At 35.3% G+C, this 144179-nt stretch overlaps 2 protein-coding genes across 2 annotated transcripts; both read right to left on the bottom strand.

The window, feature by feature from the left end:
• Positions 1-14661: 14661 nt before the first annotated feature.
• LOC150102829 (uncharacterized) lies at positions 14662-22569 on the bottom strand. The gene is made up of 2 exons (XM_090398747.1): positions 22552-22569; positions 14662-15066 (listed from the first exon to the last, which is right to left on the bottom strand). The coding sequence occupies exons 1-2, from the start codon at positions 22567-22569 to the stop codon at positions 14662-14664; spliced, it is 423 nt and encodes a 140-aa protein (XP_090254873.1).
• A 31450-nt stretch (positions 22570-54019) lies between these two features.
• Positions 54020-138145, bottom strand: Gad1 (glutamate decarboxylase). Its single transcript, XM_090399232.1, has 13 exons — positions 137884-138145; positions 102604-102694; positions 99718-99824; positions 97364-97479; positions 89726-89805; positions 84995-85166; positions 83205-83269; positions 79923-80001; positions 75553-75702; positions 66227-66276; positions 62117-62174; positions 58882-58971; positions 54020-54193 (listed from the first exon to the last, which is right to left on the bottom strand). Exons 1-13 carry the CDS (start codon positions 138143-138145, stop codon positions 54020-54022), a joined length of 1494 nt encoding a protein of 497 aa, XP_090255358.1.
• Between the last annotated feature and the right edge of the window lie 6034 nt (positions 138146-144179).

Below are 144179 nucleotides of genomic sequence, written 5' to 3'. Positions count from 1 at the left end.
GTGAATAAGTCATGAGCAGTCTGTGTAATATATTCTCAACAAATATTGCAATTAGACCCAACTGGGATAAAAACGACACTAATTAATGAATCACATGTCCCCTCATACAGAAACTGTGATGTGTAGCCTCAAGCAAAACCGCATGTTGCACTGGCAAACACAGTATCTAACTAATAATTATTGTTATTAATTAGATGTGTGTGAGTTCGCCCCGCAAAGGTAGCAATAAAATACAACCGCCCATGTTAAAATTCGTAAACACGTTTAAACTAAGAAATATATATATTGTGAATGTTATGGCAGTTTCATATATGGAATTTGGTTGAAGAGAGTTAGCATTTCAACTCAATTGTCAGCTGTGCTTTTATCTTTCGGTCGCACGATCTTTTATTAATAACGCACCAAACATATGCACGTCTTAATCACCTGCCATTGCTGTCTGTTTCACGTTAAGTTTAATTACCGTAAATTACTATTATTCGTGACACCTCCAAGGAGTTCGAACACTCATTGTGGGAGGACGCTTACTATACAACCGTCTCCACCACTACACCGAACTTCTACTACCAATCATCTCCATCAACGCCGTCCACCGCCCACCACCACAACTAGTATTTTTTGTCTGTAAATTGTGTGTGTTCTGAAGGCCAGATTTTTCTGTATGTGGGATGAAATAACCCGAGTTTCCGGGATAAAAGGGAGTAAAGAAAGAAAAGTCAAAACAGAAAAATGTTCTGGGGAAGGTGCACCGGTGCATGGACATACTATATGAGTGCTCAACTTTTCTGAGGCTGAACTAACAGGAGCAAATTATCCATTTTCATTTCCTTAGTTTTATTATTTAACATCAGTGGATTAAATTTCACATCTAGTGGAATGGTAAGAGAGCAGCTCTTGGCAGCGCTAAATTTAAGCTGAAATGGAGTACTTTATCACCATAATGGAACCATCACAGTTTGTTTATTATTATTGTGAAAATCCAGAATTTTATCTTAGAGAGATATTTTGGTTTCATGTCTCCTACATAGGCAATTCACAGAAGACCTTGACAGTGCAGGCCTATTCTAGAACACGCGCCACGGAAGGGATTGATCACATGGGCTTCGGTCAAGTCTGGTGTCCCTTCCATCTTGAAGACCCTCTGTGACTGTGGTGAAAAGAGATAGAATCAGATAGCATTGAGTTATGAAAATGAGAGCAGTATGTTGAATCCGAATTTTTCTTTCTTTTCTCTCTACCCCCATTTCCTTTCCCTTCCTTTCATCTTCTACCCCTCTTCTTTCCCTTTCCCACTCATTCACTATCTTTCGTAATGCTCTTTCCCCCTTTTATTTCGATATGCTGGTAATGTAACCAGCATATCGAATGTTCGAATAATCGATGAACTCTTACATCACATCCTCAGTATCTTCAAGATGACAAGTTATAATCGCTTAGATTATTCTTTGAGGTGGAGGCAAGTTGGATGACTTGATGGACAATCGCAGGCAAAGGTGGCATGTTATCCCTTAATGTGTCATGAAGTGTCGTCTGGGCGCTAGTGACGCAGTGACGAACTTTGCCAGTTCCTCATTACACGAGGAACTGGCAAAGGTCGCATTAGAACTACGACAACCATCACAGACCATTATTTTTCTCTTATTGAAAGATGGAAACCTGAGATATCCTCTCATCCAACTGTCTCTTGAGGTTGTTGCGAGCACAAGTGAAACAGATTTCAAACTGTACTGTGTTAAGAAAGTTCAGTTCAAGTGACTATATGCAAGGAAGGGTGGTTTAATCACAAATTAATCACAAACCACAGTAAAGCTCATCAAAAATAGTTTCAGAAACATGTGACTTAGAGTTCTAAAAATTCTGGCAATTCTGGAAAATTCTGATGACTCCCGTTTTTAGTCTACAAACGGATTTTAAATGTTTGATCTAGAGAGAGAGAGAGAGAGAGAGAGAGAGAGAGAGAGAGAAATGTGGCACCATCCCTTCAACATCAAAATAAATGAATGATATCTAAAGTGGAGCAGTGTCCTCGTGTTAGGTGGAATAATGATCAGCAACCTCATTCCTCTTCAGGTTGTCGATAGGGATACTATAACTGCGCACAGCTGAAAACAGATTCTAGAACCTTCTGTGTGGGAACTTTGTGGTTGGTAAAGATTTTCTTTTCATGCATAAATGTTACTGTCTGTATAGCTCAAGTGGTGGAAGATTATCTTAAAACTGAAGATATCCAAGGACTGCAGTTGCCAGAATGATTACTAAACTTAAATTCATCAAGCATGAGTGGTATGCCCTTGGACGTGTATTGCATGCATAGTCACCGCCTCATTCATTTGGTGAGTTGAGGTGTACTCTGGTGAAGGATGACATTTGTTACCACAGAAACTTATAGACACCATTATAGCGATCGTGATCCACCATGGCAGGATTGTGTATCCATTAGAGGGGAACATACAGAACGTATGCCGAAATTGGTAAAATAATATTCGAACATATTATGTCGATTTATGTAATTTATAACATTTCGGTAATTGTTATACACTCCTATCTAATGTCCATTATACCTACCTACATATTTTGCCATTTCTTCGTTTATTTTATTGTACACCATTATACCAAATTTTGTCCAGCTTCACTACAAACTGCACGAATTACACCACATTTTCAGTGTTTTGTTAATTTTGTCGAGCAGCATGTACTAGTCCGTAAATATTGGTTGAGACTAAATCAGCTTTTCAATTGAAGGTAAGTTAGCAGGTCTCATACGGAGATGTAAGGGTTTTTTTTCTTCCACGGGCAATTTATAGACATAATACGGTGACATCACAGCCTTAGGTTACTTCGGGCGTGATCCAAATGACTCACTCAACCATGAAACTAAATCTTTGACCTTCCTACAGTTTGGCATGGCATAACACCATCCTTTTCATTTTTTTTTCTTCTCAGAAAAATCAACCATCCTTATCATTTCTTTCAAATCTGTTTCACCCCCATTCTTTTGCATCCATGACCATTTAAATTTGGTAATTCTTATACACTCCTGTGTAATGTCCCTTATAGCTAGCTGCATTTCTCCTACATTTCTGATATCATTAACAGCTTCCACTTCAGAAACAATTTATTCTAAAGGCATTTTACGAAATAGCCATCAGTGGCTTTTATTCATTTATTTTTTCAGAAACATTGCCTTTTTTGTTGGTTTGGTTTGGTGTCATTCTGCAAAATAAAGCCAGGTTTACTTGTTAAGCATTTTATCTTCGTGGAAGTGTTTCCACCTTTAATTTATACCTTTGTTGAACATTTAATGCATAGAGCTTCTGAGTTGGATTCTGACTTGAAAAATTTCTAAATGTTTCGAATTTTATATCATATTTATTTATTTATTTATTTTATTAGCCTATGATCTTTAAACATGATAATTTAGGATTTTTTCAAATTTAAAATAATAACTGTAAGGCAGGGATTCCCCAAACACTAATCGGTGTTGAATTTATAATCATATAAAGCATTGATTAAATAGTTAATTCAATTGCTAATTTAAATTGATTCTGTGTTATTTTAGCATTTAATTTTTAACCAAAGAGCCGTCCTGTTTTTACAGAAGAATGTCTTTTATTGTGTAGATCCGTTGTTTTATTTAGACAAAAAAAAAAAAAATCATTACTTTTATGAAATGTTTTATTTATTAAATGTTTTTAAATGAAAAATTTATTAAATGTAATTAATTTAGTAATTAAGAAAATTTATTCCTATAATATTTTATTCCCCCAAAATAAAAACGCACACACAGACGCACGTACAGTATATATATATATAGGGTGTTCGGGATAAATTTGACAGTTTCGTAAGGAAAAAGAAAATCTTTTTTGTATCTATTAAATTTAATGAATTGACAAAAAAACATTACAGGCAGAGTTAATTACAATACTATCAACAAGATTTACTCAAAATAACCACCATTAGCATCGATCACAGCTTCAATTCTGCTTCGGAACCTCGAACAAGCTGATGCTACAGTCTCCCTGGGAAGGGCCGCAAAAACTGTTTTAATTTTATCCATTAACTGGGCTTTTGTATTACTGGAAGTGCGATTGGTGTCTTTTTCAACTGCGCCCCATACAAAATGATCCATGGGGTTAAGGTCTGGGGAGTTTGGAGGCCAAACATTTGGACTGGTGAAGTCGTAGAAATTTTCAGACAACCATTTTTGACTTTTCCCAGAGGTGTGGCAAGGGGCCGAATCCTGCTGCCATACATACGGCCTACCATTGGCTACCCTTGTTATCCAGGGCTTGACTACAGTTAGCAACTCCACGAACAAAGCCCGAATTCCAATGCCAGGGTTCTTCAACACCTTTTCCTGCAGATTTGCGAGGAATTCTGCTGTACGAACGCAATCAGATCGTCTGCTAGGGATCTTTCTTCTTGCTACATCCTCGTAGTCACCATTGCAAGTCTCTAGTTCATGCCTGATTGTTTTTACTGTATTCAGGGAGCATTGGGCAGCAGTCGTAATATCCTTATTTTGATGGCGGGCACGAATCATCATGATACAAGTTATTCTCTTCCATGATTCAGGTGGGTTCCAGCTATCCATCCTTTCTGACATCTTGTATATGAATGAAGAAGGGTCCAAACTTTTAAATGAAGAGAAGTGTGTGTTAATACATGTAACTTACGGAAAAATATAATTAATTATAAATATGTCAAATTTATCCCGAACACCCTGTATATATATATATATATATATATATATATATATATATATATATATATATATATATATATATATATATTCAAAAATAGATTTAATGACTTAAAAACCGAGATTTACTTATAAAGATTTAATAAGAATAATACAACTAATTTCGGCTTATAATAGCCTTCATCAGGTATTCTTAAAGGAAGAAAATAGTAATAAACATTCAAGTACCTAAAAACTGGAAAATACAGGTAAAAAATCGCCACACATAATTGATACATAAAAAAAGTTGTATTTTTTCAAGTTGTTCTAACAGGCGTGCCATTGTTTATTGCAAGTGTTCGTGCAGACTCACGTGAACGCCAATATTGAATAACTGCAGCATGGCTATCTGGGATGTTATAACTCAAATTGTTGTTTAAGTGGACAGGACTCAGAAGGATTTCCCTTGATTCTATAATTTTTCTCTCAAACTCATCATCACAGCGATGTACTATGCAAGCCTTGAGAAAGCTGGTCAGTTACTAGCGAAACCGGTAGGCAATTTGTAAGAGCTTAAGTACGTTGTAAATATATGGTCTTTGTAACAATAAATCTTTATTTTGTAATACTTTATGACCAAAACATGTACAATTTAAATAGTCTAATGAAACACAAAGTTCGGTGCTTAGAAAAGGAAAAATGCAGAAAGGCCAAGCTATTGAACCACTTAACTTTCCTAAAAAGGTGTAGGGATTTCTCCATCATCCCTAAATTTCTTATAATCAACGGGCATATTAAATCCATACAAGCCAGAAGAATTTACTCCGAGTAGCGTCATTGGCACTACTCAGAGAAAGAATCCAACACATCAGGTACCAATTGAATATTAGTGATATTAATTTCCGCTAATATTTTGATGACATTTCCAACAGTCTTGATTATACGACCTGGAATTATATAGACCACATGTTAGAACAGAGCTACGAGAAAACTTTCCAGTTCAATAAAGCCAAACAAATTAGAAAATTTAACGAACTGTACAAGAAAAAATACCAGACACACAATGGCCTCCCAGTTAACAAAGTGATCTTCAACCTGTCGAATCACTGCCTTTCGAAACATGAATCGGAGATTCTAAAAAAAAGGTTTTAACTTTTCTATCACTCCTAATTACATCCCAAAAATGGACTTTTGTGTGGAATTGAAAAAAGCCTCTACTCACTAGCACAAGGTATAGCCAACGACATTAGATTCAAAAGCACTATCATCCTAGCAACAGCAAAACAGACACAACTGAATTCCACTCCATATGATAGGAAAGCTATTGGGGACTTAAGGAAGAACAAAGAAATAATAATTATGAAAGTAGACAAGGGGAATGCCACCGTTATCCTTAACTCCAAAGACTACATGAAGAAGTTAAACGACTTACTATCTGACAGTTCCACGTACAAAATCCTCACCAGAGATCCCACAATGAAGAACCACAATGAGACAAACTTCCTGATCCGTAATATGAATACTTGGCCTGAAGAATTAAAACGAAAACTTAAATCCTCACATCCCATCACTCCTAGACTGTACGGGGCGCCTAAAGTGCATAAAGAAGTGCCACTTCGTCCGATTGTGGATGGCAGGTCATCCCCAACGTACGTATTGGCTAAGCACCTAGCGAATTTACTTAAAGGAAAAATTAGACAAACAGAGTCCTACTTAAAAAATTCTCAACACTTTGTGGACAAACTAAAAAACATAAAAATTACACAGACATAATGGCCAGCCTAGATGTAGTGTCCTTGTTCACGAATGTACCAGTAGAAGAAGTAATGAACATTATCAAAGATATCTTTCCTGCAGATATCACAAAGATGTCCGAGCATTGCCTACAATCAAATTTTTTCAAAGTTAACAACAAGATATACAAACAGCTAGAAGGCCTAGCCATGGGCAGCCCTCTGTCGCCACCATGTGCAGACCTTTTCATGGAGAAATTTGAAGATGAAATATTCACCAGCATTACTCCTAAACCTTCTATATGGTGGAGATATGTGGATGACATCTTCATCATATGGAAAGACAACTTAGAAAGCCTACATCTGTTTGTTAACAGAATCAATGCACTCCACAATAAAATAAAATTTACTCTAGAAGTAGAAAATAACGAACAGCTACACTTCTTGGACTTACTAGTAAAAAGACAAGGAAACAGCATCAAACTGTCGATTTATAAAAAAAACCAACTGACACGGGAAGATATCTACATTACTCTTCTAACCAGCATAGGTCACAGAAACACAGCATCATCCACATGCTAAGAAATCGAGCTAGAAAATTTATCTCTGACGAGGAAGAAGTTCAAACAGAACTGTCTCAAATAGCTACAACTCTATCACAAAATGGTTATCCTAGACACATCATCAACAAATTTCTATACATAGATAACCAACAAGAAAGAACAGTAGCCCAGCATATCTCAACAGCAGTCATCCCCTTTATAGGGTCAACTTCAAAAAAATTGCAAGATTGTTAAAGACACATAACATCAGGGTTGTATTTAAACCAACAAATAGCATAAGACAGGTCCTAAGATCCCCTAAAGACAGTGTGCCATTTTATAAATATTCAGGTGTGTATAATATTCCATGCATGTGCGGTCTTACCTACATCGGACAGACTTCGAGAAGCCTGGAAATAAGACAGAAAGAACATATAGGCGATGTTAATCACAACAGAACGATCACCTCAGGATTGGCACATCACTTTTCAACTTCGAACCACACTATAGACTGGAATAACAACTTCATGCCCTACGTAGACGAGGATTACAGACATCGATTATTTAAAGAAGCGGCAGTTGTACTACGTACTCCCGTACGTAGTACAACTGCCGCTTCTTCATTGATTTCTGTTTAGTAACCTAAACAGAAATCAATGGGCCATTCTGAACAATACCTGGAAAAATCTAATTAACTCCCTCAGTTCAACAGAGCTACAGTACGCAAATAATCATATTACGCGTTTGCATGTAACGCGTGTTCATGATGCTGAGTAGTTATGTCACGCGAACGTGTCACCCTAGCTACCTAACAGGTACAAATCTTTATTTTGTAATACTTTATGACCAAAACATGTACAATTTAATCCTAATGATGATCAACAAAGCCACTCCGTTTGCTGGGATAGATCAGAAAATATTTTTCGCTGTGATGATGAGTTTGAGAGAAAAATTATAGAATCAAAGGAAATCCTTCTGAATCCTGTCCACTTAAACAACAATTTGAGTTATAACATCCCAGATAGCCATGCTGCAGTTATTCAATATTGGCGTTCACGTGAGTCTGCACGCATACTTGCAATAAACAATGGCACGCCTGTTAGAACAACTTGAAAAAATACAACGTTTTTTGTGTATCAATTATGTGTGGCAATTTTTACCTGTAATTTCCAGTTTGTTTTGATACTTCAATGTTTATTACTATTCTCTTCCTTTAAGAATACCTGATGAAGGCTATTATAAGCCGAAACTAGTTGTATTATTCTTATTAAATCTTTATAAGTAATCTCGGTTTTTAAGTCATTAAATCTATTTTTGAAAATGTATCACAACAACCGAGTTGAAGCATATAATCACATATATATATATAGGCTTTATGTCCTGTTCAGTGGCGGCCGGTGAAAATTTTAAGTGGGGGTGCAGCATATACAAAATAAAAAAAATATTTTTTTCCTAATCAGTAACCAATTTATTAATAAATAAATTTATATTAAAAAATTGCTTTATTAAAAATATTTCACCCTCACCACTAACAAACACCAATAATCAAAGTTTTTACCAATAAAAAGAAATAATGCGCGCAAGCATATGATACACTGCACAACCAAGCAGTTTCAGAATGACCTTGTAACGCGCAATCACAAGCGCAAACAAATAACGGCGAGTCTGGCTGCATTTCTCCAAACGCAATAATTCTGACATTGCGTTAGATCGCAGTGTATTTGTTTCGTGTAACGATAATTGTAAAAATATAATTGTTATCATATTCCCAACAGTGACATTCGCCATAATTCAGCCTTGTATCTATAATAAATAAATCTATAATATATATGTTATTTTAACAGAATAAATTAAGATTTACAAGAAATAGTTCACCCTCACCACGAACACGTGCCAATAATAAAAGTTTCGTATCCCACAGAAATAACGCGCGTAAGCATACAATACATTCCCCAACCAAGCAGTGTCGGAATGATTGTAACGTGCAATCACAAGCGTAAACGAATATCGGCGAGTCTGGCTGCGATTGGACGAACTTGATAATTCCGATACTGCCTTAGATCGCAGTGCATTTGTTTTTCGTAATCTAAAGCGTTAATCGAACAATTCCAATTATTAACTATTCAATCAATGTCGAAACATAAGCTGTAACCTTTAACATGTTGTATTGCATTTATATAATGTTGTAAGCATTGTTATTATTTATAAACACAAACAAAATTTAAATTTGTCCTTTTTTCCTTGGGGGTGCTGCAGTGTCGCAGTGCTTATGTACGGGCCACCAATGGTCCTGTTCCTGCTCTGTAGATGAGGTTGATCTTTCCATCTTAGTCTTGGACGTCCACGATCTCTTCTTCCTGTAGGTTTATATTCTAGTGGTAGTTTAGGAATCCTATTGTTATTCATTCTTTCTATATGATGCAGACAATTTTGCTGGTATTCTTCTATTTCTTGTTTGATGTTTTTAGTATGTAATCGTTCTCTTATTTCTGTGTGTTTTTCTTTTAATCTAATCTAGTGAGTTCTGAGAGAGGTCTTAGAAACTTCATCTGTGCTACTTCCAATCTTTGTCTGTTTTTTGTTTTAGAATCCAAGTTTCACTTCCAAATTTGAGAGATGTTTGAGAGGTCATACTATGTAATTTTGATTGAGTTTCTTTAGTCATTTGTTTTCTAAAATTTCTTTTAATTATGCCATTCATTCTATTGAAAATTTGTAGTCTTTCTTCCAATTGTGAATTAGTGAATTGCGAGATTATTATTCCGAAGTATTTGAATTCCGTAACTTGTTCTATTATTTTATTGTTAAGCATATTCTTGACTTTTTGAATGGTGTTTCCACACATTGCAATGACTTTTGTTTCTGTTTCGGAGATTTTCATTTTAAATATTTTTGTTATTTCATTTAGATGGTGAGCTGATTATTAAAATGTTGATGGTTATTAAAAGAGTAATGTTGCTATAATTTTGTCCCTGGGACATTTTTCTGTGAATATTTATTACTACTTCAGTTTCCCATTCTTATGGGATCTTTTATTCCCGTATAGGGAGTAGACCAGGCCGTTTTAGCCCTATGTAACTTTTGGAGACTGAGTGGGTAATTTTAATCTCCAATCTTGAGTTCACGGGACGAAAAACCCGAGTTTCCGGAAGAAAAAACCCACTTGCCCGTGCCAGAGATCGACTAACTCGGCAACTGGTCGAAAAAAGGCTTAGAAAAATTCCTCTAGTCGCCGACTAGACTTGAAACAAAGTGTTCCTTCGTGCATCGAAGCGCCGTAATGTGCAAACGCCACATCCACTGAGCTACACAGGTTCCTCCTAATTTGCGCTCACGCGTAGACCTACACTTTTTACCGTGTGGGCATTCCGAACCGAAATCCTACGGAATAGGTTGGTTACTCCTTATTCCTGGAGGTATCCTATGACTGTAGCCTGTGTGTTCACGGGGCCGGTTTGCCTGCTTGCAGAATGAAAACCCCAGATAAACTGGGGGAGGGGACCCTGCTGCCCACACCCAAGACCGGCTAACTTGGCTATGGCTGAGGAAGATCCTTGAGCTCCTCACGTCGTCGAAGGGAATCGAACCCAGGACACTCCTTCCCCAGGCATATGGTTGCAAAGTGCATAGCCACTAGGCTAACAGCGTGGACTACAGAACTGCTTTCCTGTATATTGATATCTTCAGTTTTATGAGTTTTGTGATTGTTTTCTATTTCTTGGTTTTCATTCCACAATATTTTATAGTGTTCTATCCAATTCTCTTTAGAAATTAGATTATTTCTTAATTGGTCATTTTCTGTTGTTTGCAGTTGGCTGAAAATTTTAAAACCTGTTCTTTGTGGTCCAGTGATATCATGCTCTAATGATTTATCACATTTACTCCAATCTTTTTGGCATATATTTCTGGAACGCTATCTGACTTCAGCGCATAGTTTCTTATACAGTATATATCGTCAGCAGTGTTTTAGCTCTGCAGATAGATTTTAAAAGCCCTTTTTTTTTCCCTTTCGATTAATTCCTTTAAGTCATTATTCCAAGTTCTGAGCCATTTTTTTGTTTTTCCATGATTTGTATCCTAAGCTTTCTTTTGCTGCTTTTAGCATGGTTTCCTTTATATTTTTCCAGTGAGTTCAATATCGTTTGTGGATGGTTTCATTTTTTCTCTTATTCTGCTTTTATATAAGTTTCTGTCATTTTCCATTCTAGGTATTTTTTAAACTGTTTATTGGTTGTTGATTCTTTATCTCTCTTTTTTTTTCCTTTGGAGTATATCGTTCTCTTTATAAATTCAAATTTGCTTTCAACGAACATATGATCAGTATCAATTTTGCTCCCTCTAAAAACCCTTGTATCCTTGATATCATTATTTAGTTTGTTGTTAATAATAATGTAATCTATTACTGATTTAGTTTCTCTTGTTTCCCATATGTACTTATGTCTATTTTTATGCCTGAAGAAAGTATTGCAGGTTTTTAGATTGTTAAATATGCAAAAGTCCCTTAATAAAATTCAATTGTTATTAATTACTGATTCTCCCTCCGATCCAATGCATCCTGTTATTGGGTTACTTCCCACTCTAGCTTTGAAATCTCCCATGAAAATTGTTGCTTCATTTTTATTTGTTTCATAATACATTCCTAAAGTTTTCCGTAAAATTCTTTCTCTTCCTATTTTCCATCTACTGGTGCATAAATTCCGATAATATTGAATGTTTGATTCATAAATTTCATTTTGATTTTGATTATTTTTCGACCGGTTCCCGAGTTAGTCGATCTCTGGCATGAGCAAGCGGATTTTTTCTCCCGGAAACTCGGGTTTTTCGCCCCATAAACCCAAGAAAAGTGATCGTAGTACCCACATTATTTGATGAGATGACAGCACTTGTTTGCCAGCCTCTTCATCGGTGGCTGTCTATAATTAGTGAGAGACATGGACCAGCTATCTCTGATTGGCTACCGGTGGAGATTGAATTGCCCACTCAACCTCCAAAAGCTAGATAGGGTTATAAAGGCCTCGCCTACTCCCTATAAGGGAATAAAATGTGTTAAGCGATTTATTTATTTTATTTTATTCTGTTTGATACTTAAGTATAACCCAAGATTTTGTTTTTCCATTTTTTATTAATCCAAATTGCAACCCCAGATGAAGCTGAGCGGAATGATTCTTTTAGTCTTCTAAACCTAAGTTCAAACGTAATATCATTCTTGCATCTGTTCAGATGCGGATGAAAAGGTTTAACTCCTTCTATAGTAAACTTTCTCCTGCAGAGTTCCACGCACGCACGCGCGCACACACACACACACACACACACACACATCAAAACTGTGAAAAAGTACGTAACAATTAAACTTAAAACAGTTCAACAGTTCAAATTAGAACTGAAGGGAACTAATGTCCTACGAAGGTTTCTCTTGGAGACCAAATAAAAATGAATTCAGGTTAAATGCGGTCTTAGAATGATTTCTAAGACCGCATCTAAGACCAGATCTTTAGCAGATTAATGCAATCCTACGTGTTAAAACTAAGGGAGCTGATGCTGACTCCAAAAATAGTTTAAATAGCCAAGGTTGATTCCAAAACTTGTCTCTTAGCAACTGCTCTGCATTACAAATGTCTTCTTCCATTTAATTCTGTGTGAAGGAATATCTAAAGCATGGTCTGCTAGTTTTTGTATTTGTGTGTGTGTGTGTGTGTGTGTGTGTGTGTGTGTGTGTGTGTGTGTGTGTGTGTTGCTATCAGCTGCTGGAAGCTACTTTAACTATTATCCTTAACTGCTATATATATTTTTATTTTGACTAGTATCATCTTTAGTTTTTATTAAGCATAGTGCAGTTTCTTTTTTTATTATTTTTATTTTTCGCTTTATTTTTATTTCAGTGTAATTTAACTTGTTTCACCTTACATTTACATTTGCTGTTTATTTTATTTTATATCACTGTTATTTCACATAACTTATTATTTTATCCTTATATTCGTCTTCTCAGCTTTCACTCTCTCTTTTTCTCTTTTCTTCTCTCACACTCTTTTTTAATTTTTCTTTCCCACCTTCCTTCTTTTATTTTATTTTACACTTGTAATTCCATTATAATCTTAAAATTAATTATATCAAATAATTTACTTGGAGAATATATTTTTGTATATATTTGCAACTTAAAGGTTTCAAATCTTTAGTTTTAATGCCACAGGCGCCTGTGGCTTCGTTAGTGGATTTCTCTCTGGCCCAGACGAATAGGGTTTTTTTTTTTCTTTTCTTCCTTAAACTCAGATTGTCACCCCGCAGAAAAATTGACCGCAGAACTTGCATTATTCCAGACAATAATACGAGAAAGGAGTATACGATAAGTTGGTAGCAGTTGTCTACCATATTGTCGGCCTTGTATATCATCGAAAGCTACGACCATCGATGGCAACAAAGGAAGGAGATTGGGTGCTTAGCGATTTCCAGTAGTTCGGTTAGTTGAATAAAAGGCGTTAGACGGTTTAATTTTATTTTTTAATGATGATGATTATTACTTGCCTTTCTTTTTGAGATTCTTGAAAATGTAAAAACAATATTACACAAAATTATTCTTAATATAACAAAATATATGTAACACTCACAAGAGAATTTGCATCAGTAAGGCATCGTTCTTAAATTTTTTTCACGCTGTATATAATTTCATTGAATTATTATTATTGCTGTTGTTATGTTGAGTGATATTGTAACTTGTTATTATTATTTTTTTCAATAAGCGTACACATTAATTAGTAAATTGTGAGCAGACGGAATATCTGAATAATAGAAAACTAGAGTTTGGACAGACACATTTATTTAACCATATGTTGTATACAGGAAATGTTAAATTACTGCACACCATCACACCCTCCAGAATGTCTTCCACGTGAAGATCTGGAAAAAAAAAAGAAAGAAAAGAGTAAAACTCTTCATGGTTAACAGAAAAGCATATATTGTTGTTAATGTAAACTGACATCACAGCATTAAAAATTATACGAAATACATTATTCAGTTCAGTAAAGCTAAATGGTAATTGAATAATTGCTTGTTCCAGAGATGGAACAAACTTTTGTTGTGTGACAATATTTTTAACTCTTGTATTTCGTGGCTTCGTGATAATAGACACGCTGCTATTTCCAAACTTTTTTTTTTTTAAGAAGGGGAGGAAAAAAAGAACGAACAAGATATTTTGGGGCACATCAAGAGCTAGTAATAATTATTGAACCTTTTCTTCAAACCGGCATATTCTTTGGTGGAAAAGATCCTGAGTTTGAATCGCGTCGTGTTGTGAGGAATAACTGTAAGGGGTTTTTCGATATAAAGTTAGCTACATCCTCATGAAAAAATTTAATTTTTTAATCCTTGAAATTGGGACGTCTATTCTTCTCTTTTCACTTCAGATACGAAATAAAAAAAAAAACTTCAGATCGTAATAAAATTCGCTTAAAATTGGGTACTCAGTTTGATAAAGCAATTAGACTAAACAGGCCGTTTAGTCTAATATGTATATAAGAAAAGAACATTTCTGGAATTATACTACAGGATATAACAGGACATAACATCGTATGTCTTGTTCAATTTTTGAACTATCATTTTCGCTAATATAATCAAATATAATTAGGATTAGAATGCAATAATTTCAGTAACATGTATTCATGATATTATCTCAAAGTCACGTATATGTTAATGCAATACGATATATTTACCTTTACCATTTTCCAGCACCACCACCACCACCGTATCCGCCCAGCCCGTAACCAGCTCCGAATGCACCATGTCCACCATACCCGGCACCATAGCCACCATGTCCAGCTCCATAACCACCGTATCCCAGACCTCCATATCCCAATCCACCATATCCAGCTCCTCCATATCCAGCTCCACCATATCCTAGTCCTCCATAGCCACCAGGGTGACGTATGCTAGTGGAGTAAGAAATAGCACGGCCTACTGGGTGACCTCCGTAGCCTGCACCATATCCTAAACCTCCATAACCTCCATCAGCTCCATAGCCTCCATAGCCTCCATACCCTCCGTGGCCTCCATAGCCACCGTAGCCTCCGCCAATGTATCCGCTAGCCAGCGCAGCAGCAACAAAAGCCATGAAAACGACCTGTAATGAAAATATAATAACTTAAAAAGCAGTAACACTCGATTAAAATGTTATAAACACACATAAACACATTTCGTTACATATATTGGGACTGAAGTTTGTAAAAGAAAATTATCTTAATCTTAAAGTTCTGAGCTTAATTTTAACCTTAAAGACACAATCGATTCGAACAAACAACCTTACTTAGTGAGTGAGAAACAATAATCCAAAGCATCTTATTTACACATAGATGCAGTTGAATCAGATTGTAGCCATGCAGATACTAAAATCAAATATTGAATTCAACTGTAATACTTGATTAATATATTCATTAAAGCTTTTTAAATAATTAAGAATAGAAAGTGAAAATGTATCTGACGACGTTAGTATTATTGCAATGTATCCGAATTGGATCTTACGTTGGTGAATATGATTATGATGGACAACCCTGTAAATTCTTGATTCAAAATGTGCAAAATGTGGTTCTACTAAGTGGTGTGGATGTGATGTTGCTCGAGAGAAATGTGAGCGCCTGGAAAGCAATTTATTAAATCTCAGTTACAGCTCCCAAAATGCTATGAACATATATAAATTTATTAAATTGTACAATAAAATCTTTAATTGAAATAACAAAAAAGACATTTGAATGCTTTTAGGTGGCAGGCTATATTCATTTCCTGATATGTCTCCTGAAGTTGTATACAAACCAGGCTTGTACTGTAGAGCAGAGTTTCTCATAAACAGCTCTTGCCCAACCATATCAGTAATGTACTACAGGTTTCCAACCTTTTGTTGATGCGACTCCTTTATAAAAAATAATATGTGCATAGGACACACATAATGTCTTTTACTTAAAGATAATGTCGATATGAGAATTTTTACTTTTGTTTGGATTGCGCCCAACCAACTAAGACTGTGAGACGGATTTGTTATTGTCTATGTCAATGAACATGACCGTGGACAACTCCATAAATTTGAAACAGTGATTTTGTCATTTGTTATCGCCCAGTTGGAAGAACTACAGGATACACGCCATTCAATTTTAGAAGAACTGAGTTCGAATTCTCGTTATGAACGAAAGGAATCGTTTTATGGGCTAGTAAAGTTGAAAGAGAGTTAGTCGATCTCATACGGAGGTAGCAGAGTTTTTCTCCCGGAAACTCGGGTTTTTTGTTCTTCCTCAAAAATCAAATAATCATAAATGACACGCAATTTACGTACAAAAATACTATATAGTGGGTAGTAGATAAGTATAGTGCTGACAGAGGATTGTATAGTGTAGATGGTGAATCATGTAGTGTTTTATTATGTAGAGTGGCATCCAGCGATGGGTCCTCGAATTCAATGGAGGTGTAATGTAATAATGATAATATCATATGCTCATTTAAGGTTTGCAGATGTATGATTAGAAACTCAAGTTTCTGGATGCAAAAACCTTTTCTATTTCCTTTGGACTGAAAAACTAAATCATCAGGTAAAAAATAAATAATAAATTACTCCACTCCAAAAATGCGAGATGAGTATACCTCTCGTGTTATATAATAACGGAAATTGAACTCTGATCATTCCAACTACAGACATGTCGTTACTGAGGTGGTAGAGACAAAAATATCAGAGAAGAAATCATGAGCTAAAACATTATCACCGCCTATCTACCTAATAGCGGGTTGGACATCCATTAACCGAGATAACCGCTTGAATCCATCTTGCAATTGACTCCACTAGAGCACAGAAGTTGGCCTGAGGTGTTCTGCACCATCTAGACCGAATAACTTCCCCAAAGTCAACGACCGAGTGAGGCACTGGCGTCGAGCGGCGGATTCTGCGTTCCACATAAGCCCATAAATGTTCGATGGCATTAAATCAGGAGAATTAGGCAGCCAGAGGAGTACATCGTGCTTGGATGTGCTTTTCGAACCATGCTTGCACAGTGCGAGGTTCGCGACAAGGGGGAAGGGTCTTAACGGAAGACTTCAGATACATCTGGCCACATTGTCACTAGGTAAGGTAATACATGATCTGAAACAATCGCAAATAAGAATTAGGGAATAAAGTATATTCGGTGAGGTAGGGAGGTCCCAATGATGTTCACGAGATCTCCATACTAGGATACCGACGCCACCAGTCTGTTTCCAACCAACCATGAAATCATATATATATTTTATATAATTATTTTCCGAGGTACATGGATTAAGATATTTGGATAAGTTACCATTCATAGGCCGTGGTGTATTTCAGGAACACTCAATCATCCTTACATAGATTCAAGTATGAATCTGGAAATATATATACACAGAACTCACTGAAATAAAATAAAGTAAAAATAAAATAAAATAAAGCGGATAATGGGAATGATGCGGAGGACATTGACTTGTAGAAGTAAGGATGTTATGGTTCCTTTGTATAAGGCTTTGATCAGGCCACATATGAATTACTGTGCACAGATCTGGTCACCTGGTTTTCAAAAAGATGAAATTGCGTTGGAAAAAGTTCAGAGGCGATTGACTAAGGTGTTTTCTGGTCTCTGGAATGTAGAGTATGAAGACAGATTGACAAAATGCAATTTGCAGAAATTAGTTGATAGAAGGAGGAGGTTATTACTAGATTATTGTCGGGGAGGTTTTGCAGAGAATGGGTGAGGATAGCAGGAGAACAAGAGATCATTCCTGGAAGCTGTATAAGGAGGGTGTGAGCAAGGAAGTGAGGAGCAGGTTTTTTGCATAGAGAGTGGTGTGTGATTGGAATGCTTTGCCCGATGGTGTGTGCAGAGACATTGAATATATTTAAGGCACAGTTATATACACAGTGATAAACTGTGTATATAACAGTGGACCTCCCATGATGAGTCTTTGACTCCATGGAGGTTTTTATAATAATAATAATAATAATAATAATAATAATAATAATAATAATAATAATAATAATAAAATAGTGCTAGATAAGAAGGGATTTCAAAAATATATCTTTTTTTTTTTTTAATTTTCCTTGTTTTTATAGATAACAGAAGCATAGTAGTAAGTAGTAATTAATTAATAAACCCGACTACTTTGAGTATTATTGTTCAATAAGTAGCATTTTAATAACCCCAGTGGTATCAGTGATGCACACTATCCTAACGTAATGGATGATAGCAATTCTATTAAAGGAAAATATTCAATAGCCGGTCATATCAGCATGGATTCCTATTGGAATAAAATAAATTTTAAAAAATAATAAAATGAAACTTATATTATGAAATCGATATCATTAGATAAATAATATACCAGACATACTTTATTTCTCCAACAAAACACACTTCTCACCTGAGTGGTATGTGCAATTGCATGCGAACAAGCAGCTTGTTGCCAGCGTAGACAAGATTGCATCTCTTATTATTTTTGGATATTTCGCACTTAGCTGTGAAAGATATTTCTGCCAATTCTCAGATTTCGTTATATCTAAGAATCGGGAAAACCTGTATATTAAATTTTGCCTAAAAATCGATAAGACGACTACTGAAAATGGCGAATTAACCACGGTTTATTGACTACTTTTTAGTGACGACGGTATGAGTTCTACAATCAAAACCTTTTCGTCGCCGACCAAAGAAAGCATACAGCAAAAAAATATCTGCAAGAAAACAAATGGCAGTTGGTTTCTTTGAAGACAGTTTTATGCACACATTATGAACACGCTCTGCAAAGCCCAAACATTTGTATCTGGAAATAAATTTTGAAAGGCTTCAGCGATGTGGAATGCCATAAACATAAAATTGGGAATTTAATGTAGTTTTTATGAAAATGTGATACGAAAATCGCCGAAAGGTCTTTGATAACAATTGAAATATTGCTGGCAAACGGACGAAAAATCTAGTGCTTTTATCTTTAAAAGATTGCCGAATGTTATGGTTCAGTTACATTCACGCAATAATTTAGATGAACGTTTACTGGTCTAGTAACGTGCAGGTAAAGAAAAAAAGTATAAAATAAACGGTGCAATGTCAGGTATAAAGCTTTTTCAGCTAAGGTAGAAAGTTACTATAGATAAATTTGATTAATTTAGCAAAATAGATATAATAACGTGTACTACATATGTGATGGTTCTTTTAATTCGAACTTTTTTTTTTCACAATATTTCCGAACTGAATTCTGTTTACATTCTTGCTATTTTGCTCTGTTATATTACTAAATAGTAAAATAAAATTTAATAATTTAGTAATTTTTAACTAAAAGTAACTTAGTGAGTAATAATTAATAAATTATTAAAATTTTAAAAATAAAAAATGACTAAAGACAACAGTTACTAAAATATTTCCATGGTTTTGCAAGTTAGCCGTGAAATTTAGACTTAGATTACGAGATCCCCGGTTCCAGGCCATTTTTTTCTGGTCCTTAAAATACCAATATTGATGCAAAAATACCGTCTTGTAGTACTAATTTTAAAAAAATAATAATAACTGTTTATGGTTCATTCAAAAGAATATTATAAAATCGATAATAATAAATTATTAATATTATTGAATTTACAGGAATTGTTACATAACATAAATGTAACAGAAATCTGTAAACGTCCTAAAACTCCGATCTGGTTTATTAGACACTTTGTTGCACACAAAAGTAAATGTTGCATATTAATGTAATATTTACTTTTGTGTAAATATTGCATTAATATTGCAATATTACAATATTATTTTTAACTTCAGAGTGTGATGTACTAAAAAAATCTAAAACTAATATCAGAAAAGGGTTGATCGCGAGATTTTATTGATTTACCCAAATCGCTAATAAAATGGTACTGGAATATAGCAGTCAGATTCGAAAAACGATAGTAAATGAAATAGCTCGACTTAAATCAGAAGGGAGAAGATTTAGTTTGACTTTTGACGAGTGGACATCAGCACTCGATAGGCGATATTTAAATATAAACGTTTACTCTGTGGGGAATTTTGTGGAATATTAAACTAGTATTTGCGTTCGGTAGCATGCCAGAGGAGAATTGCTTAGAACTTGTAGAGAAAAACTAGACGAATACTGTCTCTGTCTTTCTGAAGACATAATTTGCTTACCAACTTGAATTATCAGTTATAAACATATTTGGTAAGCTAATAAATGCTCAACAGCAGCTTTGCACTTTATAAATCAACAGTAAATGAAGAAAAATCTGAAAATATGAGCATGGTGCAATTATAGAAAATAGTTTTACAGGTACCGTTCCTCATTATCTGAATCAGAATTATTTATCTGCTATTATAACAAAAATCCGAAAAGTGGTTTGAATTTTTAGCAGCTTACTAACCAGAAATGATAAAGATTTACAAAGTATATTGTAGTATATCATATTGCGATATTATGTGCAGAAAGCTGTGATTGATTTCAATCCGAGTATTAATTTATTATCTGCAGCTATATTTTACACCATTACCGATAAATTTAGAAGTAGATGCACTGTACCGTAAAAAATAAATTTTTTAAAACTTAGATGCTGCCACAAAATTATTGTGGCACTCTTGGCAATCAAATTTCTTAAATAGCTAGATAATTGCACATGGCATTGAAACAGGTGTAAAAATTTATCACAGATTCTTCAATGTTCAGTGACACAGAAAACGATAGCGAATTCTTTCCTGGACCCAGGAAAGATACCGAAGTGAAAATTATACTTAGCTTAATAAAGCAGAATGAACAGAATTCAACCTTAGAAGACCGACATGGAACAGAACATCAGTGTTCCACAAATTCTTTGCAAAATAAGAAATTGCCTCCTGAGTCTATTAAAAGATAAACTTGAGTCCGCAGTTTATGAAAGGCTTTTAACTGTTCCTTCCTAAAAAATTCGAAACCATGAAAATATTGTTAGAAAGGAAATAAGATTTTTTTGAAGATGAAAGAATGAGGGAGTAAGTCTGCATACGCCCTCATTCTTTCATCTTCAAAATAATCTTATTTCCTTTCTAACAATATTTTTAACTTTCTAACTGCATACTACCAAAATTAGATCCAATTTTATCGATAATACTTCATTGCTTATATTTCTTAAGAGATCCCTTTATTCGGACAGGTAGCACGGATGCTTCAACTTTATAAAATTTGCAGTATCAGTATGTACGTATACATGCACGTACACACACATACATACAGTATATATATTTTTGAAACAGATTAAATGACTATAAGCCGAGAGATAAAAACAGAAACACTATTCTATTTTTAAATGAACAGCACAACTAGTTTCGTCTTCTTAGAAAACTTCATCAGGTGCATAACATGAGAGAAATACCAACAAATATTGCGAGAGAAAAAATCGAAACATTTAAAACTCTAACGTATTAACATTTGAAGATGTTCAGTATATCTCTTCATTCTTAACACACACACACACACACACACACACACACACACACACACACACACACACACACACACACACACACACACACACACACACACACACACACACACACACACACACACACACACACACACACACACACAAAAAAAAAAAAAAAAATTACCAAACAGAGTTTGGTAATGTTTGTCAGAATATTTATTATTATTTATTATTGGGATAATAAAAGTTCATTTCAAAACATGAATTCAAGCACTGTAAATATTTGTCTTTCCCTTACATTACTACATTTAATTGTTATGAAAATTTATTGAGAAATATGTTTGTTTTTGGAATACCAGTATTAATGCCGATCTTTCCATTTCATAATTTAAAAATACTAAATACTGGTTTTAAAATTTTGATCGGTATTGTGAGCTCTAGCCTAAATTCATCTACTTACACACACACACACACACACACACATACACACACACACAGAAATGCTATTCCAGATCGGACTGTAATCGTCTGGAATTTCTAGTAGAGTAGTTCCGGAAATGTCTCGCTCACTCAACACAGCCATTGCCAACGCCAATAACATCGTAAAATCTCAATAAGCCGAATGATTTACGAAGGATAAGAATATATGAATCGGAAAATTAAGCATAACATCATCTTAGAAATGAATTATATGTGTTTTTAACATCATCTTCCTTAACACCGCGGTCTCTATTTAAATGTGTATTGTCTACTCTATATGCATAAAAAGATAAGCCGAAATTTGTAACGTTTTTATGTCACGTTTTTTGTCTCCAGCTTACCAGCCCGGAACTCCGGGGGTTGGGTACCGTAGGCGCCAGGGAAGCAGAGCCCCTTAGTTTACATATAACAAAATAAATAAATTCATTAACGCATTTTATTCCACTGTAGGGAGTAGGCGATGCCCTTGTAGCGCTATCTAACTTTTAGAGACTAAGGGGACTAGCGAGAATTGATAAAAAAATTATATATATATATATATATATATATATTTTATTATTTTTTTCAATCAATCATCAGTTCTCCTGCCCGGTCAGGGTGGTATTGTGATCCGAGATAATCGCAGTTGTAGCGAGAACCAAGACTATAGCGACCTAGAGCATTGAGGGTTTGTTATAATATATGAGAAACGTACGAATGCTACTGCTAACGACAAGGTACACTTACCACAGACTTCATGTTGATCGAAAAGGTGATGCTTAGCTCTCTCGAACTTAGTTGTTGAATGCTTACTGTCAAGCAGAGCTTTTATACTAATCCCCTTTCTTTGCTCTGACCTTCGGCGCATTTTGAAAACGTTTTGCCGGAAACTGTGGACAGTATGTCACATATCTTTCGTCAATCAAGGTTGCCAGCCACTACGCCCTGGACACCGTGTAACAAACCTGTTTTCTTCTTGGCGTGGCTCCTCACGCCTCTGATCCACTTTCTCTCAGCGTCCTTCAAGGAAACGGCGACCTGGTCAAATGCTGGAGCTCCGTTCCATGTCCTACCTTCCTCGCCCCCACCTTAATGCATTTCGGAACCTGTCGTTGGTTAATACATGACTTGAGAGGGGAAGAAGAAACCTGAGTTTCGTGCTGATAACAAAGAGTTTTTCTGAGTGTCGGGTAATCTTTTTCCTATCTAGAAGTGGTGGAAATTTAGTCTCGGCTAAAGTAATTAGAACTAGTTCGCTATACTGAGTATATCAGTTAGTGTAGTTCAGTAACTGTCCATTTCGTTTATCACGAATCTGACCCTTTCTAGGTAGAGAAAGCGAAAGATTTTTACGAGGGATGTTTTACTGTAACAATTAAGCTCAGTTTTCATTGAAGGTATGGTAACGAGTCCACCGACTGACTGACCCTAGTACCAATAGATTACTTGCGTACTTTTATGGTAAAACAGTAAAACTCGTTAGTAAGTAGTTCGATAAGTAGTCCTCGCTGATACGTGCACTCAGGATAACAAAGTCTACTATCAACTTTAGGGTACGTACTGTAACCATTAACTTTATCTTAACTCACCAGGAAACGCCTTTAAATAAATTCTTTCAGCAGCAGTTTCATCTTTTCCATTGTCAATATGATTATATTGATCAATTGTCAATGTGATTATAATCACCGATCTACATCGCTAACGGTTGTGAATGATAACTTTTCTCTGACCATCGGCGTAAGAAGAATATGCAACAGAAAGATGCTGACAGTTTTATGAATGAATAAATCAAGGTAAACGAAAGGTTTCATTAGTTATCAGTTTTGAAAGTAGACGGCATAATGCCTTCATATAACACTACATTATATGATGGCATTGTGGGATAAACCGAACTTTTCTCGAAAGACACCGAAAACATTTCAAATGACTGCTGATAAAAAGATAAAGATATTATTGATTACATTTCGCTATCTGAATTCGAATCATCTAAGAAAAATGAACATAATATTGTTAATATTTTAACATTTTAAAGTATGATTCGAAATCCTCAAGTTTCATTAAATCATAAAGATTTAAAATAACAAACAAACTACCTTCCTGTATTCCTGCGTGTTAATTGATGAATAAATAAATACACAGTAATTATGTCCACATGGCTTCGGCACATCGAGATGTCATCCTCAACATCATCATCGAATTCCTAATATGTGCCTTCAAGGATTGCACGATACCACCACGCGAAAAGTTTACATTATTACTTACTTCGTACTGACAGTTTTCCTCCAAATTCTGCTATCTGTCACGACGCCAATATTGTCAGAACATGTATTTCAATTTTCTAAGGCGATTTCTAACCGCATCAATCCGCCTGCATCTTTGTCTCGCTCTGGATCATTTCTTGCTGTCCTAGGATCAAATAATGATCTGCTAATCTTTCCATTCACTTCTATTTAAGTGGTCATAAAACTTGATCAGCTCTGCTCACAAATTCCTAAATGCTAACAATGTCAACTTCTTTTGGCTATCGTTATTTTTAATATGATTCGGCCATTAAGGCAGAAGCCGGCATGAGCGAATGATAACTTTTCTAGTTATCATTCGGCCATGGTTGCTTCTTTCCAAAAAATGGCTCCTATTTTCGAAAAGGGTTATTAAGCCTTCAAATATAGCCCTAACTAATAACCATTGATGTCATTTGTTCAATCCCCTAATTTTTCTCACAGGTCTAATGAATATAAAGTCGCATCGACATTATTTTTATCCCAACCACAAGCTTTGATTATTCTTATTATCTCTTTCCATCTTCTGTAATTTGCATTAAAATTACTCTAAATAGCCGTGCAATACAACCTGCTCTCTCTTTGACATACAAAGGTGTTAATTTCTCAAAACTAAATGAGTCATTATCGCTGTTTTTTAAAGTATTAAAAAGGCTTTTAATTTTTTAATGTTAAGCCTTTTTTTTGAGAAAGTTAAAAGTGATGGGCGAAACTTTAATAATACTTTAAAAAAACAGTGATAATGACTCATTTTCCAGGAACTTCATCGACTTTCTTAAAAAAACAAAGAAGTCTAAAAATATCACGGTTATGCTTAAATTAACACGTTCTTTAATGCTTTTGCATGAACGAGAAGAAAGAAAGTTTAGATCTGGTTTCTTTGTAATGACTAATAACAGCTTTAAAGTGTGTGTGTATAAATAGATTAGATTTTTTCAAGGCTTGGATTTTTTTTTCTGCATTAGAATAATTTCTCAATATCTGTCTCAAGGAAAGCATCATAATCTATCATTACTCGTAAACACTTCTATACAATATACAAGATGTCCATACACAGATATTTTCTAAATAATTTTAACGATGTGTAAAGTTAACCAACGCGCTTCTTTGTGTATTGTTTGGAACAAATTAAGTATAACGATTCTTCATTGTTGCCCTAATTATATCCTGATTATGATTACCCATTGTTTTTCCAGATCTTTATGAATGAATACTAACCCGGAACCGAGTCTGAATGATATATGTTCATATATATACATACATACTCATCCTGTATCTGCCTTTAATATCGGATAATCATTTTCATAGTATGGTTTTTCAAAATACAGTAATTAAACGAAAGTAAAACATGTAAGTTTTTTTTCCTCTTTCCTGCATGTTTACAAAACAGGCCTTCACCTGCAATTCGTCATTTACTAAAGTCTCTCAGGCTCCAATAATTTGCCGAACTAATAGACAGATCATTTGGCGTAATAACAAGTAAGTTGTCTGTTTTATTTTATTCAGGAAGATTATTAAAGTCATCTGTATATATGCATAGATTAAAATTAACACCATACGCATTGTGATGATTATATATTCATCACAATGTCTATTATGATATTAATTTTAGTCTATGCAATGTAGACTGCATGCAAACGATATACAGGTCTATCATGGCGAAGGCCGATTCCATTGAAAACAATTTGCAAACTGCACTAAAATAAAGAGCAATCGGGAAACTGATTATTTTTTGCAGACTAACAAGGAATGAATATGTGTAATATTTTAACATTATTTTAGTACAAATAAATATTTCAGTAGTCTATTCCCTCCAGCAATCAAGCCGCCAAATGCAGAAAAGTCGTTCAAAATAAAATAAAAATTAAATTAAAAATATTAAAAAAAACCTCTGAATTTTTGGAAAATAAAAGGTATTATTATGAATGCGTGCCACAGTTCGAGAGTCTGTTTAAAACTCTTACAAGAATAAGACTTTTTTTCGCAAAAAAAAACGAACGAACAAACCCTTTTTGCAAAAATGTTAATAGAGGACAATTAAATTCAAGAATTTAAACTATGAGGATTTGATTCATTGGATTAGTTTGGAATGATAAACGAAGCTAATAACAACAAGAAGTGTAAAGTCTTAAAAATACAACAAAAATCACAGCTAAACATTAGGGAGACAATAAACTGCTCGTATTACAAATCGTAAAACTGATAATGTTTAAAAAAGAATAAAAGCTATAAACTTGATAAGAAGTGAGTTCTCTCTTTCTGTCTCTCACACTCACACACACAACAACAACAACCACAACATATGAGAGATTCAGGCAGTGTATAGGCATGAATTAAGAGCGAAGGAACCTATGTTTTATTTGAATAGTTGGACGTTCTACTCTTTGGGGAACACTTGATGAGGAAGGCTACTTCAGAAAACAGAGGTACATGCAATGAAAGGGGAGAAGAAGCAGGTTCAATGGATGGCAATTAGGCTGTGAATGAATATTAAATTGTCACTCTTCGTGCTATTATACGCTGAGCAGAAAGTGGACAAATGATCGATACTAGTTTCAGTGTTTCAGCTGTCATAGAAGAACCTAGAGAAATGACATAAAGCAAAAACAGACCATTTATTGGATAGTGGTTGCATAAGTCCGTTGAGTGTAAGATAAATTACCACCAAGTAATCGAAATGTAATATTTTGGACACCATCAAGAATTTTCAGGAAATTTTTTGGTGCGCTAACCCAATTGTGAAAACAGAATTCTAAAGTTGGGGAGATTTGAAACTTGTCTTGTGTAAATTGTTGGATATGTTAAAGTGTGTGAATCTTAAGCTGAAAATTGTACCAAGATTTTTGGTAGTTGAGGAAGCATTGGATATGATGTGACACGTTTGGGCCAGAAAAAAATTAATGGTAAATATGAACTCAAAGAGAGAGGGGGGAAGGGGGGATATTATAATACTGTCTGCGGATCTGGGGTTTATCAAAAGTGACGGGAGGCAATCTGATTTTTTGTCGTAGGATGAAGTCAGGACTGCGTTTTAATAACAATGAAGGTGACTATGTTGACTTCATTAGTGAGCCTAGGTGAATAAAATTGCCAAGTTTGCCAAATGAGCAGAGAAAACAGTGCCTTTTAACAAAACTTATAGTGGATTAATCAGAGAAGGATATTTATGTATAAGACAAAGATGAGTGGTTATAGAACAGAGTTTGGAGCATTCTGGGATTAATAGTATATTCTGAAGAGAGAGAGAAAGAGAGAGAGGGGGGGGGGAACTTATCATCCACTTAAAATGATGGAAGGAGATTAAAAGAAGAAAGTTTGCTGAAAGATTTTAAAGACAAACCTGATCAAATGTTTGATCAGTGGCTTTTGAAAGGATTAGCAAACACAAATGCCATTTGTACCAGAGGCAATTTTGGCTCTTTCGAAGTCAAATTTGGATTTTGTTGGTGATTTGTTTTGTAAGGGATTATTACTCGTTTCAATGCTGGCTGAGAATAAAGTTGGTGTGACCCCGAATGAAATGCTATTTTCCCCTTCTTTATCTGCCTTAGCGCATTTATTGGAGAATCAAAGTGATAGTAAGCAGCAAGGTTATCATAATTAGGAAATTAATTGAGGAATAATGGAAATATAATCAAAATCGTTTTTTTTTTATCTTGAAAAGATATAGAAAAAGATGGCAAATTTAAAACACTAAAACTATATTTTGCTGGTAGAATTATATACTAACAAAATATAAACTTTAGGTTACAATGCAATAAGTGGGACAGATAAATAAGACTGTACACTCTTCTCTCTATTACCTTTTTTTCCCGTACAAATACCAAATTTGATATGAAAATTAAATTAGCAACAAAATCCAAACATCATGAAACTATACAAAATGCAGAATTAGATTAGGAATCAGGAACTGAAATTCTTTTATTTGGGGAGTATTATTATTGAGCATAGTTTCTGATGAAATGTTTGGAAATACGGCCGAAGCAACTAAAGCTATGTGGCGAGTATATTATGTCTTTAATTGCATTTGTTCATCTCTCTGGTTTGTCTGTTTTGAAAGATAAAAAAAATCGAGTTCTGGTAGAAAAATGCTGTTGCTGCATTTACGAGGCTAGCTAATTGTCTTTCAAAAATATTTTATAAATAGCTGCTTTCTTTCCTTGATTTGCCTTGTTTAGTTAAAAAAAAAAAAAAGAAAGGAAGAAGTAGTTTTCTAAACACGTCCATCAGATTTGTGAAACCCTAAAAAACACTAGTAAAATGGGTATTTTAAGTATTATATTAAAAGTAGTAAAATCCAAATGATGCAATATCCTTTGGAATCACATCTACCGGAAACTCAGATGTGTCATTCCACAAAAAGAAAGAGAGGTGACGAAAATACGGAATTAATAGACATAATATACTGCTTTCCTATCTATAGTTGCTCCCCCCTAACATAAATTCAATCGAATTAAATTTTATTACACTTTTTTTTTTTTTTTTTTTTTTTGTAAACGTAGGATACTAATGCACATTAGGTACATTCTACAAAATGGGTATTGCGCTGGGTTGGAAAATGGACTGATAATTTGAGAACCGTGCTCTAAACATAATACTTTTTCAAGCTACTTCACACGTCGAATGAACAGGGTGGTAGCGATCAAGTGTATCAGGTGATGAAAATCATTGCCACCCTCAAGACTTTTCAAACATTATGTCACACTGAGATTCGAACTCACAACATGTTTGTAGCTCATTCGAGAGTCTATTCATTCAGCGGCACAGACCGGCGATATGCGTCAATCAATGTCATGTAGTTCGTTAATTTCTGTACACAGTCGTACAAAAAGCGACGTAAATTAATGCAGAAGATCCTTATATTGCTTCTTTTGCATTAATTATGGATTTATTTTACTTACAAAGAAATATAAGGTGAATATATTATTTGTTTAATACTTTTTATGCTTTTGGTAGCGTTTCTTTCCGCTGTTTATAACCCAAGAAAGTTTATGTGCATTTTCGCTAGGTGCATTTCACTATACGGCGTAGTTGAAGTATCTGTGTCACGGTTGATGAATGTGAAGGTGATTTTTTTAATGCAGTTCAGTTCGTGCCTTGGTGACATATCCTGTTATCACCTGCAGGACAAAAAGTTGATGCAATTAGTGTAATCACACAGACCACGTGATGGTTTTGCCTTCTATACCACATGCTGTAACTAGATATTAAGTAAAGCAAAAAAAAAAAAAAAAACGAGTTTCCCCTTAACTGCATTAATTCCGTACATCCGCCTGCTAATAGTCAATTAGATATGCAATATGATTCATAACGAAGCAAGGACATTGCTAAAGAAGAGATAGTACGAATTCAGTAGCATTGTGCTGTGTCACACAACTAGTCATAGAACATTTTTTTAACGCAGACAGGGTATAATATTATTTCACCAACTCAATAAGCTATTTTATATTTTACTTGTTGTTTAGTTGAGTTGCTTTAAAGAAGGTCTTTTATCTTCAGAATTCAAGTAACAGAAGAATAAAATTTATTCCCCAATGCTTCTCATTAATAGTCGTAGTTGTTATCGGCCACATAACTAGGGCATCGTTTTAAATTACTCTAAAAAGAAGGCACGTATTAGCTGCATCAAGATATCGTCTAACACAGCAATAACAGTCGATGAAATTAGTATTCCATATTACTACTAGAATTTTTAAGCGTACAAAATATTAATAACAGCAGACAGCTCTGAGAAATAAAACTCAATAGTAGTTATGAAATCAAAGAAAGCTATATGATAGATCTGGTTTTTTTTCGAACATTCTGTTCAACTGATCTTCAAAGCATAGCAGATTTGAGTTATTTTTCATGCTGAAATAATTTATAAGTGGTTAAAATAGGCGTTGATATTTTAGTTTCCTTTCGTTTACTCTCTCTCACTCTTTGTGAGTAGGTTACGTGAGCTCGACAAAACTCTAATTATTTTATACAAATCGCCATTTTATATTCTATCTGAAGAAAGAAAGTAATGCTTTTTTTTCTTAATACGTCAGGTTGCAATGGTTCCCGTGACACTGTAAACCACCTTTGGAATAGCAATGAAAATTGAAGACATAAATCAAATATATCAGATGATTTCTTTAGTGACATAACATGGGCCGTTCTACAATCGTTTGTATCATTTCTAAGCTTTTATTTTACGAAACAACAACCACGAGAGAAGCTTGAATATATCTATTTTAGAATTTCGCCTGATGTGCACTGGAATTTGGTTGACATGCTAATGTCCAACAGCTTAAAGGAAAGTTTCAAATGGCTCCTCAATGAGGGCACCTGGATGAGAAGGGACCTCAAAATTGAAGCATCTGACAAAAAAGATATCGCACAAATGTCGCTGTAATAAATTTATCTCTGTTATTATTCTTGTACGTATCAGCCTTAGAATTTCACAAAATAAAACAAATCTAGTTTAGAAGAGGTATGCTAGCTTTACCTTTGTTAATCAAAGTGCTGTTATGTTTCTTTAAATTCATTTTTTCTTTAAAATCATTGATCGTAAATCCTTTTATTCTAGATTTCAGAGTATTCTCAGAATTTTCGATAATCATGTATGTATCCTAAGGGCAAGTATTCGTCCAAGATAAAATTATACAATAGGCATAAAGTGAGAGACAGCTATGTAATACTATCATCATCATTATACATTATTTAAATCTAATAATTTATATAATATTCTGAATAGATTTTATTATTTCTGTTGATATTCTTTGATTAGTTTTGTATTTGTATGAGTTGGTTCCGTTTATTATTTATAGACGTAGAGAATATTTTTGGTGCTAAATTAGAATGTTTATGCATTGCTACTTTATATGATTTGGGAATTAATCCTCTTGTTTTTCATAACAAAATTATTGTTTTTGTGAATAATCCATCCATCCATTCTTACCCGTCGAAGATCGGTTGAGTCCCCTAAATAGAGGTTTTAGACTTTTTTTTTTCTAAAAGTCTCCTCTCCTGCTTGTGGTTCCTCTGCTGTATTCATCTATGAGTAAGTATTTATGTCTGTAGATATATGTATTCACGGGCTGGTTTGCCTGTTTGCAGGATGAAAAACTCTGCCATCTCCGTATTTGACCGGCTAATTCGCATTCATTTGAAAAGCCCTGATAAAAGTGGTTCGCATCCTAGACCGGATTCGAATCTAGATATTTCCAATCTTTGCCTATACTGACTGAACTACGGAGGTTCTTTGTGAATAATAGTAGCCTAAAGCGTATAAATATCTAAGAAGTAATATCTTTAGCACGATATATTTATTGCACAACGCAATTCTCTTATATATTTTTCTGGTTAAGATGTGAATTACTTTACTTGGAATCGAAACCAGACGTTTCCTTGTGTAGTATACGATTGATTCCTCCCAACATAGAATTCCATAGTGCATGGTGCATTGAATTTATGCAGAAGATGATATTTTTTAGCATTTTAAGTTTAAGAATGTATTCAAACAGAAAAACAACAATTACAAATATTACAACAATTTTTTAATCCTAAATAATGTATTACATTAAGTTTTTTTCCCCATACATTTACAGTATAAATGTGTTCTACAATTCCAGTCATATAAGAATATTCTTCTTCTTCTTGAGTATTCTGCAATTGAGCAGGTTCTTCTCCTAGTAGCAAAACTTTCCTTCCACTTTCTTCTGTTCTGAGCCTTCTCTTTCAAGGTTGTGTACCTGTCTCCATTCAGCATGTCATCTAGCATTGTTTTTCTTACTCTTCCTCTGGGTCTTTTTCCGTCTATTTTTCTTTCGATGGCATCTCTGATGATTCCATTCCCTCTCAGAATATGTCCGATTCAGTTTCCCTTTCTTCTTTTTATCCACCTTAACAGACTTCTTTCTTCTTCTATTCTTTTTAAGACCTATTCATTAGTTATTTTATCTGTCCATTTGATTTTTTCCATCCTTCTCCAAATCCACATCTCAAAGCTTCATATAAGAATATGAAGTTTATTTTAATTGTTGCCTTTCGCAAGTTAAAAATACGTTTTATTTTCTGATACATTTAGGCTAATTATTTCATTTTATTTTTTTATGTTGCCCACATTCATGCAGTGTTTTTTTTTTTTTTTTTTTTTTTTTTTTTTTTTTTTTTTTTTGACCATATAGTACATTCGTACCGTGGGAGGAGGCTAAGGATTCTCTCTCTCTCTCTCTCTCTCTATATATATATATATATATATCGTGTTTTTATTTTTTTTTTTTACATAGTCCGGAAACCCTTGTTCTAGAGATGGTAAGTTACTTCAGCTCCCCAATAAGCGGAGTGATGTTCGCTCAACTGGTGATGAAATCCATCTACTACCCAATGACAATCACAAACATCCATGCCCACAGAGGGATTCGAATCGATAACCTGTGTGGTGGGGTGTGGATACACTCACCACCCGGGCAACTATGCCGTCAATTTTGAGAGGAATCAACTTATTACTTTGAATAATCAGCATTTGTTATGGCTCGCATTTCGTTGGTCTTGTACGAATATAACGGTATCTTCTGCGAAAGCGTTTATTTTACTGTTCGGTTTTAGATCAAATACCTATAACTATACTTTGTACGTAAATTATGTGTATATTCTTCTTGCCAGTTTACCTTCATGCGGGATAAAAAAAAAAAAACGAACTTTCTTCCTAATTTGCTGCTGTCAGCAAAAACATGAATAGAATTTGAGATTAATGACCATTACACATTATGTATTAATGATCAAGTGAAAAATTGATATTAATACACAGAAGAAAGAACATGAACAAAAATACAGAGTCCTGAGGTACTCGCCAACCTTGTTAAGGGAAGTCTAAAGACACTGAAACTTTCCCATATGCGCAGTTTAAAACTGGAAAGGAAATGCTACTCAATTTCAAAAGCGGAAGGCAGTCCACACGATGGTAGTTTTTAAGCAACACTTTATGGCCACTGTTTAGGATACTTGTCACAAAATAATATGAACCCGTTCTAATAGTTTGTAGGTTCCCTCTTGCTGCCGAAATTGCATCTGTGCTGCATAGCATGGACGGTATAAGACCTCTGAACGTTGCAGAGTTATGCTATGGCATTTGTTTCCGTAGATTTAAGAGCTTTCAATGTGATGTGAAATGGGCCGGATCTCTTAATCTACGTAATTCTAGAGATGTTCTATGGGATTTAAATACGACGAATTCGCTTGCCATAGTACCGGGAAGTTGCTCTTAGATTCGGTGAACCATCTCTAGAATGCGGCCGGTAACTTGACACTTCACATTTTCCTTCTGGAATACACCTGTGCCATCTGGAAAAACAGTCACTATAGAGGGAGTTGTGCCTGATTAGCTTAATGATAGGTAGGTTGAAGCATTTGTAGTACGGTCTATGGATATCAGAGTTCAGAGAGAATGCCAGGAAAGCACCTCTGATACCATAACGCTGCCTCTCTGCATGACCATAACACCAGAATGATTCGTTTTTCCAGGTATTCGCTTAAAACTCCATCTACCATCTACACAGCATAGCTAGAAAACAGGTTCATCCGAAATGGAAACTTTTTTTTTTTTTCAGTTTTCGATAGCCCAACGATGTCTTTCTTATGCAAATTGGATGTAACCGTCGATCATTAGGAGTAAGTGCATGTATATCTTGTGTGTGTATCTTGGCCTGGCATACCGGGGAGGTCCGTGTGAAGGAAGGTATTAGATTGTGATCTGAGAAACAATACCCATTTGTTCCCTGGTTAATTGTTCAAGTTTTTAGTCTATGGCAGTGGTTCTCAAATTGTGTGCCGAGGTGAGTAGTGGCACGAACTCAATTTTTTGTATTATTTTTTTTCAAACGGCTATTAAATTTTAAGACAAAAATTCTTATTAAGGACTTAAGTACTAATTGCATAATAACTGAACTGTTAGGCATTTCTTTTGCCCTTGGGGCCCGTGAAACATTACCGAGGCATCGAGGGTGGCTTGAACAGAGAAAGTTTGGGAACATCAGTCTATGAGCTTGCACAATGCGGATAATACTCCGTAAACAGCCTGCAATATTGACACTTTCCTAGATACTGCTACTCTTCATTTGGTACGATTCATTCATCAATGCCTTTTTCGAAGTCCCTTAGATGACGTCCCTTGCCCATTTTGATCAGCAACTTCGAATCAACAGTACGTCATATACCTCCAGAATCACATACACTAGCTTTTACCGTGATACAAGAAACACTTTGGGAGGAACGGCCGGTTATGATTAACGGTGCTGTTAATAATACAGTATTTTAACTGAGCTGCGTATATCAGATGCTGGAAATATTAAGAGTCCGTGTGTTGAAGCTTAAGTGCTGTGAAGAATTCATGTTGGAGGTTTAATGGAATATTATTAGCACTGAGAAAGGATTAAAACTAATTTTAATACTTCCAATATTTTGTATCCGTCACAGAGACATCTTCATGGATTACAAAAAAAAAACTTTTTGTAACATTACACACAAAAAATAATACAATAGTAAGTGAAACTAAAGTCCTCTCTCAGTGCTTGGAGTATATAGAGTACCTTGTGCCTGTAAAACTGGCTTACTTCGGACACACAAGTAGATCATCAACCATCCGGTTAGAAGAACACAAGTCATACGTCTGCAATCACGATTATGGCCAATCTGGCCTTGCAGACCATGTTTTAGATACAACCCACAGGATCTCCTGGAAAAAACCATGCTTCACCATAGTAAATTCAAAAAAGAAAGACTGTTCTTTGAATCTGCATCTGCACTCAGGAATCAACAGAATTTAAACAAATACGGTTGCATTAAGCTTCCCAAAATTTGGGAAACGTTAATTATGATCCCTCTTTACATCCTAGGTCACCTGCAAGTGCCCATAGAGGGCGCGTCACTTAGATAGGACTTTAGTTTCACTTACTATTGTATTATTTTGTGTGTGTTACAAAAAGTTTTTTTTTGTAATCCCTGAAGATGTCTCTGTGACGGAGACGAAATATTGGAAGTATTAAAATTAGTTTTAATCCTTTCTCAGTGCTGATGATATTCCATTAAACCTCCAACATGGATGGAAATATTAAGAGCTTATGCATGCGTTTCGTTAAACTATATCTTGACCTGTGACTAGTGGTGGATAATACCAGTTTGGAGATCTGATGTGGAGTAAGAGGAGGATTTAAGGTGAAGAAGTTGTCTTTTGATTACTTTCGTGATTATTTTTTTTTTGGGGAGGGGAGAGATGAGGGTAAGGAGAGCTGAATGATAAAGTTATAGCTAACTTTTATCTCCGTTCTTTGGAATGCGCTGAATAATGTTTCTTCATGTTATTGGAAGGTTGTAAAGGAAAAAGATGATAGGTTGCAGAACTTTCTGGTCATGAGAGTGCCCACTATTGAGAGAAGTTCCTTCTTGCCTTTCCTAGGAGGATTTTTGCCTGACTTCCTAGAAGAACCGACAGTTCATAACAGCTGTTAGATCAACGAACTCTTAATCCAAAGCATTAATAAAAAAGCGCATATACGGACTCCTAGCTTCATCTCTCATGCCCAAAATGATTCGCCATGAGAGGTGACCCTTACTAATGCATATCAAAGCCATCCATCACTTTCGAAACTTAAAAGCTGTCAATTTCTATAGTGTGTATGTGGATGGTGGTGGGAGGGAGAGCGAGGGAGATACCAGACTAGAAATTCACCTTCATTATTTCTAAACAGTATTATTAAGAATCGAAGATTAATCAGACCGATTTCTTTTCTCTCGTTACACACACTTCATTGTTCATAACGTCGAATGATTTGTTTGATTCAACTATGGTTATGCTATCGACTATAATGTACTATTTTATAATGCACTATAAAAATTTGGTAATTCTAAGAAATTCGCTAAATTAAGTATAATAAATTTTTTCAGCATACATTATTTGGTGTGCAGAAAGATTTAGACTTTTGGCAGGAAGGCTACTGCTCAGAAATGGGAAACTCCAAACATTTAAACCCTCTTCTTCCATAGTTGCGTAGACATGTCTAGGATGAACTAATATGCATTGTTAGCACAGTACTTGGGTAAACTGTGGCCTACATAGTGGCGCCATCTATGATTCACTGTATTATATAAGGAAAATACTGAAGAACAAACTTGGAAGTAAAATAGATTCGGTAGTTGAAAATATTATGATTGATTTACTAAAATTATACCATAAAACAGTTTTAATTTGATAGTAATTTACATGATGAATTCTTTTCCTCATGAATTATTTCAAAGTCTTTTGCATACTGTATCCATTGTTGTGTCAACATTCAACGAGTGCCAACGAGTATTAAATAAATTATGTCAGTCGAACAGAGTAACGAGAGTTTTAAAAAATGAGAAAGAAAGAAAGAAAGACATTCGCATTTCTAAACAGTGCACACTAAAGTAATCAGCGCGATCAGGAGATTTTTTTTTTTAAGTTTGTATAGCACATCAGCCATGTGGAAGAGGTAAATCCCCCCCACCTCCCACATCTTAATGAATATTCCACATATTGAGCTACAGCGAATTTTTTTTTCTTTGCAAGATAATGGGCGATCATTGTGTAAACAAAAATGATACAGAATGATGCTGTACACACACACACACACACACACACACACACACACACACACACACACATATATATATATATATATATTTAATAAGGTTAAAACACCTTATGGTAACTTGTTCTGGTAAAATACTTATAAGCTCTGTATTACTAAATCTTGGTATTTCTAGCCTGGCTCCCACTGATGAGACCTCAATAAAGGTCGAAACCGGTCTGGGTAGTGGCCCCCTTGCCTTTAATACAAAACATCATACATCCTCCCCTTCTTGGAGATGTGTTTTGGCATTAAGGGTAACTATTAAGATTAGTGATCAGAGCTTATGCCACCTTTACCACGAGTTGCCTTGGTCTTGCACTGCCTGTAGGATCAGCTAGACTTGCATCACTTGCAGGCGCAAACTTGACTTGTTTGTCTGTTTGCTTACTTGAGAAATGGAGTAAAACCAGGTTTAAATTGCTTGGTATTTTTAACATATATATATATATATATATACACACCCAGCCGAGCATAGAACTAGTATAGTACAGACACCCTTTCGCCAGATTGCTTTTATATTCATGTCCACTTTATGTAATAACAAATAATGAATTTGATACATTATGATGAAAATAGAACAAAAGGCTACAACTTGGAAAAAAACTATTAAGAGAAAGGACACTAAATACGTTAATTATTTTATGCAAAGCATATTGCCTTATGAAATCTTTAAAAGTTTCGAAATTGATGAAATCCTTTCCTCAAACGCCTTTTATTCTCCAAAGAGAGAGGAGGGGGAGCCCCTTTAACCCTAATTAACTTTTTTTTATGAGAGATGAGCAGCCAGTGTCCAAGTATATTCATCTTTCAAGTCTTCAGCGATAGCGAATACAAGAGAGAGAGAGAGAGAGAGAGAGAAAAGCAAACCAAACAACTACTGGCATCTCGTTGCAGCAGCTCTCCGACACTCTTATTATTGTATGAGAGGTATGAGTGAGTTCTACGATCGATTTTTTGAGAGGCGTAGTTAAAAGTCTGATTTTCTGGAGGAGAAACTCTACTTGCCGTGCCAGAGAACTATTATGTATGAAAATGATTAAAGAAAGACTTAGAAAAACATCCTCTAGTCGGTGAGTAGAATCGAACCTACAACAGCATTTCTTTGACAGCACAGCGCTGTGGATGCAAACGTCATTTTGACAGTGCTATACAGGCACCGAAAGTGATGAAAAGCTTACGAGAATATTTGCATAAGCGACGAAAAGCTTACGAAAACATTTTCATGAGTGCTAAAGACTTATAAGAACATTTGAATGATTTTCTTTGTACTGCATTGCTGAAAAGACAAATTCCATATAATCACTATTATTAGTAATCTGACTGAGGGTTTCACTGATTTCGCAATTATTACGAGATGTTACTTCTCATCCGTTAATACTCAGAATCAAATGCACTAATAAAAGTGATTATATGTTCTCCTGGGGATAGCTTGATATGTTAGTGCAATACTAAGAAGACTAATGTTTGGTATTTTCTTAATCTGTTGATCACTTCGGAAACTTTCAAAAGTTTCAAAATATTGTTGAATATCCTTTCTTTTTTGAATAAAGAAATTGTCACTGATTTTTAATCAGATCTGTTTTCGAACGTAGGTTGTCTGCAAAGTTCTCTGCCTAACAATGAAAAAACGAATTTATAATTTCAAAAATATTTTTATTTTTCAACATAATCTCCCTTAAGACTAATACATTTATTCCAGCGATGCTCCAGCGCCATTATCCCGTACCTGTAGTGGTTCTCAGTAAGATCTGCAAAATACCCTTTTACAGAAAAACGCTGACCAGCAAAGATGAGTTTTAGTTTTGGGAAGGGATAGAAGTCAGAGGGAGCCAAATCTGGGATATAGGGTGAATGTTCCAACAATTCATAGTGCAGATCCCTTAATTTTCCCATTGCCAAAATACCTTTGTGGGCAGGTGGTCCTGATGAGAGATAGTCCTTTGTGGTCCTGATGAGAGATAATTTTTATCTTCTGCAAACCTGATCTTTTCTCATGAATTTTATCGCGTAGTCTGGTTAAAAGATCGGAATAATATTCCCAGGTTATTGTTTTATCCTTTTCAAGAAAAATTAATAAACAAAATACATTTAGCATCCCAAAACACCGATGCCATAACCTTTCCTGCTGATGGAACCGGCTTTGACTTCTTTGGCGCTGATAAACCGGCGTCTGTCCACTGTTTTGACTGCTGTTTGGGTTCTGGTGTGTAATGGTGAATTCAAGTCTCATCCATAAGTAATAAATCGACGCACAAAATCAGTTTTATTTTTGTTAAAACACCCCAAGCACTGTTCAGAGATTTTTATGCGAGTGCGTTTTTGATCTGCGGTGAGCAAGCGTGGCACGCATCTTGCGTAATGCTTTTTCATTTGATCCTTCATGCAAAATATATCCTACACTTTCTTCTGAAATGCGTATAGTCTCAGAAATTTCACGCACTTTGACTCACTGGTCATCCAATACCATATTGCATTTGATCAATGATTTCTGGTGCTGTTACACTTTTTTGGACGTCCTTCACGTTGATCATCTTCAAGGCTGGTACAGCCACGTTTAAACTTGGCAAACCATTTCTTAATTGTCGAAAACGAAGGAAAAGAGTGCCCATAAACTTTTATGAACTTCGAATGAATTTCTTTTGGCGTTAAACCTTCTTTTATGAAGAATTTTATAATCTCAGGATACTCAGCTTTATCCATTTCAAGAGATACAGACAACACGTTTGCTTCAGACAGCTGTATAAACACAAACTATTTGATAGAATGGCGTGAAATTTCACATGGATGCTTATGACAGGTGTACCAACTTAGAAAAAAAAAATCATGCGGATAGTGTTGCCATCTAGTCGAGGCCGAGAACTTTATATATAATATATATATATATATGTATGTATACAGATGTGAATGAATGATCATTAACTCGGTTAACATACATATTTTTTAAAAGAATTGAATGACTAGAACCGAGATGTAAGTAAAAAGGTTTTAATATTAAAACACTACTAGTTTCGGCTTGTAACAGCCTTCATCAGGTGACATTATAAAAGAAAGAAAAAAGAAAAAACACTAAAACACTGAAGTTTAAATAAACTAAGAACATCATAGAGCTCTATACATAATTAATATTAAAACGTTGCGGTTGTATTTAAAGCTGTTCTTTCGTTAGTTGTATTGTTGGGAAAGTGCGTGCTAGTAGCATCTCGTGAACGCCAATACATGATTGCAGGGAGGTTGTAGCTCAAGTTATTATTTAGATGAACAGGATTGAAGATGATTTCCCTAGATTCCACGATTTTTCTCTCTAGTTCATCATTGCAACGGAAGATGTTAGTAGATTTTTCCCAGCAGACTTTGTGACTTTGGCTTTCATCATTAGGATTAGCCGAGAAAAGGATATGACTTGACAATGCACTGGCTCGCTGTCTCTTGTAAGTAATGTCCTCCATGTGTTCTTCCATACGCAATTCGACAGAATTGTCTCTCTCTCTCTCTCTCTCTCTCTCACTCTCTCTCTCTCTCTCTATATATATATATATATTGGTTTAGTTTGTTAACTGAGATGGTTAATGTATTATTGAACGATCACTTCATAAAGAACCAACGAAATAAGTGAATTTTGTCTGTAGTTTCTTGGAAAGATGGTGAATATTTCGTAAAGGCCTGTGTTCGAACAGTTGGAAATACTGACGCCACAAATGAGTTTGTGAATTCGATCTTCTTGATTGGAAAATTGGGAAATTAAAAAAAGAATGAAACGTGATATTTTAGCTCATCGAAAAGGTAGGATCTAATAATTGCAAAAGATTCATCGTTTTTCTTAAACAATATACATTTTTCAATACTATTCAAAATATCAGCAGAATTTATAAAATCATCATGGGTGGTGGTGGTGGCGGTGATACATCTCACTTGCCACTATTCTTCATGGCCATCAGAATGGCCATTTGATGGCAACGAGGAACACCTTTCTTTCTGAAAACAGGAAACTAGAATCTTCTTAGAAATTAGACTGAATGTGGTCTTTTGGTAATCGGGATGGCAATAAGATCCTTGCCACATGTTATAAATAAACAAATGGTGAGAAACATCTGTTTTGTTTAAAAAAATAATATCGTATTTTAATTTCTTTTAGTTATAATTATTTAACATTGTTAATGTGTCAATTGAAATATCAATTTTTATTGGATATTATATTTAAGTAATTGATAATTTCACTCCGTTTGACCTTGAAATTTAATAAAATACGAAACACTGATGTATTTTTTTAACGTGAACTCCATCCTCAATGATTGTTAGCTTACAGTGCAATAGCAATAGTACGATGAGTTGACTAAGGATTAAACATTCCACTAACTCTGCTCTTGAAACTAAGCATTAAAAAATTTCAAGCTACTTGAGGCTTCCGATAAGCACAATGGTCATCTTTCATCATGCTTATCGATTATTTACCCCCCTCCCCTTCATATTGATTTAATTGGGAGTGCAATATGGGGTCAATATGGGGGTGCAATTCTTCAGTTCCCCCTTTTTATGTTCAGTTGATGAATCAGTCATCATTATCAGGTTGTTATGCGTAGGTCATTGAAACTTTTTTTTTATCAGTGCGTTCTCTACCAGGCTTTCTGCACAACAATAACAGTCCCATCATGAAATATCGGTTATAGTGTCGTTTTCTGTGGAATCCGTATTAATGATGTTTAAAGCACTCGACAATCTACATGAGAAACACCAGTGCAACAACTGAACGAGAAAAGGTATAATACTTTAAGGTATATGTTGGATAGCATCAGAACCTTATTTCAAAGGAGAAGACTTTAATATTTTATGCATTTCAGTATTAAAATAATCTATTCACCGCTCGTAATTCCCATCCATCCTCAGATCGCTGAGAAACGTTAACTGACCAGACAGATACAGAAATAAATCAGACTCTCACAGGTACAGAATATCCAATGTAAGATTTACATCTGTAATTAAGTATTGCTATGTAAGACGTGAACGTGTTTTCCTTGTCAAGAAGGCTTTTGAGGTCACAGATCTTGGAGATTGTTTCATCGAGACTGAAAATGTTATTGTTTCTAGTCACGGGAGACTGAGTTCTGGGTTATATAAACCTGTTACCGGTAAATGAGGGTAGCAGTATAACGAAGATTGCATTAAATACTTTAAGACATTTGCGATCCATCAATCAAAACTAGATGTGGAATATGAACTTTTTTCTTTTTCTTTTCTGCCTTTCTTTCTTTTTTCTTTTTTTCCCCCCGTGATATATGAAAGCCCATACACGCATGCTAGAATTTCTATTAGTTAAAGTTAATTTTTAATGAAATAAATTTCTTGTATAAAATTGACTTCATTTAACTGAAACTCAATTTATCTGTAAAAATCATTTCGGTATGTATCCGTTAGCAGCTGAGCATGCCTGAAATTAGAGAGTGAAGAACTGCTGTGAATCAGAAAACTGCACTTCTTTCTCAGCCATAGACGAGATGATATTATCTCAGGTTGCTCAATCTTCGTGACATGAACTCTAACGTCACTAAGACTGAGCAACCTAAGACAATAAGAAAAGTATCTTCTTTGTATTAATTGCATGCGTTCATCGAACCGTTTAAAGAAGCAAAGAGAAACCCTAGCTTTCTGTTTCATCATGTAAATTCGAGTTTCCTAGAAGGAAAACCCTTCCGCTTCCGTGTTCTACCACGACAATCACCCGCACAAAGAATTTATACAAAGGATAGTCTTCTGTTTAATATCATCATAAAAAGTAAAGGATTATACCTTGAGACTTCTATGACAATCCCGCCCACGTTAAAAAAATGATTGTACCTGTACTAATAACGTGGATAATCCAAGGGCAGATAATTCGGAACCCTCTTCTAGGAACCCAAACATGCAGCTGCAATGAACATGCAATGAAAGCCACTTTAGGCCTTTAACAAGTAGACGTGTCATCACAAGCATTGAAATGATAGACAAACAGAGAAGGAAATTCTTTTGCTATCCCAACTTACTAGTCGGGATAGCATTAAGGTTTGCTTCAGACAACTGTATAAAACAAACTACTTGATAGAATGAATGACTTGCAATTTCACATGACTCATGACAGATTTACCAACTTAGAAAAAGAAAATCTTGCCGATAGTGTTGCCATCTATGGTTGAGGCCGAGAACTTTTCAGTATATATCTACCCTGTCGCCGAATTGAAGCCTTTGGCTCTTCATATAATTAGTAATTTATTAGGACACCTTCTTGGCAATTCTCATATAAAGGATGTAAGTTCTGTTCGCTACAAACTTGGTATTAACCAGGTCTACCTACTCACTGATGAGACCTCAATAAAGGTTGAAACCGGTGGGAATTGACCTTCTCTCATAATGTAGAACAGCAATACAGCTCCTAGGAGCTAAGTTCACATTATGGGTAAATACCAAGAATAGTGAACGGAGCTTACTCCACCCTTACTATGAGTTGTCTTAGTTTGCACTACCAAATGGGTCAGGTGCTGCACTATCCAGGTATTTGCTTACGCTTGGAATCGCCGAACTTTGTATAGTTTCTATATTCGGCATGAAACTCTTTGAGTTTCTTATTCGGCAAAGAAACAATATGGGATGTAATATCCCTTAACTTAAATAAGTTCATGTCGCCGAATTGAAGCCTTTGGCTCTTCATATAATAAAATGATAAGCTTTTTTTGTTAACGTTTTTGTGTCATGTTTTTTGTCGCGTTATTTGAAACGTTTTAAAACTCAGGGGCTACCCCGAGTGTGTCGAGTCTTCAAAATTCCAGTCATCAGAATTCAAGGAGAACAGGCCTACCAGTCCGGAACTCGGGGGGGGGGCGCCGTAGGCTTCAGGGGGAAGGATCCCCCTAATATATATATATATATATATATATATATTAGGGGGCTCCTTCCCCCTGATATATATATATTTCAAAAGTGACATTGCAACTTTTCGATGTTCTTGATCATCTGGAGTTCTAGAGTTTAAATAGAACATTCAAGAAAATCAATAAATAATTTTCATTTATTTATTCTTTTTTCTTCCCTTGCTTTTCTTCTTCTTCTTCTTCTTATTATTATTATTTAATAATTAATGCAAGCGCTTCGAATTTTGGACAAACTTGAGTGTCCTGGATGTCCATCCGAAAGGGACCAGCAACTGCCTAAGAAGTATGTCCAGATAATATTTCCCTGGCATTGACTGCAAACGTCGAGGGATTTTCTGGCCACTTTTGGACCATGAGTGGCTAAATACATGTGATTATACGAGGTAGAAAGTTTTCGAAATAACAAGGGTTGACTCCTGGTAGATTTTTTTAGTATTTGTTCAAACAATAAAAAATTTCCGATCTCACCCTCATCCTCATAAAAAAAAAACCTTGGAAATTATAGTGTTCTTTGTTACCAAAACAACAGTTGCCCTAACAGTGAAAGAGCATTAATCAGCCAGCAAGGGGGGGGGGGGGGTTAGAATGGGACAGTGATTTTAAAACTTCAACTCAAACGCTAGTGCTGTGTAAGTGATGTACAATATATTTCCTTACTTATGTGTGCATAAGAGTAACTTGGAAGGATAGCTAACTTTCGATTTGCTAGTTCTTTAAACAAAGCGAAATATTACTAAATTAGGGTTCAGATTAATAATAATTATAATAATAAAAACTGAAAATGAAAGGAATACTGATATTCAAAATGGGCAAAAATGGTGTTGAATGAAACATTGCAATAAGTTATTAATTTATTATTATTATTAATCTAATATGTTAACATACTTAAAGTCTTTATGGTAACATATAATATAATAAATAGTATTATATTTTCACTTTTGCGCTATCAAATTACCTACTGTTACAATATGAACATTGATTTTCCTAATACGAACGTATATTGGACCTTCGTAAACAGTGCAAAAATGTTATTAATCATTCAGATATTCTTAAGGTAATTTAGATTTTATACGTTCTAAGTCAAAGAAAATCAGCATTTTTCAAATAAAAACATGCAATCGAAAGCAGAAGTTTTTAGCTGTTTGAAACCGTTTGTGTGGCTGATGCAGTAAAGAATTATTTTGGTTAGAAGGGTTAAAATCTAGCTAAGGATACCTAAAACGTTTAGAAGGTCTTTTAATTGAATATAATTTAGTTGACCTCATACGAACGTTGTCGTTCGCACACTCGGTTTTTTTTATCCCTAAAACAAGCAAATCGTTATTTGTGTGTGTGTGTGTGTGTGTGTTAGAACACCCCCAGTACAGAGGAGAAGCCGAGAAGCGGATTTGATAGGTAGAGACCGTGATGTAGACGAAAGATCTTGGAAGATAAGAGAAACATCAGTAAGATTATGCTCAGTTTGATCTAAAATGACACTCAAGAAAGAGTTTAGCATTTATTCTCAGCAACGTGCAGTAGTGTGTGAATCAAGCAGCACAGGATTTTGAAGCCAGCAGATGAGTATTTCGAAGTAATAAATGTTCTTACAGTCTATTTTCATTAGATGGAAGGACTGGTAGGAGATTTGGCAATATTCTTGTGAATTCTACGAGTGAGATTACTGTCCTAAGTGAATATCATAGTGATGGAAACGTAGCAGTTTGGAAATGTTTTCCGTAGTATGAAATTGTTCCAATTTTTTTTTTTTTATATGGATAATGTCACGAGTAAAGTGGTACATATGTTCTTTATAGAGCTGCATTACGCCACGTCTGAAATTTTCTACTGAAGAATAGTTTATCTATGCTAGCGAGGCAGTTCCTTCTCTCATATAGTATAATCTACTATGTTTTGTTTTGAGACAAGACAACGTTTCTATAATGAACTGAATAGCTCAGAATCCTGATTTTTTGATTGGACCCTTCTGAGATAATATAGTGAAACTCCACGTGAGGAATCGTTCTTGAATGCCAATATTTCTAGCGGGAATCAACAGTTCTCTTTTCGTCATGCATGAAACTAATCAATATGAATTTGAATTCCGATGTCAATTTGAATACTGAATTCCGATGTCAATTTGAATACTGAATTCAATATATTATTCAAGACCCAAAGATGAGCAACCCACTGAAACACGGTGTCTTGATGTCTAAAAATCGTTTTGCATAAAAAAGAATAAACCTTTGCCAACGAATATCAAATCTCACAGTCCTATATTCATAAAGTGTGATTTGCACTGAGCACAGTTTATGAGGATGTACACTGATCTCTATAATGTTTGCCAATTTTACAGTACAAGAAAACGTCTACAGTTTTGCCTCTAGTGGCAAAACTGTAGAAGTTTAGAACTGTGAAACTTTCTACCGAAGCACGGAAAAGTGATTCTTGTTATCGGCTAAGTGGTTAGAGTATCAGCTCCAGCCAGAAGGCTGTGTGTTCGAATCTCACCATGGGCATGGGTATTTTGCGAATCTCTTTCGATGGAAGATGCATTCCATTATTCAGTATGAGATCACTCTCCTCCTTATCAGGGGTCTGAAGTAGCTTGAAAAAAGTTCCATGTTGGGTTAGAGCATAGTTACTGGATTATATTATCCTTAACCCACCCATCCACCCACGTTGGTTTACAACCTTTTCTGTTTGGGATTTGCATAAAAAAGAAAGCAATGAATGAATTAATTCAGTTTATTACACTCTCCTATGTAGGTTTGTTTCTTCAAAAAAATTGAGGCGAAGTCATTTTCAATTTTCACACTTAGCGATGAAAACGGTAAATGCGCGGACACAAAGGCAAAGGCATTCAGCAATTAGCTGCGAGAGTGACTCTAGTTACCACTGTTATTCTCGAATACGCTGGGTACGCGTCATACAGAAGGAAATCGACTCTTTAGATACTAAAAGGTGAAATTCACAATTGAGAATTGACCATTACCTGTTTTAGTCAAGTTGTGAGCATCGTAGCCATAATAGTTTCCAGGCGAAAGCGATGTCCTTGATCGTTATAAGACGTTTAAGTCGGTCACTGGTATACATTGAAATGGTTTCTGATTTTCCCAATAAGTAACCAAGGGTTTGATTTTAATTTTTTTCTTGACATCGTATAATAAGCCTTTAGAAAAATTCAAAATGTTAAGGCAAATATAAATTCGAAGGCATAAATTAATTGGTGTTTACGAGTGACACAAAAAATAAATAAAAAAGGGCTTGTTAAAATGCATCACATGTACTGAATATTCTGTTTGTTCATTAACTATATAAATGAATGATTTGATTTTATGCGAATCCTCCGCAAAAGGTTAAAACCCTATAGCATTAGAATCAGTACCGTATGCCGGTAAAGGGTTAAACGATGAGGAAACTCTGTTCTAGAGACCAAGCATTCAAATTTTTCAAGCCATGTTAGTAAGCAAGCTGGTGATCTCCCACGGAACTGTAAAGTTTATCTACCACCTAAATCTACCACCTAAAGATATTTATAAAACAACAATGGTCCTGAAGAGAGCAATGTTGCTCTCTTCAAGGCCATCGTATTTCAGGATAGGTGAATGGCTGTAATTAATTTGGTTGACCCAAACACATTGTTAAAATAGAATAATGGAGATTAGTTTCCCCACTAGAAAAATGCATCCCTCCACGATTTTTTATGGGGAACTCATCCACGAAAGGTTGGTCAACCTATAGTACGCTAGCACCATGGATAGGCAAGAAGGAACTTGTAAACATTTATCTTGAAAAGCTGCGGATTGTATTCCTTGGAAAACACACACCATGGCAGACTTGTCCAGAGGGTGACAGTGGAAGGGATGAACGAGAAGAAGAACAAATTTGTTCTATAAGTTTGGAGACGCACTGTGAAGGAATGTTGTGAGTTACCGCACGAGTTAGAACGGACTTGACAGAGAGCGGGGGTATTATTAATGACAATTCTGATGAACAGTGACCGTAGAAAGATTTGTTGAAGATGTAAGCAGATGTAGAAGATGCTTTGCAGATGAAGAATAGTTATAGAAGGTGCAAAGAAATTAATAAAATGGTGTGTGTGTGTGTGTGTGTGTGTGTGTGTGTGTGTGTGTGTGTGTGTGTGTGTGTGTAACTACAAATTGTGTACACCTCTTCCAAGATGTGAATTTCACATCTTGGAATTACAATAATGGGCTATTTAATGACAATAAAAGCAGAGCATACAGTGTTTGCATAATTCCGTTACAGGTCGAAGAACAGTCTAAGACTTTATCTATTTCCACAGATCATCTTATTTTTTGGTGTTACATCTTATAGATGGAGTTATCTGGAAAGAAATGTATCACCACAAACGTCCATGCTCACGTTGTTATTTCGTACTTTGAGAGAAGTGAGCTCCACCATTTATCATCATTAAATAATCAGATTTAAAGATATTTAACGATGATAATGCTATAATCAGCTCGCCTATCAGCTATAATCTAAGCAGAACGTAATCAGAGCTGTAATCGAAAATAACCGAGAGTAGCCAGATAGAATATTAGTCTGTTTACATTTTTTTGTTGTAAGTGCATACCACTATGCAACTTACTTCTACCCCTACTTCAGTTTGATTACGCTAGATTAGCTTATATCTCGACCTGATGAAACGCAAAATCTGAATAACCAATATGCGCTGCTAAATTCCAACGTAACAGCCATATCGATGAGTGCCCATCACGTCATCGCTGTGGCAAAAGAGCTAAAAATACTGTTCATTCACAGGTGAGTTATACTTTTATGTTCTGATACATAATTCATACTCTTATTATATTGCGTGCATCTTGCGGAAATCAGGGATTATGTAAACTAGAGCCTGAAAATAAAAAATAATATTACTACTTTCCAGGGTGATGTGTAAAAAACTTCATTACTTCACTATTCACTTCACCGACTGCTATGAAAACACACACACAAACACACAGAAAATCACGAGGACATTTTCCTCTGTGTGTGTGTGTGTGTGTGTGTGTGTGTGTGTGTGTGTGTGTGTGTGTGTGTGTGTGTGTGTGTGTGTGTGTGTGTGTGTGTGTTGAATTTTTCGCCACAGCGATATGGAGAAAGAAGGAAATCACACTACATAACTCGTTCCTCCCATCGCATCAGTGATCTTCAATTGTCGTTATGAAGTATTGTAAATCAAGACGGTGTTGATTCTAAATTTTGTCAGACTCCTTTGCCGATAGACAGTGCGCTATGTATACCTTTAGTAATTTGGCTCTCATGTGCGAAAAAAATTAACAAATGTCCGACCTATTTAGATATTTCAAACAATGATCTCCAAACCATCCTTTAGTGGGAGAAAGGATAATCTGGTCACATTCAATGCCGCACCCCTGCTTTTATTTTCGCAAAGGGGATTTCAGCTCATCTTCTCCTACCCTTAGTAATACACACATTACCAGACAGAATCGGATCTCTCTCTCTCTCTCTCTCTCTCTCTCTCTCTCTCTCTCTCCTTTGACTGACGTTTACCTCCTGTCTCTCCTGAAAAAAAAAAAAACTCACATCACATCAATAGTTTCCTCAGCTTCTAAAACTAGGCATTCGTTTCATCTCAAGTAGCTATTTTATACTCGCCCACCCAGCTACTAACCCTATATAAATTACAAATCTGCCCATCCTTAGAATTTTGGGTGGATCGCCTGAAACATCCCTAAAATATCTTGATGTTGTCCAAAGGAGAACAATTGGGCTTATAGAGCCCCTCGCAGGCCCATTTCAACCTCCATCTCACAGATGCAATATTTCAGCTCCATGTCTCTTCTACAGGTACTTCCATTGTCTTTGCTCCAGTGAACTGGCAAACATCATTCCTCGGCCTGCTGTTGGGCCTGTTATAACAAGAGCAGCAGCTGCCCGACATCCATTTTCAGTACAACTGCAAACACATCGAACCTGATTCTCCTGTTTCTCATGTATTCCATCTTCAGGAACACGCTTCCTGAGAAGGTGTTTCCTAACAACTTTTCAACCTTTAGCTCTTTAAAAAAATGTCAGTACATTTCTTTTTCTTCTTTCTCAATCCTTATTTGCACCTGACACGCTGCATTTGAGTGTCATAGGTTCTTGTACCTCTGGCATGTGAGATAAATATAAATAAATAAATAAATAAATAAATAATGGGAGACTTCGAAGTCTTAAATGTAAGATAAGCCTTCATTGATTTCTGAACAGATAATTCATCATCTTGTGTAATACATTTTTTAATAACAAGTCCATGTAAAAGAAGAGACTCTCAATCCTTGTTTTTTGCATGCGACCCCCCACATAAAAGCATTTTTCTCTGTCACTGATTATTCTCCCTCATCCAGCTATACCTATTTTACTTTTATTGGACTTATCATAAAATTGTTAATGTTTCTTTATTAAAATATATAAAGTTATGATACATAAGTAGTAATTAGTTCCTAAGAAAGATGAAATTTGTTTAATAATAATTCTTGTTTTAAAGGTAATTCCTAAATTAGTCTCGTAAAATAGCAGGATATTACGTGTATATTCTAATAGGAAGTTGTGCTTTGGGGTTCGCAATAAGTCGTGCGTATTGGGGTAAAATTACTCAATTTTATCTTCGGTTCCGAGTTCTGGTGTGTTCAGCCTGTTTCTTGTTTTTACAGTAAATTATAATAATTAGTACATTATTATAATATAATTTCCCCTTCGTTCACCATTTGATCACCCTTTGGATATATCTATCCCTTTTTCAAATCGGTCGACCCTAACGGATCATTTCCTCCTTGGGAATCCCTGATCAAAACGAAAACAGAATTTCTACTGCCAGTTTAAGCCATAAGAAATATTACCTCCTCGCTTTATTTCTTCCCATAGGATTACTCTTGGGAAAAGAAATAACGCTTAAAGCTTTTTTTTATTTGAAATTTTGAAAAAAATTTATTGGTCATAAAGTTTTAAAACTCATATGAAATTAAACAAACCAATTCTTACAATATGTAGGGAAGAGGTGTTTCACACCTGCTGAAATTCCGTTTTTTATAGCTTCGCTTTTGATCATAAAGCATGTTTAAGCTCAGCCTCAGGCCATCTTAATGGCTTAATGTCTCTAAATATATCTATCTATATACCCCAAGTTTTAGAATGAGTTGTGTTAAGATGCTAATCTAAAATGCCTCTATGAGGAGGTGGCTAGGTAATTAGTTTAGTCGACGATATGATCCCATGAAACTTTGCAATGAGTTAGTCCTTTCCTGACTTGGATAAGATAAAGTGAATAGCATCTATCTATCTTTACTATGTTACGAAAGATAGATTTTTTATTTTTTATTTTATTTTTAAAATAACAATCTTATGTAGATAGATAGATAGATAGATAGGGAGAAAGAGAGAGAGAGAGAGAGAGAGAGAGAGAGAGAGAGAGAGAGAAATTTGTATTTACAATATGGTATTTAAGTATGCGGGGGATTGGTTTCTCTTTCAGTTTCCTTAATTGATATTTCATTATTCGTTTCCTTAGTTGTGAATGACACACACTGTACAGTGTTGTTGTTGGAATGTTATATAAACCTCACACCAATACATGCAGTACAATAAGACTTTATTGTTTCACAGCCACACATCTGAGAACAACAATAATGGGTAGGACAAACATGGAAGTTTCATTTGGAGTTCAAGAAAATAACTTTTCTCTTAAAATGACATTTATTTCTTTACCGCGCCATCTCTAAGCGAGATTGCAGGTTAAGAAGAGTGAAAACACAGATATAACAGCCAACCGAGATGTTTGGGGAGAGAGAGAGAGAGATAGAGCAAGAGAAAGATGATGGTAAAGTATACAATAAAGAAATAATACGCTGTACATAGAATTTGAATATTATAACAGCAGTAGATGATATATCTGATGGAGAAGTAACGATGACAGGATAACAAGCATCAGGTGCGAGGCTCTGCTACATTCCAGACGTCTTACGACGTGGCAGTGTGGTGTATAATATCAATAAGTGCTCTCACTAGTACAGAGGATGCAAACAATACTAGATGCTAACAGAATATCACTTCGAGTGGATATTTTATCCTCTACTTCACAGGCGGAGTCGAAAATTAATATTGGTCCTGACAGTCCTACACCACGGATATACGACACACCATTGGCTACGAAAGTATACCGAACACCACAGATGGACGTGTCTAATTGTGCTACAGAGCATACAGTAATATAAGGCAAACTCAGGGATCTCAGGAGTAATAACAGTATGAAATGATCAGCCTTTCATAACAGGCTCTTTTAAAATACTCAATTAAATGATGACCGAGGATTGCGAAAGGAAGTGGAAGTGAGCGAACATATCTTCGTAGTATCTGAATTAATTGCAGCTGTAAAAATTTCCTTGAAGAAATACACTCCTCAATGCAGTTCGCTGTAACAGCTTTGTCAACCCCATTTAGCTTATGACAACTGCAAACTTTATGTATATAAATGTTATGATAAAACCTCGTACTTGGCGACATTTTATCTTGAGCAAAACTAGCAAAGGTTTCTGCCACGTAATAATACAGACTTCGAGCGAGTTTATTTTTATTTTTTCTTGATTCTTTTTTTAAAGAATGAAAATGGCCTACTTTATATTTTTCTCTGATTTACATAATAATTTATGCTTTATTTAATAAATCACATAACACACGTTCTTTCCTTATTTAATATAATTCAACGCTTTTGTGCTTATTAAAAAAGGGAAAAATACAGAGATCCTTAAATCTTTTGTATCTTTAAAAATCCCTTACCTTAAGTACTAATTAGCAAATTAGTCTTACTTCATGGGTGAAAAGAGCTAAACAACTATGGAAATGCATTGTAGAATGATTAAGATCTTCAATTTTAAATCGAAATGTATTTCAAAAAATAAAACAATAAGGATAAAAATTAATATGCCTAGAAATATTTAGAAAACTAGTCGTGCTGATTAAAGACATCGCATGTTAATAGTGTTAAAATGCAAGAGATTATAATAAGTGTATTTTTTGCTATTTTTAATAAAGGGAAACCGCGTAGCGGACATATAAACCGATATTCGAAATACTGATAACTTGATATCTGCATTTTCCTCTCTTACAGATTCTGTCGGTCACCATTTAAGTTTTGCATTTAGTATAAACGGGCTACCAGACCTTTGCTATGCGTTTTTACTCAGAGATGAATTATTGCCAAGAATTTTCAGGGATTTGCTAATTACAGCAATACCCACCGTAGGAAACTGTAGAGTTTATCACATTAATTGTCGGGGTTACTCCTTTAGTTCAATAGCTCTGTTTTAATATTTTCATAAAACAAAAATATATTCCATATATCAAAGCACCTTGGAAGGGACATCATTCTTGGGCGACGTTTACTAAGATGTTTCTCATGAAACATCAACAGACGACTACTTCTGTGCTCTCTTTTGTATTCCCCTTCTGGTGTTTTTTCCAGAGTAGGTGGAAACACTAAACTCTGTAATTACTACAAAAAATACGACTCCACCTACCATCAGAAGGTGGTGGCTCTTTATGGGTTTGCATTTCGTTTGCTAGTAAATATACATTCCTCTTTGTGGACTGGAGTTAAGATACAAATTGAAAACGTGATCTTCTAGATATTCTTCTCCCCAAAAATAGTCTTCGAAACATATCTAAACAACGGTACAGAAAACAAGGCAACTCAAAAACCTCAAACTTTAATTACACTTTAGTAGTTAAAAATCTCCAGTTAAACATCCAGTGATTAGACATGTAATGTGCACATCATAATATCTAGATGGTAATACCACAGTACTTACAGTTCACTTCAAACTAAAAGAAAGAGTTTACTCTAAGTCGAAATCACCTTACCTATTTCAAACCTCACGAGGAATTGAAACTGGAACTAACGTTATAGGAGAATTGTTTTCTCCTGCAAATGTCTCTACTGTTGATGCATACCATTGTCCCTGTTTTTGTAAACTGACTAGATGTGAATCTCACTATCGTTATATATATATATATATATATACATAATATATATAACTAATATAATCTCCATTTAATACTCCAACAATAACTCTATAACAATAAGAAATAACCTTGTGACGTTATAATTCTCTCTAATATACATTTGATTTATTGCACTCTCTAAGAATAATTAACACGCGCGCGCACACACACACACACGCGCGCACACACACACACACACCGATCTATCTGTACCAGAACTCAGCTGGCATTGTGCTTTCTACTTGGAAGACACTGGATTTTGTTGTGTGACTTTCTGGAAGTCACCACATGAAGAACATCGTTAAAAACCAAATGTTTACTACCCTAGGCACGAACACGGACACACGGCAGGCAACCCATACCGACAACATGTTGGTAAATCACTCCAAACTTTACAACAACGATGAAAAGCCTACAGGTCATGACCAAGGCGTTCCATTTCATCCAGAAGAAAATCAACGTCTTCTTCCCGTACTCCTGGATTAGAGATAATGTTTCTGAAAAAGTTAGGCTTGTCTCCCAAAGGCTGGTAGCCCACCATCAAAGTTCCAGCATCCATCATCCTACCTTTCAGTAAAGCTGTAATCTAAAGGGAAAGAAACGATAATATAAATACACGGTCATATTTATTCAATAAAACTATATCTATAATAGTTTCATCGAATAAATGATACAGATCATAAGTGTAAAATGTGATGAATTGAAGTAGTTATCAAGAAATAATTATGCTAAACTATGCTCAATTATATTTTTATGAATAAAATCTTTTTTCAATTGCGATTCGCTCAATTTTTTTTAAAGCTTGCTGAGGACAGTATCGATGTCCCCCTCCTTTTAAATAATACATATTCCTGGATGAACATGAATTAAATATGATACTCTAAAAGCACTAGATTAACATTAGATGTTTCAGAAAGTATCCAAATAACAAACAAACAAAAAAAGATATTTGGCACTGATTAAGAGTTGTCTCCATTTCAATGTGATTCGGATGACTTTGTATCATCTAATAAAGTATCATCATATACTAATAAATTTGTGTCATCTAATAAAGTGCAATGAAAAATGCATTAATATTATATTTGATAAAACTTGAAGATCAAAACAGTACCAAAAGTACATATTCTTGCATCAATACAGAACAAACGGACGACCTAGCAAAATATGTGTTAGTCGTACTTTGTGGAGTAAGATGAAGAAAGCCGCCACCTTAAAAAGGCAATGCATCAGAAGTGAATGATTATTCTGAGAATCAGCATAGAACTATAGAGAACATTTCTAATTTCAAAAAATTTAGCTGTAGGAAAATATCAAAAATTTGGCAGAAGATCGTCAACTTCCGCCAAAAAGAACAAAACCCAGTCTCCTTTCATCACACCCGAAATAAAGTCAGGCCATAAGGTCATTAGCTTGAATACATCGCTCTATTACTCATTTCTGCATTATGCACCCTTGGAATCACTCTGTGAGTGCTTCAACCTCGAGAATGTATGTCTCAACTACTGGAGATAAACATTGATAATAAGAATTTGTCATTAACTATTGTATACGATAAGCCATTAAACCAACACAGTGATATGCATAACTAACACATAAGTCTAAAAATGCATTTAATGTTATTTATAGGAATAGCCAACTAGCCGTTTGCAAAGTAAAAAAAAAAGAAATTTCTTTCCGATTAATAAAGGAATTCTTAAAGTATATTCAATTACAATTGGGTACGCAAAACTTTGAACATTGATTCGATTTTGATTTGCACACGTCATTTTCATTTTCTCGGTAGAATAATTAGCATACAGAAATTAGGGATGATGATCGAATTAAAAGAACAACCACAAGCGCAGTGGCTGCACTAAAATTTGACAAAAGCAAAGTCGTTATTAAAAAAGCTCAAAACATTCCACTCCACTAAATGGCATCAGCGTTGATTAATTATCAGAACACACTTTTTTGAGCCAAATAATATTCTTCAACAGCAAACAAGATATAAACGCAGACCAGAATAAAAAAAAGCACGGAATAACTATTGGTCTCTAAATATTGGTTGGATAATAAAAAAGAATTTGATTGATTTTGCTATTATATTGCCTACGTTAAGATACAGTGCTCAAGGAGATACAGTGTCCTTGAAGAGAAAAGAGAAGAGAAAAGAGAAAAAAAACAGAAAAGAGAAGTGAAAAGACAAGAGAAGAGAAAAGAGTGGGTAAACTATAAGAGAAGAAAAGAAAATATAAAAGAGAAAGGAGAAGAGAAAACAGAAAACAAAAGAAAAAGGAAAAGAGAACGGAGAAATCTCATCTATTTACTAAAAGAAAAGTAAATAGATAAGAAACGAGAAAGGCAAAAATGAAAGAGAAAGTAAAAAGATAAGAAAAAAAATAAAAAACAAGAAAGAAAGAGAAAAGAGAACAAAAAAGAGAAACCCGAAGAGAGAAAGAGAAAGGAAAAACAGAAAAGAGAAGAAAACAAGAGAAAAATAAATAAAAGAGAAGAGAGGAAAAAAGATAATAGAGAAAGGGCAAGGAGAAGTGAGAAGAGGAGAGAGAGAGAGAGAAGAGAAGAGAAAAACAAAAGAGAAAAGAGAAGAAACACAGAAGAGAAAAGAAAAGAGAAAATAAAAGATAATAGAGAAAGGTAAAGAAGTGAAAACAGAAGAGAGAAAAGAAAATAAGAGAAACGAGAAAGGAAGAAAACTTTTCTTTGTTCTGTTTTCTTCTCTTTTCTCTTCAAGAGAAGAAAGAAGGAAAGAACAAAATGAAATAGAAAAGAGAAGTGGAAAAAAAGAGAATTGAAAACGGACGAGAAGAGAAGAGAAGAGAAGAGAAGAGAGATGAGAAAAGAAAAAAAGAAGAAAAGCTTAGAATATGCCAAGGGACGATGAAAATAAGTATTTAGTAATTAAAATGCCTCAAAAATTAAATTAGACATCTGACTACAAAAGCGTTAATTAATGTTATCTATATATATATAACATTAATTAGTCAACGGTCATTGTAGTGTGTAGAACAAACAGCCATGCTGACCAGCTTGATAAGATGCAGAAGTCCCTTTCGCGGCGATGAATGCAGTAATCACACGGAGCATACTTGCCACAAGCGTACGGATCAGCAGGAATTTTGGGCCATTCTTCCTGTAGGCATATAATGAGATCCTGGGTTACGGGGCGAACGTCCCTTGACCTCACCCAACTCCAGTTCATCCAACAGATGTTCAACATAATTGAGATCAGCGCTCTGTGGAGGCCAGTCAAGTGTGGTGACGCTCGTGTAGAAAAAAAAAACACGCAGTTACAGTAACATCCTTATGGCACGGTGCATTGTCTTGCTGAAAAAGACAATGGTCATTTCCGAAACAACGCCGCAAAGTTGGAAGCATTTCATCGGCCATAATGTTCAGTAATACCCTTCGGAGTTCATTGTTCGCGGCACCACAAACAGAGGTGAGAGGCGAAACCAAGAAAAGTAGGATCATATCATCAGACCGCCACCGCCGAATTTTATAGTTGGGGTTATGCACTGTGCAAAGAGTCGTTCTCCAGGTATCCGCCACAGCCGTCCACCTGTGCTCGTTAGAGAGTGTAGCGTGATTCGTCGCTCTATAAAACAGCTGTCCAAGCTTCCACGTTCCACTGTAGTTCACGCACTTTGCCCCACCGAAGAGGACGCTACATGTTGGTTCGGATAAGGTAGGGCTTGCATATTGTGGTCCTACCATGGAAACCCATTTTGAGAGCCTCAGTTCTGAATGTTTTTGTGCAAATTAGAGTTTTAATCGATGCCGGGAACTTCATATTCAACGTGCCAGCCAACGAATGGCAGTTTTTACATATTATCCTTTGTAGCACCCTCCGTTCACGTTCGATAAGTGTAATGATCGTCCACTGCAGGAAACACTTGCAGTTGATTCCCTGCGCTTCCATCTCGGTGTGGTATCACTGATTGTTGATATGCAATGGCCCAATTTGTCAACAATTTGCGGACCAGATAGGCCTGCAATATAGCATCGTATCACAACGTCTCTTACAAACTCTGTCATTTCCCTTCTTGCATCCATTCACCGAGACACAGTTGCACTGACCTGGGAGCAGTTAATTCAATTTATACCAGATACAAGCACGTGAATCGCTATGTGACTAGACGTACGCTGTCCACGTGAGTGTGTATTAACTCTTCTTTCCAAGAAATACACACACACACACACACACACACACACATTGTGTGTGTGTGTGTGTGTGTGTGTGTGTGTAATATTGAAGAAAAACGATGCTATATTACAGGCCTATCTGGTCCTCAAATTGATTGAAAAAGTTGAAGTGGGGCAACTCTGGGCACCTAGTAAAATTTAAAGACAAAAAAAATAATCTGCACCATAATTTTGAGTTATGGAACAAAGACAATGAAAATAAGCAGAAATTGAAGACATTAACATTGCATCCTGAATAGTGAACATATAGAACAAGTAAAATATTTCAGCTATTTAAGCACAATTTTTAGTGAAGATGACAAATTAAATTTAGGACAGCAGAATCAGCAGAGCTAGTATGGTAGGAAGTCACTTGAATAAATGTAGATGGAATAAGAGAAGAGATTAGTCAAAAACAAACTGGCTGTATAGAAGACAGTTTTCAAACCAATTTTAATTTATGGATCTGAGAACTTGGTTAGAAATCAAAATATCTTGATCAAAAACTAGAGACCATCGAAATGAAAGTCCGGAGAAAGATTAGGAGCGTGAACAGATGGCATCAATGGAAATCACATTAAAAATGAGGATATTAGGAAAGAACTTGACATTGTCAGCATCCAGGAATGCGTTAGCAGAGCTAATCTCAGGTGGTATGGTCACTTAAACAGAATGGGAGAGGAAAGATTAGCAAAAGCTACCTGCCAGGTTGGCAGGAAAAAGATTCAGAGGAAGACCAAGATGTAGATGGATTGAAACAGTAAAAAAGTGCCTTAGAAGATAGAAATATAAGATCTGTAATATTGGAGTCTTGACAGATAATAGACTGATTTGGAGAAAAATTGTAGATAGGAAATTAGTAATGATGTCACTTTTCATGTAGTACTCATAAAGACCCCGTGCACCCCCTGATGGCATATGTCAGGAATTTGACGATGATGATGATGATGATGAGAGGTGGTTTTCATCTGACTAATGGAAATCCAACTGAAGATTAGATTCGTCAGATGAAGACAGAGAAATAAGTGGACACGTGATAATAACACATGAACAGAATTATTTTTATTTCCATATTAATATTTCTCTACTTACTACTCCCAGCTTCTTCTCTCTCTCAACTCCATGAGGCATCTTACGAAGACTCGGTGGAACATACCAGAAGCAGACATTGGTGCATTCAGGCTATGTAAAAAATGAAAACATTCATGCATATAACAAGAATCAAGTTGTTATACTAACAGAATTATTGTAGAAGGAAAAAATGAAAGAAAGTTTAATTTTTAATATTTAAGATTACAGTCACTTATTAACATTTCGTAAAATCAATACTGAAAATCATTAGCTGATGATATAAACCACCATGCTCTAAGTTGTATCTCTTTCAGGAAACATTTCGAGCACTCTATTTAGAAGATTAGAATATATAAAAATAAATATAGTTTCGGCTTCCACAGTGTTAGGAAATGCGGCTTCTCCGAAAAAAAGGTGGGCCATCAATCATAACGATTTATATAATAAGATAGTATTTATGAAATTTTTGCTGAATAAAAGAGAAGCTTCATATTCATCTTCAATTTGCGAAAGATTTTTTTTCCCTTTCAAACTGTTGTTTACAGCAGCGCTTACCAAACTGTGGGCCGCGGCCTCCTTTGGGGGCCGTCAGTTTTGTTGGGGAAGTGAAATAATGAAAACAAATTTTAAATGTTTTAAGGCAAATATTTCACCCGATATTGACTTCTTGTGTAGCAGTATTGAAGCACATCCCTCACATTAAATTGTTATTAAACTTCTTTTATGTTTTTAATTCTTTCTTTATTACTAATCGTTTTACGTTTCATGTGCTTGTACTGCAAATGTACAATAACAATATATCTAAATAAAATTATGAGATAATGTGCCATGTCAAATGTATGTAAGATGCTAAAAATGTAATATTTGCAATATTCGCTGTGTATGTTTTGTATTGAATATAAATACAATAAATAATATAATAATGTATGTATTACGATTTTTTTTTCGAGCGGGGCAGTGAAATATTTTAACTTTTCCAAAAGGACCTTTACATCCATAAGTTTAGGAAGCACTGGTTACAGTCTGTACAGCCATTGTTCCCTTTGAGAAGCCCTCCATTTTCGACTGAAAGATCCCAAGTAGTTGTTATGCAGAATAGAATAAATTGACTACAGTCGTTAAGAATAGAAGAACGCACCGATTGCAACGCCTTCCAAACTAACCTAAAAGGAGACCAAAATTGCATCAATCCACAATAAGACATTCTGGAATCGTACTCTCATCGGGACTAGAACTGCTTCACTGAGTTATTTCGTTCAGATTGCTGAAACCTATTTTACCAAATCATTAGAAATTATTTGTTTCTGAAGTATTCGGGAAAGAATTGGTTATTTCCCTACAGACATCGCTCCACCATGAAGCTTATTCTGGTGTCATTTTACACGAACATTTCGACAGATTCTGTACCTTCGCAGGCTGGTGAAGATGTCTTTGCACGATTTTCCTTGGGGAAACAAGTTCGTCTGATACGCTAAGAGTGCTTGTGGCCGGATCAGCTCAGGAACTATACGCAGCGTCTTGATATCAATTAAAAGTGGTCCGAGAGGAGGTTGGTTTCAAGATTAGTGTCAGGGGTGGCCTTGAATTTCGAGGTTCTTGATTTCGAGGTTCTTGAAACCTCGAAATCTTGCATTTCGCTTATCAGGTATTTTTGAAAACTTTGGCTATATATGTCTCAAGTGTGAATTAGTGAATTGAAAGTTCTTAGATGAGATCGTTTAAATATAAACGATTTATAAGTCAATTTGCAAACATTAGCAAATTATTCAATTTGGTATACATATAGTTAGTTATTACGCTGCACAGTAAAAATTAAAATATGATACTCGTACAAAACAGTTCGGAAATTTCGGGATCGCCGTTGCCCAATTATTCATAGGAGGCGTTAAAGAAACATAACTGTAGCTAACTGGAGTGATTGCAATTTTTTTTTTTTTAGTAATAAGTTTAGATACAATGCATGAGAGCTTAAAACAAGTATCTTTATAGCTTGTCAGGACTAAAAGCATTCAGCTAAGTAAATATAAGGCCTGCATACACGGGAGACCTGTGTATGCAGGATTTAGATGTAAGTGTGTGTGTGTGTGTGTGTGTGTGTGTGTGTGTGTGTGTGTGTGTGTGTGTGTGTGTGTGTGTGTGTGTGTGTGTGTGTGTGTGTGTTTATGATCGACTACACGAAAGGTTTGTTCAACCTATAGTATATGTAAGTATAGTACATGATAAGATAGTTAGGCTACTTGTTGTAGATGAACTTTGAATATTTTTATTGTGCTGTATGATTATGACCATTCTCTCTCTCTCTCTCTCTCGCTCTCTCTCTCTCTCACACACACACACACACACACACACACACACACACACACACACACACACACACACACACACACACACACACACACACACATACACACACACACACACATATCCTCAAATTGCTTCCTCAAATTGCCTATCATCTGTTTCGTATAGTAAAACAGTCCTATGAAATGATGAGACCATTGTATTATGTCTCTTAACTGATAGTTAAGAGTATCTCGATATTAATACGTTCTTCTGAAATGCTTGCTTTTCAGAAGAACATATTAAATTCTCGTTTGCTTGTTTGTGGAATGAAATATCCGAGTTTCCAGAACCCTGCCGTCCGCATGAGACCGGTTAACTAACATTCAGTTGAAATGACCTTATAAAACTTCCTGGCATCCTACGAGAATCAAAGCTTTTTTTCAAATGAAGGGTGAATATCGCAATGTCTTCGTTGCTGCACTAAGTAAGAGCTCCGTCGCACCGGACGACAGGGCCTAGCCTGTATAGAAAATATTGCAACATCTAATCAACATTTAATCAGCTACAGCATTTGATGCGCTTCGCTGAAACTATCACTGCATTTATGAAGCTGGCACTAAACAGTAACCAGTAAGGTTTCTTATTGTACTCTTCTAATTTTAACGGCACTATGTTACATTACACAGATATTTCTCTGTGGCTTCGAAGCAGCTTAGAAATGATGTAATAAACTTGTGTAAGGAAGAGGTAAGTTAATATAATATATTATATAATATATAATATAATAAGTTAATTAATATATTAATATATATTAATGTAATCCATAAGTAGTCTTATTAACTGTGTTTGTGTGTGGATACGCGCGCACACACACGCATATATATACGCATGTGTATCCACAATGAATATATCTATATATATATATTCAGATTTCATTAAATTACATCAATTTTAGAGTGAAATTGATACTTACTTCTTCCCAAATTAGATAGAAACGCTCCTTCCTCTCTTTAATTTTCCTAACCATGTACCTAAATAAATTAAGAACGAATATATTATCCAAAATATGTGTATTAGCTAATTAACTGAGTTAATTGTCTAAACGTATTCTAGACTGTAATTGTATCTGAATATTTGGAAATGATTCGATCTGGCGTACAATCACATTACACTGCACGGTGTTTTAAAGATTAGTAATGTTTGCTGGTGTTGCCTGTGGCTGTTTTAGGATCATTATCTGTTCGTTCGTGTAATGCATACTTGAGTAAATACTTCGAGGGCACACACTTAACGGTGTCTTAGAACTACTTTATGGTTCAGGGTTGATGAGAGATGACGAGAGATTAGTACATCTTCCAAGTCTGGAGAGAAGCGATAACAAGCTTGTTCTTCAAGAGATAATGCGATTTTAAAAATGATACTCACTATTGATTCGGTTATTGGTGAGCAGTATGCAAGTATATCGATCTTAATGAAATCGCTTTCTATACGATGTTGATATATATCTGAAATATGAACAAATGGCTCATTTTACTAGATGTTCTAAACTGACCGTTAATGATCAATCAAGAAGTGGTGATTGTTCACATAATTTTCAGATAGAACCAGATTAGAAATTTTCATCCAATTATTTGATGAGCAAAATCAAACAAATATTTTTCCTCTTGATTGATTGCTGGCATTCAGGGGCGGCTCGTGCATAGGCACTGCGAAACTGCAGCACCGCCAATTTTTCTCGATATATAAATATCGAGAAAAATTATATATTTATTAATTTATTCATATTCGATTGTAATATTTAATTTTATCATCAACAATCCTATACAATTCTCTTATTTTGTAAAAAAATTAATAAAAATCCATCTTGTAGCGCTTAGGAGGGCGAAGGACGCTAGCAGCACTGTGTTTTCCACAGTGTCATATTGCTACACGCGCAAGCATATGCATGTCATAGTGAGATGCGAGCTATTAGCGTAATGTGGCACTGTTCGTCGCGCAGTTCCACTGTTGTTTATATGCAGTTTGCGCCAGTAGTAGAGTGTTTGTAGTGCTTATCGTGTTTACTCTGTCTCCTTAAATATTTGGACATTACAATTAAAGACATAACATTTGTTATAGTTTTTATTTTAGAACATTATTGAGGTTATGATAATGGATTTTATTTTTAAGTAATTTTATCGATAATAAACAATACTTTTTCATGAAACAAAACACCCCCCACGATTTCAAGCCACGCCGCCACTGCTGGTAATGTATAGGATTTTCATCAGAAAATCATGTATTCAACAACAACAACAACAACAAAAGAACTCAATATTGTATCTGATTGAGTAAAATTGTCAACAATATAGTCTCCATTGAAAAAATCAAAATTTCCTAACTCACGTGCAATTCGTATGCAGTAGAAAAAAATACGGGAAGACTGAACTTAGTTCATTTCAGTTCTAAGATGACTTTTTTGTATTAAATTTAATATTTATGAGATGTTTAAAATTGTATTACATTTTTAATCATCTCAGTGGAGATGATTAAAAATGTAAAAAACTCATCTCTTAGTAAAGAGATGAGTTTTTAAAGCATTATTAAACTCTGTTAGATTCAATGTAATTGAGGACAGACATCATTCCAGACGTTTATGAATTAGCCTAATAGATCAATAAATATGCAATAAAATGCAATGTCAACAAATGAAAGGACTTTTAGCAAGAGTTTGTTTTATTTGCACAAAGCAAATATGAACCCCTCCGCAGATTAGCTGATAAGCAAAAATTCATTTTAAATAATATTGGTTTGGTTTGGTTTATATTTTATTGGTACAATAATATAAAGATTCTTTGTATTATTAACATTAGGCAAGTTGTTGAAAAGAAATGTTGGTTTTATTTAAACAGTAAAAGTTTTAAAAAGTATAAATTATGATTTATAATTTAAAAAGTATAATGTTTTATATATTTGCTATTTAAACTGATTTTGGTATTCGATACCGCGTAAATCTTAAATATTTCTATCAAAATTATGTTCAGTATTTCTAAATATTGCAAAACCATAACTGAACTACCATTACAGCCAAATGGCACCGATAGTCTTTAGGATTATACAGAAGACAGTGCTAAACCAAAGTAGCAAAAAAACGGGAACTGGATTTCACCATTATGAAGATTAGCGGTATAATTACTGGATTTTTATGTGTGTTCATGGTTCTCCGCTTATGCTGTCGATATTAGACGGGGATATAAGAAACAACTGACTTAAATAACACTCTGAGATGATGTTTACACAATAACAACATGCCCCAGTATTATCTTACAAGAGAGTACACTTGCAATTCTGTATAAAGAGACTTTTTAATATACTACCTCCACGGTCTGGTAATACCAGCTCGAAACTTCCTGTAATTTGTGCCGTGAAAGTATTAGCTTGCTGATCATGTATGTAGGTATATTATCCTATAACATCGTAAACATTATCCATTAAGATCTGCCATAGTGAAATCTAACGTAGAAATCTATTTTTTTTTTTTTTCCCTTGATGCTTATTTTTTCTCTTCTCTGCAGAATTACTTCATACAAAGCTCTGTATGAGAAAATTCACGCTACTATTTTATTATCCGAAAAATGAAAAATCCGTATAATGAGTATAGTTCTTTGTTTAACACAAGCAAAAATAAATAAAATGTGTCTCATTCACTATGATTATTATGAAAACAGGACTATGTAATTCCCTCCCCCCCCAAAAAAAATGCACGTGGTAGAGATGATGATTCTGCCCAGCAACAAATATTTATGTTTGACCACTTTGAACTAGGATAATTCATAAAATGAGGTGAGTGAATCCTTTCACGGTTTTTCCTGAGCCTTTTTCTCATAAGCAAGGCATACTGACATAAAAAGCAAGGAAAATTTAACAATAATGATTTAAGTGAAATACGTAGCACAGTATTTAAAGACATAATAACATTATTTTTTGGACAGTGTTGTTAAATGATGCTAAAGTTTCTAAACATTATCAAATAAGTTCTGACATTTGTGATTAAGAAACCTAGTACAGAATAGTAAAGGTGAACTTTCTACAAAGGATACTGGAAAGATTGTTCTTTTTTTTTTTATGTGAAAGCCTCAGATGAGGTGAGGTGGAGATTGCTAGTGTCGGGGTTTATTTTATATGCATAGTTAAAGTCAGCTTCATAAAGCTTCCATGTTAAGTTTCGACAGTTATGCATCGCTGCCTTTAGAATATAATATAAGCTAACCCTTAATCCAAAGATCTCAAATATTTAAATATGTTTAGAGTTTGCACGTGATATTCGCGACACAAAAAGTATTACGTGTACTCGGAACAGTACATTTTATCAAATTGCGAAAGGTTGGGAGCAAAAAAGAGAAAATTATCCGCATTTGAATTTAAACAACTTCGTGTGCGATTAGTCGGCCTGGTTGGCAGAGTGGTCAGCGTATCTATTCTGCAGTGGGTTGCGCGTTCGACTCCCCGCCTGGGTGTTTGTCGTTCAGTGACGTTAACTGTCAATAACTAACATATGCAACTTCTGGAAATACTGAAGAGGAAAGGCTGCTCCGAAGATTAGAGATGCGAATGAAGGAACAATAATTGTGGTTTAGGTACGTTACGAGTGGAGGCAGCTGACTAACATTGCTATTAATCGATGAGACGAAAATATGGAATTTTTTATTTAATACAATTTTTTAACATTAAATATTCATTTCGCAAAGCTTTTGAATAAATGGAATATTTTTAATCTCTTACTATTTTGAACTTCTTTCCTTGAAGTCTATTTTATATATTTCATTTTTTTTAAAATTATTCTTTTTGAGCTTTCTGAAGCATTCAAAGTAAATGCAATCTCTCCATTTCTGTCATTTACTTCGAAAACTTGCTTCTATCAAAGACTAGTAACACTTATCTTGATATTTCATGATGTCCTTGCATTTCATTTTATTTATGTATTTATTTTTCAGAAGAAATTCGTTATTTCAACCAGCGGTTGGATCATAAGGCAAAATGAGTATTGTGAAAGCATCTTATTTATTCACAAACGTTAACGCTTAAAAGATTCAAATGTACTTACTCTGTCAGGTCGAAGAGATGGTCAATATGGCGTTCATATCCCTGGGTGCCCTACAAGAATAATGTACACAACATTAAGGAGATGACGAAAACGGAGTGATTGAAGAATTTCTTTTATTGCAAACGATATTTATCAGAAAGCATCCACAGTTTTAAACATGAAATACCGTTATTTAAGTGAGGTATATGACCTTCATTGATCAGTTATCTTGCAGGACTCTCCTCGTGAATGTGGTCAGCACAAAACAAAGAGGAATAACATTAAATGATTCTATTTTTGTGAGGGGCATATCATAGTAGGTGCAAAATTTGTCTAAATTGCAGCGCAATTTGGCTGGAGTGTTTTTCTGCAGCAAACTGTATTCAAGCCAATTCGCATTCAGAAATGGCAATAAGTGTTTGGGACAAATAACGATAAATTCATCCAACTCCTTCAGCGCCATTAGAATAAGGAGAAACATATTCGTATGTGTATCCATTTGTATACGTTAACCATTGCAGTGTACCATACCGTAAATCATCAACGTAGTTCCGCATTTGCTGAGTCTTCAGCACACAAAAATCCATCATTGCGCGCTCTTCTTCTTCTTCCATATATGCAGCGACCATGTCCAGGCGAATAATTCAGTAAATCACCTAAAATGGCAACGAAGTTTTATGTTCTTGGTTACTCGTATTAAGCAAATCGGGAAAAAAATATTTAAATAAAATATCGTGAATACTTTCTGACTTGCGTCGTATTTTTTTTTTTCACTACTTATTTTCATAAGTTGTTTATCAAATTAATACATCATTGGTCACATTAAACAAATGGCATTGAACAAAGAAAAAGTGATGTCCCCGTGTAAAAGTAAACTCATTCTGTCAAGCACACTTCGCAAGCGTTGATAAAATTCTCTAGTTAATAATTCTGCCTGCAGATTGCTCATAAATTTATGAGTAATCTGCAGATTATTTACTCGGAAAAAGCATATCTTTCTTCAATATGAAATAATTTCTCTACAGCCTAAACCTCGTTTTACATGGAAAGCAGGAATATACTTTCTCGACAAAGCAATTTGTCGAGTTCTTTCCTAAACTAGGTAAACTTTATAAGGGTTTTTTCATATGAAGGTATTAGACGGTCTTATAATAGGTAGCAGGGTTTTCTTCCAGAAAAACTTTAGTTTTTCCTCCCCAAAACAGACAAACTGGCCAGATGAACACATTCAACACACAATATGCCAGCATTATAGCCTTAGTTGCCTCGTAATTCGTAATCGGAATATTTTTATTCTTCGAGTTTAACCTTTGACTAAGATAACGAATAACTCATTCCATCCCACCTTTCTTCAAGTATTTAAAAAAAAAAAGAAAGAAAGAAAAGAAAAGAAAGAAATTACCTGTCTCTCACAGGACCAATTGCCTGTTACGGCCAGATAAAATGGCTTTTTATAAACCAAATTCTGGTAATGATAAGACCACATCCTGCGTCTCTGCAGGATGTGGAATGGATATTTACGAATGAATATTATCTCATTTTGTAAGACCATCACACTGTTTACTGAAGTGGCTTAAAATAGGTTTGGCCTCTCGAAAAAGGTTTCGGATTACTTAACCTTCAGTCCGTTTCGCCATAATAATGTGCTGTAAGTTTACAACCTTTGGTGATGAGATTGTCACAAAAAAAAATCTAGAATCGAAGAACCTTTTTACGAAAGTTCTTCGGGATTTTTCGACTGGGAAGTGAGTAGTCCGTCTCGTAGAGAGTACAGGTTTCCTGCTGGAAAGTTTGATTTCTTTTATCCATAACAACAGTTCTGCTAGAAGAAGTGAAGTGATTTCGGAAATTCATGATCATTGCTTCAGGATATCGAGGCTGCTCTGAAGGGAATCAATGCATTAGGTGAGTATCGATGTAATACACTTTCCAGTATCCACAGTATATAAAACAACTTCTGTGAATATGTAATATTTTATGCTTATGAACTGAGAAACCAAAGTCTGAAATACTGTGCAGTGTTTCATATGGGAAGCTAAGCTATTTAACCATAATTGTCTAGAGATCCTAAACGCAAAGAAAAATATATGGAATGGGATGTTTGAACGGATGCGTTGGGTACTTTTCAATGTGCTAACTGAATGCATGTTTGCCATATATCGGCGTGTCTGGTTTCTTCAGACCAATCATGAACTGAAATGGATGTTAGCAACCCGAATTTGAATTACAGCCAATAAGCCGAAGAACTATATTCTTTAACCACGTTGGCGAATCATTTCATCACTAATTAGATATTTTGTTCTGTTCATTTGTAATCTGATCCATGTTCAGCCGGGGTTGTTCATTTGCTTTAAATATCAGGCTCTGATTAAAATTTCAGTATACTGTTCCCCATCCTAAACTTTTAATCTAGACAGTCTATATTGCTTGGGCTTTACAACAATTTGACATCTCAAATTATGCTATTTGTCTCTGTATCTTTGTATGGGTTTGAGGTTATTTGTATTCATCCGCAGGCACAACTTTTTTCTGTTCAACCATTTTGTGTTATGCTGTGCTCTATTAGTATACTAAGCATGTTCTGCATGCAACAGTTTCGGAGTAATCGCCTTGCAAATTCATTAAGTCGTGTTTGAATAAATTTTAATTCGTTTCAAACCTGTTTGAGTATAAAACTGTGGCGTAGTGAATTCTCTTCCGACTTTCTAATAAAATTTAGCAGAGGAAAACAGATGTTGAATAGGAGGAAATGAGGAACTGAATCAAGACAATATAATCAGTTGATTCCATTTAAGTTGTGAAGTCACACCTTTGCGAATCTATAACTTATTTCATAAGGTAAGTGAGACTTTGTAACTTAAAATAAGTTAGAAGAAAAACAACCCAAAGTATTTATTTAGGTTGCTTTAAAATTATTATGAAATTATTTTAAATGAAACAATCAGGCTAACACGCATACGGGTTATAAATGTTTCAACGTAAAGGCGAGAGTTCTAGGCGAAAAAAAAATTATAGTGAAAAAATAATACGAAGTTACTTATTTTACAAATTTTTGCAGACTAGATTACTTTTCATCGACATGCATGGAAATAGTAAATGTATCTCATCTGCCGTAATTCCCACCCCTCAGTAAGTACGACTTTTCACCACTCCATCATGTATAATAACCGAACGCATAACCTTGAGAAGTAGAAGTAAGATCTGTTTGCGTGCATCAGTCAGCGTTTCTTTTCCAGAAGAATCGGAAGTGTGTAACCGGGGACTGGGGAGGGGGTGATAGTAGAGAGAGAGAATATCCTAAACTCAGTGATACCCGAAGCGTTCATTTCTCTCCCCTCCACCATGTAGGTTTTCTCCAAACGTTGGTCGTTTAGATTGAGGACTGAATGAGTAAGAAGTCCTCTCGAGATCAACTAGCCAAACAATCTCGTCAGCGTAGAATAATCCTTCCTTCCATTTCCAGGTCTGTTGATATTTTTTTATCTTCTGTTCTTTGTCGATTCTATATGATAAGTTGTAAACATATAGCACAAGATACTGTCGTTAGGTGGGCTGAGAGTTCGCTATCCGAACCATTGCTCTTGATAACAAACAAGGTATTTTTCAAGCCACTTGAAGATATCTAATATGTAGAATGGCAGACTCGCACTTCCTTAGCTATTTTCCGTTCTTAGTTGGAAGTCCTCCACGTTTCTCGTTTTTATCCTGTCTTGAGGTTTCCTGTGCTACTGAGTTCCAGCTGTCTTTAATTTCATTCTCCCAGCATCTCTTTAGTCTTACTATAGCTCTTTCTCTCTGGATTTCAATTTAGATATAATCTTTGTCCATTTTTAAGACTTTTGCGATATTAACTGCCTACTGGGAGGTGGATCTTTTAATGGCTGGTATATCTCGCAACCTAGTCTAACCCAAGCATTACTCTTTCTATCTTGAATGGTAACATCAAGCAGTGCTTTTTCTTCCGGTAATCCTCAAACTATCAAGTTTTTTGGTCAACATCCATATTTCATTTCTATATGACATGATCAGAAGTATGCAACCATGGAGTATTTTCAGTTCTGTAGTGGCGTGTCTCATATTTCTTATGAAGAATAGACCCATCAAAGTGTAAATCTATCTTATAGCCGAGAGAAAATCACATTCGTGTTTTATGTAGACTCACAAGGCAATAACGATCGTCTTTTCTTTTATCTGAATACATTTAAAACATGTATCCAATGTAGAATTCGGATCCAAATGCTAGACAGCGAAGACAATAAGTTACCCATCTTCTACAAGTCTGGAAGTTTGGCTGTCAGGTACACTATCTAGCACTTAGCGCGTATTTTAATGCTATAACCATGAAATGAGGAAAATATTTTCTCCTGTGATGAAGAGCTGAGACATATCTCTCCTTCGTAAATAGGGAAAGGAATCTGGCAATTAAACCAAATAAGACTTTAACCCCATAGCTTTCCAGTAAGCAAGGTTTAATGGCAAATGGACGATGAAAATCAACTACCACATAATACTACAGAATAAAGAACCCGCAAAGTTAGATCCGAACCTTTAGGCTGTGTTCCACTCTAACCAGAGGATATGATTCAGAACTAAACCACAAATTCTCGGGTTCGAATAGAAGTGCGCCTACTCCTGGTTTCTTTAGAAATAACTCTGATTTCTGCGTTGGTACTGCGAAAATTTCTATAAATTGTCATAGCTTCACAGAAAAGGGAAATTTCTCATCAACAAGGAATATCAACTGGTTACTTTGATTTTGACCCTAATCCACGCTTGGCTAGAAGCCGTGCAGCCGTGCGTGGGAGTGATATATATGATTGACCACTTTTATTTCTTATTAATTTGTGTATTAAATGATTAGTAACTAACTATTCCTGAACTCACAATTTATGATGTCGCACCGTGTCTCATTTTAAGGAGCATTTACAATAATTGCGTTCCCGTGTGTTTGTTGGGGGGGGGGAGGTTAAGTTTCGGAAAAGTAAAAAATTTCGGTGCCCTCACAACCAGAAACTAAGCAGCTGTTGAAAGGGCTTAAATAAATTTGGGTTGATTCTAGTTCTGGAAAACAGCCGAACTGACGAGTTTGATAGATTGCACAGCCTTCGGTATTAATGCTGAACTTCTCACTGAATGGATGCAATTCATAATGCTTTCCTATTCGCAGATAATTGTGCAATGAAGAATTGTTATCAACATTGCTCAGGACAAGAGTTCTAAATTCTGACATTATCGGTTACATACCTTGCCTTAACAATCGGCCGTGCTGAAACTCTGATACTATTAAACTTCCTTTTTATTTGATTATCTTTTGACAGTCCCTTCTTGAGGCACTAAAATTATATGAAGAAAACCTCAGAATATGATGCAAGTTTTCAATTCTCTGCTCATACGAATTATCAGGCGGGCTTATTTTATCAAATCAGAACAATTTTATTAATAAAATCTCAAATATCTTTATAATGCAAAATATATTTAAATGATAAAAGAAGTGAAATGATTGAATTTCGATAGCGTTATGGAGTGAAACACGTAACGCGTATCCGATGGCCCAGTTTATTTCGACCTTTTATTATTCCAATAAGAAATTTTTTTTGTGTATCTCTTTCATCTCGGAATAAAGCTTCTTAAGATAATTCACAGGCTAGTAACTGAATGGCACACCTCTACGTGCTCTGCTATCACAACGTGCAGATTCTTGTCTACACCTTCATATGTGGTCTATCTCAATTCACCAGTCTTTTTCTCAGACGCCCACGCACGTTTAACCCACTTCACCTAAGTACGAAGCGGCCGTTTCTTGCTTAATGGCTGAAAAATTGTGAGCCATTAAAGACGGTCGAGTTCTAATCAAAGGTTTCGATCATGACTTTCTCCGGTCACTTATACTGCCAGGCTGCGATTGACCAAATATTTTATTTTATTTTTTTTGTAAGGTCACTCCCACTCACGAAAGTACATTTTAAAATGTCACTGCTATCCACCTGTAATTCATTAATATCATGTGCAGGCTAAAGACTTTGTTATTTTTAATTTTTTTATTTATTTTTACATAGTATGAAAACTCCGCTCCGTAGACCAAATGTGGGAACATGATACAAATAAGAAAACTATCATCCTTAAATTTCTGATATGTACTCTCGAGGGGTGTATAGGTTATGATAATGCTGTATGAAAAGAATCACGTATCAAAAAAGAAATAAATAATAAACACCCGCATATTGCCACACCGTCGTTTTGTCGTTTATGAAATAAACTCAGCAAACAATCAAGGGACTTCAAGATTCTTTGGCGCTGAAACAGGTAAAATGCCAAGAAAATGAAAAGTAGAAATAGCATAGAAACAACTAAAGAAAAAAGAAAAATGTACAAGTAAAGAAATACTGTCAGCATCAACAATAACCCTGTACACAAATATTAAGAAAAAGAATACAAAAAAAGGGGGGGAGAAGCCAATGCTATCGACCATCGACCATAGTAACAACACTGACAAGTGCGAGAATTTACAGAATGCAACATGATTATGCAGATATCAAAAAGGATAAGTTTTACGAACTTTTTTGCCCATATTTTATTACGACAATTTACAAAGAAAAATAAAATTACAGACGACATAAAACAACAGATGCAGAACACTAAACATATCAAAATAACACAAAACATAGATAATAAAAACACTCCTTATGTGCAGCAGCTCTCGAAAACCTTCACATTTAAAACGCAGCGAAATCAACATATCATCCTTCCAGGAATAAAAAGAAAATAAATTCTGGGTATCAAAAACATTGGTACCAAGAACCAACAATATACTACCAAACATCTGTGGCCGTCGAAAGCTGACGTTTTAAACTCGGTGAAACCCATATATCCTTCTATAACCTGGGGAAATAAAAACTGCCACAAACACGAAAAGCCGATACCAGACAAACACACCAAGAACCAAAAAATCTCTTGCCTGCGGTCCTCGAAAGCTGATCACCTTGTAAAATCTCTGAAATCAACATCACCATCCTTATGGATACAACAACAGCTGCAAATAGAAAAGAAGCCAATATCAGAAATGTGTGTGTGCGCGCACACACACACAAATAAATAATAAACACTACGTGTAGCCCTCATAACACTCTTTCTCTTAAAAATTGATAAACTCCAATTGTTAATCATAAAAGAAGACACATTAATAAAAAAATAAATACAAAAACAGGATATCACATCACCTCTTGAAAAACAAAAAAGAAAAAAACTGATTAAACGTACCACCACCATTACAACGAACAAAGAAATGCTCTAAAAAAAAAAAAAAAAACAGTACACGAATCCAATTTGCAGGAACATTAATTACCGAAAACTACTAGAAATGAATACGAAAAACAATAAAAGCCTTCACAAAAAAATTAACAAAAGACTGCTCTGATCGTTAAAAACACCCCATAAATACACTTCATATTATAACCCAACCGATAACATCACTTCCGATGTCATCACACATGACACACCAAATGATGTAGTTTTGTTAATATCTCGGCTATCGGAAAGCAGTAGCTTTCGTAAAGTAATATAGGTAGTTATAATGGGAAAAAAAGTATATTGTTAAAATTAGTTACCAAATTTACATATCACTTTGTATATATTTACATAACTTTCACCAGCCAATTATTAGGGGACGACGAGATAACAGCAGTTGTCTTGAGTCTCTTTCCCGGATGCTATCTGTGATTAGCTGACACCCGATTTCAGAAAACTTAGAACTAATTGGACACAGCCAACTCCCCTTGTGAAATGAAAGGCATTAGCTGATTTTTTAAAATTATTTATATAAATATTTATACTGACAGCATACGAAAAACCACATTTTTAATTCTTCGAACGATTTTTTGTGTGAGTGCTGTTGATTAGATTTATTTGTAACTTAGATAAATAATTATAAGAATTCGTCGTTAAGTATCATCACCGTTTAATCACTCAAGTCCGATGAAACAAAGAGTGTTCTGAGTTAATTCAATCAGAATTAAGTAATGTGTTGTGGAGCATTAGTCGATGGTCGAGGTTGTTCTCAGACATAAACAATATCATCAGCATAATTAGGATATTAATGAACTGCTGACGAGCGATACGCAGCATCTTCCATTCATATCAAGCACCTTCTGGTGGTACTTTCAGTATCCACAAACTGGAACTCTGCTCTATTTCTGCGTTTTGTTTTTTAATGGATGCTCTCATGGGCGTTGCTCCACCTAAGTAGCGTTACCGTTTCCTCCTTTCCTATAATCATGCAAGAACACGAGCAGCCACTGGTCAACGTCCACACACAGTTCAACTCCAAACACATTGAACTTAATCACTTGCTCATGCACAGCACCAATGAGTTTTAAGTCTGTCTTATGACCTATCGTGGATAAGGTCTATATAAAATACATGTCGTGGATATTTATATAAAAGGTTTTCTTTTGGCTTTTTTAAAAAAATGTTCACTTTAATCTACTTAAAGTAAGGTTATAACCAAAGCTGAAGAATTTCAAGTGTCTATTTCACTGAGCCGCGGAGCACCGGATGTACATTTACAGCTAGGATAATCGCTTTCAAATCTTCAGCTCTTGAATGAGAACTTGAATAGCTTTCTTTTTTAAGAAAAATACTTTTTTTTTAAGTAGCGAAATCAGATATGTAATGTGTGAATGACTCATCAGGTTGCGTTTCTGATAGCTTCTGAATGTAAAAAGAAGTAAAATAGTAAAGTTTCTCCCTCTTTATATTTGTTCAATTTGTTTTCTTTTCTTTCTATGGAATAAAACAGCCATGAACGCGCTGTGAGAACGCATGCTGCAATATATATATATACTCCCAAATAACATTCCGGTTGCCCACAAGCAAGTTAATTTAATGTAGGTGTAGTAGTAGTATAGCAGTGAAAGTGCCGCTTGTTCATACTTATGACAATCTCTCGTAATGAAAAATTTTGTAGAGCTTGAAATAGTCATTCTTGATAACTTTTGGGTTCCCGATCGAGTTTGACAATTTTGGAGAGGGGGGGAATTCCATCTTTATAACCCTCTTCAAAATAATAATAGTAGTAAATTGGTTAAGCTATCGAACACAAAAATAGTGCTACAATACGAAGGAGATATTAGAAGTTGGGTTTACGTGATACGATATGAGAAACTCTTCTACAGAGAACACATAGCGTTGTCTATAACCTTCAGAAAAATTGTTACCTGAAACCACTAAAGAAATAGAATTTGACAGAACCGTAAAGAGATTTAAAGAATAAATAACTTTAAATGAAAATATGTAGTGATGGCGATTTTACTCTCCTTAAAGCGAAATCAAAATACTAATTTGAATCTTACCTTTGACCGCCACATCAACCACAGTTTGAAGATATCATTGTGTCGACCACACTGGATAACTTTGTCTCCTGTATCGTAAGTCACATCGTAATGTTTATCTTGCTGAAAGAGGTAATCTGCACACATTTGATTACAACTAATGAGGAGACCCTGTTGAAGAATTCAAAGAGGGGACCAGTTCAGTTTGTTATATGAAGTAAAACTTTATACTAATGAGAAGTTTTCAGATCGTTTATTTTCAAATATACTTAAGATATACAAATGAAGTTTGGTACTCTTAAAATTTTGACGAATCAGCTATGAATATGAAATATCGCTTCAAAAGTACAAAATTTAGGTATTTTATAATCTTTTGTGATTCGTTTCTTCATGTTTTATGTGGACTTCAGTTCAAGTATTCCAGGAAATTTTCTATTTCTGAAAACTTGAAAGTTAAATTCTCATCTTTTTGAAGAAAATTTAAGAAAATATTTATCTGATCGATAGTAATAATCTCTTCAAGCTCTTAAAGTTCGAAACGCCCCAGAACGATTGTTTGCATGAGACTGCTATTAAAGGCGTAATTTCTTTTTGAAATGAAGCCAAATAAACTTGCACAAAAGAAAAAATAAGTACAAGAAAAAAATACCGTATATATGCCTGCTTACGAGGCGACTAGGGGTACAAGACGTTCCCCAAAATAAATCTTTCAAGATTATTTTCTGCTATACTCACTGTATAAGACTACCACAAATTTACCGCTGACAGCTTCTTGCGCATTGCTTTAATAATAATAATACAGGCATGGCAATTACCTCGTGTATTTTAACTACAAGTTATGAACGATGTCTTCCCTTACGGAAACGATCAGTCAAGTTAACTGATGTTTATACCAGTCTTCCGTTTCGTGTATTCTAATTCATGTAATGGTCAGTGCTTTCCTGCTGGAGTTAGGCGATCCCTTGACGATGTCTTCCATCTCCCAATTCCAATGTTCAGATTTTATACCCGTAGATTTTACACGCACGCACGCGCGCACACACACACACAAACACACCAAATGTCGTCTTTTACGCTGGCATATACGGTAATACAGTAAAATTCAAATATCACTCAAAAAATACTTTCTGTGAATAAGAATCCCAAGTTAAAAGGTTAAACTAAACTATTACCTACATGAACTTTAGCCGGCCGGGTGAATAGCTTATCGGTTCCCCACATTCGAACACGCAATAATCAGGTGTGTTAGAAATGTTTGAAAAAGCATTAGTAAGGAGATTTTCATTGTAAGGTGAGAAACCATCACCAAACTTATCAGGAAATGTTTGATCTCAATAAGAGGGTTTCCAAATTATCAACCCAAAGCACACCCAAGGTACAAATGCTAATATACTATTGTGGGTGAGAATTCACATAAGGGGAAAAAATACCAATCGTCAGTAATGGCTTCCAAAAATTATCAATGTGTAGTTATAGGACTGGATCGCAATATCGTTTAAATAAGATGAAGAGACTGAAAAAAAAAAGTCATTGCTACTAAGAGAGAGGAAGTGAATATTTGGGGAGAGCAAATATGAAATCATTTTAATAATTGTAAAAATAATTAGTTTTTTAATCGTCGAGTTCCTAGCAAAGTAAACTCTGCAACAGTCATAAATCTATTTCACTTTATTTCACTTTCAAGATTGTGCGTGTCGATTCCACGAAAGATTTAAACCTATTGTATTAATACGATCGTGGGTTAAAGGTTAAATAATGAAACTCTACTCTAGACTAAACATGGAACATTGGTCTAGATCAGTTATCCACTCGACTTACCAGACCGGTAAGACAGCAAACAGAAAGAATAACTCTCTCGACCAGTGATCTAGTTTTTGAAGACTTGGCAGAAATGTTTGAAAATCATTAGTAAGGAGATTTTCATTGTCCAGTGAGAAACCAACACCCAACTTATCACTCATGTTCGGTCCCTATAATAAGGTTTCCAAATTACCAAGAGTAACTGAAATAGGGAAGAGACAAACGAGAAATACTTGTTAGATTAACATTTCTTATTTCATTAATATACTTTGTTTTTATATTAAATAACATTAATAAATAAATATATCAGGGAATAAATAATTTAAAATATTTCTTTCAAGTTATTTATTCGATTCGAGCCTTTCAAAACAAGAAACAATATTTTAGGAATTGCTCACCTTTGAGGCGTTCACGTTCAATAACTGATGAAAGACTAAAATGTTTTTTGATTTTATTCCAAAATTAAAGTGTGTGTATGGGGGGGGGGGTAAACTGTGTTACTGAATAACATACCAAGCGGTTTATTTTTGTTTTCACAAGTAGAACAAATTCTCTCTCTCTCTCTCGAGCGCTTTTCCATATCCATTTCGAATGCTATAATTTCAATAAACGGAATGTTGAATTAAAGTTTACTAAATTATACTTAATTTAATATTTAATACTGAAATTAATGCACCTCTTGAATATTTAATAAAAACATAGTACTATACATTACGCAATTTTGATGTTAAATCTCACTGTAGCATCTGTTTCGAAACTGCCATTTGCTGAACTAGCGCAATGAGGAGTGTACTGAGCATAGCAACCGAAGAAAAAAAAAAAAAAAAAACATAGCCAGAGAGTTGAATGTACGATTCAGATGGGAGTTTAATAAAATCTCGCAGTGAAACATACATGTTGATACAAGTGCCTATTTACTTGTAGGCATATGTACAATATAAGTGTAGTACACTGTTGAGCATATGTAGCTCAGTCGGTTTAGAAACATCTAGGTTTGTATCCTGTCTAGGACGAGACCTTTTATCAACTAAAGGTAAATTAGCCGGTTTCATAAGGAGGTGGTAGGGTTTTTCCTCCCTGGAAACTCAGATTTTTCATCCAGCAACCAAGTAAACCGGCCAGCTGAACAAACGCGATTTACAGACAAAGAATACTTATAGCCAGAGGACTAATCACCTTATCCTAGAGTTATAATTAGGAAATCCAAGAAGGTCATAGGGGCGATTAAGTGTCTGTTAGAGCCACTGCTGATGGCGAGATATTTTAAGCACTCGCTAACTGGAAGTATCCCGATTCTGATTGTTCCAACTGAATATATCAGTAATGCTAGGTGGAAACACTGCAGACTTCATGTAGCATAAGGTAACGCATGTCGTAGTGCAGATATTTTCTTGTACACAGACCCTTCCTAATAAGGAGAGAGAAGAGGTGATATCCGAATGCCACAGTCTACTATTGCTGCTGAATAGACGGATCCTTCAATTCTCCAGGTCATCCATATGGTAAAGGCGACTTCTAGTTAAATCGTTCGGCAGTGGTTCCAGGAATATGAATATGATTATCTTACTTCGTTGACCTATTCGCTCGCTCACTCACTGGATTTCAACTCTGGGAATCTGTGAGATGAAGCAGAACAGGTTTCTCACAGCAGGGATCCACTTCATCAATCTGAGCTAACCGCCAGATGCTTTCATCACTTCTAGAGTGCGTTCCTCTATGAAATGAAGTATCTCTTTGCACATTATTACTTTCAAAACTCTTACATAAACTTTTGAATGGATAACAATGATTAAGAATATTGATTGTATTCTCTTTTAAAACAGAAATGTGTTACTAACACGATGACACTCCATCACACAGAATCTTCTCAGTAAGATAGCAGACAATCAAAGCCTACAGCAAAAACACATACACGATGGTACACTAGCAAAATCGCTTGGATCATTCTGCTCTAACGCCAAGAATAATGTATATTTTCTTCAGTAATTAACTGAAACAAACTTATTCAACTCAAACTTGTATTATCTCACTGTTCCAGGAGGTACGCTTATCGTAGTGTACACATTCATAAGTCACCATGCAGTCTCATTTACTGTTTACAATCTTTATTGTTAATTTTTACTTATAGAATAATATCTTTTTCTGAAAAGCGTGGGATTATTTACAGCCTTTATAATTACAGAAATTGTCCTGAAGTTCTTTAAAATAGACAACGGTAGACTTCCATTTAACATCAATTATGCATGCTAGCCTTGTTAACGAAAAACTGTATATTATTAAGTTAAATTTTCAAGAAGCGTTATTGTTAATATGAACTGCAACAATTTTCATCGTCTTTCAGCAAGTTAAAGAAAACGACTTGCTAACAGCCTTCTAATGATTATAAACGACTTTGGCAAACGGTGACTATTTTTAACCGCTCGCTACAAAGCATCGCACTCTGAAAAGTAATATGTTCCGACTTTCCAAAAATCCGTGATAATTTGACATTTTCTTTGAACTCTGTTCGGAGGAAATATTAAAGTACATTAGAAGGTGTAATTCTTAGATTAAAATGTCAAAAATGGGAAAGAGATAATAAGTATACTTACGTCGTCCTTGAAGTGGACGGTAGAACATTGCAATAACGATCCCATTAATTTGTGAGGGTTCCAGGTTACAGAATTAGCCCTGCGCGAGAATGAATAATTGATTTGTACAAATCATGAGAACAGAGCAAAGCTTAGTAATAGAAGCAGATGTTACAAATAAAGGATCAGCAACCGATATAGAATAGTTTCACTTTCATCTAACAAAGCTAAAACCGCACATTTCAACTTAACGATAATATACAGCGTTATGACAAAGTCATTATTAACCAAATTCTGAAACAAATAAAAAATCCAATAATAAATCGATGAATTTTATTGATTGATCTCATTCAAATGAAGATTCTCTCCCTGTTTATTTATTTTAAATCAATATTGAAGTAATTAAATTATTACGTTAATGTTAAAATCATTAGTGATAGTTTTCTTATAACTGCTTGTCTCTAGACAAGTCAGTTTTATAGATGCAAAATGTTTTTCAGATGTTTACATAAAGACAAGTTTAAAAAATCTACCATTCTCTTTTACAAAGGTTGTTAATGCTCTACACTGCTTCGAAAAAAGTCAACGGACAACATATTGTGAGGAACAAACAGCCATAGCGCCCAACTTAATAAGATGTAGGACCTGCGATGAATGCGGTAATCCTACGGGGGCATACTTTCCACAAACGTACGATAGCGATCGGTGGGGATTTTAGACTATTCTTCCTGTAGGCATGTAAGGAGATCCTGGAGTGTGGTGGGGCGGACGTTTCTTGACCTCACCCGACTCTTCCAGTTTATCGCAGAGGTGTTCAATAGGATTGAGGTCAGATTTCTGTGGAGACCATTCAAGTGTGTGTTGATGTTCATGTCCAAACACGACGCAGCAGCAGCCTTATAATACGATTGTCTTGCTGAAAGAGACGATTCCGTAGAAACGCCATCAAGTAGCATTACATTGTCCAGAATGCTCAGATACCTCTTGGAGTTCAATGTTTGTGGCACTACAGAAGTCCGAGACCAAATCAGGAGGAAAAAAAAAAAAAAACAGGACCACACTGCCACTTCCGAATTTCATAGTCGGGGTTTACGCACTCTGGTAAGAGTCGTTCACAGGCATCCACCACATCCACACCCATCCATCTGCTAGGTAAGGGATGTAGCGTGATTGGTCGCTCCATAACACACCTTTCCAAGTTTTCATGTCCCACTGCACACGCTCTTTGCATCATTGAAGACATGGCTACATGTTGGTTCGGGTAATGTGGGGCTTGCATAATGCAGTCCTGCCATGGAAGCTCATGACGTGAGCCTCGGTTCTGAATGTTTTTGCGTAGATTCATGTTCCAGCTGATACTCAGAACCCCTCATTTAACGTGTCGGCCGACGAATGGCGATTTTTACATATTATCCTCCGTAGATACTATCATGTTCGGGGTGTGGTGGGTCGTCCACTGCGGGTAGCACTTGCAGTTGACTCTATGCGCTTACATCGCTGATTGTTGACCTCGAATGGCCCAGTTTGACGAACTTACATTGTTCGTCATCACAACGCCTCTTTCAAACTCCATCAGTTCCCTTCTCGCACCATTTCACCCGGATACAGTTGCACTAACTTAGAAGCACCATCCAATGCAGCTTGCCCATTGTGTGTCTGTTGACTTCTTTCCAAGTAGTGTATTTTTCAATGAAAAAAAAATGCTATTTTAGTGGCTCATTACACCACAATCAAAAAATATCACCTAAATCTCGATTTCAACTTAGTAAATTGCACCCCATTTCAACTAGGGTGCATGAGAACCCACCATGCTATGCTATTCTTTTCAGAAACGCCATACTTCACGGAAGTCAAAGTAATAAAAATTATAAAATTTAGTTTCTACATAGAACTAATGTTTAAACTGAAAAAAAAGCACGTGTGTGTAATGCTTCATGTGTGTAATTCTTTATTAAGGTACCATTAGCGTACCTTAATAAAGAATTTTATGAATATTTTTTCTTCAATGGTTTATGTAAACATCAACAGCTTTGGGAATTTGTTCAAAGTTACAAATTATAATGAAGGTTGTCCTATGATAGCTAAAATTAAATAATCATAACGAAATAATGGATCTCTCAAATTCCAACTATGCAAAACATCACTCGTATTTCGGAAAGAATTACTCTAAATGCAGACTTTGAGTTTTTATCCGACACAAGATAAATGAATCAAGATGTATTCATTTACTATAAATACAGTCTGTTGTACTAAAATATTTCGATAGAGACTTTGTTTACATAATGATACAGATGTATCATTATCGCTATATGTATCGATACCCGATGACTAACCAATCACATGAAATGTGATTGATTAGTCATCGGGTATCGTTCTCGGTTACGGATGTAATAAGGCAGCATGGGACAAAAATGTAGTCTTTGAAGTCCTAGAGTTCTGTTCTACATTCCGAAAGAGTTGTGTTAACCTACACACAGTGTAATTGAATATCTTCTCCCAGAGGATGAGCAGTATTTAGTTTTATTTTCAATGTAGTGATCTTCTAATTTTATAAGAAAACTGTGAAGGCTACATTAATAACTAACCGTGAAAAGACAAAGTATTCAATGTTTCAACCAGATTCCCTTTCTCACAAAAATATGAAATCTCGTGACAAAAGTCTTTTCCAAGGCATTTTTTGAACAAATAACGAAACCTTCTGCAGATACTAGGGCTTTATCACATGATTAAATCAGATATCTGTTCCTGTTATCTGTAGTACTGCAGAAGTACTATTATTTGACAATCATTTCTAAACTATTACTTAATTCTACAAAGGGAGTCGATAGGAAACCTTATATGTACCAAAAACGGACTAAAGGAACTGGCTGAAAAAGATACAAAAAAAAAAAAAACTATTCCGTGACCAAAATCGAATCGATAAGGTATTTTTCCTATGTAGTATCATGACAGTGGAACTTGGGCATCATCCTTTGCAGCCTTCATCCTCAATTATAAATGAGAACTACATGTTATGCATTTATTCCTTATTAGTTTATTTGCGATTCATTCATTATTTTAAAACTGTGTCGGCCGATGTGGACGGTTTGGTTCACACACTTTACGTCTTCCCATCCAAAGAAACAGTTTCTACTAGCTGCTCACTTTACTATACTGAGATTGCTGAAGTCTAAATTACCATTCAGTCATTAGCTGTTTCGATAGATGGGAGTATATGGAATATTCTCAGGCGAATAATCTTTTCATATTTGTGCGAAAATTAAAACGTTATAATCAATTCATATGAAAATGACGAACGCTCACCTTTCAATTCCTGCTAGTTTTGTTCTCTGCTTCCTTGACAAAAGGCAGCCGCCACCCCAAGCAGCCTAAAGATAAAATATAATACAGATTATTTCTAACAATAACTATCAGTCGTCAATAATATAACGAATTCAGTACCAATTAGTGATTTTCATCTATTTAGAGCTCTTCAGGTAATGATGAGTTAGCTGATCTCGTAATCAAAAGAGACAAACCGATAAGATACCACCAAAATTAAAAGATATAATACGCTTAAATGGTATTCTTCGGTTGTCTCAGTGCAATCGAACCAACGTCCTTTTGACCTCGCATAGGATTTGTTGGCTATTACTCTCAAAACATCAATTAACTGAATAAGAACTGCGTTTTTAAGATGAGTTCACTTTTTTTTGCGGTGGTTTAGAATGAATCCGTTTTTGTTTTCATGAAATCATTATTTTTATATTGCCTTTGTTAATAAATTTGTCTGTATCTTTATCTGCTTGTAATTTGTATTGGGGAGAATTTTTTACTTTTATTTCTGTAACAATTTGGGACAGTTTTATTTTCCTGAATTTAATTTTTATTACCTTTCCGAACATACTTTATTAGACACAATTTTTAAATCTGTGGAATTTTAAATTAAAATTTTACAGATTTAAATTAATCACAATTTTACTAATAATCTAATTTCTCAAGAATTCGGACATCATACATTATGCTTAATTAAATATAGCGCATGAAACCGCAGCAAAAAGTTGCGTACCAGGAAATACTGACGCTTGGCTGAAGCAGAAAAATAGTCACCAAACCCTATTTAATAACAAAGATTCGCCCTAGCAATAGTCGAAATTGGATTTTGTTCCGAAAACGTTTTCTTTTATGGTGCAGGAGGAGTAGTCATTTTAACTTAGTACTGTTCTGATAAACACCTAGAATAAAAATAATATTAAAACATATGAGGATATAAGAACATAAGTGATCTTCATAACTCTGCTACTAATATGTTCTTTCTTGTAGTTATATCAGTTGCTTTAATAACATTTTGTTCTAGATGTTAATCAGAACTTTCTAGACCCCCTCGTATAAAGGGGTCTGTGATTATAGATATTTAACTTACAGTATCATCGAGAGGATCCTCTTAAAAACTGTAATGAAAAATATATGCTCTTCTGAGGTGTACTTTGGAAATACAGTCCATACATACAGCAACTCGTAATGAAAAAATCCCCTCTCATAGTACAGATATTTACATTGAAATGTTTATATTTAGCTCAGGAGCTCCACAGCTTAATTATCGATTGCCTTTTGGGCGGAAACACATAGGTTCGAATCCTAGTCAGGCTGAATTTACACATAAGCTAAACAAACTACAACTTAGGGCCTTACATCACAAGGGCCTCCACTCAGGATAGAACCTAAAATTTGTCCACTAAAGGAAGCTGTTAGTGTTATAGCTCATGGGGCGCAACAGTCTTAAATCCACCCTTGATCCCTCGTGAAAAATCTTTACAAGAGAGCTTTTCAACTGAAGACTTGGGGTGTCATACAGATATAGTAGGGTATATCCGCCAGCAACTCGTGTTCTTCGTTCGGCAAAACAATAAAACAACAAGAACACATGTATTGAACAGACGGCAATACTGGTCTGAAAGCATTAGTTGTTTCTGTCTTAATTCGAAACATTCGAATTCAACTTAAACTTATTTACTCTAGGTTCTGCAAATATTAATTAAATACCATGGAATGATGATATTTTCATCCATGCGGAACCGTTATTGTATGGAAAATTATAAATTTCAACTACTCACATCGACATGTAGCCACATGCCATATTTATCGCAGATGTCAGCGAGTGGAATGATGGGATCAAAGGCTCCAAGAACTGTAGTTCCGCTAGTGCAGCACACAAAGAATGGATGGTGACCTTTAGCACGAGCTTCTCTAACTAATCTTTCCAATTCAGAAGGAATCATTCTTCCCCTGCAATAATAAAATTATATAAATATCTGAATATGTATACGTTCGAGAGATATATTTGAGAAATTTCTTCCAGTATACTAAGATTTAAGTTTGGAAAAGTAAGCCAGTGATAAAAAAAAAAAATAATAAAAAAAATGGATTTCGTTCAGAGGTATTCCTGAAAACACTTATAAAATTTATAAGATTTATAAAAATATAAAAGTATTTTCAGGAGTAAATCAGGTGGGACCACTACCCAACTTAAAATGTTTAAATGGAATTTTTATACTGAAAGAATAACAAGTCAAGCTTCATTTTCAACTTTTAAAAATGTTATGTAGGCGCTACCGAAGTTAGCATCTACAATTGCTGTCTTTTCTTTTTAGTTGAAAGCACTTTATGCAAATCTCATGAAAAATATTCAGAATATCATGGGTTAGATAGTACAGTGGGCTAAGGGTTAATAATCTAAAAGTCTGTTTTATTCATCATCATCACGAACTAAAGGCTCACTGCCCGTTGGTGTCGAATGCCTCCTTCACTATCTTCTTCCACCTTCCTTTGTCCAGTGCACAGTGTCTGTAAGCCTAGTCCATTATGTCGTTCTCTGTAATGATCTACCTCTTCTGTTTACATCATCCATAATACCAAACATGAATGTCTTTATCTTCCGGTCCTAACTCATTCTGTAGATGTGTCCAAATAATTGCATTCTTCCATTTTATAATCTTCTGCATTAGATTCTCCTTTGGTTGTATCTTCCGTTAGAGCTCTTCATTTGTGACTTTCTGTACCCATCCTGTTCTTAGAATCTTCCTGTAACAAGTTCTTTCAAATGCCAAAATTCTTTTTTTTTTCTTCCTTATTCGCACTTATACCCACGTTTCAGATCCATGCAGTACACCGCTAAAGATGCATTTTCCAGTATTCTTAGTTTTCTTTTCAGGCTGATCAATTTACTTTTCCAGTTGTTATCCATGCCTTAATATTTGTTCTTTACTTTGCAATCCTGATCTTTATTTCTTGTTTACAGTCCAAATCATGTAATTTTACTTCCCATGTATGTGAATTATTCTACATAAAACGAATTTATAAATTCAAAATTATCTTTATTTTTTAACATAATCTCTCTTAAGACTAATACATTTATTCCGGCGATGCTCCAGCGCCATTATCCCGTCCCTGTAGTGGTTCTCAGTAAGATCTAAAAATACCCCTCTACAGCTGCAATCACCTCTTGATTCGAAAAAAAATACTGACCAGCGAAGAAGAGTTTTAATTTTGGGAAGGGATAGAAGTCAGAGGGAGCCAAATCTGGATAATAGGGTGGATGTTCCAACAATTCATAGTGCAATCCCTTAATTTTTCCATTGCCAAAACACCTTTGTGGGCATCAGGACAGTGCATCTGCCCACCTTTGTGGGCAGATGCACTGTCCTGATGAAAATGTTTTTTTTCTTTTGCAAACCTGGTCTTTTCTCACGAATTTTTTCGTCTAGTCTCATTAAAAGATCGGAATAATATTCCCCCGTTATTGTTTTACCCTTTTCAAGATAATTAATGAACAAAAGCATCCCAAAACACTTGTGTTCCAACTGTAGTCCAATTGTGTTCTCACTCTTTCTGTCAATATCATCATCATCATCATCACCTTACCAAGGTGACTTGTCAAAGCAATTGTTCTATAATTTTTATATTCTAGCTTATTTCCTGTCTTATAATATCACTAACATCGCACTCCTCTGGCATTTTCCCTTCTTTCCATACCATATTACATAGTTGGTGCATTTCTGTTACCGTACTTTCGCCACCATATTTAATCATTTCTCCAATGATGTTATCATTACCAGAACGCTTGTTGTATTTAACTGTCCTATTGCGTTTTCTATCTGTTCTCTTAAAATGTCCATATCACACTCATTACATGGTGGTGATATCTGCTTCTATTCTTCAATCTTCTTCAATCAGTTGCCCAACGCTATGAAAATCTAGTGTTTCTTCATATAACTCACTACAGTATCTTGTCCACCGTTGTGCAATTTTATCTTTATTCATCAATACTTTGCCTTTTTCATCTTTAATGGTGGTCTGTTTTGGTTGCCACTTTCTATTAATGGTTCTGATCATTTTGTATATCTCCCTATCTTTATGCTCTCCATAGTGCTGTTCTATATTATTGCATTGGGTTTCTAACTATTCCATCTTATCCATTCTGACTGCTTTCTTTTCACCTCATTTCACTTTCTTCTGTATTGTTCCTCTATTTGTTCTGATGTATCCATTCTCCTGTACTAACTTCAGTGTTTCTCGTCTAATCCACTTCTTCCTGATCTTCTCTTTTCTCGTCCTATTTTTTCAACTGCGTCTTCTATCGCCTTCATTTCTCCTTTCACTCTTAGATTCGAATTTTTTTTCTTTGTCCACACGCTTAAGTTTCTCTTCTAACACTGTTATGTACCTTCTTCCTATTTCTGCTTCACTTATTTTTGTATCTCTTCGTTTCTGATGGGGTTTATATTTTATTTTTAATTTCAACTGGATGTTTATAATCACCAAAGTATGGGCCGAGTCTATATGCGCTCCTTGAAAAGTTCGACACTGCTGTATTGATGTTATCCATCTTCTTTTAATCGTAATATCAATCGTATCTTGGTTTTTCCATCATTTTATCGCCATGTACATTTTCTATACTCCTTTTGCTGGAATCTTGGGTTACAGATCATCATCTCGTGGTCCACAGCAAATTCCAACATTTTTTACCTCGTTTATTTCTTTCTCCGAAACCATATTTCTCTATTAACACTTTTCCAACCATCATTATCTATTCCCACTTTGGCATTTCAATCTCCTTCAATAATTAGCAGATCTTGCTTTGGTATTGTTTCTATTGTCTCTGCCAGATCTTTGTAAAATAAGTCAGTATCCTCATCAGTGCTGTCAGATGTGGGTGCATATATCTGGGATATTGATATATTAAATGGTTTTGCTTGAAATCTTGCTACTAAATCTTGCTTTCGTTCATGGACCTGTTTGTAGCCTAATAGTGCCTTTCTAACTTTTCGTTAAGAAGGAAATCAACTCCTGCTTCGTGCTTGGTGTTATGCCTGACCATATGACTTCACATCCATTCATCTCTCCTGATGATGCCCATCGCATCTTCGCTAATCCTAGTACATCGTACCGATATGTCTTCATTTCCTAGCGAAGTAATTCTAGTTTTCTTAACATCCAAAGTGTCCTTATTGTATTGTACATTCCATGTCTCTACTAATAATAGTTCTGTCAGTTACAGTTTCCATTTTCTTTTGGTAATCCGCTTTTCGATCCAATCCCATTAATTTGATAAAAAGATAACTTTTATCAAATTAATTCAGGTTTTCAGTAAACAAAGCGATGGTTAGGTTTCATCATCAGGTGATGATGAAATCATCTATTACCCAAACATCCATGCTGTGAGATATTCAAAACGCTCTCCACTCGGCCAGCAAATTGTTGATGCTTAATCTTCCATAAGGTACGTGAACAGTTTTCATAAAACAATTAAATTTATCCCAAGTGATTTAAAATTCATTAACAAAAATACGAATCTTAAGTAAAAATTCCTTTTCTCATTTTTACCTAAAATTCGTAATTCGGCATTAGAAGAAGAATATAATACCTACCCTGAAAAAAAATTCATTACTTGTCCATTAACATTTAAATTGTATTGTACCTATTAGTAGATAACAGGCTCTGTCATCATGTTTAGCGAAGTTGAAGTTTCTTTCCCTTGAAATAGACAGCAGTTTATTGATTAAAAAAAAAGTCAAAGATTAATAATACGAAATTCTTCTGGATGATAATGAATGCTGGAGTACAGTTTCAAATTCTGATGTACATATTTCATTGTACTGGCTGACCAGAAGAACAAGACGAAGCTGTCTTGATTTGGTGTTAGGTATGACATAAGGCTGCGATTTACTGTACAACGTTTCCTTATGGCATGCCTAACACCAAAAGGGATGGCTGCTTTATTTTGAACTTGCAGAGAAATCTGTTATCCCTCATTGCTTCGCTCTTTTTCAGCCTTTGTACTCTTTATCGGTCTTGCATTACCAGGGCAAAAATAAAACACATGAAAGGCACTTAATATAACACCACCTTTGCAACCAACGAATTAGTAAATAGTTCTTCGACGATACTTAATACTCTTAAGTTGTTAAAAATAGTCATATGCTAAATAAAGCGATTTAAGACTGAGAAAGCATCTACCCAGAAACTCGGAGGCTTGAAATGAAAATTATAGCTTCTAGAACTTCCACCACTACTTTTGTGATATTCAATTTTGACGAAAAGATTTGTTTCATTTAGAGTACCCGAAGAAATAACATTTCCGGAAGTATTATGTTCTTTCCAGTTCCGTAATTCTCAATTGGGCTTTTTCTCAGGTCAGGTTCAAGTGCTGAAAATCATCTTGAATCATCGCAACACAGTGCAAATAAAACGGTGTACAGAAGTAAAAAGGGGAGAAAACTGAAGGCAGAAATATGATCCAGAAAGTTACACGATTCACCAGTCCCTTAAGGTGAAATGAAACTTACCTGTCATCACAAGGTACCTCAACTACATTGTCAGTTCCAAGTCCCATTACCATTCCTGAACCTTTCATTGAGTAATGGCTCTGAAATGACCAAAATATATTGATTCATCGTGCGCTTATTTAACTAGAAATATGTTCCTTATATTTAATCATGATATACTCAAAAAATAAAATATTAGAAATTAAAATACAAATATAAGTTCAATAGAAAATTAGCTAGTTATAGTCCTTTATTTTCTTAAGATACAAACTTATTCAATTCCCACCATTACGTCTTTACCACGCAGAATTCTACAGTTCGAAACAGTTTGCGAAAAAAGATACAGATGATTTTTATCAAGAAAAATTTCCATCTGGAGTCATGTTGCTCTAAAATATCGGAATGTTTGAATAATATTTAATATATGAATATTTCAGGATACTCTAGTAAAGATGTGAATTTTGCCTTAAATTAAATTACATCTGAAAATGATCAGCAATTTTATGCGATGAAGTTTCGTGTCCGTTGTAACTTAAATACAATGGTTGCTAATTGCTAACATGAGATCAAATTAATTCAACCCTGTGCTTATAAGGAAAGGACTCACCTTCAGTTGTCACACTTTTGAGGAAAAGGTCGTTTTCCTCAAAAGAGGTGGGGAATGTTTAGCAAATCATGCCTCACACAGAAATAAGCCATTTTCAAGAATTTCAAGAAATAAGAATTTTTTCCAAGTTTATATTACAAACGTAGCGTAATGATTTATTTTAAAAATCCTTAAAATTTCTTAAGCCAATTGAATTGCACTTCAGTTCTCGATCTGGAATAAAAATAGGTTTTCATTCCCATTTCTTCCTTTAGCAAAATTCACCTCACTGATCCCAAACATATGAAAACTGAATACTGTGTGTGTGTGTGTGTGTGTGTGTGTGTGTGTGTGTGTGTGTGTGTGTGTGTGTGTGTGTGTGTGTGTGTGTGTGTGTGTGTTTAGGGGGGAGGGGGGGTAATCCATATTGTGCTAATGCTACTGCATCGTGTTATTAATGATTGTATTCAGGTGCTGCTATATCAAAATAAGGAAATTTTTACAATGAAAAATGTAAAAATTAAGTCAGATTTACTTAATAAATCCTAAAAATATTTGTAACATAAAACAAGTAAAATAAGTATCTTCACAATAAATTTGCTTAAAATAAGTACGCTTTAAAAACAATCGAATTTTATCTCCTGATAGTAGTTGAATCTCAACACAGATATTTTTCAGTGTATGTTTACGTTATACGAGTCAGCTTCAGTTTAAAAAAAAAAAAACTTAAGCTTTATTGCAAAAGCATAGATCTTTTCACATAAGTACAGTATAAATCAATAAACTATTTAAAATATTCTGTCAAGTTGATTACCTCTTTCAACAGACTTAATAAAGATCTCAAATACAAATACCAAATTTCAATCAACGCCAAACGAACTTAATTTATGTGTGTCGTATGCAAATTCCATCCAAGGAAGGATGTAAACCTAAGTATATTTCATACCCTGGTTGGTTAACACTTGGATACCTGGAAGTCCTGTTCTCTAGAGAATGAAATCTTTTCAAGTCACTTCAGGCTTCCAATAAGATATCGTCTCACGCCAATTATGAAATTTATCTACCACCTCAATGCGATTCCTATCCACAATCCGTTGACTGGAGAACAGAAGTGCAACATAATTTATCCCTCCATTCTCATATGGATGGAGAAAGTAGCAATAGTACAAGCTATGCATTGTTGCGAGATGAACTGAAATGATTGCCTTAGACATTGAAGAAGAGCAGAGGCGTTGATGAATCTATAAGTTGAAGCATGTAATTTTAAATTAAGTCCGAAACATTTTACAGGAGTCATTCGCTTTTGTAACAATGCACTTAATTTGTAGATTTATTTGTTTCCAAAATGCTTGAAGATGTAAACAGTTGTTTAAAGGCTCATGATTGGTAGATGTGGATCTGAAAGGGGGGGGGGACTGTACACATCCTTCTTAAGATAGCGAAGTCAGCAGCTAAATCCTCTGCTTACATCTTGACAGTGGTGGTATGTCAATATCAGTGGATAGTGTCTCCAGGCATAAAATAGATTAACTGAAGCTGTCTACGAATGAGCTAACCTAGGCAAGGTTTGGAATGTGGCATACGAACCCCTCTAAGGTCATATCTTTCTCTAGTTCTAGAGAACACGAAGTGACAAATGAATTTCATCCCCAAATGCAATATAAATAATTTGAAAACATTTAAAAGTGGCGAAAAACTGTTTGAACGTTGAGAAAAATGGCTCGGTTTAATTTTTTCCATTTCTATTCGCATACAATATGATTTATGAAATGATGATTTCAAAGTTACATCGCACATTATAGAGAATTAGACATTTCTTATTTTCGGGAATACAGCTTTAAAACTGATTATTCCACAGACTATCAGTTAGATAGTATACTGGGTCGGAACTAATAATAACAAGTCGGAACTAATAATAATAATTCGCAAGCTGACCAGACATAGCAGGTCAGCTTGCGAATAATCTTGCTGCCATTATTCTGCTATGTCTGGAGGTAGTCCGAATAGTGGTGTATAAGGGAAGGCAGTGCAGAGGTCATAATTTGCAGAGGAGCTGATCTAAACTGCCCATGTTTATTGGCTTACTGAATACCATTTCTTGTTCCTCCCAAGTTCAACTCAACTTAAACAACAATTATGAAAATTAAGCAAAGAGAAATAGAATTTATGTGGATGAAGAAGCCTCTCAAAGCCTTCCAGGTTCATTTCATAAATAAATACGATATTAGTATCAACCTTAATATTCATCTTCAATCTGCAAAATCAGACCAACATAACAAACTCAAATTTCAGCTTCTTAATCACTGTTCCTCTAGGATTTCTTAATTACGCACACTGATTATTTTCTTCTCGAAGGTTGCATATGTTCTTTCTGATGTACCACATCAGTCTCCAATTTAGGTGCTTCTCTTTTTTGATCTTCTTAGGCTGAAAATTTCTTACCCTCTTTCTGTTATTCAGTATTTATTTTCTGTCTGCACTTCATATTATGTAAATCGACTAAACTTCCAAGATATCAACTTTTACGACACTAAATTCCGATCTTTGAACAATTCTGATAATTTTATTAATATGTATGTAAGTAAAACTCAATCACATTTGAATCCTCAATCTTATTTCCCACAAAAAATTCCATTTACTTTAGTCCTATTTTCAATTGTTAAAAGTAAATAGGATTTCTCTTCTTCGAATAACTCACACCTCCAAACTTTCTTGACATAAACATTACATATTCAGCATCCAAGAAATTAAGTCTTTTCTTTCTCTGAAGGCGTTCCATTAACTCCGAACAGTTCCCCTAAAGCCTTCCCAAAATCTTTGAAGAGTACAGATGAAAGCAGACAGGACAATTAAAGACCCGTCGTTCTCCATTTCACTCCACTCTCTTTGACTTAAATGTTCAGGTTGTGCTGCTGCTGCTGCTTGCATTTTATACAAAAATTTCCTCAGTCACTCCACTCCACTCCGTCAAAATACACGCAGCGGCTATTCAACACTCCTTCGCAATTCAACTCCAAACTCTGAACGCATTTTTTTTCTCTTCGTTTATTTGTTCTACTTGTAGAAAAACTGCAGTTCTTCAAATCTGGTTAATAATTTTCTTCTTGTCCTTTCTTCTGTCTACGTTACTTATGTAAACTGAATAATAATAATTAAGAAATAATAATAATAGTAATAATATGTGCTCTAACGACACCGTAGCCCAAGATAAATTTGTGAATTTTCGTTCCAACGTTAACTTAAATAGCTGGGATGTGTCTGATTACAATGTATACGTACATATGGATTTTTTTTTCATTTTTGTTCAACGAAGTCATTCTAGCCATTATTAGACAGCTTGCTTACAATTTTGCATCCCAGACCAGAAAAATCCAGTGATGCGAAAGTGCTTTTATAATATATTACATCATCAGCCATTCGAAAAGCCATAATATCATCCCAGGCTAAATTATGTCATGCAATAGTTGATGACTTGCTGCTAGTTTACGATTCCAGTCAGCTCAGTTATTTGGCAATGGTGATTAATAGATATTGCCTCTCCACAGTAAATGGAGGTGGTGGATTTGGGAAAGTTATAGTACCAAATATCTCTCGGAACATTAGTCAGTCGATGTTGTTGCAGTGGTTCATGTGGATGTTTGGTGCAATGTTGAAATCTTTTGAACATTCTAGCGGTTATAATGTAATATAGCTACACATATCATGATCAAAAGGTGTTATTGAAGAATGTGACGTGTTCTAAACGGCTCCTGATGATGAAGTGTGAATGACGATATATGAGTGGTGGTAATCATTCCATAGCTGTCTGACGACGTCAGCATTAGCTGACGATAACGTTCAAATCGAGAAATTTTACATCCGTATTTGTTTACGTGTCATTTCCTCTAAAGCAAGATGGATCCATCATTCGTAATATTGCAAGTAATCATTCTTTGATTCATATCTGCAATCAGCAATGTTTCAATATTTTATTCCCACCCCCCAAAAAAAATATATAATAATGTTCGCGTATTATTAATCTTGTTTATTTTTTAACTGCTTAATAAGAAACACACACACACACAAACAAAAGCCTGGATGTATTGGCTGCATCAGTGAAATCTTTGCCTTAGTTTGGGGTAGCACAGTATCGAAAGCTAGGAAGTTCTTCGGGTACGTGATTAGGACATAAAGACTTTCCGTAAACTCTCGTTGGGGACTATTAACTGTCAAGAGCGTACAAACATGTCATCAGACGGCTGGTACACTTTGAAGCGGATGTGCACGTCCGAAATTTACATTGTCCGGCTGTCTAAATGAGGCTAATTGAGCACGAAAGTCTCTGCTTCCGGCTCGTGCTACTAGCCACCGTTACTGGAGTGGGGGAAACCTTGGCTGGGAGGAGGCCTTTTTCTCTCTCCTAGGTGTGATGTAAAAGCGACCTTCACGGCTGTACAAAACTGAACTGTATTATTAAAGTGATCTGATGAAATCAAACGGATGTATAAGGCGGCCACTATGACTCAGAAATATATCGCGTGGGGCTGAAATATTTAGTAGGATGTGGCTGCATTTGTAGATCAGGTGGAAGCATTAACTTTACCTTTATACTTTGTCTACACTATATAATCTTCAAAAATTTAACAATGGATATAAATATCGATGAATGTCAACTACAGTACAGTAATAATTAAGTAAAAGGACATTCCTTTATCTAGGATGAAAAAAAAAAATTAATTGCCAACCCACTCTTGGGAAAGCTACTAATATTAATGTTGCTTTCAGATATCAAACATCATTTAAGTACACCGAATCAGCTTAGTAAATTTGCTATTGCACTTTGTGAATAATTTAAGGTGAAGTGTATAATATAAAAAATTATACACTTCACTTTAAATTATCGGAAACGATCCAGAAACAAGTAATATTATTGTTATTACAGTGACACCATAATCTCAGCAGTTGAACCTCAATCCGTTTTGTGTTTCTGGTTGTAGTACTTTAACAGTGTAATTCAGAAACAAATGTATTATTCTATATTTGTTGCTCCCTGTAACATAATAATTTTGTATCGTTTCAAAACATCTTGTCACTGAAAGTGGTCATCTTAAAAACAGAAAACGTATTTTTGTAAAGCACTCAGATATTACATTTTATAATTCGTGCGACGTAAACATAAACACACTTAAATTATGCGTTGTTTTGTTTTATAGTTTCAGATGCGTAGATATCGGAGTTCTACTTTCACTCGGATCGTTTTAGTTGCAAAACCTTTGAGAAATTAATGTCTTAAATAATAATAATTAAACGATCACGGTAGTGCATAAGGTCAAAACGGATCAAAGTTATCTTGCACGTCATTATATACATAATTATATACATAATTTTTTGTTCGGTCTAAATTTGCCATTAAAATAGTCCTACTGAAATGACTCGATACATTTTACAGATCTTAAATCTCAAATGTCATAAAATCCCATCTGTCCAATGCAAAATTATTATAATTTCGAAACGATTCTCCCCCACCTGTCTCGCTGTTAGTGAGACAGGTGATGGAGAATTGTTCATTGACAATTTCGTTCATTGACCAAAAAAAAAAAAAAAACTTGAATCGAAGACGGAAAAATCACTAATCACCGTATCGCACTGTGATGTACGTTAGGAACCTATTATAGTTTTTACATGACAGTACTATTTTTTTTTTTTTTTACATATAGTCTGTGATGATGTCTGTGATGCATCAGTTTCGCTATTTAGAGAACCCTGGCCTCGTGTTGGTATACTTACGTTGGTAGTGACGAATGTGACAGAAAGTTAGAGCACAGTTTATGAAACTTCTACCTATTGTGGGATCATTTTAAACACACGCGATTATTTTGCTTAATTCTGACACTACGAATAGCCAGATGGAGACCAAAACTGATAAATCGATTAATTTTAATAGAGATCGTAAAGACCATATCAAATTTCGTCCAGCGAAATTTTTAATCGGTTCGAATGGTTGTCAAATTTTGCTAATAGATCATCTGCTGAAACCGGTTGAATCACACGAACATCTTCTTTTGGCAACTGAAATCCCAAATTTTATTAAATTCCGCCTAGCAAAAACAGAATTATTGAAATACAAAACTTCGACAGATTTTGTCCTTGATGGCCAACTAGAAATTGTCAGAATAAAACAAAAATTGAAATGGTGATGAATTTTGTAAGAGAATCCGTCTAGACGGTGTCTAGGAATAATTTACGTGCAGACACATGGGAAGAAATGCTAATCGAGTAGGTGCTTAAGCATCTTGCGAAAGTTATTGAGAAAACACCTTTCCTTTATATTTAAAAGTTCGATTTTCTAGGATTTTTTTAAAGAACTTATTTGTTCACTTTTTAATCTAGTATATTTACTTTGAGCAGGTAGAAAAATAATAACTAAATTTGAATAGCAAACTGCATTTTACCATTAGTTTTAAAGGTTCATTCATTCGTATGGTGATTCAACGGCCGTGAGCCCCTTTTAAGGGGAGGTACAGCACCACTTCAATCCCCCCTATTTTTATCCGGGCCCGGGACCGGCATAGCTCACAATTCAGACCTATGGCTTGGAAGGATTGTCTCAAGTATTCCTGACTGCATCCGTGTATGCTCACGGGGCCGGTTTGCCTGCTTGCGGGATGAAAAACCCCAGATAAACTGGGGGAAAACCCTACTGTCCACGCCCAAGACCGGCTAACTTGGCTATGGCTGAGGAAAATCCTTAAGCTCCTCACGTCGTCGATGAGAATCGAACCTAGGACACTCCTTCCCCAGGCATATGGTTGCGAAGCGCATAGGCTAACCGCTCGGACGTTTTAAAGGTGAAAAAATGTATTGATACGTCTTTAAGGCAAACATCATTTTTAGTTTTCAAATTATGTGATTCGATAACAAACGGTAAGTTCCAGTACGTTATTACCTTTTAAAATTCTGGTAAGCATTCCCTATTCAGAACTTAAAATTAAATCGTAACACTGAAAATTTCCTTAGTGGAATTGGACGTAAATAATAAACTGCTCTACAAATTTAAGAGGCTGTATAACAAACGAATATAATTCTGAACTTACGTGTTCAGAGGTATACATTACTAGCTGGGGCAAGCCCATGAGGCCCTTCTCTTTATAACCTGGAAATAGCTTGTGCCTGGCACATAACACTGCATATAAATTGGATAAGGCACCACCTATAAAACACAGAACAATATAGTTAAATAAATAGGAAATATACAATAATTAAGTGAAAAATATCTATAAATAAGAGTTTCTTGTAAAGGCGGTTCTGCTTTTGTTACATCGATTTTTTTTTTCTTTTCTTGTTCTGAAAATTTAAAATATTTTTGAATCATAAATACTGTACTTTAAAGCTTAAATATTAACGCAACTAATGCAGTGAATTTTCGTTGGTACAAGATATATAATAATAATACACCATCTAACCTCTCCACATACCATACACACACACACATGAAGGGGGAGAGAGAGACTTTCAGCCGTGACTTTTCTGGAAATCAAATCATCATCGCAGTATTTATCTTATGTGAGCTAGCCGGAAGGCAACGTTCCTAATACTAACTACTAATAATCTGTATGTACGCATGTGTGTTCAACTATAAGCTTGATGAATTCTGCATTATTATTGGACCACCCAGAATTCAAGCATAGCCGACCAATTAAGAAGACCACTTATTTAGCATTAAATTATGTAGACAGAAGTTGAATATCGAAAAAACTATGACAACTGTTTGAGATCAGTAGACCACTAGTCATAGTAATACAGGCCATGTGAATTTTTCTTCCCTTCTTAAAACAAATTCTCATGTAGCGTACTTTTTTTTTTTTTACATGCAGGTTGGCATGCTCAAAAGTATTTTTTTTTTCTGAAACAGTAATATATATTTCACTGAAACTAATACGAGTGCTTGCACTCCTTGAAATTTATTCTACAGGTTTATTCACGGGAATATTACTCATCGTAATCACCCTTGTGACCCACAGGTTTCTGCGAATGTGCAAGCCTAGTTAGCTAAGTGGATAGCGTCACAGTTACAGGCTTTAGATGCCAACCCACCTCTATGGCATGGTTATTGTGAGTATTTTTAGGTGGTAGATGATTTTTGACGCCCTGCGTATGAGCACCATTCTGCTTATGAGAGGCCTAAAAGGGTTTGAAAAATACCTTTTGTTTGCTAGAGTATTGCTCCCTTGCCTAATCGCATGACCCATTTACTATAAGTTTACAACAATTTCTGGGAGGATATAAAAAAAAAATAAAATAAAATAAAATAAAGATGCTTCATGAATATCTAAACTGAAGAACTGGTCATCTTGCCGAGCAAACCATTTTTACTACGGTATTTATTGTCTTAAGAAATTATGTACTCATAAATGTTATTTTAGTTTTTGGAAATAGATGAAAACCACGCCTGGGAAGTCAGTAGGTGGTCTAAGACAAGTCCGCGAATCTCTGCAATCATTTGTGAGCTTCTGTGAAGTCGAGCCATGTTGGAGGAAAAGCAGCATGTAAGGAGTTCACACGATCAAATTTTGGTGTTTAACACTCAAGTTCGCAACTGCATTACGAAGTATGAATTCTGAATGTACTAAACAATCCACTTCCCAGAGAGCAGTGAGTATGACTTTACCAAATGAGAATGAAATCTTAAATTTCTTTAGTGCAGGCTAACCTTTGTGGCGAAATTCCATAATTAGTTTTCCCAGTAATATTTCCGAAGTTACGTTAAAATTATATAAGTCTATAATTTTAATGCTGCAAGTCATTGCACTAAAAGCCTCTCGAAAGCCTTTTGCTTTCAGTCTGTGTGGAAGAACATTCTGCAGTAAGGAACTTAATTAGTCGTATTTACAAGCTGTTGCATCTTTTTTTTATATTGATCCCACGCGCAAGAGGTCAAAGAACCAGAGCGGTGCCGTGTGGAAGAAGACGAGCAGTGAGAAAGAAGTTTATTGACATTTTTTTTTTAAGAGTTCTAGTTTGGGAATACTTGATAAGAAAAGTTGTTCTAGAGATGAAATAAAGGAGGGAAAGGAGAAGTAGATTCGGTGTGTTTGTTGCAGTCACATTTGTCATAATTCAGAACCTTCTTGTGGCAAAACTGAAACTTCATATTACATTCTGGAAATTCTAATGAATGAGACAGTTTAGTTCACACACGATTGTTTCACAAGAAAATGTATTAATTTTAAGTCATCTTATCTTGTTATTTTAAATGTACATACTAATCATTTAGCATGAAAAGTCATAATATTAAACGCACGTTTATTTCCTTGTTATTTTTGAAGAGAAGTCTAAACTTTATAGAGTGAGAATGAAAATATTTCAAAAGTGATGCCCAGCATTAAGAAGAAAGTAATTTCTTCCAGTGATGAACACACTGCTTAAATTTCATATGCCGAAACTATACCTGGTGCGAGGATGCTGTCACCATTCTTAAAGCCAATTATTTCCCTCATCTTTTTCATAGTTACTTGTTCCATCAGGATGAAGACAGGAGCGATTTCATATGTGAACCTATTCGAAAAAAGAAGTGCACTTAAATAACTGTGTGGTTTTATTACATGATATCTTGGTGCATTCTAAAAATTTATTTTTGAATTTTTAAAAAAGAGTAGAGAAAATTTTGTTTGAAATTTAAAATACCGAATTAATCACAAGGCGTCAAAATTCCATTAGTTCGAATGTCTGCTGGTGTCATTAGATTGATAAGTGGTAATATCACGCTGACACATAGGAAGAATGAAAAAAAAAAATACTAATTTCGCGGTACGTTAAAGCTCTGGCGTAGCATAGATAAGAACAGTTTGTAATGGGTAATGGATCGTTAATTTTTATATTTCTGTCACTTTCGAAGTGCGAGATCGCAGAGTATTTAATACCTTTAGAAAAATGGTCTCTTGTCATTAAAAGGTAACCGAAAGCTGAATATGATAGTAATGCTTTTCGAAGTCACGTGAGTGACGCATTTAAACACTTCAATTGAAAACAAATTTAAAAATTGTGCGATATGTTCCTCAAGTAAACACAAGACAAAATACAATTTCATTCGTTCTCTTTGTAACCTTTAAATATTTCAAATATTATTACTTGGACATTATTAAACTAAAGCATATCGTGCTATGACTGATCAATTGAATCCAACTGAAATTGATTATATAATATTAATTTGAATTATTAATAAAATTTTAATAATTTTCAAATAAATTGAATAATTTGTTTTAATCATTGCGAGAATTGATGGAAGGAAGTGTTACAAGAGGTTTCATAAAATGTAGCATATTAGTATCGTATGCAAGCAAGGTTAAGAAGGTACGAATCTAAGTAATACTTGACACGAAATCATATTCTTGTTTTAGTTCTTTCTCAGCCGTGAATAACATATAAGATACTGAGACAGTTTAATGTAAAGTCAACGGCCTCTGTGTACAAATAGCCAAGTCATGAAGATAATGTCACGCGCAAACGCTTGTTTACTAATGCGTGGGTAAGCGATTAAAAGAAGAATATTGTTTAGTCTCAAGTATAATTTACTTAATGACCAAGTGGAAAAAAAATGCTACATGGTACGAATCGATTAATATTCTTTTTGAACAACATTGTTATCCCTGGGGGAACATTTCGTGAGGAATGCTGTTCCAGAGAAGAGAGGAACGTGGAATGAAAGTGAAGTAGGATAAGCGGGTTCGGGCGGTTGTAGTTTAACTGTAAGCGAAAGTTGAGAAGCTGTTGTTAGTATTATTACGCGGAACAGAGTCCATCGGAAATACCTGTAAAAAAGATAAAGCAGATCGTCTTTGAGGCATAGGTTGAGAGCGAGTCTGTAAGAGAGGAATTATCAATTAGCCGAAATTTCCTCCTTTGGGCAGCATCAAGAATTTCTAGGCACGACAATGCTATGCTACACGACAATGCGCCTGCACATTGCCGTGTACCAACAACTGTAAACTATAAAATGATGCTAAAATAACGAAAATAAAAGTATCTATTGTTTTTTATAGAAAAAAACGTATCTGTATAATTTTTCTTTTTTTTTTTTAAGTCAATTAACTACCCATGAATGGTTGCACAGTATTAATGCACTATTGGGAAGGAAACCAAAGGTCATTATAGGGATTAGCGATAGTGAGTATTAAAATTTAAAGGAAATAAATAAAATTTTAATGGAAGTATGGAGTACAAAGTGTAAGGTTTAAAAAAGCGAGTATCCCATAGGAGAATTCTCACGGAATCCTCGTGACTAACCTTAGATCCCAAGAGAGGATTACTCACATGTTGGTATTTGCAGCCGCAAGTGTGTGGGGGGGGGGGGATATTATTGTTTTTTCGTGTTGTAATTATTGCTTATTTCCCTGTTTTGGTTTGGACTGTTTTTTATCGATTTAAATTCGGATTCGATTTTTTTTTTCGATTCCGTTTCCTATGTCTAGTACGCACTTCTTAAATCTTCAGTCCTTTGTCAATTTTTTTTTCGCATTGTCTTCATTATGCTGCTTCCAAAAGCTGTGTGGCAGTATTTTACCCCAAAATCTCTTCCGTACAGGAAAATATTCATTATTTTATTGCATATTCCGAGATCACTGCATTTTTCTCCGATCACTGCTACTCTTCACGGGTTTTCTTTAAAGGTGGCCCTTAAAGAAAATCGAGAAAATGATTTTACCCGGCCAAATTGCATTAAATTTGCTATAAAGCTTGAGCTTTTCAGGCTCAAATTAAATATATTAATAATTTATTACCACTTGATATGCTGATGCTTTATTCAAAAAAGAAAGTGACTTTTTTCCCTTGAAAAGTTGGTGAAAGGTTTCCAAATCTAGGAAGCAGCTGATCCTCATAGTGCAACTTCCAGCACCTAAGTAAGCGGTATAACAAAGTATTATTAAAAACTTCGCCACTATTTTGTATACGATTGAAAGCACGCATATTCTAATAAATCAATATTCATATACAAACAACCAACATAAACAAGAAGAATTAAAGAGCTTTTAAGAATGCTTAGTGAACTTGAAAGGTTGCATGTTTTGCAACGTGTCATGATTTTCGAAAGGTTCTTGATCTGAATTTATTTTAATACAGTAACTTTCTAATCGGACATTTACTATACGCGTTTTCAAATTTAAAATAATAATAATAACGAAAGTATGAGTACTTTCGGTGATATATAAAAGAAGCTGCGATGTCACAGATTTTATAAGTGGGATCAAGGTTACAGGGTAGTGCCACGACACGTGTAGCGACTGTTTTACAAAGCTATAGCAAGTTATCATCTAGATCCCAAGAGAGGATTACTCACATGTTGGTATTTGCAGCCGCAGTCAGCCATTCACCCGCTAAGGATACGATGTCAAGCCCACAGGACAGCTGGTTGAAATAGTGAGGATGTGCTGTGGAGAGAAAACCAAGACAGTCAGTTAATTGTTTTCACAACTCCATAAATCTGCTTGTGCATTATGAAGAAATGAGCAACGCTACAAAGGAAAGGAGTGATAAGTAGACAGTTATGAGATGTTTGGTATAAAATCTTAAAAAAGTTCAGAAAACAAATTTTTTGTAATATCATTTCATTTAGTGTAAAGGCAATGCTAATTATTAACACTTTTTATTATTACTTTATATTTTTTCCATTATTACTTTTTCGATTATTGGTACAAAAATTAAAAAATAAATTAGCACAAAAAGAATTTAAAAAATCGGGTAGAAAGACTTCACAAGAGACGCCAGGGACAATAACATAATTATCTCTGAAAGAGATTGGGATTAACGTAATAACTATTTGAACACATTTCGGGATAATAACCTGCTAACGGGAAGAAACAGAATTAAACAAAAGGGAAAGATGTGACCTGCTCCTGTGTAATAATTACCGGTAAACATAAGTAAAACACCGCTACCCATACATTCAAAGTTATCGATTATTTTGAACCTTGTTTTTCTAGCCATGATAACCCCCGTTTTACCTTTCTTTGTGGCCATATTTAACTATTTCTGTTTTTCAATCTTCTTGATTCATAACGTTTCTGAGAGGCTCTGTTGATATCACAGACCTGTTCTAAGTGTCATCAGCACTTAAGGTATCATAGCAATGACTGATGTAAATCTGCAGCTTGCAAACAACCTTGCGTGAAGCTCTATTGGTGTCTTCCTTGGGATTTCAATTACCTTTTTATGTGCTTATTTTGTGTAGCCTCATGAAAATTCCGCATGTAATACATACACAAATATATTTGCTAGTCTGATTGGCTGCATGGATGATGTCTCCCCATCTACGGGTTGTAGATTCGAATTCAAATATAATATGGATGTTTGTGAATTGCTTTAGGTGGATGAAGAATGTTTTCATTCACCTGCCTCCTTACTGGAAGCTCCTCACTGCAGTGGTTTAAAGCCTTATGTCGATCGGCTAACTCGCTTTCATCTTTTTCAGATGAAGATGAGTTAGCGGATCTCATACGAATGCAGTGAAGATTTTCATCTCGCATACAGGCAAATCGGCCATAGAGCACACGCAGTCGATTTACAGACAAAATACATTGGTGGGCGGTAGGTGGCGTTGTGTATAAATATGAGTATAAATATAAGTGTGCATAAATATAAAGGTGGGTAGTGCCGTTTTATATAGATGGAGGATTAAGTAGCGGAGATTATGGATTGTGTGAAGTGTCCTCTCACGATGAGTTCTTGGATCCTTGGTGGTGTCATGTAATGATCACTTATTATTCAAAATGTTTCAAATAATCCAGAAACCTGGCTCTAGAGACCAAACAGGGAATTTTTTCAAGTCATTACAGGCCTCCAATAAGTGGAATGTTCTCATACCAAGCGATGAAATTCATCTCTTAAATAAAGGCAGCCCCACGCATCTATGTCTAAGGCGGGATTCGAACCGCAAGATGTCTGGAGAGCAGGTATGTTATTTCAGGCCGAAAGATCCGTTGCATGTTAATTTACGACTTCATTGTTTCAAGTTTTGAACAGAGCAAATTCCAAGTAGCTTTGTCCGATCTGTCGATGCAACGGCACAAAGTTGAGTTGAAAATAAATTAAATGAAAGCTTAAATGATTGCTTCGATTAGGAGATTATCTTCAACTTCAGTCATCCCACAAAACTGTCAAGGCAGTCGGAGGACACACGCAATTAACAGACATAATATAGTGGTCTCATAGGTAGGTGTTCGGCCATAAATCCAACCAATAACAAAGCAAACGAAGAAGTCTTTAGGCTCTCATAAGCATTCTAAATTGTCAATGAATAATTTACAGTGTGCTAGGTATGAAAGGAGTGGTATGGTATTCCCCCCCACACACACACCACCACCACCAAAGTTCAATTTCTGGACGGTTCTTCACTGAAGCACGAAGGACCAAAATTCAGATTTTATCAGAAACTAGAAGATCCTTTCCCTCAAAGGGATTATCAAATCAATCTGATTACAACTACTTATATAATACAGCGGCTCTGTTGTGTGCAGGGGCAGACTGATCCTAAACAAGATCTGCGTTATGCATCTTGCGAAATTCAGCTATTATTTAGGATGCATTTACGAATCTGCCAGTAAAAATCGTGGCCGTGTTTCCTTGTATAGGGTAACACAACAAGGTCATTCCATAAGAAAAAACGTCAAGAAAAAGACGGTAAAGAACGAGCTTTTTTCTACTATAACAGTTCTGGTTCTTATAGTACCCAGAGTTCAATCTATTATCGAGCATATTATCTCGAAGAAGTGTTTCCGTCTTTTAGGACTGTGCTTGACCTACTAATGAATTTAAAGACACACAAGCGCTATTTCAATAACGAATCTATAAGGTCATTATTTAAATGTCCAATGTCTATGCATAGCAACATATTTGTCGAGAGATATGCAATGTGCAGTCCTGTAACTGAATTTCTTAAATATTTGGGAATAAATGGTAAACTAGAAATTTTGACATGGTTATCAGTTCTTGAACCACCAGAGCAGTATTTAGTCCCCGGGAAATCATAATAAAAGCATTAAAATTGTTAATCTATTCATTTTGGATTCAGATTGAGTCAAGTTGTGTTATTGCGTTTGTCACTATGCTATCTAACGTCTGAACTCAGCCTTATAATGATTTATACTAAATGACACCTCATATAATAAATATCACAAATTTAATTTGAACATGAGATTGTTGGATAATTTTAGATTCTGGAAGATAAAGTAAAAAACAACACAAAATAATTATAATTAGTACATCTGTATATTAGCAGGTGTAAGCAGAAGCATGCTTCATTATTCACAGCAGAATAGTTAAACTGTTTATCATTAAAACGTCAAACAAGATGAAGTCTGGCAAATGAAAGTATTTATTTTGATGGAAGAAAGAACAACGGAAACACTGGATAAAATCTACACGAAAGGCTGCTTGCCATCGTTTATGTTTGACAGTCCAGTGAATGAAAAAATAAAAATAAATAACAATAAAATTGAATTAAAATAGCTCAGCGTTATAAAAGCAAGATATGTTTTGTTTAATAAAAAGCTTGTATGAAAGTATACAGTAAAATAAAAATCGGACTTCTCGGATTCTTTTCTACTGTCCAACTGGTTAGCAAGAAATGATTGATCTCGTTTAAAGCATTTTTGATGTGCTCAGTGCGTCTGTTAATTAGCGAGACAGTATTCGTATAAAAACAACAAAGAGCAAGTAAGTACAGGAAAACAAATGATTTATTTATTCGACATATTCTCCCGTTAATTCAATATAACGTTTACATCGTCTATACAAATTTTCGAAACCGCTGGTGAGGTATAGCGTTAAGCTCGGCGGTCGCCGAAGTCCGCTAATGCCAACTCCAGCGAATACGACAGGTATTGGAGCACTGTGGTGAGTGAATTTGGAAGTGAGAAACTGCTTCACTTTAATGCAGGACATCGAGATGGTACACACTTCAATTATTGACCCTCAGGAACCAATCAGCATTGTTTTTCAACTCGATACTTCTGCAGTCGATACTTCTACAATTTGGCGGCATCGGCTATCGCCATTCCACACTTTGCCATTTTGTTTCCGAACGTAACGGAAGCGTTACGATTCATCCCTAGTCACGATTTTCTCTAAGATGGTACGAATGACAGGAGGCAACACCGTCTCGTTCCAATTGTGTCTGCTGAAAACTAATGAAGCTATAACGATGCACGTGTGCTCGTTGAAATGAGTGCATTTCAGGGTTAAAACGATATGCTGTTTTTCCCCAATCCGATTTGCAGTATGCCCGTAAAGAAATCTGTCGGGTTAAATAATCAGACAGATTTCTGGTTAAATAGTGTAGTATCAAAACAACAGAAAAAAATTTTCCTACAGAAAAAGCGCTGAAGTTGAAATGAATGAAGTCAGTGGCGCAGCTAAAGCTATTGCTGCCCCTCTCCATACACACCAAAAATACCACAAAAAAGTCAAAACGACGTACAGGGAAATAAATTAAAACACTGTGTTTATGTTTATCTTAGGTGTAATATAGTTGTTAAAAACTAATTATTAAATAAGCAATACAAATGACTAAGTTAACATAAAAGTATTGTCGAAAACAAAATTGTCTCAAGTGAAAAATGCCGCCCGGAGCGAACCCCCCCCCCCCCCCCCAGCTACGCCACTGAATGAAGTGTTCACATCCACTCGATTAACAATTCCATAATTTAAGTATGCAAAAGTAACAACATTCTGATATCAACGAAATCTGTGACATGTACGTCACATATTCCACCTCGTCTCCCCCCACCCCCGGCCTTACACCGCTTTAAATTTCTGAAAGTTTTGGAGGAATTTTTATCAAATGTGTAAATAAACTCCCTAAAATAGACTACGATTACACGACAAAGCAGATTTTGGCTGTAGGAACACACTTAATCAAGATTAAGCGTCATTTTTATATAATAGTCCGTTTTCTTTTTTTAAATTTTATTTTGTTCCACAAAGAACTCTCAATTGGTGTCAAATGCTTTGAGTAATGATAGTCCGTTAGGAGAAATGTGCAGCAAACTAGTGTCTGCATCCATCAATAGCGCAACATTCGATCTAGAATATATTAAAACTAATATTGTATATATTTTTGTAATTATTCCTACCTTTTTTTTTTATTTTCCTCTTTCAACATATTACACACACACACACACACACACACACACACACACACATATATATATATATATATATATATATATATATATATATATATATATATATATATATATTCGCTCATGTCTGTTGTAAAAATAAGAAGAGAGGGAAAAGAGTGGAATTGGGGATGTATTTTAGTGATGCACCATTTAGCACAAGCGGCAGTCAGGCTAATAATGCCAGCGGTAAATGTGTGTTTAAACTATTGTTCCAAACAACTCGCTCGGTTGTTGCTCTCTTTAAGCCAACACTTTCTGCGCGCTCGTGGACAAAGAGTTGTTATAGGTATAATTAAATGCAGGTGCGATGTGCACGACTCTTTCCAGACCTCCACAATAACGGATACATGGGCTGCACATTGTTGCATCAAGGCATCCTTTGTGTTCTCATCTCCCCCACACCAGTGTCTCACCGGCATAAGCCATATTTCCCGAGCGTTCTCTCCCCTCAATGCGCAGAGCCTCGTGTAATAGGCCTACCAAGCAACAGACGACAGCTCGCACCAATCCCGGCACATTCAGCTGGATCGGCCTGTCAAGCGTGTAATAGTATCGTATGCCAAGTGTGGCTGGCATGCAGTATGCTGCATAGCATAAAGCTACATCAACCCTCTGTCTGCGAGTGACTTGGAAACTTAATAGTTTTTGTGTGACATTTGTTTCGCTTCGTGTGTTTCATCGACTCATGGAAAATCCTTAGAATGTTAATGCCGAACAGTGGCGGAGATGGGAACATTAACATAGCGAAACGCGTGTCCCTACAACTTACTGTACTTCTAACAGTTTTATTTTCTGTAACTAGCAATAACGTGTGTATAATGCATGTGTTATAATAACAGTAATGTGATAAGTTTTCTCTAATAAAAACGAAAATTTGCAAAAGAGAACAAAGTAATTTATTTATTTTTTTCTATCTTGTATATATATATATATATATATATATATATATTGTATCACATAGTAATACTGTGATACTTAATATCACATAGTGTCAAAGTATTATTGGTTTATATAAGAGAAGCTTTAACTGAATGAGAGAGCAAACGTATTTGTCCAGTTGCAAACAACGAAATTTGCAATTCTTGAAAGAGCGTTTAACTTCGGAAGTGAGAAGCATTTTAATTATCAGTTATTATGTTAATATGTCTACAATGTATAACATATTCTTATGATACAGTATTTTACTTTTCCTACGTTTATTGTCAATGGGTATAATAAGAGTATAATAATAATTCATTTTAAAATATAGCGGCCTCTATTTTAAACATGAACATAAGAATACCTCAAAATGCTTAGTTAACATTAAAAGTTAATTTTCATGTTAACTAAGCATACCACTGCATGGCAAATTACTTAAAAGAAGTGATAGTAATTGCTTATTGGATTTCTCTGTTTTTCAGCATCATTAATGACCAGTTGTTTTATTCGGTATAATTCACATTCTACAAAAACATGAAACGTTTAGTATTTTTCATAATCCATGAAAGCAGACAACTTTTTAAATATTTTGCGCTTTCGAAATAAATTTGAAAAGACAAATTATATTTTTGTTTCAATCCTTTCCCAGCGCGTAAGAAAACAAGGTCTGTGCATGAAATGTCGAAATGACTAGGCTATATAGAAGCTGTTGACTTCCCATCAATTACCTTAGTATTTCCCCATTAAACACACTTCCTTTCGAAGTGTTCTGCAGTGCATCAGGGGTGGTCGCTACCTAAACAAGTTTCGACGTTTATCATTTGTCTCATCAGTGTGATCTAAATCTAGGAAGATATACGGAGGTATCTGCAGAACAAAGCAATTGGTGTGAAGTCGACATTCTCAAACTGTTTCGATGCGCTTGGGCAAAGGATTAAAGCAACAATATGATGCCATATATATTATAATTCACTTTGTAACCAAGCGAAAAACTTTCTACAACTATCTCTAATTCAGAATATTTTGCTACTTGTACATGGAAAATATATCTGCATTGATTTAACCTCAGTATCTTCCTGCGTCTAGCACTGACCCCTGTGATGAGATATCTGTAAGGTCGAAACCGGTCTGGGTAGCGACCCTGCCCATAATACATAGCAATATACACACTTAAAACAAAGTTTGCTTTCATTACTGGTCCAAGGCAATAGATGTGAAGTCAGCGTCTATTTGTGCAAGTAGCGTAGTCGTGAAGATACTTCAAGCACAAACTTTGCTTACGCCTGAGTAAAAAATTAAAACCAGAATATAATTTCTCATTTATAATTTACTTGGTAACCAAAAATAACTTTCTACAACTTTTGGAATAATAATACGACAAGTGCATATGTATTCGCGATCACTCATTCTTATAACGCTGCACTGCTGAAGTCATTCTTAATTTTCTAACACCAAAGAAATTATACTCGGCATTTCAAGAAAAGTTTTCGCCCTTCACAACAGCTCTTCCAGCTTTGTTTTTAAGGCTTCAGTGATTTCGTTTAAAGCCATGTCACCTGCACTAGAACTGATTTATGGGCAAAGAAATTTGCGAAGCGCATATCTGACAGTTAAACAGTTCGAAAATAAATAACTTTGTGTTTTAAGAAACATAACTAAAAAGTAACCTTGATTCCTGGTATGTGCAAGACAAATCGAAACACATTCTTGAGGCCTGTAAAGAGAAACTGCATTGAACATGAAAATGCATTCTCGTCAAAACTGGAGTTTAGATCATAACTACAAATTTTGCTCAGTTAAAAGCGTATTTATAATAATACCGATATTATTTTTGCTCGCAAAATTTATGGAATTCTATATGAGATGTCTTACGAGTTCAGTTTTCAGCAAAGCTTTTCTGTCCACAGGCTTTAATGTATCCTCCCTCAACTTCAAAAGGAAAGTCAGAAGAGGATCTTGGAGAGGTTACTTGATATCCTACTAAAATCGTCTCGAGAACAGATGCTGGTTTCCCATCGCCTATTTCACACGATTAGCCGCTAAGTATCTCTCTCTCTCTCTCTCTCTCTCTCTCACAGCCACAGGGATACTAGCTGGTTTTAAGGGAACTCGCAGATGCTTCATTAGTTTATAAATCTCCGTTGCTCACATTAAAGGAAAGCCTTTTGTTTCTTCCTGAAGTTAATCTTAGCTAATTGGAAATACATTGTTCTACTGCATATAAGTATATCGTGGACGGCATTAAAACGATGTTTCATTTCACATATTTAAACGAAAGTCAAAATATTGCACATAAAACATCTTGAATATTATCACAAATTATACAAAGTAAAAGATTATTCTTGTCTTTTCATTTTTTAAGACAAAGTGTAAAAACGTTTTTACTTAAAAAAATACAACCCGTAACATTGATTTGCAGGATGATTTACGGCTTATGTAAAATAACTTCATTTTTGTTTTCTCAGAGGGAAATGCAAGCTATTCTTGGAAACCTTTTAAACATCTCCAAGCCGAGGTTTTCTTTTCTAACTTTTGTTCCGTTCATTCCCAGTTCCGGGTAAAAATAAAATAAAACATCGGACAGTTTCTGTGTACGCCACTAAATCAGGTTTATAAATTAAATTTCTCCCACAATAGGGTCTAATCAGGACTGTTAAAGGATGAAGTGGAGAAGATAGCGCGCTGAAACGACTAAGGGAGAGGATATTGCTGCCGCAGTTGTGAAAGTCATCGACGACACAATGTAACTCTACGGACTCCCCGTCACCATCCGTCACGCGCGCTGAAGAGGACAGTGGTTGCCCACCCGATGAGTAATTTGATGCTCTATTCGTAAAGAAGAGACGGCAGATGAGTGTAGTGTGGGGAGATGGACTGATTGATTTCGATGGGACAGTGCTACTGACGCGTATGAACGTTCACAGTATAAGGTCAGCGACAGAATGAAAGGTTACAGTGGCTCATTTCACTGACTGGATGCCGGACTTAAGCTCAGATTAAATCTTTACATTGCTTTCTTTTCCTTCCACTTGGGGGTGCAAATTTTAGGAATAACTTCTCGTCGAAATATTTCGCTGTTATGTGTTGTCTTTCTTCAAGATTCTGAATGCTAGCCTAGACGTAAAACTTGATGTTCGCTGCTTTTGTATTCTGGTCCTTGATAGCCAGTTAAGTTATATTAGTGCTTCAAATAGATGATCTGATGAAACACCTTTCCCCCTTTCTTAGTTTAATGAAAAGAAAATAAATTAATTTCCAGTAGTTTCTGTTGAATTCATAGCTTCATCACTTTAATAAAATTATAACAATTCATGGGTGTGTTATCTTGTTCGCTAAATCATTCATGGGATTCTTATGATTATTTGAAATGAGAATATCAAAAGTTTTTGTGCTTATTAAATACGAGAAAATATTTGAAATTTTATTTAGGTTATCATTCATTAAAATTATTGAAACTTAATTTTTTTCAACTTATAAGCAATCCGTATTTTTCCGTATATCCACTTGAAATCTTGATCAGAAATTCAGCAAAGCATTCATATTACTACTAGCGTCACATTAACATTTTCTTCTAAATTAATATGTTATTTTTTAAGACTTCGCTACTGTTAGATCTTACATTTCGGTCTTCTACAGAACTATAAACAGCATTAATCCACTTACATCTTAGTCTTCCTCGTCATGGCATCAAACCTTTGGTGGTGTTGCTAAGTTTTTCTTTTCTGTTCTGTTCAAGTGACCAAACAACCTTGGATTAGCTATGCACACATTCTTGAATGCTAATTTTGTCAATTTCCTTCTAAATATCTCGGTGTTTATTTTAATATGATTTTCCCCTTCATGCTAGCTGTTCCCTGTCCTCACATACTGTTTTCTCGGATCTCTGATCTCATTGACCAACTCTTATTTGTAACCTAATTTAAACACAGAAATCAATTTTCAGAATCTTAAGATTTTGATTTTTTATTTATTTTATTTTATTTTTTGAAACATTTCGGAATTTTTATTTTTTTTTTTCATAATTTTCAAACTCTTATCTTCGGCGTTTCTTTAAACTTACTTTTCAAAAAATGCCCAATTCTCACTGTAGCAAACATAACAAACTCCTTCATTATAATAACTTGTCAAAAGATTTCAGCTAAAACCTCAGAATCACAGTGCTTTTCTAAAAGGAAACTGATTGCAAAACTATCGATTACAACGAACTATTTCTGTAGTCCTTAAGCGTTTGCTTTAGTGGGAGTTTATTTGGATTTGTTCCCATTTGATGTCATGTTGCGAAACGATTCATTTTCCTCATTTTTATTTACTTATTACTTGGTATCTTCAGTTTCTCTGTACATGTATACTAAAAACTTTTCATAGCATTAGTATGTCACTTACTTTTCAACTTTTCGTGGATGGGATTATCATAAACAATCCACTACGATATTAACGTCAGAATTTGGAGATACTGCATGCAAAGTTGAATATTGCATGTTTCCTCCATTATTATAATAAAGAAATAGGGAGAAGCATATGCTATATTAAATCCTTGAAGAAAGATATGCCTTTCATGTAGTGAACTGAAATACCGTATTCAATCCGCATTCATTGGATATGATCCATAAAACTACAGTAATAGAATCACCAAAAGTTGGGGGGGGGTACTATTTTAAAAGTGAAATATGTTATTTCTTGTAATAGAGAACAAGTTTTATTCTTGTAAATTTACTCTATTCTTTTAATGTTAAACAAGTTTCGACATTAGCTGGAACATATGCTATATTTCAACTTTTCATGTGTATTTATAAACTGCATTGCTATATTCAACTACTATTTTTCTTTTATTACTAGAATAGCGGAAAACGAATGGCATATTCATCCTTTTCATGTAATATTTCCAACCTTTGGCTGCTCCATTGTGCGGAATCTTTGGACAATCTGACCTACGGAACGTCATAAAATCTATGATTAGGCTAGAGATCAGATAAACCAATACCCTCCTGTAGAGACTACCGTTTTCAAGCTCTTCGGGCTTCAATAAGCAAAGTGGTGTTATCGCATCGTGAAGAATTTCTTCTCATCTATTTTCGCAAACATCCTTAAGTTGTAGAATGTGAATCTACTGCAATATATTCTTTGCAAAGAGGGCGACATTTCCAACTAACTAACTTATCGTTCAAACCGGCATTAGCAGGAGGTTTGATTAATTAGAACACACATATGCCAATGGTAAGTAGTTAAAATGTATCCCCATACTTCTTTCTAGTGCAGAGGTTCTCAATCTTTCTTGTTTCACAGCACCCTTATGTCTCAGTCCCTAACAATTCTGCGTTTTAAGTAGTTAGGTCCAAGCCACTTAATAACTTAGTAGCCGTTTGAAAAAAAAAAATGAAATAATTCGCTGCGCCCCCCCCCCCCATGGTGACGCGGCACATAGTTTGAGAACCACTGCTCTGGTGAAATTCTTGATAACTTTTGCTGAGGCTGGTTTGTTTACAGAAGGAGTTATTTTTTTCTGTATGTCAAAAAGGGCTCTCAGTGTTGCAGGTTTCTCCTCCTCTTTCCAGGCGAGAATTCTTTAAATGCTAACTTAATAAATGCATACATTAGACAGGCTTCTGTTGCCTTGAGAGATTTCCTGAATGTGTGGGCTCAGCTATGGAAGTAAGGAGGTCCCGAGTCTATCTGTTAAATATCATTCCGTTACTGTGCTGTAACGGGATAATTTCCCATCGGTGGTCTATAAGAATGCTTTTTGTTTTCATTTAAGCATCATAACGAATGAAATGCTTTAGCTTAGAAGTCAGTAGTGCAAAATGAAAACTAACTTTGAAAACCAACTTTACGGCATAGTTGTCAAAGTGGATAGCGTCTTCTATCCAACCTGTAGGCTTGAATCCCAACGTGAGCATCAATATATCTTCAGGTGTGAGATCAGTACCTTGCTCATCGGTACCTGAACTCACACACGGTACTATTAATAGTGTGCTGAAGGCATTAGCCTATAGTAAACCAATATTAATACAAGTAGTACATTTTTGTGTGTTTCGAATCACATATACATGAAATTCAAGCATTCCTATAAGCCACTTACAAAAGGAATTTTAATAGGATATCGATTGCATCTGCCTGTTTTTAATGGGGAGAAGATGAGATTGAAGTGAAGTAAATTTTTAAAATTGCTTACAGAATAGCATGGAACATATAGTTGAATAGTAAAATGCTCATCATTTGAAAATACGAATCATGATGAATTATAGCTTACTGTTTAATTATGTTCCATGAACGAAGTTCTTAAGCAAGTTTCAGGTCAAGTTGATCTTGAAGCAATTAAGTAAACAGCTTTCTTTCGTGTGTATTTTCCATAGGTAACGTGTTACTGAAAATATATCGCTTTGTTGACATTCCTTTCATCTTTTTCTAAAAATATTTTGTGTAAATTGACAAAATTCCGCATTCCTTTGAATGCATATCAAAATCAAGCAAAGATTTTTAAAAGGTTCTCCTCCAAATATTGTATTTCAAATGCAATAACAATTTTATCGTAAATACTAATCACACTCTCAAAATATGTTAGATTTTTAATGGATTATAAATTTATTCACTCATAGTGAATGTAGCTGCGTATACCGATTTGTAATTACTAGCTGAAATAACTACTAAATGGTCCATCGTGTGTGTGTGTGTGTGTGTGTGTGTGTGTGTGTGTGTGTGTGTGTGTGTGTGTGTGTGTGTGTGTGTGTGTGTGTGTGTGTGTGTGTGTGTGTGTGTGTGTAAACCTGAATATCCCTATTCCAGATTTAAAAAAAAATCAAGATTATCGCACACAAACTTTAAATTTTAATAATTTAACTTTTTTTTAGCTCATTAGAGAAATTTTTGTTCCGCAATCTTTCTGCTAGAAATAATGATAGAGCTCCGGAGTTGTATGTGTGCGTGCATGCGACGCTCGTTTGCTAGAGATCGTTCTTGTGGAATAAGTACGAAATAATTACCCTAGTCAAATCCCACCATCACTGCTGTCAAACGATTTATGCTCGCGCACTGTAAATAGTCGTGCGCTTCCGATTTTCCGCTTCATGTCCCAGTCTTGTGTCATAAAATTTAGCCGGCACGAAGACGATATTGCGTGGACAGTTCCGAGAGATGCTGGAGGCTACCGACTAGGATGTGAGGGTAGAGATCTGCCTCGCCTTTTCGCATTCTCAATATCGCATTATTAACCAAAATACACGCAGCACGTGCAGTGTTATAACTTCACTTTGAAACTCTGTCTGTCAGTTATCCTGAATCTAAATGTATGTCTTAAATACATTTCTTAAATACATAGCAAAAACTTTGTTTTTGTTACATAAAAGAAGCTGCAAATTTGGTATCTCTAGAATACACAGATATTGAGATATGAAGACTTATAAAACTTGTGTTTACTTAGCATACGTTCCTTTTCAGTGAGATTGACAAATATTTAAAGATTTCTTTCATACCCGCAGGACAAAAGCAAAACAAGAACCTGAAACTAATTTTCGGGAAGAAACTGCACCACTGAGAGAAGGGGGAAAAAAAATTCGCTTTTTTTGTGTGTACATGATGCACGTTCCCTGTAATCATTGCGAAGCCATCCGTCACGGGTGCTGGACCATTGATTTCTGAACGCGCAGCCAGGCAAGTGGCTCGTCACAGATAACACTTAGTTGCTGTCGCCGCTCCGATGGCTGTGGGAATAAAATGAGCCCATGCCTCCCGCGCAACACACGGTCGTTCTCTGCAGAAGGCACTCTTTCCAGCTATCCCCCTGACGAAGGCATCCTCGGTATTCGGATTCTATCACGGAGAGGGATACTTGGGCTAATACTGAGCCTTCGTGATGGGCGGCCGTTGCGTACAGGTCTGCATTTGATCGTAGACCCTAAATAACGACATAGATCCCTAAAGATGATGGGCCGTATATTTTCCTTTCCCTCTACACTACTACTTTAATTCCTCGTGTGCTGAGAGACGCTCCAGTGACGTTCACGGTTAAACGAACGTCAATTGTCGCTCGCTGCCGTCTCCATAGTGCTGTCGCGAAGTTTGAACTAATCCGTTTCTGTGTTCTGTCCCGTACTGCTGCTATGAATGGAGCTGCTTTCTGAAACGTAAAATACCTCTCGGGTTTTAAAGCAAAATCATCTCCATCATTCCTGATTCGCACTGTTTTCATCTCAATTCGTTCACTGTCGTAGGTTGTTGAATGGAGTCTTAGATTGAAATAACTCTTTATTTCTCCATACAAAATTAAAAATCTTAGAATAGTGTAGGACATATTTAGTAAGAAAATAATATCCTGAACAGTGATCAATTTGTTTGCATAATAAATATAATTACATCATAATAAATTTAGTTTAATCCTTCATCCAAGCGTGAGCAAACAAAGTTTGCCCCTGAAAGTATCTTCAGGACTGGGGTAAGGTGGTACAACACCGGGAAACTCGTTGCAAAGGTGGAGAAAGATCTCTCATTACTCCTATCTCAGCATCTCCCATAATGCAAAACACATCTCCTTGCGGATATGTATAATGTTATGCATTAAGGGAAGGGAACATTATACATATTCGCAAGGAGATGGGTTTTGCATTATGGGAGATGCTGAGATAGGAGTGATGTTAGCTTGCTCCACCTTTGCAACGAGTATCCCGGTGTTGTACCACCTTACCCCAGTCCTGAAGATACTTTCAGGGGCAAACTTTGTTTGCTCACACTTGGATGAAGGATTAAACTAAATTTATTATACTCTAACCAAGTGAAAAATATACTTTCAATAATTACATCAAACAGATCAAAGGATCTACTTTTTATCCATCACGGGCAGAAATGCATATGGATGGTCACTATTGAAAGAGACGATTATTTCATCTGACGATACTTTGAAATAGTCACATTTCTGTTGCTCAAACCTTGAATATTGATTGCCTCTCTTTAAAATAAATATGAATTTTTATTGTCATTAGATCTTTTAAGTTGCTGAAAATAGCTGTTTTTATTTTGTTTTTTTTAGGAAAAGTAGATTTATTTTCAAATAAATGTGCTTATATTACCTTGATGGACCTGTGTTTCATTCAGAATTTCTCTGTGAGTGCAGATCACAAAGATGCTTCCAACGATCTCGATCTTGAGCCTCTTTATTCCATGTCATACCCATAGATTTCACTAGTGGATCTTCCCATCTTGTAGGTGGTCTTCCTGGTTTTCTCTTTATTCGTGGTTGCCAGTTGAGTATTCTGTATGTCCATCTGTTATCCCTGAATCTGGCTATGTGACCTGCCCATCTCATCTTCCTTTCATATACTGCAGTTACCACATCTTTTATGCCTGATCTCTTTCTTAGTTCCGTGTTCCTAAAATGTTCCATTTTGCTGATGTTACAAATCCTGTTCTATTGCACGCTGAGTTATTCTGAGAGTCTCTTCTTCTTTTCTTGTCGTGTTCCATGTTGCTGATCCATATTTGAGTGATGGAAGAATATCACTATTAAATAGTTTCGCCTTCGCAGAGATGTCAAGATTTGGATAATCAAAGTGTTTCTTTTAGTCTGGTGAATGATAGTCATGCAGCTTTCTTTCTTTTTGCTAGTTCTTCAGATAAATCGTTATTCATTTTTATTTGTCCTAAGTAATTGTAGGAGTCAACTTGTTCTATAGGGATGTTATCAATACATAGGTGACTGCCACTTGTGTAGATGCTTTTGATCCATTTTGTTTTTTCAAGATTCATTTCTAAGCCTATCTTACTGCTGTTTGTGTACACTTTTTCACCCATTTTTTCTAGGTCTTTTGGGTTGTGGGATATCAGTACTAGATCATCGGCAAACATAAGGATTTGTAGCTTTTCACCATCTATGCTCATTTCTCCGTTTAGGTCTAGTTTGTTTTTCAGAATGTATTCTAAAGTGCTGGTAAATAGATTTGGGGAGATCACATCGCCTTGGCGGACCCCTCTCTTATGTGCTTCTATATCATAGAAGTAAACAAATTATCCACAAATAGAGTATGTAGTCCTGTTGTGTAAAATTGTAGGATCTGATGTTTGTTAACCATGGGAGAGAAGGCATAACTAACAGATGATCAAATGTCATTTGATCGCTTGTTATTTTTATCGTTATTTGATCAAATATCGAATGATATTATTATAAGTATTTCTTTTGTATTTGTTTTGTTTTGATTATTTAAGAATGGTGCTTTAACGTATTGTGCTGGAATACGAAAGATACCTTTCTTACCATTGTCCGTAAATTACAAATAATTCTGTGTATCTGATTTCAAGTGGTTCAGTGCAAGAGAAGAAATAATGTTTATGTAATATTTAATTAGCAATATTGGATACAAAGGCGTATTTATAGTTTTTTTTCTTCCTCCAATAACAGCTCTTCTTCTTCGTTACCGTAGTCTTCTTAGTGATGAGTGCAATGATCAAATACCTCACAACTAAAGCTCGGTGAGAAAATTATGCGAATATTTTTCCAAAAATAGAAAAGCAGCACATATCTCTGGATGAAGCAATGTTTCACTGAGCGGGTTTTGAATTTTTTTTTTTTTCGAGAATATAAAGTCGTGAATCATAATAACTGAGGATAGCGAAACGTATTTGAAACAGTTTGGATGTTCATGAGATAATAATTACGAATCTGAACATCCGTTTGTTGAATATTACTTGTTGTACGAATCTGATAAACTGGTTAAAAATATTTAAATTAATTTCATTCGCTCATTCATATTCATTTTAAATATAAAAGCAGTTTCATAAGCAAAGCTCGAAAACACTAAAATTGCAATATTCTTTCAGTAGTTGCAATGCTATAACCGCTGGGCAAACATTGCTCTCGTAAGCGCGTTCTCTGCTGAACGGATGCCTTTCTGGCCAATGGTTAGAATAGCCAGGAAGTCGAATTGCAATATTTAGGACGACAAACTATTTTGTATTTATATTGGCAGTTTAGCTTGATTGGAGCTACGTGTGTACTGCGCATATTATGTCCATTTCGAAAAGCAAAGTGCACTCGCACTCAGTGGCAGCTCGTGGCTTGAAATCGTGGGGGCGCTGCAACTTTCGAAAAATGCATACACACTGTAAGTACAGTGTATACGTGTTTGAATAAAATATTAAAATTATGGTAAAAATTTTTAAAAAAATTAAACATGAAAAAATATTGTTTATTATCGATAAAATTATACAGTTTAGTATAATTCAAAATTACTTAAAAATAAAATCATTTTCATAACCCCAATAATATTCTAAAATAAAAACTAAAACAAATGTTATGTCTTTAATTGTAATGTCCAAATATTTAAAGAGACGGAGTGAACACGATAAGCACTAAGAATACTCTACTACTGGCGCAAACTGCATATAAACAACAGTGGAACTGCGCGACGGACAGTGCCGCATTACGCTAATAGCTTGCATCTCACCATGACGTGCATATGCTTGCGCGCGTAGCAATATAACACTGTGGTAAACACAGTGCTGCTAGCGCCCTCCTAAGTGCTACAAGATGATTTTTTTTTTTTATACAAAATAAGAGAATTGTATAGGATTGTTGATGGTAAAATTAAATATTACAAGCAAATATTAATAAATAATTTTATATATCGAGAAAAATTGGGGGGTGCTGCAGTTCCGTAGTGCCTATGCACGAGTTGCCCCTGCTCACTTAATGTACTCAAACTGCATTAAGTGTACATTGTTGTAACATAGTTAATAAAGTCAATATGTATGCGATGATTCAACATCATTTGTATTTTTTGTCCAATCTTTAAAGTTTGATTTAGCCGAAGCATTTCCACTAGTGACCAGGAATCATGACCAGCCCATCAAAATAAAAATGTTCATTCGAATTGACAATAGTAAAATGCGACTTATTAGAGTTTGGTATGTACACTCAAATTAAGCTCTCTACAGACAAAAGATCTGGGAATTATCTAATTTACCCAATTATTATTATTTTTTTTTGTATTCTGATCTGATCCTGTGACTTCCTCTCTTGAGAGGGTTGCAGCTGATTACTAGAGAGATAGTGACGCAAGGTGGTTTCCCGTTGTCTTCCTTGTCGTGTTTATGACTGTAGCCTGTGTGTAGGATGAAAAACCCCAGGATAAACTGGGGAAAAAATCCTACTGTCCACGCCAAAGACGGGCTAACTTGGCTATGGCTGAGGAAGATCCTTCAGCTCCTCACGCCGTCGACGGGAATCGAACCTAGGACACTCCTTCCACAAGCATATGGTTGCGAAGCGCAAGGCCACTAGGCTAACCGGCGGACGATTTTTTGTATTATATTATATTATTTAAATACTTTCTCCTTTGTATACGAGTAATTTTTAAGAGCACATTTTCAATGAAATATATTATTTGCATTAGTAAGAAGGGTCTCTTTATTGAACGATTCGTAGGAAGTGGGAAGCAATAAAAGTAATATTATCTTTTTAATTATTATGAAGAAAAATTGAAAACTTTGTAACAACAACGAAGGAAAGACTTAAGTGAGCTAAAAATGTAACTGCGCATATTACTGGAAATGAGACATATGTTATGGGTCAACACACGTTCTATTGAAGTGTTAGCATAGTCTTGTATATTAGAAATCATTCAGTTCGTGCGAGGCAGCAGCCAAATTAGGACATCCCAAATCGACTTTAGTATCATTAAAGGCAGAAACATGGTTGATGAAAAGAAATTTAAGAAACAGCCAAGCAGGTCATATAAGTTGATAGAATGGGACATCAGAATGCTGGAAAGAGATGTGCATTCTTCCCGACGCGCATCAGAATATGCTCTCAACCAGCAGTTCGGGATGTCCCCATTCAGAGGTGTGTTTTCTTTTCTTTTCACAACGTTATTTACAAAAATTAAATTCATACTTTCGATTTTTATAGAGAGCCTCCGTAGCTTATGCTGTATCGAAGAACCTTTTGGTTGAAAAGACCTGGATTCGAATCTCTTTTAGAACAACAAGAATCTTTAAAAAAAAAAATGTCAGTTTTTCGGATTTTCATCCTGCAATATACACCCTCTGTCCAAAAAGAAACCGATCTTTTTAAAAATAATTTCTAAAAATAGAAGAAACTAGTGGCGCCACCTGTTGTATCTTTTTGTTATCGAAAGCGGCAACCGTCATTAGTGTCGTGTCAACTGTTTATGACATTTGTTTCATTGGAAGCAGAGTTATAGTGTCAAGAGTGACAGTGCGTTTTGACGAACGGTCGGTCGTCACGATATTCATGCCATACGTGACGAATTCTCGCTATCAATTGCTTCAAAACGTCGAGATAAAACCCACCATTGACCGTTCTGCCAGGCGGAACGAATTCTTTGTGGATACTGCACTTGGAATCGTAGAAACAAATCAGCGTTGTCTTTACTTTTGACTTCTCCAAGCGACTTGTTTTCGGATGCCCGTCTTTTCTGGCACTTTGTTTCGGGCTCATACTCAAAACACCACGTTTCGTCACCAGTAATGATCGTTTCAAGGAAGTTTGAGTCCTTACGAGCGCTTTTAATGAGGTCCTTGCAGTGTTCAATTCGATACAATTTTTTGGTCGTCGGTCAACTTGTGGGGAACAGATCGCGAATTCAATTTGCGAAGGCCCAAACTCTCGGTCAAAATGTTGTGCACAGTTGATTATGGAATCCCCAATTCATCTTCCATCAATATCACGGACGATTTCGGGTTTTCTTTAATAAAATCACTCACTTTTTGGATGTTGACTTTGCTCAGTCCAGTTTTTGGACGACACGGCTTTTCGTCGTCCTCAAGCGTCTCACGACCACTTGAAATAGCTTAATCCACTCGTAAACTTGAGACCGGTATAAGCGTTCATCACCGTAAGCTTTTAGAACCATTTGATGCGTTTCGGTAAAACTTTTACCAAGTTTAACACAAAAGTCAATCGCAGCTCTCTGTTTGAAACTAATTTTCTGACTGATCGTCAAAGCACACTCTTGGCACTATAACTCGGCTTCTAATGAAACAACTGTCATAAACAGTTGATACAACACTAACGAAGGTTTCTGCTTTCCACAACAAAAATATACAACAGGTGGCGCCACTAGTTTCTTCTATGTTAGAAAAGTTCGGTTTCTTTTTGGACAGTGGGTATAGACAAACTGACCAAAACGCACACACACGTACTCGCGCAGTTAAGACATAATACTGCTTCGTAGCCTTGCAACCAACATTTCATTCAATAAACAGATATTAGCACTACCCAAACACTAGCAAACAATGTTCAGGTTCTGCTTGCGTGTTGCGAAGCTCGTGTAATTGAACAAGAGATCATGGAGTAAAGAATTGCAATATACACATTATTCAGGCGGACAGGGTTTGGTATGGTATTATGCTTGCTAGAAGAACGATGTTTATCCCTGTATCTTACCATCTATAAAGTAGTATGGAGATGATTCTTTTGATTTGCTTGTATGGAACATTGAACACTAAACATTGCATTGACATCTAGGACAATGGGCGTTACTTGCAATGTGAGCTTCTGGAAGTGACTGTTTTGATTATCAATATGCTAATGTACCATGTCATACTCCAAGGAATTTGGCTAATGTGATATTTGTACTCATATTTACTTGCGATATGTCAGTACACCCCATTATCTGAACCATTCTGCAGGGTTCGGATAATTTTTCGTGAGTTTGCACCTTACCAAACCCTCCGGTTTCCAAAAGCAAGCAATGAGAATGTGCTTCACTAAACAATGCTGATATGGGCTTAAACTATAAACAGTAGAAAGACATTATTTAGTTTTAAAAAATTAAAAAGCTTGTTTTTCATCTGACATATGGCTTCCGAAGCTTCCCTCGGAAGAGGTTCTTACACAAATTAATATTCATTGCTCTTTGCTGGAAGCAAAAATCGTGGGGAAAAAAATTGCATTCTGGGATAAATTGCAATATGTACTATTACAGACATTGTGATAATTCTTGATATTTTACAATCGAAAGATGGCTGTATGATGATATATGAGAAATCAAATAATTTTCCTTTCTTTTGTGAGAAAAGCCAATACGCTGCTTTTATCGCGATGATAATTCTTATTGATTGTGTTTCAGTATTGAATATTTTGAAATCAGTATATGATCATCCAAACTATAGCAGTTTCAAAGTTAACACACATAAAGAGTTTCTACTCTAATTTATAGTGAAAAACTAAAGAAATAGGGATACCATTTCTTAGTAAAATATCTTAATGTTAATAGTAAGAAGAGAGAGTGAGAGAGAGAAAAAACAGTCCATGAACCAGGAGTAAACTAACTACCAAGCTCAACTTGGTTTACGCAGTTCTGCCGCATACCACCAAATCATCAGGGAATGGAAATGTTTGCCGACAAGTTATTCATTGACACTAATTTGAGGTTTAATAGCTAAACCTAAAATGAAATCGTGAATATTTTTGGTTAAAGCAAACATATGATATTACTTAAAAGATAATCGGTGATAAAATTATTGAATAAAAACTAATCCTGTGTTTCCTGCTTCCACCAGCAGTACCGTCGAAGTACGGTGTAGCATAGAAGCAGCCTGCCTCACGGCGCGGCTTAATAAGGACGCTCGTTCAGCCATATTGCGGTAGGCGCCGTCGCTATCCTAACAATTCCTGTTAGCGTAGCAAGTGCGGAAAGACGTTTTTCCAAGCTTAAACTGATTAAAACTTATTTGCGAACAGCAATGACCCAAGAAAGATTGGTTGGTCTAGCCACTATATCGATAGAGGCGAACATATCTTATAATTTAAATTTGGAAGAGCTTATAAACGGTTTTATTGTGCGTTATCCCAATAGAGCAAACATTTAATTAATATTATTATGTAATCGTTTCGCATTAATGTTTCTCTTGTATTAAAAACAAAATAGCAATTGGAGATTTTCTTATATTTTTGTCTTATTATCCATCAGGGGCGATATTTAATTGTTTGCCTCAGGGCGCAATCTAATCTGGCGACGCCCTGTCCACCAGTAACATGGAATGAAGGAATTAGGATGTCTTAGTGTTATTTATTCTGAATAGTTACTTCTTCTTCTTTTTTTTTTGCATCACTGTATTTTTTCCCCCTTTTACGCCTTAGTATTCAATGCTGAATTTACTTCACTAAATTGCTAATTTACTCAACTTAATTCAACGCAATTATTTCACAAAATGGTTGTTTAGGATCCCCACATTTCCCTTTTTATTTCGCAATGCTTTTTGATGCTGATGGAAACTCGCATGAACTTTGGAAACCCCCGTACGCCATTTCCTAACACACATGCACACTCGCGCGCGCGCCAGCTGTGGATGATATCTCCCCTCCTCTCTTTATATCAACGTGAGCTTACTGAAACTCGGGACAAATTGATTGCAATTTAGCCCACGCCTACAAGAAGTAACTAATCGATATGCAGCGAACATCAACCAAAGAAGCTAATCCTTTATTGAAAGTGATCTGTGATGGGAAGACACTTTTTTCATCACTCCTGACAATTTTTTTTATTCGCTTCATAAATGTGCAGAATGATCTGCTTAATAATAATAATAATAAAATAGAAATAAGTATTTTAAAATACAAGTTTCGTAATCAGGATACGTTTTTTAATGAAAAATTTTGTTTTTTCGAAAGACATTCTTAATATCTTTCGAAAAAAACAATAAATAAATAATAATAAAACCAACTCCAACTCTAAAATACTGTACGCATAATCAATGATGCAGTTGAAGTCAACAGCATTTATATTTTTGCAAGGAATTCAAATGAATTATCTTAATGATTCAAAATGGCACAAAATCATTTATCAGCTACTATTTTATCAATTACTATCTTTCTCTTTCTCTATCTATTATGTACAGTCAAACACACGCGTACACCAGTAGTTGGGAAATTGGTGACTAGTGGGTCAAGAGTGAAAGGAAGAAAATAAAAGAATCGAGAAAATATCGCAATCTTACCATTCACAAGCCTTCCAACTTTTCTGATGGCTTGACCTTGATTCTGAGCGATTGCTTTCGCAGTCAATTTGTCAGTTGGTACACAAACGGCGCAACTTTTCGTGACATCGAAATAACAATCACATAAAAGCTCTCTTTTTTTGTTTACTATTTCTAGCCCACTCACGTTTCTTTTTATAGATGTTGTTAACGGGCTTGCACTCTACTTATCCCCAATTATGTCACCAGTTCCAGAAAGAAACTGCGATTCGCCACCTCAGAGTAAAAAGAACTCATGTATAGGAGCTTTTCGTTTCTTTTATACACTACCTGCGAGGATAAGTAATGTACTTTTGTAAAAGAAATAGCAGAGCCGTTCTTCGAACATTCTGTCAATTAACTGACACGACGGCAGGTAAACTTTTGCCGCATATGCTTTGCAACAAGCATTTAATACTGTATCCTCCCTATCGTCCAAATAATAAATTGATTTTTGAAGCATTAAATTTTGTTATTATTTTTCGAACCACATACACTGATGTCCAAAAGCTAAGAACGAACTACATTTTTACCTGCATATGAAAACAATTCCATGACCTCAGCCAAATGTGCGCATAAATTTATTGCCAGAATGCCGGCATGGTTGGCCGAGTGGTTAGCGTATCCGCTCTCCAGCCAAAAGGCTGCGGGTTCGAATCTCGCCATAGGAATTGATGTTTTTGATTGTCTGTACAAACACTAGTGGTGGTGGGCGGTAGATGGCGTTGGTGTAGTTGCGGAGGGAGTGGTGGAAACAGAGAGTTGTGGAGTAGGCGCCCTCCCTCGATGAGTCTTTAGGCTCCCCGGGGATTATTACGTCCAGTGTCACGTAATAATAAAATCCTAATGAATTATATTATACAAAATGTGTTATAAATCGTACAAATTAAATTGCAATACGTGTTTGGCAAAAGTTACAAATTTCCTAAGGAAAAAGTTGAGGAATTAATGTACAGAAAAGTATGTGGAGAGACATTTCAGTTTGGAACATGTTCACCCAGAACAGCAATGCAGCTCTCATAATGTCGTACTATGCACCAAGTGATTCAGGAATTCTTGACGTAAATTGGCCAACTCCTCCTTTAGAGCAAGGATAAGGCCTTGTTTGTTTTCTGGAAAGGAATTTCGAGCAGCAGAGCGTTTTCCCATTGGATCCAAACGTGTTCTGTGTAGTTGAGATCTGGGGGAGTGTACTGGCCACTCGATTCGATTCATATTGTCGGTCTCCACAAGTATCTCTACTGCTCGTGCACGATGTTGTGTGGCATTGTCATCCATACAAATGAATTCTTCGCTTACTGCACCATGGAACATTCGAACATGATGTTGAAGAACTTCGTTGCAATATCGTTCACCAGTCATAGTCCCTTTTTCCAGCACTTGTAGCTCTGTGCGTCTATTGAGCATAATGCATCCCCTCACTAACAAATGTAGCTACCCTTTTCAAGAACATTCTCGCGATGGTAAGCAGTATCACTTTCACGCCCGATCAAATGTCGTCTAAAATCGGCGGAAAGACTAAAACGACTCTCATCTGTAAACACTACATTGGCGCATTGATGTTTTGTCCAATTTTTATGGATACAAACCACTGTAAACGTGCTCTACGATGAGCTGTAGATAAAGGTACGCATACCTGTCGCATACATTTTGCCACAGTTTGTCGAGATATTCGCGTAGCTGTTCTTACGTTTTGCTGTTATAACCAAAAATCTGTCTTAATGCTCCGTGGTAGAGCGAGGGTGACCTCTAAGCAAACTCTGAAACATATTCCATTTGGTTTGAAACACTTGGTGAGATTCCAAACTCTCTGGCAATATCAGTAATTCTGAAGATTTCTTCAAGCTTTCAAATAATTCTTTCCCGCCTAAAATCATCTCGATCACTTTGAAACATTACAAAACATCCAAGATTTGCAACTTTATTCCTTCAGTAAAAAGAGCTTCCTTCAAACACAATTCGCTTAGCGCAACCTTTTGCCTTTTATACTGTTGAGTGCTACCTCGTCACTCTTTTGCGCGCAATTCGAAAATTTGAATGTATAACTGCTTTATACTAGAAATCGTCAGTTATACAAATTGCCACAAGCTGATTCTTCTGAATTTGCGGTTGTAATCTAGAAATAGTGTTTGCCCTCAGGCAGAGGCGAAGCTAGGGGAGGGCGGAGGGAGCTGTCCGCCAGGCGGCACTTTGAATCTTTTTGAACTTTTGCAGTGTTAATTCTAAAATACAGTCTCGGGAATTCATTTACGAATATTGTAATACTACTGCGAATTTCCCTCACAATTGCTGTAAGTGTTGCTAGTTATGAGAGGAGTTTTTCTAAATAAAATTGATTAAGAATTACCCACAGTACTATGAAATAGACTTCGCCAATGTCATCGACGATTTCGCTAACAGAAAAGCAAGAAAAATAACATTTTAGAATGTTGAAATTAAAGTTTTACTTCAAAAACAAAGTGTTTTCATTTATTTCCCTACACGTCGTTTTTACTTTTTGTAATATTTTTGCGGGGCGGCAAACTCAGGGACTGCCCCGGGCGGCAAAAGCTCTAGCAACACCACTGCCCTCCGGTTTGGCAGCAGTGTATAATAATCATATTTTAAAGTTGATCGAATGGTCATCTTCGAATGGTTTTGACCGAACAATTCTTAGGCATATATATGTGGATTATCTAAAAATGGGAATTTTTTTCTCCCGTTTACTTCTGCTCCAGTACAATTAGCATACGCAGAAATCTTTGTTTATGGCACTTTTTATGCTAGATTTTTACCGACATTTCCATCCAAAGCAGTTTAGATTACAATATGACACTGAAAGAATAGTACAAACGAATCGCAAATTGAATCAGCAGCACTTTCTGTTCCTTCTCGTGCATGGCGAGATATCGCAGACTATTTTGTGCTGAAAATTTGTATTTGATTGCTTCCTACGCCCCAAATTTTTCGATATGTAGTTGATGCGTTTGTTGAAATGATGGGATGAGTGTTAGTTTATTTGCCGTTTATGTTAAAAGGTTCACAAGGTTAATTTGTACGCACTCTTGTACTGCACATGCAGTGTAAATGCATAATAAATGGGATAACTTCATTGTGATCATAAATAAGGATCTGAAACATTAAGCAGAGTCGAAATCACTTCAAATATACATTTTTTCTCCTCGCTTTCGTGGCATTCATTAGTGACACCAGTAGTGCAGTTGAGCAATTTTTCACTCAAAGGTGCCACTACAAAATGCATTCCTTACATAATTAAACGTTTAATCAAATAGCCCAATGTACGTTTACCCTTTTGTCCTTCACAGCTAATAACGGAATTGCTGGGGGCTTGAGACTTTCAAGGACACGTGCACATATGTCCTTGGAAGATGACTACGCTCTGAAACCAAACTCCAGTGAAAATAATTGCGTAGATTGCACGATAAATACATTAACTTTTAGACTTAAGGAAATTTGTGAACAATTTGCAAATGCGAGGATATGAAACCGATGATTTCAGCGTCCTTTGGGATTCTGATTGCGAATTTCCCTACTTGAAGTAATTAGACACAGACCATTAACCACATCATAAAAACGCTGTATTATTCAGAACGTAAAGTTAATCTCTTACATACCTGTATGTCTCTATTTCTAATTATTGATTATTAAAGCAATTATTCGAATATTGTCTGCTAAGTTTCGATGTAGAAACTTTAGATGAAGTTTAATAAAATAGAGCGCTGTCGTAAATAGCTAGTACGGAACAATTTCGGAGAGGGATGTGGCATGTAGATGGCCATCAGACATACTTTATAGCGATATTTGTGACTGACGGTTAGGCTGAGCTTCCTGAAGGTTCATTAGACAACTAACTTTTCAGTGAGCCTCGTCAAAAAAACGAGAGAGACCGTTCAAGATTTTCCACAACTGGAATGGGTTGCTTTAAATTACAGCAGAAGGAACTGTGAGACCATAATTTAAATTACATTATTATGTCTATAACTGCGTGTATTCGTCGGGTGGTTTTGCCTGTTTTACGGAATGAAAACTCCGAGTATCCAAGAGAGAGAGAGGGAGGGAAAAAAACTATCAAACTCCTGTGAGACCTGCTAATTTGCTTTTAGTTTGAAAGCCCTTAAAAGAGAGGGTCTACGCTTGTGGGATGATTCGAACCCATAACAAAAGGAAATAGTCGCCATAGGCCGAGCTGTAGAGACTCGACGTGATTGAAAAAACAACCCGACAGCAATGCTGAATGCAACGATCCTGCCGATGACTGAGAATAATATTCTTTGGTGTGCTGTTGCACATTATAGAGTATTGCTGCTTGTTTCTTCATCACCATCTGTTTGATATTAAACCAATGGTGATAATGGAAAGATATGTGTCGCAAACTGATATTTTTCCGTTCTACGGGTATGTATCCGTTTGCGACACACAACATTGAAACGTCCGCCTCCTTAACTAAATGGGCCTTTTTGACTTCACTAATATAAAAACTTCTGCAGCGTAGGCATTTTCCAAGCCAAGAACTAAGTGTTTATAGCTGGGAAAATCAGTGTTTGCGAATAAGTAGAAACGCTCCCTCAACAAATGGAATTTCCAAATTAGCATGTTCATAGAAAAAATATTATCCACAAAGTCTGTGATTATATTGAACAATTGTAATACCCTACGTGAAAATATAAATAAATAATTAAACATTTTCATTGCTTTTTTATTCAAGAAGACTTTTGCACATATTGAGGAAATGATAATTTTGTTTATTATTTTTCGTGTATCATTCAATCTTTTGTCTGTTTATCTTAATATTCTGAAGTATTAAAAATATGATAAATATCGCATCATTTAAAAAAAAAAAGAGAGAGAGAACGTATGTAGAAATAACTGGTATAACAGAATATCTACTTAATTTAATAAAAGCGACTGTGTTTATTTAGGAAACATATCAAGTGAAATAAAATTATGTATTCTTGTGTCTTTTAAAACTGTGTTAATTTGCTGTCTGATATGTGTGTTTTGCAACGGAAAAAAGCTGCAGGGTTCCTCCCCATCCTCAATTTCTGGGGTGGAAAGTAACCATCAGAATATATGTTTTCGTTTTATAAATCGTCAATTTCGTTCATAAATGTAATTCTTAAGGAAGTCGCAGATTTCGATGAAAATAAATATGACTGTGATATTCTGATCATGTGAACTTTAAATGTTTTGCGGTGAAATTTTCGGCATTCCAAAAAAATCTCATTAAAGCAAAAAACTTGAAAGAACCTAATGCGAAACATAATATGTATTACATATATTTTGTGGCATGGATATGTTCAAATATAGTTTTCTTTTTTCCACCTTTGAGAAGGCTGCGAGACTGAATGCTTTGTTAAATGCAATCATTGCTGTCTTGTAATTTTAGAACAGTCGACAATGATTACTTTGTTAGTCATTAATGAAAATTATGAAAATGCTGTCATTTCACATTTGAAATCATAATCTGTTTTGACGTAGGATCCCGTCGCGACTTTGACACCATTTCAGCTTTATAAATTAACGACCAAAGCATTTGTCCCCCCCTCCATTTCTGGTACTGTTGCTGCATTGAAACGAGTAATAAACTAATACCACAGCACGGCAGCGAGACACAGAAGCTCCCTATTGTTTCTCACTCACTTCGATCTGAAATAAGAGCCCTGATTTTTGGCTTTCTCACCCTGCTAATCATGCGCTGATCGCAAATCTCTAGTTCAGGGACGTATTCTGTCTGTTTTTCTTCTGACCAGGGATGTTATTATAGGAAACAAATGAGGGGCTTAGAAACCTCGACGGAAAAGACAAATGGTACCCGCTGTTCGGCATTCAAGTATCTGGAGCGCCGAATTGGCCGTAATTGGCCCATAAATAATAGTCCTTCTGGTGACTGTCAGTGACAGCCGTCCACAGGCCGGGGCGCTCCGCGTTATTAAATCTGTCCTCACTGCTGGGAAGGACTGATGCAGTTCTGACGAGCTCTTGCCTTCCCTTGCCACTGTATCGTATTCTCTAGAGATGCGTAAGCTCTGGAGGTGAAGTAATTGGTGCGATGAAAACCCTCATGTGCGCCAGTGACAAAGGATTTTCATTCACTCAGGAATGTTATTTCATCCCTGGCCCAGTAAATTTTATAATCCTTTTCCAAAGCAGGTTGGATTAAAGAAACGAAAAGCTAAGGAGAAAAGATGTTCCTCAGCAGTTCCTCGTCTTCACAGATTCCGATAAAAAGAAATATAAGTGAGAAGTTCTTTAACTAACAGAGTTTTATGTTTGATGATTTTTTTGCATTCCTCTCCAAGGAAATGCTGACGGAAGAACATCTGGTTGTAGTGATTATCACTACGTCCATCCTAAAATCAACGTTCTCGCATTTCGTTGACATCTTCGAATATCTCTGTAGACACTATTTATATGTCTAATTCTTAAAATGGTTTCTGTTGTAGGATGCAGCAAATTTGCTTAATACTTTCTCTATTGAGAAAGAGTATTAAACAGTTTTGTTTAATACTCTTTTAGAGATTTTAAAGAGACATTAAAGAGTATTAAAAAAACTTTTTAGAGACATTAAAGAGTATTGAAAAGATAATTAAACCGTTTTGATGCCTGCGACGAAAACGATATTAGGTTTATTTGTAACAGAAATAAACTAGAAATAGTTTAAGTGAAATAGTTGAATTAAGGCATGCGGTGCAAACAGCAAGTTTGGAATGGCACAGTATGCTAAGTATAAACTTTGCAGAGAAGTAGATGAAGGTTATTCAGTTGTAGGATTAATTCATAGAATATCACTTAAATGTGTAGTGTGTTTCCAAGAAAAATTACATGGGAATAAGAAAACCGTATATCTGTCATATAAGAGAAATCATAAATTCAATTTAAGGTGGTTTGCAATAGTATATACGTGTTTGGATAATGAAAGCAACAAATAATAATATATAATAAAAATAAAATAATATATAATAATAACTGTAAAAATTCAGTGTAAATGGTTTGTTTTTAGGAGATAAATCTTATGTGGAGGAGGATTTTAATAATCGGGATCCATTGATTGGCTGTATGTCAGACACAGTTTCTGATTTAAGTTCCAACATTAAAATCTGGCGAGTGTATGGTGAGGAATGTTGAAAATCATTTAAAGCAATGTGTTAGGAAAATGACACAAATTATGGAGTGTTTGTTAGCGGAAAAAAAATTATCTAAAACTGAAGTTATTTAAAAGACTACCAGAGGGATTTCAGTGCTAAGTCGAGAGTTAAAAAAAGGTTCATTTTTTATTATGTTCAGATTTGGTAGCGAGGATTCATGGTCGGAGTAAAAGCAGCTAATTAAATTCCTTTTTGGATTCAGTTCGTTGTTCCAGCACAGTGTGTAGGTGCAATGGCGTGCAGCAGCTATTTGTTTGTTACTGCTCTTCTCTCTTATGCATTGATTCAGATGTTGCATGATACAGACATAGTACTAACTGTCAACTATTTGGCTCTCCGCAGCAAATGGCTTATGAATAACAATCAGCACTGTTTTTAACTCGGAACTTCTGCAGTCGATTCTTCTGCACTCTTGGAAACAGATAGCATAAGGTTCTGAGATCATCGAATGTTTTAAGATCATTAATGTTCCTGAAGCGAATTTGTCCAGTTTAAAATAAACTTAATTTAAAATAAACTAATACTTAAAATAAACTAAAATAAAAAGCTGATAAAATGATACTATTTTACCCAATTCTATGCAGAGTATTCTCGTAAAAAATTAAACTGCCTCATTATTTAATTGACACACTGTATGTGAACTAGCATCCATCAAATAGTTATAGAAGCGGCGAATGTGTGTAGCAGAATTAGGTGACAATTTGGTCGGATGATAGGTTGAATTTTATGTATAATGATTATCTAATTTGTCAGTCTTGAACATGTTTTTATTATTATGTCTCTACATAAATATGTGGGGAAATCCATCCATCCAATCTCCATCCACTCTGGTTTGTCCAAGACTGGGATGTTTATGTAATTACTGGTTTAACTGTTTTGAGGGACGAAACACCCTGGGGGTGAAAAAACCTTCCACCTTCGTATGAGACCGGCTAACACTCCCCCATTTGATTGAAAACGCCTTATGAAAGTTCCTGACGCCATAGACAGGATTCGAACCGAGTTATTTCCACATGAGAATAAGAAAAGGACTCGTCGATACCAATCGAGCTATGGAAGCTCTATGTGTAGAAATAATACTAGAAAGAAGAAAAAAGTGGGAGAATTAATGAAATGGAGAAGATAAGATGAATGAACATACACAAACCATTTTATGCAGTTGCGAATTTCGTTCTAGGCGGGGCTAAACTGGCTGCGGGTTTAATTATTTTTTTTTTTCAAGTGCTCCAGTTTTTTCCCTCACAAACATAAAACTGACCTTGAATACACTTTTTAGTAGTTACATTGATATTCTGAAATAAATATGAGTTTGAGTTATTGATGTAGTTCATGCATTACCACACTAGATGGACTTGTTTCCTGGTCTAAGGCCGAAAATAATAATTTAGATGTCATGAAATACAACACCTTAAGATAATACTGACTGTAACTATATGGAACAAGCTGCTGGTGTGCATAAAAACACTTGTGGTTCGATATTCACCTTAAGCTTGTCGTTTTCTCTTGAATATTTCATCTCTAAGAATTATTTTGCTTACTATATACTTGGATACATTTCTTTCATGCCCAAGTTTTCAATCCAAATTAATCTCACTACCTTTCTCTCTATTGATATTTCGTGCTCTTGCAATCATTTCAACGGAACACGCGTCTATCATTTCTTACCAGATATCTCTTCTGTCAACATTTTCCCTGTAAAGTGATGAGGTGACGTCCTACTTCTTGTCATCAACACTAAACATCGGGTCTGCCAGGAAAGAAAAGCTAAAAAAATATTTTTTTTTGTGGTAGAGAAAAGCGTTTCATGCAATTAACACTATAAATTGTGGTTGACAGCCAATAATCTCTGGATTTGTGAAACAATATTAGTGAAATGTTTTACCAAGTTTTGCCATATCATTTCCTAATGCTAAAACACGGACTTTATCAAAATGCTTTCATTTGCAAGCATTCAAGCAATCGAATATCCAGATGCGCTCTAAATCTGTGCTTCCCAAACTTCTGGATGCCAGGGCCCCCTTTTGAAAAATTAAAATATTTCACGCCCCCCCTCGACGTAATATAGACATTATTATAATATTTATTGTATTTATATTCAATACAAAACATACACAGCGAATATTGCAAAAATCAAATGTAAACATTACATTTTCAGCATCTTACACACACACACATTTGACATGGCACATTATCTCATATTTTTATACAGATAGATTTTATATTGTTATTGTATATTTGCAGTACAAGCACATTAAACGTAAAACGATTAGTAATAAAGAAAGAATTAAAAACATAAAATAAGTTTAATAACAATTTAAGGTGACGGGTGGTTTCAATACCATTACACAAAAAGTCAGTATCAGGCGAAATATTTGAAACTGCAATTCTTAGATTTCTGCTTTGAAATTAAACTTATATGAATAAGCATATATTTATTAATATTCAATAATCGCTGAAATACGCAGGAAGCAAAATTTCTGAACCGTCACCAATGTGTGGTTTTGTTTCCATTAAAATATAAAAAATAACAAAAAAGAAATAATAATAATTAAACACGTTTTTTTTTAAGATAAAAAATTACTTAATCTTAAAATATTTTAAATTTGTTTTCATTATTTCACGGCCCCCCTCAACAAAACCTACAGTCCCCAAGAGGGCCGCGGCCCACAGTTTGGGAAGCGCTGTCTTAGATTCTAAGACAGAGCTTAGACACTGTCTTAGACACTAAGACTCCAAGTTTCACAATAATGATTATTTAGAGTCTAATTTTATCCTTCGAAAAATTATATGCACTCGTATTTTTATTTCATTTAATTTATATTTTTATGTAATGAATACAGTTTCCAAATGCTTAAGATTGCTTGCCGCATATATACAGAAATAATCCCACATAAATACATAAATATCATGTAGCAACATATGCATAGTAATATATGCACAAATATAAATATACATCATATATACAAATAATACAAACCTCTTCCCTTGCTAAGTGGGTTAAATAGCATACGATGGTTCATTTGCCATTTATTTCAAGAATGTAATTTGGTCTTTTGAGAAGTAATGCTTCGATAAGTTTGAATGTATGTTCTATCTTTGATTATTTTGATGTCTACCCTGTCAAAAAATTGGCACCCTTCGAAGAACAGCGCATAAGAATCAAGTTCTGCTTCAAACTAGGAAAACCTATACAGGAATTTTCGCGATCTTAAACCTTGCGTTCAGAAAGAAACCAACGAACAGCACTCAAACATTTCATTGGTTTTCCAAGCTCAACAGCAGATTGACATCGGTTGGCCATAATGAACGTTAGAACGTCCATCAACAAGCCAAAGCAGGAACAAATGTAGCGATGATCAAGGAATCGCCCATCGAAAACAGATACATCACTACACGCAAGTTAGCTAATCGGTTGGGAATCTCATTTGGATCATGGTGAAGAATTTTGACAGATCTGATCATACGACAGACCGCAGCAAAACTGCTTTTGCTGAATAACAAAATTCTTGTGAAAAATGGAAAGACTGCTGTGGCTCTCACCGTGCTCTAGATTAAGCCTTCTGCCACGTTTTTATTTCTCTAAAATCTCACTTTGGCACTGAATGGAAGATTTGATGACATCACGATTTTAAAACACGCAAGTTCTAGCTACTGAATTCAAAATATAGAACCTCTGCAAAATGATTTCGAAAAACGAAAAAGAGAATACTGGGTTCGTTATACTGTCACATGGCAGTTATTTAAAAGAAGAAGACAGCGCGGAACTGCAGGTGAATGCTGTTTTTTTTTAGAGTGGGAAAAATACAATTCAGAACTTTTTGACTCATTTATCTGTCTGACTGTAAATATTCATCAAATTCTGGTATTTCACGTAGAAGAATCGATGATAAAATATATTATTGGCATTAATCAAGTATTCTTGATTTTGTTACATTATTATTACAGTAAATACGCATTCAACCAGTTCAAATGAAGCTGATGAGATTATTATGATCTTAAGTTAGGTTCTCTTTTAAATTCAATTCTAAATTATCTAATAATTATTTTATACACCTCGAATATTTTCTTCTAGCCTTCAGTAATTGATTACTGTTTTCATTGCTCTAAAAGACATCCTCTGATACACTGAATTACTGCCATCACCTTTCCATTAGCTCAAGCGTTTCTCAAACTGTAGTCCATAAAACATATTCCATGGTCAAATGAGAATAGTGAATACTTTTTATTTTAATTGTCAACGCAATTTTAAAATTTAAATTTGTATTATATATTTTCAAAACTCTGATATGTAAAGTATGTAAAACTATGTAAACAGTATACTCACTCATCCTACACCAAAGGACGCCGTGCAGAAAAAATAAACTTCACCTTCACAGAGCAAGTTTGGTTAAGTAATAAAGTCAGTGCTGCCCTTAATGTTTTTATTATTATTATTATTATTATTATTATAGGAATGATTCGATAGCATCTATTAAACCATTAGCCTTGGCTTTCCTGAAGAATTTAATCGAACATAAGAATCCACTAGAAAATTTATATCTCTAGCGTGCGCACCCACTCACACAGACACATTAGCAAAGAACACGTGAAATTATCTATACAAAAGACATTAGGCTGAAAGGATTTCAGCATTCTGTACTAAAAGAGGACAAGCGATGGCGTGATCTTGATCAGCCCAGCCGATTCTAGTTTTGTTTAATACTCTTTTAAACAGCATCAAGATTTCCAAAGATCGTCACTGACATACAAATGCTGAAATGTTTGAAATCCAAATTTTAGATTAATACACGAAAGAGAGAAAGAATTACATAAAAGATCAGTTGTCTCTGTCGCTGCAGACAAATTTTTCTACAGTATAACGAAGTATTTACTTTAAAGTTCAATTTTATCTAAAAAAATTGAAATGATTTATATATCTAAAATTATTGGCTACTTTTAGAAGCTACTAATAAAACTCCATCAGGTTTGGTAACGAAACAGTTATGCTTTCCAGCAAACCAGCCTAGTTAAAATTTTAAATGTGCCTTGATCAAAAGCCAAGCAATAGATCAATAGATTTAAAATACTTTGAATATGGGAGGGCCTAAGGAAACGAAAACTTTCCATAATGCTGGAGATCAGTAGCTTCCCTTCTTTTAAATTAAAGCTTTAGCAGGTTTCAAACACAGAACTATTTTTTATTATTTTAATATGCACAGCTTTTGTTATGATGGTACTTTCATGCTATTTTATTCTGGGTCTTTATCTACAGGATCTTCAGATCCATTGAATACGCAGCTATTTAAAATGTAAAATTATCAGAAATCAACATGATCTAGGAAACTGTCAACAAGATGTTTAAGCAAAAATGATCGCTAAATATTTGAAGATGCTGGTATACCTCCTCTGGTCCACTGTATTTTGACTTACCTGTTTTTACCTGATATTTAAGGGAGTCTTTACAATCTACCAAAAGCTGATCGAGATTCTGAGGCTCGTCAGGAATTTCCATGTCGAGGAACTCCCTTAGTTGGTTTGGCTGATGGAAATCAAGTAACTTGCAAGAACGATCATTTGATTTACGAAGGAAATCCAGAAGGATATCAACTACTCGCATCAAGAACGCCCTCGTGACTTCGTCGCCATCTTTCTTGGCCAATGGATAAAGATCTGTGAAAGAAAGAAACTCCATTATTGTATTGTAATATTACTGCGTTGTTCGAGGCGTCATTCGACTTGTTTGTGCATAAGGATTTATATGTGCGCAACAAACTATTTTTCATTTAGTAATTAGTGTTCTTCGATCAAAATTTATTTGATTTTTGATTTAGAATTATGCAGCTAGCAAATGAAGAAACAAATTGTGATATGTATGTATGTATGATGAGATTTAGAACATAGGATAATTGTGGTTTCCACGAGAAATTTGTTTCGTGCAGGAAAAAAAAATGCAGATAGATAAATAGCGTTAAGTATTTTACTGTAGAAGGCCTCCATCTGGGTGGCTTCAAGGATTAACAGTCAAGTTATATGAAAGATAGACACATGATATTAAGTGTTAAAGATATATTTCATGAAAATGACTGGAATTATCTTACCGTTTAAGTAGAATAAAATAAAATCCCGTTATCTTCCTCTCCAGTACGGCAAACTGACAAACGTTGCTAACCACAAAAGGAGATAGACGGTCCCTTGAGAGTTTCTCCGACTTGATATCCCATTTTTTAATGTGAACCTACCGACGAAAGTCTGTAAAGCTATACTACCTTAATATTGCTATGGTGGATTTGAATAAGTGCATGGTGGATTACGGTGACTCTGACAATGAGTCTCATTTACCAAAGTTCAGATGCCCTTGTATTGTCTAAAAACTGGGGGAGGGAAATGGCACCCCCTGCTCTCCGCTCAAGAGACTGTTTGTTCGAATCCCACTAAGTAGTCATGGCTGTGAATGTATTTAGAAGATAAGTGAATTCCATCGTCCAATGTGAGATCATTATCCTACTGATTAATCTTAGGATGCCATCGTGATTTTGTCACCATATTTTTTTCTGTGGAATTGGGACAAACAGTCTCTTGGGTAGAGGGGGGGGGTGTATTTCGAAAGGAGGAGGCGGAGAGAAAGGATATTCTGCAGTAATTCTGCCAGTTCTTGATATTAATAAATTTATGAAGTTATCTTATTGAGTTACTTGTAGTGAACCACTTATTAGAAAACGGAGTATCATTTAATGATGCAGAATTTAATACAGTTGTGTGAAGTATGTTTTATTTTCTTAAAGGCGTAAATAATATAAGGCATCTTTTATTATAGCAGTTAAATGTAACCTGAATAGAAAACGTGCGAACAGTTGTGGCAATGCTTTCATCTCAACCATCAATCTGATTGCTCGAATGGGCACTTCTCTTAAGTGCTGTTGGTCTAAGGACCAATAGCTTTTTTTTTAATTACCCCATGTAAAAACACCATCCCATATATTGGAGGACTGCAGTAAGTTATAGACTTTATTTGTTTTGTAGAATAGGACTGCTGGATTATCTCACTGTTATCCCACCCACAGTACTAAACGTACTCAAGGTTTAGCCTTTCGTTGGTGAATACAGGACAGGACACAAAACAAGACAGGAGATGATTTTCATCATTTAGAGGGAGGATAAGAGTTGCAACTAAACATGCTTAATTCTCCAAAGACGGGTTTTAGCTAATACTCATTTCAGATCTGATTGCGCCTTAAATTTTTTGGCGTAAACGAAATGGCCAATTATTTTAATATCTATGTCGTATAGCAAATCAAACATATTTGTGCGATGTGCAATACCAATATGTTGTGGTTTCCATTTTAAAAAATAAAATTAAAATTATGCGGAATGAATGATTAAAATCCTAGTGTGTAAATACTCCTGTTTTTATATTTCATTACTTAGTTATTTCACCTTTCAATCTCACATACAGTAACATCCGACTCTTCGCTTTACGACTATCCACTCATACGATGCTTTTCAATTATGACCAATGTCCATTTATACGACATGCATTAGCACATACGACGGTTTCAGCGAATGACACTGCCGTGAATCGATCGATACAGTTTTCGTGAACTGTCTGTTTACGACGTCGATGCCCATTGCATTTGTATTTTGGTGTTTCGTTATGAATTGTAAACTGTTTATAACTATTATGGCGGATAAAATTCCAAGTAAGGGTGCTGTTGCTTCCAGTGAAAAGAAGAAGCGCGAACCTATTACATTTGGAGCTAAGGTTAAATTGATTGGATTTAGTGACGATTGTGTATCAAACACTGAGATAGGCCGCAGGCTAAACTTACCTCGTACTACTATTGTCAAAAACAACGATCTGTAAACACAGCAATGTTATTGCCGAAAAGGGGGAAAAAAATAATAGTGTTGGCATTTCAGAATAGTTTTTTCGTTTGCGAAAATTATTCAATTTTTTTTTTTTTCGGTAACAGATGTATATTAATGCTTTACTTACATCATTTATTCATATATATGACTGCTTAAAAACTTTTTAGACGATTACATGCATCTATAAGTGAGGAAAAATTGCAGCAATTCGCTATACGACGGTGATCGGGAAAATAATGTATCGTATGATCGGGGTATGCCTGTATAAATAAAGGCTTCTGTTAAAATAGCAGACGAGAGCGACGACACCCTCCTGTGGTTGAAAAGACCGGTTCGATTCGCTGCAGTACAAGAAGACGACAGGAATCTCTTCAACTAAAAGGGTTTTGTATGGAGATGACTGGGTTCTTACTCCCAGAAATAAGATTTTTACTCCCTCAAACTAATAGGTTAGGTCAGAGCATACACTCATTTCAGATCTGATTGCGCCTTAAATTTTTTGGCGTAAACGAAATGGCCAATTATTATAATATCTATGTCGTATAGCAAATCAAACATATTTCTGCGATGTGCATTTCCTTAGATATTTATTAATCTTATGGTTTGCATCATGCATTTCAGTAGGATTTGGCGATATCACGGAAGTAAAAATAACAATGAAATAAATAGATAAATGCACAGTGTACACTAAAACTGACTATGCGTTTCTCGATAAGTTATTCCCGCAATTTTCCCAAATTCACCGTTCAGGCAGAAACAGTTAGTTGAATTCAACCGACTTTAAAAAATTGTGTCCTTAAAATTTTAAGACTAACTTCAATATTCAGTGTGATAACTTTCTAACATACAGTTTTAGCACAATTGCTGCACACTGTGCATTTATCTATTTATTTCATTGTTTTTTTTATTTCCGTGATATCGCAAAATCCTACTGAAATGTATTAACAAATATCTAAGGAAATGCTTTTTGCTTGCTCAATCGGTCCATGATTTCTCTCTCGGTGATACTTAAAAGCTCAGTGGAATAGCAGTTTCGACACGAAATCTTTAATTACTTTCGCTAGCGCGATAAACAGAACTCCCAAAGGTTTTGTGGTCCTAGCAATTGACGCTTTGAGACAGCTATATCTGATTGTCCAGTAACTCTCGTTTCCTTTTAAGTATTGTGAACTCACCAACTGTAACGATTAGTCTTTATGTAAAGTATTCGAAGAACCAGCCACAAATTATTTACTGGTAGAGTACGCCGTTGCTCAATCTCAAAATAAAGTGCATCCATATTACAATATTGTATGGTACTAGGGGGCGTCTCCTCCTGACGCCTACGGCTCCCCCCCCCTCGAGTTCCGGACTGGTAGGCCGGTTCTCCTTGAATTCTGATGACTCGAATTTTGAAAACTCGAAAGGGGGTTCCTCCCCCCCTCCCCTGGCGCTATGTCGCTGAACCCCCTGAATTGCGGACTGGAAGGCCGGTTCTCCTTGAATTCTAATGACACTCAGGGGCTACTCGACACTCAGAGTAGCCCTGAGTTTCAAAACGTTTCAAATAAGTTGACAAAAAACGTGACACAGAAACGTTACAAAAAAAAGCTTATCATTTTATATTATAGAGTAGATATTCTTTATTTTGAAAATGCATTCTGGCGTAGTTTGTCGGCTAATAAACATTGAAGTTATCAACTTCAATTTTTACGTACATTTGTAAGAAAAAGTTACACCAAAATCGTTGATTTTCTTCATGCTCCTGTCTCTCATATTGGTATAAAGTGTTAATTGAGGCTATGCATCCGCTCCACCAGTCAGCTTAAAATTCTTCATTTTTCAGTTATACTGCTGCAAATAAGTGGGAAAATGGCCATTTTTGAGTACAAAAGTAAAAGCGACAAAAAAATTAGACTGAATTCCAAAGGGGGAATATTTAAAATGCAGATTGAATAATAAATAGATGATTCAAGCCTTTCACATTATTTTGAAGTTTTAATTAGTAAAGAATTAAAAAGTAACTATTTTTTTTTATTCAAGTCACTGATTTTACAACATAACTAACAGTGAGTCGTAATCAATTAAATTTGTTTTTCTTTACATGTTTTTCTATTCATGTCTTCGTGAATTGTCATTTCGGTCCACATGAGCAGGTTTAATATATTCGTTGTAAAGCAGAAATATTGATAGTTTTCCAGGAAAGTACTTATTTTCTGCTACATAGCCGAATTCATTGAAGTAGAAGTATCTAGCATCCGTGCTTGTTTATTTGTAATTAACCTTTCGTGTTATTTTCAAAACGTCCTTATGCAAGGTTCAGCTGAGGTCAGCCAACACAATTTTTACAGGTTGATTCAGGAGTATTATCAGCGAGTAAGTCAGACGTTTCTTGAAAAGATATCACGTGTATAATACGATAAGGTATTAAATATGTAAACCTTTAACGCAATGCATGTGGCAGAAGCAACACGAGAGTCTCTCTGCAGTATCATCATCATTATCATAATGGTCATGAGAACAACGTAATATGACTGGTGTTCATACTCGTTAAACTGGCCACGAGCCTTGTTGTTTTAGTTCAAACTTTTCTTGTTAGCAATAACAGTTATAGCTACAAAGAAAGTCTCCTGCAGATCATTACTGACTAATCACGGGAAGCCTTTTATATACAGTATGTGAGACAATAAATTGACGATAGTGTTAGGAATTGTTTGGATATACTCTTCAGTTTTATAATCATCTCGTAATCGAACCCATCGGTGCCTTCCGTTAATACAGTTTCTCTCAACATCGTCATGAAGTAGAACTGGTGTCTTAGCAGAGAACTTTGGATTGTTTTATATGAACAGCGAAGTTGTGATATAACTCGATCATCAGTCGAAAAGATTAAGGCTCTTGGTAATATTCTCAGTCTCCATGAACTAGCAACACCATCGTATTTCTCTTGGCATAAACCACAACTATAGATGTATCTGTATAATAATAATGATTATTATAATAATAAATACTTAACTTTCTCTTCCACTTCAAACGCTAATCCGAGCAAGTGATTAACCTGACGACTTTCACATCCACCTTGGAATCCTGTTCATATGTTTGTGGATATTCTAAAAAATCCTCACCGTCTAACGACAGAAAGTAGTATAAATGAGTGAGTGAATTTATGCTATGTGGTGTTTTCATCTAAACTCTTATAATTCCATACCCTCGTTAAAATGCTCTAAAAACTGGGTGGGTGATAATTCATTCACTCTCCATTCTAGGATGCATCTTTAAAATAATTTTCTTTCTCTAATTATATCCCACTGGCATCATTATCTCGGTTTTCTTAGTTGAGATCGGTTCGTAGTTCATCCGACTGCGATTTTCTTTCGATATTTTTTTCATTTTCCTCCCTTGACATCCTGAAACTATGTTGCAGCGATAACGTAAGTTTCACAGCAGCATTTCGGGTACAGATGGCTACACATCAGTTCATGGACTATTTTGTGTAGTGGATGTACTTTGTTCTGCATTCCATGTTCGTTTCCAATCATGATTTTAATTCTCCTGTTTTATATACCATATCTTGTTTTATACACAACGTTCGTTTACGCTTCACTCTGAGACTAGAAGAAATCGGATTAGCTAGAGTGTATCTTGTGGTGTGTGTGTGTGTGTGTGTGTGTGTGTGTGTGTGTTGGAGGGGAGTAAGTTCTGCAAACACTGTTGTTACTATTTGGGATTACCCGAAGCAGAAATGCAGCAACTTAGTGTTTGCCTTTGTTACTTAAGCATAATTTTATTAAACTATTTCCTAACGGTATTAGATTTATTAAGTTTAGATATACTCCTACCATTTTCTAACGGTTTAGAAAATGGTAGGAGTATATCTAAAC

Source organism: Typopeltis vanoorti, chromosome 10, assembly GCF_054136105.1.
Source record: "Typopeltis vanoorti isolate ZY-2024b chromosome 10, IOZ_Tvanoo_1.0, whole genome shotgun sequence".
NCBI classification, from domain to species: domain Eukaryota; kingdom Metazoa; phylum Arthropoda; class Arachnida; order Uropygi; family Thelyphonidae; genus Typopeltis; species Typopeltis vanoorti.
This window is presented reverse-complemented; position numbering and strand designations above follow the sequence as displayed.

Bases quoted from the DNA above. Each gene is read 5' to 3' on its own strand.
- Gad1 (XM_090399232.1), bottom strand. From the start codon at position 138,145: ATGGAGTTTCTTTCTTTCACAGATCTTTATCCATTGGCCAAGAAAGAT. The intron at 102,695-137,883 runs GTAAGTCAAAAT...TTCTCTCCACAG, and splicing joins TAAATATCAGGTAAAAACAG to CACATCCTCACTATTTCAAC. The intron at 80,002-83,204 runs GTGAGCGTTCGT...ATTCTCGCGCAG, and splicing joins AAACTAGCAGGAATTGAAAG to GGCTAATTCTGTAACCTGGA.